Source organism: Eubalaena glacialis, chromosome 17, assembly GCF_028564815.1.
Source record: "Eubalaena glacialis isolate mEubGla1 chromosome 17, mEubGla1.1.hap2.+ XY, whole genome shotgun sequence".
In the NCBI taxonomy this organism is placed as follows: Eukaryota; Metazoa; Chordata; class Mammalia; order Artiodactyla; family Balaenidae; genus Eubalaena; species Eubalaena glacialis.
This window is the reverse complement of record NC_083732.1, coordinates 20,693,523-20,837,701: the sequence shown is the minus strand read 5'-3', so window position 1 is coordinate 20,837,701 and position 144,179 is coordinate 20,693,523. Positions and strand designations below refer to the sequence as shown.

At 34.8% G+C, this 144,179-nt stretch overlaps 1 protein-coding gene across 1 annotated transcript; it reads left to right on the top strand.

Annotated features, from left to right (window-relative positions):
- Positions 1–34,042: 34,042 nt before the first annotated feature.
- LOC133076792 (AT-rich interactive domain-containing protein 1A-like) lies at positions 34,043–38,012 on the top strand. Its single transcript, XM_061171356.1, is given in 3 exon segments — positions 34,043–34,575; positions 34,578–34,687; positions 34,689–38,012. Coding segments are annotated over 3 exon segments (3,951 nt in total). The 5' UTR covers positions 34,043–34,058.
- Positions 38,013–144,179: the final 106,167 nt, after the last annotated feature.

Here is a 144,179-nt window from a genome sequence, read left to right as displayed (position 1 = left end):
TCTGTATATACAGTAATTATTATCTTCTCGTTGGTTGTGAGCCATGGAGTAGGTAAAAAATGTATATTTTAGTTTCAAAAAGAAGATTGGAGTATAGAACAGTTTTAAAAGGGAAAATGAGGAAAGGTGTGTACCAGTGACTACTGGAAAACCACTGTTTAAATTAACTCCTTTTATATTAATAAGTTCTTTCTATAGCCATGTATTATTTTTATGCTCATGGAGAAGTCATGACTTTCTAATTTATTATGAATTTTTATTATTAGCCTTAGATATATTCCTCAGGTTGTGTGCAGTCAGAATTATAGCATATGATTATTTGGTGTCATAACTCATCTAATTAGAATAATAATTTGTCTTGGTAAATGATTTAAAATATGCAATTATCTATTAAATGTTCATGAAAATTTGAAAAAATTGTTTTATTTACATGTTATAGTTGAAAACCTGGAGGCTTAAGGAACTTGTGCAAGGGAACTCTAATGAAAGGAAGGTATGCTTTCATAACTTAAATACACTGTTTTCAAATTCAATCTTAATTCATTAATTTACCAATTAAGTTATTCCATGACTGTTTAATGAGATATATTTAACAAGAAAGATTTGTAAAACCCCTCCTTCATGAGAAGGTATAGGAGCAAGACAATAAGCCAGTGAAAAAACAAACCAGAAAAAACAAACCAGAACATTTCAAAGTCGAATGAAAAAAAAAAAAAAAAAGAGTAGAGTGATGCGATAGATACTGATGGGTTCAGGGGAGAAGATTTTCACCCTTATAGACAAAATTGTCAAGGATGGTGTCGTTTAAGAGATAATTTATTACTTTAGAAATGAAAAATGAGAAGAAGAAAGCAGTCTGCAGAGCTGGGGGAAGCTGTACCATGCACAAGAAATAGAAAGGTCAAACATTTTCAGATAATAAACAGCTTGTCCTGTGTGATTAACAGAAAGAGTTCAGTCCATGAGTAGGAGACAGAAAGAGAAACCAAAATCTAATAAATAATGGAAAGTGTAGAGAGAAAGGCTGGAAAGATATGCAGAAGCCAGATCATGCAGTCTTATGAATAGTCAGGGAAGGGAGCAGAATTCAACTGAGTCTGGAATGGTCCAAAACTGACCCTGCAATTTTAAGGAGGGTACTGAAATAGACTTACAACCCATATGACTAGGAAAAAACCCCAATGATCTGTATTGCAAATATGTAAACTTTTATATATTTTTTCTCTCATTCTCATTATGATATTAAACAAGATCATACAGGGAAAGATGGTACAAGAGAAGAGGGTAAATTGGTGTGTGTGTGTGTGTCTGTGTGTGTCTGTGTATCTGTGTTTCAATCATTACTGTCTTATCCTATCCCTTTAAAAGAAGGCAAATGGTTTTGATCACATTTTATAAAATTTGTAGAATAACACCTACTATTCCTAAGGACCAGCAATAAATATCATGACTTTTTTAAAAAAAGAACATTTTTTGATACGACTTTCTTTCTCTAAATTTAGGAATTAAAGCCAGCAAAAAACTACTTAAACATTTTGGGAACTAGTATATGTATTTTTAAATATTTTGCCCATTGGAATAAGATTACGGAAGATGATTACACAGTGTTCACAAATACACGAGGTGATAGATTTCACTATGAGATCAGCCTTCAAATTCTTTGGATTTAGAAACTCTTAATGCTCTAAAAAATTGAGTACTCCAAAAAATTTGAGTAAGTGGATTATATCTGTATATATTTACCATATTATAAATTAGAACTTTGAATTTTATAAATATCTATTTACTAATTCATTTCAGGAATCACAATAATAATATACTACCATAATTAAATGTTTTTACTTCAAAAATCTATGTTTTCCAAAAGAAAATTGCTGAGAAGATTGGCACTATTTACATTTTTTTACATATCTTCCATAAAAGAATTATCATATCTATTTCTACTTGTAATCTGTTGTCATATACTATCTTGATTGACATTTTTCATAAAAAATAGCTGGAAAGGGAGGAACATTTTAATAGTTTTTCAGATAATTGTGGATATTTTTCTTTGGTAAAACATCAAGACCAAGTTGTAGTTCCTGAAAGTTTAGTTGCAGTGTGGAATCTGAAACTATACCAATGAGCTTTTCTTACTCTGTTTCACTAAAATCCACTGGTCTATTTTGCACTTTGAATGGATCTTACCCATGCATTATATTATGCTATTATGCATTGGTCATTTGGAAAATAATAGTTCACTGAGTTTTACACATCCCTCAAATGTTGACACAATTTTTGTATGATATTCATTAATATCATCACCTCTTACTACAAAAATCTTTATAAATTGGGAAATCAGGTTTTGAGTTTTACTCACCATTATTTTGCTACATCAGTGAAAATGTGCACAAAAAAAGGCAAATAACATCTTAGTAATATTAGTAAGATACTTTGACATTTCAGACCCCTGAAAGTATCTCTTGAAGTCCTCCAAGAGTCTATAAAGCACATTTTGAAGACTGCATGACTTAGTGTGGGGTGGTGACAGTGAAAATTGAGAAAAAAGGATAGACTGTTTTGAAGGTAGAACTGTTTCATGTTATGATGACTTTTACTTGAAGCTTAGGAGAGGAATACAATATTTTGAAGGGCAACTAAATTTTCTTTCCATATAATATTAATTAGGAAATACATAAATATCTATCTTGAGGAAAAAATAAGTATCTTCTTTTGAATGTTGACCCTGTATGCTCTGACCTTATTAAACTTCCTTTATTAGTGCCATTAGCTTTTTAGTGGATCCTTTGGGGATTTTCTATGTAGACAGTCAAGTTGTCTAACAATAGAGACAGTTATATTTCACCATTTTAAATCCAAATGCCTTTTATTTCTCTTCATGCCTTATTGTACTTGCTAAGTGAAGTCATCTTACCTGGAATTTTCTTTATCTGGTTGGGTGCTAGAAAATTTTCAATTATCAATTTATTTTTTTTAATAGATACAGCACAATTTGTGTTTTTCAAGCAGTGTCAGTTCATTTCATCTAAGTTGCTGAATTCATAGGCATTATGGTTCATAGTAGCCTTTGATTACCCTTCAATGTCCATAGGGCCTATAGCAATGTCTTCTCCTTCATTCCCTATGATATGATATGTGTTTTCCCGGTTTTTGCCTTTGTTGGTCTGGCTAGAAATTTACAATGAACCAGATTTTGGGTTCATTAATTTTCTCTATTGTTTTTCTAGTCTCAATTTTATTTTTTTGTAGTAATTAGTAAAATGATTTGGTCTAGAGGTCATCTTTTAAACCTCTTATCTACAGGGAGTTAGTCCATACTTTGAAAGAATGGCCACTTATATTAGCATATAACTTATTTTAGTCATTTCTATAATTTTATCCTGGAGGTCTTTCAAGTTTCTTAGAGAGATTCCTTTCAATTTCAGTTACCCCTTTGATTATTCTTTCAGTTTGACTTATAATGCTAATATGTTCACCATCAGTTAATTTAATATTTCAGTTGCTTATCTCAAAAGAAAATGTGAATTTGGGTAACTATAAAATCTTCTTGGATGAAAGGAACTGAAAATTTCTCTTTCAGTAGTATTGTTTTCAGTTGGTCTTTCAACAAACTACAGCTTAAATTATATTAGGAGAATCTTTAATTATCCATCTTAACTTTTTTCTAGGGAAATCCTCTTTAAATAACAGCAGTGATTTACTGAACAGCTAAGAATTATTACACACTTTATGAGTGGTGGGTTTGTAATCATTATGACTCACATTTTTAGTTTATATTTTTATTGACTTGATTTGTCATTTATTGTTCTATTTATCTGGTGATTTACCTACTTAAAAATGCCCTTTGAGAGGTGCCACTTCCAGCAATGATAAACTAAGAAAAAAAAACCTCTCACACTGAAAAGAAAAGCTAGAAAAATGAATCTAAAGACAATGGAAAGTTAAAAAGCTAATAAGGAATTGTGGTGTCCAGACTTAGGAGAGTGAGAGAGGAAAGGAAACTTCAATGGTGAGGCCAGAATTTTAGGCTGCTCTCAGTTGAGAGTTTTTACTTAGGGGATTTCGTTGACTACTGTAGAAGTGGCTGAAGTTTTGAGGGGCTAAACAAGGTTTTGAAAGCCTTATAGAGCCTGAGGGCAAAACTGGAAGCAAGGGCTCTCAGGCTTTATGATAAGTCCTAAAATTTTGCATGCTAGGAGTAAGAAAACATCAGAAATTGTTTAGTCATTACAGGGATTGAAGCACAGTTTCAACTCATCTCCTCGGAAGTGGATTATGTGATTTGAAATTGCACATGCCTCTAGCTATCTGCAAAAACAAAAGTATATCCTCTATGAAGGAAGGTATATTCATTCTAGAACTCAAATTATTTCTAAATACTATAAAGCCTGGCGCTTTGTCAAAGTAACATGGTGTATAATAAGATTACATATTTTAGAATGTAGAAAAATAATGAAAGTAGAAACATAGTTTCAGTTAATCCAGAAAATGGAGTTATGAGACACAGAATTTTAAATGGCTATGCTTAAGGATTTCCAAAAAGATTGAAAATTTTGGCAGAGAAATAAAAAATTCAGTAAATGAATTTAAAACTCTGAGTGTGTTCAACATTAGATTTGACACAGTTACAGAGAATTACTTGCATAGAATACAGGACAGAAAAGAATATCCAGAAGAGGCATGAAAAAACAAAAGGATGAAAAATGCATCAAAAAAGACTGTGTGTGAGAGAGAGAGAGAGAGAGAGAGAAATTATACACTGAAAAGGCTTTACATACATGAAATAGGAGTTGTAGAAAAAGAGGGGAAAAGCAAATTGGGCAGAAGCAATGCTTGAAAAGATAATGCTATTTGGCTCCAGTCTCCCCAGCCAAACTGATGGCCCTCAGCACAACCTAGGAGAAGCCCCAGCTCACACCAGGCTTCAGCTCCAATCCTCTCTCCAAGGCCGTGGTCCCTGGAATGCCCCTGGAGAAGCCCCAGCCTGTATCACTTCTGGCTCCAGCCCTACTGTCAAAGCAGTGGCCCCTGGCATGTCCCAAGAAAATCCCAGGCTTGTATATATTTCAACTTTATCCCCCCACCAAAGTCACTGGACACATGCAGTTTGGATAGGGACAGTCCTACATAAGGATATACCTTTAAGGCCAGAAGAGGTAACTGTCTCACCTGATTTACAGAAACAGACATAGAAAGGCCATCAAAATGAGAAGACAGAGGAATTTGTTCCAAACAAAAGAAAAAGGTAAAACCTGGGGAGGGGGGCATCCTAATGAATTGGAGATAAGTAGTTTACCTAATAAATAGTTCAAAGCAATGGTCATAAAAATGCTCACCAAACTCTGGAGAAGAATGGAGGGGCAAAGTGAGAACTTCAGCAAAGAATTAGAAAATATAAAAAAGAACTAATTAAAGCTGAAGAATACAGTAACGGAAGTAATAGCATATAATCGAGCAATTCCACTTCTGGGTATTTATAGAAAAAAATGAAAACTCTAACTCAAAAAGTTATATGCACTTCCATGTTCTTTGCAGCATTATTTATAATAACCAAGATAGGGAAGCAACCCAAGTGTCCACTGAGGTTTACAAACCTCTATGTCAGATATTCCTTGACAAAATGACCAGTCCCTTAATTTTTTATATCTTTTCTATTAAAGATAGCTACACTTCATATGTATTTTATTTTAACACCTCTCTCAGGTTTCTCTAAGCAACTAAGAATATCTGATTCTAGTTAACATTTTCAAATTGACTAACCGTGTGATTTTTTTGTTCATAATATTGAAACCATTTTGCTCAATTATTATTGCAAAAATTACGCTCACTCCATGTGCAAACTTTATGTAACTATGCACAGTCACCAAACACAGTTTAAGGTATGTAATTTTCCAAAAATTAAGAGGTAGCAGCTTTTCTTGGTTAAAGTCTTTTCCATTTTAATTCAAGCACAATTTATTGAATATTTACTATATTTTTTGTAGAAAAAAATAAATAGCATGATGATGGAGGACACTATTTTTAGTTGGTAGGAAATAATAGATAAAATTATGAAAGAATTATGAGGCAATGTATAAACACAAAATAGTGTGCATTAAATTTAAAAAAAGTTTAAAACATAAGGTAGAGATTAACATTCAGTGTAATTATTTTTTGAAAGCTTCAGAGAGGTAAGATTCAAGCTGGACCTTGATGAGAGTATTGGATTTGAATAGATGGAGAAAAAGGATGAATGATTTATTGTTTAGAGAAATAAACCACAAAGAATGAGAATACTTGGCTAAATATAGACATTCTCTATTACCACTCATTATAAAATTGCAACTTTCTTTATTTATAAAATTATTAGACCATTATTGATTTTAATATTATTTTATGAGATATGAAATTTTATCAACAGATGGTATAATGTACCTAACATAGGTTTTATGTCATATTTTATGATTGACTCACATGCAATATATACCGTGTCATCCATCAATTACTTGCCTATAGTTTATAGCCTGGGATCATTTTGTTTTATAGTTTTATTCTTTCAAATATGCAATTAATCAACAATTATTTACTGACTGTGTGCTATGTGTTTAGGTGAGATTTAGGGCTGGGCCTTGAAGAACAAAGATGATATGCAGAGATATGGTGGCAGGAGAGAAGAGAATAAAGACTTTATAAGTAGAAGAAAGGTAAAAAAAAAAAAAAATCAAGAAACAAACAGGGAGATAATCCTGATTAAAAAGGAAGAATATTACCATGAGTTAGGCATACTATTGAAAGCCCAAAAGAGTTTCAGAAGGTTTTGAAATTAAGTCATTGTATAATAGGAAACCAGCAGACTTGTATACTGGTAGAACTGACCTGATAAAAGGGGCATTTTTAGGAAAATTTGTAATGTTCCTCACCCATTTTACTTCTTGTCTATCTTTTATGAAAATGAATCAACATAAATTAAAATAATAACAATGACAACATTATATTTTATATCCTGCTGAAGATGTACTGTTCCACAGGGTCATCAAAGGTGTTACCTGGGAAGCTCCATCTCTTTAGAATCTCCAGTTTAGCTACTATTGTCTTCAAATAATTTTAATCTACCAAATATATATATGTATACATATATACACACTCTCCATGTTTACATATGTATTTTACATAGTCTTACAATCTGTATCTTTCTAATGTCATTTTATATACTACTATTTTTGTGTTAGCTTAATGAGTTTCAATACCAAAAACTACAGTGACTGTGAATAGGCATTTACCCCAAACTATGTTTTAATTACATAAAGGCATTTAAAGCTATGTTAATAATAAAAGGCCTAATTCTATGACCTTAGAATTTATAAAATACTCTTCTTCTTATTTTTTAATGTAAAAGAGTAGCAAGATATTAGAATTGATTTTCTGAATAAGTTACACTATTTGTTCATTTTGAATGTTTCAATTTGGATAAGAATATAACATATTTAGATATTAAGGAAAAGTATTAAATTATTTTGATGATTAGATTAGGACAGATTTGATCAGTTCTGACAAATATCTTAATCAGGTACTATTACCCAATCTTCCTACCCATGTCTATACCAGATATATTAATCACTTCCAACTAATGATGGATTAAGCTTCAGAATTCTCAATACAGTGATCCACCATTTTTCTCTCAATCCATTAAAGCTGGCATAGAAGATGAAATAGAATTCCTCTTTTCAAATTAGATGATCTATTGATATGTTGTTTACAGTCCTAAGATTCTTTTATGTAAGTTGACAATTGTAACTGGAAGATCTGTGTACTTAGATTTGTTCCAGTTTATTTGCCCATATTAATTTGGGAAAAAATCCTTTCTCTTAGGATACAAAAGAAACATCTTTCATACTCTTTCAAACTCTTAGCAACCCCTGGGTTAAGTTGTAACAAATCAAAGATAACTGTATTAGAAAGCATGGTCTAAACAAACGCAATTAATGTTTAACAGTATCATGAAAAAATTGGAATCATTCTTCTAATTTATATAGTAAAATGTATAATTTATGGGGTTTTCATGTTGCTCTTTTAAAATACTTAAGTACATCTTTTTAAAGTACATGCTTGTATTTCGATTAGTGACTACGAAGATGTAGTATTAAAACATAAAACAAGAAAAGGCAAACATGGAGACAGAAAATCCCATGGTATTCCCTGAAATTATAAAGCTCCATGTGTCCTAAACATACGTATCAGTCAGGGATATATATCTTTCAGGGTTGTCCAGAAACATACACACACACACAAGCAGATTTATTTTAAGGGGGAGATCATGGGGATTGACAAGACTGAAATATGTAGAACATCCCAGAAGGCTGGAAACTAAGGCAGGATTTAATGTTGCAGTCATGAAGCAGAATTTCTTCTCTGGGAATCCTATTTTTTACTCTTAAGTCTTTTAATTGCTTAGATGAGGTCCTGCCCAGTTTATCAAGGACAAACTCCTTTAGTTAAAGTCAATTGATTGCAAATCTCAACCATATCTACAAAATACCTTCAGAGCAACACCTAGCTTAGTGTTTGATTAGAAAACTGGGTACTCTAGCCCAGCCAAGTTGATGCATAAAACTAACCATCATAGTATACTACTGCATTTTTCTCTCTATGAGAAAAGTGAGAAAAAGAACAACACACACACACTCACACACACACACACACACACACACACGGAAATGGTTTTTCCCAGTGGAATGTTTAGCATTCATTATAATCAATAGAATGAGGGTTTAATATAATTAACACAAAGTTCAAGTTCAGTTCAGATCAGGACACAGATTGAGCATCTACATTTTACTAGCCACAAAGGCTCTGGAATTTGTCTATAATACAGTCTCAAGGACTTTACCATCTAGGAGAGAAGACAGGCATGTAGATTACCTTCGGCATCAAGCAGAAAGTTTGAGAGGCTATAGAAGCAACAACATTCCAAAAAATGCATACCATATCTGTGTTTTTTAGGTCAATCCACAATCCTCTCAAGATATTCTGAGGATGAAAATTTTTCTAAGACTTTTTTGTTTTCAAGAATACTTAATTCCCAGTGTATAAATTTAGCTATCTAACAACTTACTATAGTTATTTCCTTATCAGAAGAGGAAAACAATGATTTAAAAAAAACCAGAAAAGATATTCTCAAAATATTTTCAGCCTGTGAAAGAATCAGGAGGAAAGGCCATTTTGCTGGGAGAGGACTGAGCATGAAACTGTGATCATAAGAGAGTTACATTTCTTTTCTCCTTTTTTTGGCCTGCATTCTATTGACAGAATCTGTGAGAAGAAACTGAACAGTTGTGCTGTTCCCAGATTGAAGGGCAGTCCCATCTTTTGTTAGAGGTAAGCACTAGCACAAAGTTGACGGAGGATATCCACTGATAGTCATAAGATCGCATTACCCAGATAATCTTCTTGTCTTTCTTCTCCCAAACTCTTGGGTAGGGTTCAGGAAAAGAGAGAGGTGCTGAATTACTATATTTGTTATTGTACAGAGCTGTAACTCAACCCTCATTCTCCTTCATTATATTTTCAAACCATCAGGGCTAATTGACAGCAAGCCTTTATACCTAGATTTGTTCCCATTAGAAGTTCTGTGTCCTTGACTACACAGGTAAGGTAAGAACTCTAATTACTGCTGTAATTAGATGTATTTGAGGCAACTGTGCTTTGGTGAACCAAAAGTAAAGCTCAGAAATGAGCTATCTTTCTGCAACATTGATAAGGATGCTGTGCTTAGTGTCATTTTCTGAGCGATCAAAAGCATGACAAGTAGGCAAGAGAATTCAGTCTGATGGAATTCCACCCCCTCTCCAATTCTAATCATCATCCTCACTTTATCCCTCATCAATTATTTATTTTTTTATAGCAGAGTACTGTGATCTGTAAGGAAAAGACCATGAGAGACAGGATAGTTTTGAAAAGCCCATAGCCTCATTATACTGACAAAAAAACAAAGAAAAAGAAGTACATCTTTAATGTGGTAAAATGGCAAATTAATTAATTGTGCATAATGTGTTATTATTTGAATTAGTTTATGTTATTAGAACACAATCAGATAAGTATGTGCCACCAAAATGTACATGGTTTTCCACCTGCACTAATTCACCCCTCCCTTACTTAATAAATTATGGAAAAAGAATTTTTTTTCACTGAGATTATTTACATTCCCCTAAAGAGAGTATACAGACAGCCTTTCATATCGTTGGGTTTTGCATTCGTGGATTCAACCAACTGTGGATAGAAAATAGTCTGTAAAAATATTCCAGAAAGTTCCAAAAATCAAAACTTGAATTTACTGGATGCCAGCAACTATGTACATAGCATTTACATTGTATTTAAAGCTATTTACATAGCACTTACATTACATTAGGTATTATAAGTAACATAGAGATGATTTAAAGGAGGATTGTATTGGTTATATGTAAATACTACACTGTTTTACATCATGGACTTGAGTATCTGTGGATTTTGGTATCCATTGGCTAATTTCTGATGTACACAGCATCAGCTGAAGTGGCTCAGCTGGGGCTGAGGATCCACTTCCAGGATGTCTTTCCTCACATGGCTTGCAATTTGTGCTGTATATCACCTAAAGGGGGGGAGTAAAGGCACACTGTATTTACTGTTCCATAGTAATTCTGAAATCTATCCAGGCACATATTCCAGTTCATTTATTAAGGTTTAATACTACTGCTTAGGAATGATTCTCCATAGGTTCTTGTGACCTTTAGGCTCTTGGTTTTACTTTCTGAGTCATCTTTTCTTTTCCATAAACTCATCCTTTCTTTTCCATATAGTTTGCCCCTGGGTAGTTTTATCAGCTTGCTTTATATCGTAGTGGTTCAGGAATGTAAAGATCACTTTTCATTTTTATTTGAACTGTCACTGTCCATTTTAGCCCAAGACAGCAGTGTTTACAGCCACAAAATTTCCTTAAAAATTCAGTGGTTTTTAAAATGACTCTTACTGTTGTTCATCTAGCCAAAGCCACACCCAACAATCTTTTTAGATAAGTCTTCTTCCATCTTTGGTTTCTTGTAAGACTTCTGATATACAGAGCTCTTAAGAATTTTAGCCCCGTTGTTTCATGGAGAAGATCTATGAACTGTACCCTTAAGATTATTAGAGGACTTGACATGACTGAGTGAACTTCTGAGGCAATCCTTAAATCTTCAGAGGTATTAAGAATGACGCCATATTCCCACCTTGGATTTGATATTTGCTCTGAAGTCCACTCTCATTTGAGAATCTTGGAGAAGTCAGTAATAAGAAATGTTTTTTTGTTTTTTTTTTTGAACTTCACAAGACCTGGCAGTTTATATCTCCTTTAAATTTCACTTGAAAAGTAATAATTTTTAAACTTATTTCTTTTCTCCACCATTTTATCAAAATCAGTGAGACGGAATCAGGTGGAAATTTCAGTAGTCTGCCTAGAAATCTTTTTAACTAGGTCATCCAGTTCATTAGGTATATTTTCTATCTTCTGCATGGTCAAAGGCAAAGTGTGGTTATACTTTTTGCCATTATGTAACAAGTGTCCCCTTTCCTCCAGCTTCCAATTGTATCTTCCTCTTATCCTTTAAGCCATCACTAACAGTCTCCTTGAGTGCCTTCAAAGGTCTGTTAATAAGATCACTTCAAGGCTCTTTAATCTTTCCCTAACACCTTCCTCAAAGTCCTTCCAGCTTCCACCTGCTACCTGGCCCCCAAGCAACATGTTTTATATTTTGTTATGATAGCACCCTACTTCTAATTAACAAAAGTGATTGTGGTTATCTATTGCTACCTGAAAACTACTCCAAAACTTGGTGACTTAAAACAGAAGTAACATTAATGTTGATCATGATTTTCCAATCTGTTGAAGGCTTAAAAGAAATAGCACATCTCTGCTTCATTTGGTATCAATCTGGGCAAAGGTTACGGTCTATTATATCCTGAAGACTTGCACATTCATATATGTGCCAGTCCATGCTGGCTGTCAGCTGAGACCTTAGCTGGGTGTGGTGACTGGAACACCTACACATGGCCTCTCCATTTGACTTAAGCCTTCTCACAACATGGGGGTTATGTTCCATGGGCAATCATCCCAAGGAGAGAGCCAGACAGAAGCCATATCACCTTTTATGACCTAGCCTCAGAGGTTACAAAACGTGATATCTGCCGTATTCTATATCCACACAGTAAAATAGGTCCACACAATTTCAAAGCAGGGGAAATAGACTCCACCATTTTATGGGGGGAATAGCAAAGTTCTGAAATGGCATGTGGAATTGGAAATATTGCTGTGATTACTTTTGGAAAATGCAATTTGCTTCAACTGGGCTTCATTTATGCATAGATATGGTTTCCTTTATTTTCTGTGTTTCAGAATTTTGTTCAATTTCTTATTTTCTCACTTATTTCTAATTCTTGTTTGCTTTTATGAGTTTGTACACTTGGCCATTTCTTTGCTGACATTACAGTTGAGTTTCATGAGATAAGATCAGCAAATTCACGGTTCAGACTATCATTTTAAATAGGAAACTTTTTTCTTTTTCTCTAACCAGCTATATTGATGATTTTGAATAAAAATCTCTAGCCTTTTAAAATTAAAATTTTATATTAAAAGTGAAAATTACATTATAGTAATGTATGGCTAGTTGTACTATAAATGAAATAAAATTAGCAGCCAATAAAAACTTAAATATTAATTAGCAAATCATATATGAACAAGCAATATTATCTAAGATAAGAAAATTCTTACTAAACTCTTAACCAACAGCAATAAATCATTTAAAGTCCTAGAGAAATAAAAAGAACCATAAGTATAAACAAATGTAAAAAAATCCTAATGAAGGACTTTTTAACCATCCACCAAATAATTCTCTTTGTTCTCTGATAATATTTCAATAATATTTCTTCTACATTCTGATTAAAACTAACCCAGTAACTTCTAATGACATCTTTAAATTTATTCTTAGTCCCTGGAAACATTCCATGTGTGCTAAGTTGAAGTAAATATATTAGCCCTTTAGATAAGATATTTCACTATTAGAGTGTCAGAATTATACGGAACTTACCCTACAAACTTTAACAAGATACTTATAAAATAATCTTGAACCCTACATAAATCTAGTCTGGTAAGGGCAGAAAGACCAATTTTACTCATCTTCTGTAATATCATTCCATCACTTTTGAGGCTATCTAGACTTCCTTAGAATTATAATGTTTACAAGTACAATTTCTGCATTATCAGACTTCACCACATAACACTTTTCAATTTTTAATAAAATTTACATTTTTCTTATTCCACAGTAAAGGTGTTTTCATTTAAAAACTAAAGTAAAACAAATAAATTAGAATTACTTATAATTTTACTTAAAGAAATAATCATGTTTCTGCACCCCAATGTTCATTGCAGCACTATTTACAATAGCCAGGACACGGAAGCAACATAAATGTCCATCAACAGATGAATGGATAAAGAAGATGTGGTACATATATACAATGGAATATTACTCAGCCATAAAAAGGAATGAAATTGGGTCATTTGTGGAGATGTGGATGGCCCTAGAGTTTGTCACACAGAGTGAAGTAAGTCAGAAAGAGAAAAACGAATATCGTATATTAATGCATATATGTGGAATCTAGAAAAATGGTACAGATGGAACTATTTGCAGGGCAGGAATAGAGATGCAGATGTAGAGAATGGGCGTGTGGACACAGGGGCAGAGTGGGGGATGAATTGGGAGATTGGGATTCCCGTATGTGCACTGCCATGTGTAAAATGGATAGCTGGTGGGAACCTGCTGTATAGCACAGGGAGCTCAGCTCGGTGATCTGTGGTGACCTAGATGGGTGGGATGGGGGTGGGAGGGAGGTCCAAGAAGGAGGGGATATATATATATACATATAGCTGATTCACTTCATTGTACAGCAGAAACTAATACAACATTGTAAAGCAACTATACCCCAATTTAAAAAAAAAAAAAGAAATTATCATGTTACAATTTTATCAATATCCTTCTATTCAATTGCCTCCTTGTTCTTATTCTACTTCCCTCCCTCTCTTTCTTTTTCTTTTTGACTTTTTTTCTCAGCTTTTCTCTATAATTATCATACACAGCACTTTGTGTCTTCTTAACAATCACTGAGCTAGAATGTCATGATTAAACATTTTATATATAGTTAAGTGTGACCATATCCTACACCTATATTTAAATAATTTCATATGAATCATTTAAACATAAGAAGTTTATGCACCCAATTCATATGTTTAAACATCTATTATCATAGATAGTCATACCTCTCTTATTGGAAATGGATTTTTACACTCAATTAACATAGCATTTTAGCTGGAGATTTTGGAAACTATAGTCTAGGATGCTGGTTATGGGAGCTTATATGAGCTCTCTGTATATCGCTAAGTTCTCTCCAAGTCTGAGGAAAAGAGTAAATCATGATGTCTATTCAAAGACACTTCATTAGTAAATGTATTTCTGATTATGAAATCCATTCAATTTAAACATATTTAAAGTGTCATTTGTGCCTTTTGAAAGAGCAGACATGATTCTAGAAGGAAATGGGTTGCACCAGTGATTTTTATGTTAAAGGGATATTTGTTTCAAAATATGATTTGTATTATTTAAAAGTCCTTTTTCAGCTACGTTTCAGCCCTGACTTCAAATCATCATCACACTCCCACTGTTTTCTGACTTAAGAGCCACCAAGATAGTATGCCATGATCAAAAACCAGTGTGCCTGAACGAGTTAACTGCTTAGTAAAAACATTATCTCTAGGAAAAAAGAGCTGGTCCTGAGACAACTATCTACATGATTTTTGTTGTGGACGAATGATTTTTTTTTCAAACTTCAGATATTAAAGGGGAAGCTCAGATAGCAAATGGTACATATTTCAAAGCTGCTTTCGAACAGAGAGGTTTCTTTCTGTTACCGTTACCTGAACAAGAAATAAATTGTAAAGGCTAACTGACCAATAAATGGATTTTAAGCGTGCAGTTTAGTTGGACTTTCCCCCTTTTTCATTTGAATCCTATTTTGATGACCGTTTTTCAGAAGCTTTCAAATGTTTACAATTTATCATAAGGGCTTTCTTTTACACAGCACTGTACCTCCTTCCAGCAGGTACATCCCAGCATGACTCCAGCATTTATAGAGGGGGGATGACTCCCTAATAGCCTAGTTTTTCAACTGCAAGGGGAATAAAGGCTAATTGCAACAAACCACCTCAGTTTAGTAAAACTAGAAGTCTCCTGGCCAGTCAGACAAATCCATTAGGATTTTATTGGGTCCTAAAAAGAGTTATGTGATTCCCTAGGATCCAATCCTTGTCAATCAGGCATGGTAAATTGGATTCTTGAATAGGGAAATCCCTTAGGGAGAGTAGATGCTATCTAGATCAGATGCAGTGATTTTTTTTGACTCTGTGCTCACTAGATTCTGTTCTCTCTTTAGTGAACCAATAAAACCATAATAAGTATTGATTAACCCATTACTGGGCATTATCCACTGGCTTCTGCCTGGCTGTATTTAAACACCACATTGTACTTTCACAGTGCCACTGTACAGACACTTGCCTTGCTTTGGCCCACTTGCCAAGATGGTACAAAGTGTACTTCTTTTTAGCGCAAACTAAATATTTCAATTATACTACCTCTGTCAGCTTCCAAGATGTTCTGCTAATTTTCTGAAGGAAAAAAATAATGCAATTGTTTCTGGTACAATCAAACATAAGTGTATTTCAAGTGTTTGAATATTTTCAAATCTTAGGTATTGTTTTCCACTAGTGGAAAAAAATAAAAACCCCATTACAAGACCTAAGAAAGTTTTTCATGTTGGAAAAGAAACTATCTTGTATATTAGTCTTGCATGTGTATCTTTGGACAAATTATGTAACCTGCAGATCATTTATGATGTCAATATAGGAAGTTTTTTCATGAGCACACAGCTGATTTCATTAACTATTGAAAAATGTCATAACATCAGGAGACCTCAGAACTGTAGTCGTCTTATATTATGAAGTTTTAGTGGAGGTGCTTTAGATTCCCTTGTAAATTGACTTTTTATGTATGAAGATAAAATTTCTGGCAGTGTTGATCTACAATATTTTCAGAATTTCCTCCTGAATACCAGCTTGTTCATGGCTCTCTGGTCTTGTTTCTGTGTGTTACTTAATAGTTAGAAATGCAAAGATCAGGCAGATAAATTAAGTTTGATTAGAGAGGACAAGGTCATGCTCTGAATGAAGATAGGTCAATCTCAGGCATCAGAGCAAAATTTCACTTTTTAAGTTTACATTTGCATGAATTATTGTGCTTTTGGAAACTATTTTGTTTCATATTTATTCAGACTACATACACAGTTTTTAGAAAAAAAAATGTACTTTGAGAAATTGATGTGTATTTATGTTATTTTGGAGTTTATAGTTTCCAAGCCTATGTTGTCTTTTGTGTTCATTACAGAATAGTCTTTTGATCAAGTGATTTTCAATACACTGTCAAAATAAATTACATTCACTTCATTAGATGTACAGGAAGTGTAGCTAAAGCAGGGACAAGTATTAATTTAGGACTCTGCAGAAACTGACACTCCATCTTATGACCCCGAGGCTGTATTATTCAAGATACCTAGTGATGGAAGGAAGTCTGTCTCCATAGCAATTACCTAAATCTTTTATCAGTCATTTCTGGAAAGAAAATTAGAGCAATTGTGTCAGGATGGTCATATGGGCAGAAATTGCACACTCATTCAAACCACTTATGTCTCTGACTTTGTCCTTGCTTGATCGCTGCTTTTGTTTACTACTCTGTGTTTGAAAGCTTGATTGGACATGAGCAGATGTGCCAAACTGAACCACAAAAGGTCAGCCTTTTGTTTTCTTCTCATTTCTTTCTTCCTTCCTCCTTCCTCCCTTTCTTTGTTTCTTTTTTCCTTCCTCTTTCTTTCTTTTCTTTCTTTCTTTCTTTTTCTTATTTTTCTTTCTCTTTCTTAGCAAACCTACTAGATTACACTGCTTCTGTCTATTAAGAAAATTACTCAAATTAGGCTAACAGTATTAAGAAAACTCAATTAGATATAGTTAAAATAAGCTGCAGCAGCTCTTCTTCCTCATTAGTATTATACTCAGTAATATTTAATAGTTAGGTGATTGCCAACTTGTAGAAAATAATGCAAAGAATGTATCTCTTCTCTTATCATATTACATGACATGTGAATATTAGATAATAATAATAATAATAATTGATTAGATAACTGATGTCATACCAGTAAACATGTCAGTGTGGAGAGCCATTGTCTAAATGTGATTCTATTGATCTCGTCTAGAAGTTTAAAAAATATTAAAACAAGTTAGTAACCAAAGAAGAGTTTCAGATGCACCGTGGGAAAAGCTTCAAAAATCCCTCTGAACATTTAGATTTTTGCACTGTTGGATTTTGAAATAAGAATAAAAAGCTTAACTCTTGATCAATAAGGGTTGCAGTTTTCATTGAGTGGTATGAACAACGCAGTCTAAGCCTTCCCTTCAAGTTCCTTGTTCAGGAAAATTTACAATTAATGGCTTTCTACAACAGCAAAGATATCCCCTCCTTCATGGCTCAGCTAGGGACCTGCCAGACTAATCTATTCCCAGTGGGCTGGCCATGGTCCTTTACTCTATCTGTCTTAGCATATTGATTTCTGAGCTGTCTTACTGGTTCCTAACATAATTATAGCAGGAGTGGGTCTCTTAGTACAGCTAATACATTTACACCATGGCATCTAGGGGAGCTTATTATAACGGCATCCGGTAGTGCTACTATAGTTAAGGGTCAGTTTCTATTTCTATAATAAGCCCATTTTTCAGGGGGTTTATATCTTAGCAGTTTTAATTTATTTAAAGGGAAAAAAACCCACTGGCTTTGTGTCATCCAAGATCCACATATTTCTGCCCTTAAAAGTTAATAAAACTGAAGTCTCTATCCTTGCCACACTTTTGACATTTTCAGGAAAACAAATGATATTTTCTATTCTTTGGGATCTTTGACTTAGCAACTAATTGACATAGAGTTCAGCTGTGCTATCAAGAGAGGTGGTTTTTATAATCCTAAACATTTTATAAATAGCATACATGATTATGTTTTCATCTGCAAAAGGTATGATCACTTCCAGGCCCCAAAGATTAAGTAAATATGTTTATCCTCTAAAAAGATAGAGATTTGACAGAAACAATATTTCTTGAATAGAAAAATTACCATCATGATGATCTTTTACTGAAATATTCGTAATAGACAACTCTTTCTAAATATGATAGCATAGTTTTTAAAGAAAGAAATGTAGCCTACATAGGACAATTTTGCTCATTTTGCAAAATTTAAGATATACAGAAGATTTTAAACAATTGACTGATAGAAGTTTGGTTTGTATTTTCATGGATTTAAAAATATGAAATTGTCTCGTCTCAAAAATATCATGGTTAATTGGTAGTTATGTGATCTGACCATAGCTGATTCACTCAACTTATGAACGTGCATTTGAAATATTGAGCAGTAATGTCCCATAAATGGACATTTCACTGAGGCACTTTGCCCTAGGACCTTTGAACTCGGTATGAATTCTAGAACACACCAAAACTTCCCTGCTAGATTATACGTGTTTTCTCTGACCATTCTTAGAAGTAATGGAAGACGGTGCTAGAGATTCAAAGTGAAATTTGTGGAATTGTTACTTCCCCCTGCTATAAAACAAGATTCACCTGATATTATTGGAATGGGGTTTGTTTCATCTATTACACCTATTTTTATGGCAAGCATTGTGCTAAGCACAGAGTGGGGAGAGATTAAAAAAAATCCCTTGTCTACAAAAGCTTACAGTTTAGAAAAGGGAAAAATGTTATAAACACCATAGTGGAGGTAAGTAAAAAATATTGAGAGATTTAAAGCCCAGAGGAGATGGTGATAATTCTGGCAAGAGAGTCAAGAAAGGCTTTAAAAAGGATGTTTAGAGTAATGTCCCCTTTACCTGCGGTTTCACTTTCCCCAGTTTCAGGTACCCTCAGTCAATCACAGTCTAAAAATATTAAATGGAAAATGCCCCAAATAAACAATTCATAAGTTTTAAATTGTACTTTGTTCTGAGTAGCATGACAAAAACTCACAACCTCTGGCTCTTTCCCACCTTGGTTATGAATCATCCTTTTGTCAAGCATATCCCTGCCCATTAGTCACTTAGCCTTCTAGATTATCAGATCCACTGAGGAGGTATTGCAGTGCTTGTTTTCAAGTAACCATGATTTTACTTAAAATGGCCCCCAAATTCAAGAGTAGTGATGCTGGCAATGTAGATATGCCAAAGAGAAGTCATAAAGTGCTTCCTTTAAGTGAAAAGGTGAAAGTTCTTGACCTAAGAAGGAAAGGAAAAGAATTATATGCTGGGATTGCAAAAATCTACAGTAAGAACATATCATCTATTCATGAAATTGTGAAGAAAGAAAAATAAATTTGTGCTAGGTTTGCTGTAGCACCCCAGACTGCAAAAGTTACAGCCATGGTGGGTGATAAATGCTTCGTTAAGATGGAAAAGGCATTACATTTGTACAATAAGATATTTTGAGAGACAGAGACCATATTCACATAACCTTTATTACAGCATATTGTTATAATTGTTCTATTTTACTGTTAGTTGTTATTAATCTCTTTCTGTGCTTAATTTTTAAATTAAACTTTATCATATGTATGTTATAAATAGAAAAAAAAGTAGTATATATAGGGTTCAGTACTATCTGCAGTTGCAGGCATCCACTGGGGGTCTTGGAACATGTCCCCTGCAGTTAAGGGAGGACTATTATATTTTGAAGCTATGTTTTGAAGCATAAGTAGTTTGACCATATACTAAATAGCTTCAAGCTGTCACGATTGATGGATTAATCAATTGATTTGTCTACCTATTTATTTACCTGTCTTAGAGTCTTCCTTGCATAGGAGGCTATTTTCATTGTACTTGCCTATGGTAACATCTATTTTTTCTCATTCTCATTTTTTCTTTTAATTTATGATAGACTAGGAAACCAAGTAACATACATCAGGACAACACAAGGAGAAAGATTTAGTTGGAATCTGGGTGGTCATTTTAATGGCTTTGTTACATGTAAAGTGCAAGTACTTTAATTCATGTTCTTTACAATATCTATTTTAGATGCTCTGAGTAACTCTTCACTTAATTACTGCCGCATTCAAACTATAAGAGGTTACTAAATAGTTTACTTCAGAGTAAGTAAGGTTGAAATTTCAATTAGAATTTTCGATTATTGTGTAAGTATAGCAGAACAAATCTGTTTTCCTCTTCCTAGTTGATATCGCAGCTAGATCTGTGGTTAGCTGTGGCTGTGTGACTTCTATCTAGTCAACAGAATGTGAAAGGAAAGGATGAGATGTGAAAATGTTTCCACGCTCTCTTTCCTCTTCTTTAGGCTGGATAACGTGACTCTAGTGGGTGCTAGAACCATAGAATGAAAGGTGTTTGAAGGTCCTGAATCATCATGTGTAGAAGAACCATCCTCCCTAAGCTTGCAGTTTCACCAACCCAGAACACGCATATGATGTGTTATATGACTGTACATAAGGTATATATATATGACTGTTACTGTAACCCAGGTGACATAAGTTAGTACAATATGCTTTGTGTGTTTGGGTATATATGGATATTTATGTATATATATACACTTATTATTGGTTCTAATTTTAAGGATTATGTATATCACATTTCAATGTCTAGAATTTTCAATAATTTTACTCTTATTCTTAAGTATATTTTAAAAAGCTGCTTTTTATATTTATTTTGTTTTTGTTTCTTGCTTTCATTAGTTTTCTCCAGAGAAATCCTGGGTAAGACAAATTCAATGTCCGTATGGAATACAGGTTTACTTGTCAGTTTTTAAATGGATTGACAAACTCAGTTCAAATAATCAACCAGTAGCTTCAGCGAGGACTTGTTCAAATTTCTGACCATATGGCTGGTAGTTTTGTATCCATATAGATTCCTTCTAACCTATAAAATGTCACTCCTTCTTGTTATAGACTCTATTCTTTAGATCAATTTAAATATATAGACACATATAATTTAAAAAGTAAGAAATTAACTCATGATTATGCTACCAACAGGTGAATTTATGGAGTTCACAAATTAGATAAAATTACAATAGACTTTAAAGATTTAACATTCAGCCAGAACTCTTGAGTCATTTAGATTTTTGTCAGAACATTTCACAAAATACTATAGTTAATCTTTTCATACTAAAAATAAATTTTAACTGCACATTTAACTTTCTTTTAACCATCTTGTGGGTTCTGTATGAAGTATGGAATTGCAGTGGACAGGAATTTTACAAATAATCAAGTGAAAACAGCTTAACCAACCTTTTCAAATCTTCAGAAGGATTCCACTCTGGTTTATAATAGAAGTGTCCACAGATTCTCGGTCATAGCAGGATGGCTGAACACTGCAGTAATACAATTCATATTCATAAAATAGGCTTTTTCTTGGTAAAGATGGCTTTACATCCCTTGTCATAACAAAGAAGAATTGCCAACTATTTATTTCAGTGTTCCTAATTGTTGTCAAAATGTGACCTGAAACTCTGACACAGAATTTTTCAAAGTCAGGCTTGCACAAGGCGTGCGCATTTATCAATGTTTATCCCTCATTCACCTATGCAGCAGCACTTGTGAAGGTCTGTTTTTATTTAATTTTCAAGATTTTGTTGTTAATGGGAAAACTGTCTCATAAATTAGGTAAGTGCTCAATTACAAGCCTGACAGAGATTGATTTTGGTTCTGCTGTTGGTCACTACCAGCAAGTGAAGGCCAGAGAAACCACAACTCCAGCTAACACTCGTCACTTCAAAGGTGATCGTGGAATAAGCAAGCGCTCATTAGGAAGGGAGAGAATGCTTGCAACACATCCAAATGTCCTTTCGTGTTTATAGCTTTGATATGAACAAATATGCCCTGCTATCTAGTCATGTGTGGTCATTTGATAGAATAAGGTAACTTTAAAGAGTTTGCATATAGATTTTACAAAAACTAAATGAAACAAATTAAAGGCTTCAGCCATCCAAAGTAAAACAAGAAAATATATCTTAAAAGATTTGACGTTGTAGCCACCACATTGGAACCCACAAAATAAAATGGATCCCAAATAATAGTAAGACTCAAAATGTGCTCTTAAAATGTCTAACTTGGTTCAGCTAAATATCATGAATTCTGTCTGAAACTCATTCAAAGCAAGATTCAATCAACTAGAATTGTAAAATAATCTTAAAATAAAATGTAATAAAGACATTCTAATCATTTGAAGAAGAAATTATGGTAGAGTTTAAAAATATGATTTTTTTCTTTGGCTTTAGGATAGACAACCCACTTGAATAAAGTTTCTCTTGCTTCTTTTAATCTCTAAAATAACAGCATGGTATTAAAGAACTTATTTAATGTATTTAGAAAAATATAGATATATTTTCTGCCTAAAATAATGGGAAAGTGCTATTTTGGATCGAAAACTACATTTAAAAGAAGAAGGAAAATATGCCAAAACTATGAGATAAGAGAAATCATGTTTGCTTTCATTCTCAGGAAGATCCATTCTTACTATCCCAACATGGTATTGCCTGCATAACAACCTCTTCCTGCTGAAATCTTATATCATATTTTGACTACTAACAAAAGCATTCTGATCAGTTTTGTCAACAGATTATTTGTTTTCATAATTACATAAGGCAGAGTAAGTGTAAAAGTTAAGATATGGAGGACTTGGAGACTGGAAAACTCTATGGTTAAACAAAGTGTCTAGATTATTCAAGATATTATTAAATGATTGAACAAAACACACCCTAACTCTGAACTTTTGCTTTCTAGGATTAAAAAGGACATTTTTAAAATATGTAAATATTGTATCACTGTAGGGTTCTGACATCTACTTATCTTACCTATCACTTAGGCTTCATATTTGGGGTGTACATATAATTAAAGAAATGGCATACATAAAATAGTTATTTTGTATCTCTTCTCATCTATTCCCTACAAGTAAGTTAAAGAGTTATTTAAATGCATTAATTCCATTGAAAAATCTGAATCAGAAGGGTAAATATTTCAAAATTTTCTACAAAAATTATAATTAATCTATATTTTTAATAATATGAAAACAAAACAATGCGTATGTTGTTTAGAGTTTCAGAATTTTTGTTTGTTTTTGGTTGAGCAATATAGTGATAGGATATTTGTGTGTTGTGTAGACAATAAAACTTAACAATCTTTCCCTGGAACTGAAATACACAGTTTAGACTTTTCTATGAGAAAAGAATAAAATCAATTTTCTTAGGAACAAATATAAACTGAAAGTGCTTCCAAGAGAAATAAAACTGTAATGCCCTAAAATTTAAAGTTCCTTTCTTTTTAAAAGTAACATCACAGGGCCTTGGGATTATTTTTTTCTGCTTTGCGATGTTTTCAAAGTCACCTAAAGGCAAGCCTGGAATATACATTGACTGAGACTGTGTTTTATAAACAGGCTTCATGAAATAGCACATTTGTTGGGAGCCTAGGATGAATATCACTATAGTTATTAAATTACTGTTCTTTAAAAAACATTAGACAAATAACAGGAAATCACGCTGTCCAGCAGGATAATATAATAAGACTTCAATTATAAGAGTTATGAACAATAAGTGAGCCTCTAAATGGCAAAGTTGAAAGTGGCCTTTTATTGCAACTTAACATTTTCATGGTTTACAGCTTAAATCATTGTTTCTTCAGCAAAAACAAAAACAAAAACAAAATAGTGTGCCCATCTATAGGTACATATAATTTTCTATAAACCTATGGGGTAATAGCATTTGAGGAAAATTACTTTGTAGTTTAATTTAATGAATGATATTTACATCTGCATTTTAGTTCCTAGTGACTGAACATTTTATCAGCTTTGACAGTTATCAAGGACCCAAGTTTCATGCCCCTCTCAGCCTTCACATACTTTGTAGAACACGGTTTCAGGAGAAAATGAAAATGTGGATGTCACATGGGCATTGGATAGAGTGACAATGTTATACATACCAAACTTCATGAGCAGGAGTACAGGACATGTAAAAATTCCTAAAATGTTTAGAAATTCATGTCTGCTGCTATCGTAATAAGTTTATTCATTCTCATTCATTTAATCTGGCAATGATTAATCCCTTGATTACCTTTTAATTACTTCACAGGCTAGCAAAATCCTTCAACAACCATCTCAAATATCATTACCTCTTTGAAGACATTCTCACTGTCATTGCAAGAGTAATTTATTTCTTTACTACTCCAGTATCTCCTCCACATTTTGCGACAGCTTCAATGGATATCATAATGACTATCACTCTCAATCATTGATTCTGTGCCTGGCATTTGTATATTATTGCATTTGCTTCAAGAACCTCATTTCTAGAGGTAAGCACTACTGATATTCCCATTTCAAAATGAGGAAGACTTACAAAGGCTAACCTACAAAGTTGACAGCTGAAAAGTGGCGAAGCTTGGTCTGTACTCCAGGTCTTTCTAATCACAAAGTTCATTCTCTTTAATCACTCTTCTATATTGTTTCTTACTTGAGTCCCAGATAGAAAATCATATGGATTTTGTTCAAAGTAATGTGAGTCATAAAGTAATGTGAGTCTATGTTAGAGATGCCCTTTTGCTCCAGATTGTCCATTTAAAAAACACCCAGTAAACAACAACAACAAAAAAACCCCAAGCCCGTGCACTTGGATTATCCATACACAGATAGGATGAGTAATTTCCTAGAAGGTTCATTCCTAAACCTTGTATGAGAAATCCACAGGGAAGGTAGGGAAAGTACACTGGTATGTGTGGTAAGTTACATTATTGGCCTCAATTTTCACTCCTCCATTCATGAATATTTTGCCATGGCCTCATCATAGATGGAGTTACCTTTCTGCCCCTTGACTTTGAGCTTGGATATGTGACTCGTTTTGGCCAATGATAAATAGGCAAAAATGATAGTTTGCCAGTTTCATGTCTGGGCCATAAGAGATCTCACATGTTTCTGTTTGTTGTCTTGCATCGCTGTCATTGGCATAAGAAGAATATGCCCTGGCTAGCCTGTTGCTCATGGGAAGATGCTGAGCAAAGCTGCCCAGATGGACACAGCCCAGAACAGCTGAACCCCAGCTGGCCCACAGACATGTGAGAAATATTAGATGATTGTTGTTTTGAGGTATTTTGTACTTTGCTATGCAACAATGTCTGTGACTAACTCCTCATGTGTAAAGAAAGAACACATTGAGTTAGTGTTACTTTAGCACTTACTAGTCTCACTAAATGAGATAAAGAGAGTATTGTATTGGTCAGTAAGATCTTGCCACCATGATATTTTGATTCTTATTATTTCGAAACTTTATCTTGATAAGCAAGATAAAGTCATTGAGCTCATGATAATTAGAAAAAATGCTTTAATGATCAGATTCAATCCTCTACTCCTGACATAATAAACTTAAGGGAGTTAGATCAGTAAAGACTGGCTGGGATCTTGGTGAAGTAGTGTAGGTGGCAGGGTCTGAGGAAAGAGGCACTCTAATGGATTCCTGTGTGTTAGTATACAACATCCTTCCTTTAAGGATGATGTACTGAGACTAAATCCAACACGGTCCTTTACAAGGAATCAATACTGTGAAGTTACATGGCCCAAACTCAACACTAACATCATAGTCATTGCTCTCTATATCTTCTAGCTATATTCTGTAGCTAACTCACAGAACTTCCAGTAATGACTCTCAAGAATTAGAACTGATATGTTCCAGTGCATGAAGTTCTCAGGATAAATCCCCAAATAGCCTAAGTTCAAGATGAGACAACAAAGGTAAAAGCTCTGTGGCCCAAGAGCTGCCTCTTAAATTTGAGCTGTGGCGGTAAAAGGAATTTAAATTGTGGCATGATGTTCGGCTCGCCCTTCAAAACAGCTCAGAAATCCTGCTATATGTCTCTGGCCAGCTTCCTCTGTAATCATCCCAGCGTGTATTCTAAAGCTTCATTACTATTCTGAGACTTCCTTCATCTACCACTCCTCTCCAACTCAAAACAATGACTTTTATTGTTATTTCACAAGAAAATGGAGGTTACATGAACTACCTCAATTTTCTGCCCTTCCATTTGTACACCTATTAGTATTGGCACCAATCGCAGGAATTCTTACCATACAAAGCTTCTCCTCTAATGCAATGCTAATTTATTCACATGAGCTCTTGATTCCTGAATCCTCGACCTTTCATTTTCCACTGAATCCTTTAGTATATAAGCATGCTGACATATCGGCCACATTCACACACATTCCAACTCACTCTCCTCTCTAGCTATCTCCACATAACTCTGCTTTTGAATCAGGCTTATGGAAAGAGTAGATTAACTTCCAGTTCCAGCCTTCATAGTGTTATTTGTATCAGACTAATTTTCCACCAGATACAACTACAAAAGTTGAACAAAATACATAAAAAAACTGCTTAGAAACATTATAGAAGAACCAATGCAAAGCGGATTTGAGGAGCCATAATTCCGGAAGGAAGAAGGCACACAGAAATGAGTTTTTCACTCATGCCTGCTTTCTACCAGGGGTGATTCACCACTTCTTGTTATAGAAGAATAAAATTCTTTTGAAAGGAGATAGACTGTCTGTGCTGAGGAGAAAGAGATTAGAGTTAGGAGCTGCAAAAGTAGCTAGTACTTGAGGAGGAAAATCCTACGGAGGAGGGAACAGCAGAAATGAAACATTATTTGGCAATAAAAAGGAATAAAACATTCACATGCTACACAACATGCATGTTGTAATTCATCTAATGACTACTAAGATAATATTTAATAAAATTTCAACAAACCAACTAGTAAAAGAGAAAACTGAAATAAAAAATACTTGAACAATCCTAAAGTAGTAAATAAAGGAGAAATGATGGGACAAAATAGCAATAGGAGGAATGGAAAACAAGATAAAAAAGATTTTTAAATTACTGTTAGTACTTACATGAAATGTAAATTGAATAAATAATTCAGTTAAATGCCAAAGACTGTCAAACTGAATAAAAAGGCAAAATCCAAAAATACGCTGTTGATAAGAAACACATGTTAAATATGAGGGCAAATAAAGATTTAAGGAAAATATTAAACATAAAAACACTAACAGAAGAAAGCTAGGGCAGCTATATTAACTGTAGAAAAAGTAGACTTCAAGGCAAAATTATTGCAAGATATAAAGAGAGACATTTGATTTTAAGAAAGCTCAGTTCGACAGAAAGAGTAATCCTAAATTTACATATATCTACCACAGTGACAAAATTTATAAAGCAGAAATTTATAGCAACAAAAATAGGAGTAGACAAATCAACAATCCTATTTAGACAGTTAAAAACACTTACCTCAGTAACTGCAAAAGAGCAGCAGAAAAAAAGATAGATTAAAGGTGATTTGAGCAACACAAATGACCAATTTGAACTAATTATCATAAATCAAACGCTATAGCCAACAGTGGCAGAATACTTATTCTTTTCAAGTACACAAAACACATTTATTTGGTTAGCTGTAGTAAGTGAAGTTGTAACAAACTGATAAATGAGAAAAAATGGGATTAAAACATTTTAATAATCCAAAAAAAGTAATAAAAGAGAAATGATAGAACAAAAATATGAAATAAATATAAAACAAGATTTAAAAGGATCCAGTAATTTCATGAAATTGTATACTAATTACATAAAATATAAATTGGATAAATAATTCAGTATTTATGAATAGGAATATATATTATTTTTTAACATGTCAGTTCTATCTCAGCTGTTCTAAAAGTTCTATACAAACGCCCACAGAAAAATTCCAGCAGTTTATTCAAATTAGATGTGCAGACTGACAAAATTGTTCTATTATTTATATAGAGAAGCAAAGGACCAAGCATAGCTAATACAATACTGAAAAAACATCAGTAAAGGAGGACCATGATACCTGATTAAAGAGTTACTATAAACTATAAAGTTACAGCAATTAAGATAGTATTGTATTGATGCAAGAATAGACAAAAAGACAAAGAAATCAACATGAGCAATGCAGAAACAGATACTCCCACATACTGTCACCTGCAGAACAGTTGTAAAAGAATTTATTTTCTATAAATGGAGCTGGTTCTTTGGCATATCAATATGGGAAAAAATAAATTAATCCATACATCATATTATGAACAAAAAAATCAATCACAGATGGATTGTAGATTTTTATGTAAAAAGCAAAACAATAAAACTTCTAGAAGAAAACATAGAATATCTTCATAACCTTGAGCTGGGCAAAATATAATAAATAGTACACAAGAACATTAATAACTGGAACTCTGTTAAAATTAAAATTAAAAATTTCTCCTTTTAAAAACACCATTAAGAGACAGAAAGACAAGTCATGCTATGAAAGGATATATTTGTACTACATATATTGAAAAAGACATATTCAGAATACATTCAGAACTTCAATGAACCAATAAAAAGACAGAAAACTAAACAGAAAAATGGTCAAAAGATTTGAATGTGTATTTCACAAAAGAATGCTAAAATAATTAGGCTTCAGAAAGATGCAAATTAAAATCACAATGAAATACAACACACAACTGCCAGACTGGCTAAAATGAAAAAGATGGAAGATACAAATATTGGCGAAAATACAGAGCAACTCTTATATTCTGTTGATGGAATGTAAATTAGTACAACAATTTTGGAAAACTTTATGTTTTTGTTAATGCTAAATGTATGCCTATATTATGATCTAACAATTTCATTTTTAGATATACCCAAAAGAAATGGGTACACAGCTCCCAAAAAATATGCACAGGAATGTTAATAGCAGCAAAGGTTGTAATAACTGAGAACTGGTAGTAACCTTAACATTGAAGAACTTTTCACCAATATGACTAAAAAAAAAGTGGCTATACATTTTTGAGTATATTCATACAATGGAATATAATGAAATACAAAATGGCAAATTACAGCTACATGCAAGAGCATGGATGAATTTTGCACTCAACACTTGAGAAAAAGAAGCTAGACACAAAATAATATGTTTCACGTGATCCTATTTGTATGAGGTTGAAGAACAGTCAAATATAACGCATCATGATAGAGATCAGTATAATGGTTGTCTTCTTGAAATGGGAGGTTACGACTGAATGGAGCCACAAGAGAACGTTCTGAGGTGCTAGAAAATTTCTATGTCTTGAATTGGGTGATTGTTACACATGTGTATTTGAACATAAATATTCACTGAGCCTGTCCCCTGAAGCTCTCTCTCTCTCTCTTTCTCCCTCCCTCTCTCTTTCTCTCTGTATTTACTGTCTCTTAATTCCTCACTGTGACCATTTCACTATGTGCTGCAACAAGGTTTACCCCTCACGACTCCACTGAACATGCTATACTAGTTAGGTTCATCAATCACAACCCTTTTGCAAAATTCAATGGATATTTTAAAATTCCAGTATTCATTAACTTCTTTGCTGCATTTCAAGCCATGTATCGCCCTTCTATCCCTCACTATTCCTCACTCACCAGACTACCAGTTTCTGCTGCCTCCTTGCCCTTTCATGCTCTCACAGGAGTTGGCCAGGATTTCTTGGAGCACAGAGGTTACCTTTGTACACATTATTTTAAAATGCCCCCTCTGGGCAGGTGGATTAGAATAAGGCATTTGCTCTGAACAAATGAATTAGCAAGAGGACCTCTCTATTGGACTCAGTCAGCTGTGCTGCAGGGAAGATGGCCATGCAAATGGACAGAGAGGCATATTTCAGCCTAATTTTTTCCCTCCCTCCTTGGCTGGGAGCCCTCATGTAGAACTTCACCTGGATAACTCTTCCTTGTGATACCTTGCCTCGAATAAGTTTGTTAAAATCGTACTCATTATGTGTCTCAGTTCAAGTGTGGACTTCCCTATGATACATTCCCAGCCTTGAGTAGCCTGACATAGGCATCTGCTTGCTCAGTGTGTCCTGCCATCCTCCACTATTGCAGTTGACACATTATAATTGTTTGCATGTCTGATTCTAATCTGAACTGTAATTTATAAGGGCAGAAAATGTATCCTTTCAACTTTGTAAATTCACTAACACGCACATAATTTGGCCTATACAAAAGATCAGTATATATGTGTTGAATAACTGATTGAATAAACCCAGTAGCAGATTAAGTCAAAATTATAATATCAACAAGAAAAATGTGGTAGTTGAAATGACACAATTAGATCCAAATTTAGAAAACTGAAAAGTTTAGAGGTTTTGAAAGTTAATGGATTTACATAGAATAAAAATGTTAATTTTAGTCCTATTAAACCTAAGGCCTCCAGAAATCACTTCATTTATATTTATCCAGTGTATGTTTAGTAGATTCTATATACCCTACCTATAAATAGCTATATTTTATAAACTAAATAACAAGGAGTTATATCTATCTGAGTTTGGCTTACCGTAACGTGCATTTTAAAGAACTTGTTGGGTATACCAAAGTAGGAGAATATTATCATCTGTTTTCAGATATTGCAACAAGAAAGTGCCAAGTAAAATTTATTCACCCAACCCGAAGCATTCCTACCTAAAGTTACAACACTACACAGTGACATAGAAATATACAATGTCATAGAAACTGAAAATTTGAAGATATTTTGCAATATTTCAAGAATTTCTATTTTGAGTTTCATTTCTGCAGCAAGTGCTATGAGTAAAATTCATCCTCAGAATTTTGAAAACATCACATAATTAGGTCAAATAATTTTGTACGAGCATTTTGTATTTATATTTACATTTATATTTGTATTTATATTGTGTATTTATTATACAAGACATTTGCCAGATACTATGGGTGACATACAGGAATAAATAAGTTACTGAGGCATTTCCCATTTCCAGAGAGGGAGAGATATGTACAAATAGACCAATGATTTGAAACACAGACATTCTTGGTTACCTTGTGTAACATCCCCTACCAGCAGTGGAAGCCTGGCAGATCATACCACTACCAGGTTTTTAGAACTATAGAAAATTATTTTTTAAAAGAAGAAGACCATTTAACTATCATTTTGGAAAAATTCTGTTCATTGGATGCTTTCCATGTTTGAATTCTTGGTAAAAAGTGTTCTGAAGAAAGATTTATGTGTAATAGAGTTTTTCCAGTAATGAACATTCCCATACCTAGCTTTTTTTTCCCCCCAGCATTGATCAAACAAAGAAACTTAGTCTCTGAATCTTTACTGCAATTCACACTCTTAAGTTCATCTCTCAGGGAATTCAGCTCTCAGTATCACTGCTGTGGCTCTTCACTTATATTGGCTCTTCCATTTGTACTTATGCTGGGACATGTGCGTGACATCTTTTCAGTGTGAGATGATTATTTCACTCTCACTGCCTCTTATTCTACTTCTACTTTTACCTCTCAGGTTCAGAATTCTTAGCCTTCTTGAGTAGATGAACTACAGCAATTTCTCCTCCTCTAAAATTCTACATTTGGAGGTGCACTCAGACACAGAATTGCAGTGGGACACAGATGTGAAAGTTGAGGGTGTAGAGGAGTTTTGCCACTTCTTCTCCATCCTGCTGTCTCAGGAAAACATCCCATGTGTCTGCTCTCAAACTCCAATCTTTCTTCTCTCACTATAAGTGCAATTTACTAAAAATATATGCTTTCTTTTTAACTCTGAATGAAGGGAAAGAGAAAGAAGAAGAAAGTAAGAGCTCAAACACCCATTTTTGTCAACTTACATAAAGAAAATTAAGTTTTAGGAAGAAATTTTCCTTGGGAGATAAACAAGAAAATGTTTATTAGAATACTTTGTGTTGTCTGCCTTTTAAAAATAATGTCATTATGATTGTACTTAGGTAGCTGACCTGTGTTTTATATGGGAAAATAAATTAGCATCATAATTAGGTTGTTTTCAAGCTTCTCTGAAATAATGAGAGTGATAGTAATTTGAAGTTTAGGAATGAAGTAAAACATTCCCAACTGACATAATGACCTTTTGTTTAAATTATTTTTTAACTCCTATCTTGTTTTAGTCTTGTCTTGTTTGTTTTTAGCATCTCATTTAAGGTTTTAGTTGAAAAATAGGCATAATATTATTTATAAGTAATAATAAGGACCTAATTTATATTATTGAAAAACTGAGGAATGGATGCAAAGATAGTGTAAAGGCAGAACAACAGTTTCAAGGAATTAACTGTGTAAAGAAAGAAAGAATGGTAGTCATCTTGCCTGAGAACTGGAAACTGGGAAGAGGAACAATTTTGAAGGCGAGACATGTAGAGCTTGAAAGTTCTCCAGATTCCCCATGAGAAGAATTTCATAGTGCTGTTGAAATGCCGGTCAGAAAATTAGGGAGTAAGACACACCTAGAGACAAAGTTTTTATAGTTTTTGCTCAGAAGTGAAAGTTGAAATGGTGGCAAGTGCTTGAATTCGCCAAACTAAAATGTGTAAGGGGAGAGAATAGTGGAAGCAAAAAATGGGAGGGTAAGTGAAAGAAAAAGATCAGAGTTAGAAAGACAATCCAAATTTCCAATTTGCAGAAGGCAACTGAAAGGAGTAACTGAAAGGAAAAGTTTCAACCATGTTAAATTCTGATAAAAATTCAGAAAATTAGACAATGAGGGATAGATTGAGGAGGAATCATGGTATAAAAGTGTTAGCATAAGGAAAAGTTGAAATACTTGAAGACTGATGGGAAAGAGTTGGATAGAATAAATATATATGACAGACAAGGGAGGTAATTGTGGAAGGACTCAAGAAAATATCATGGCATCAGTATCACAAATATAAGCCCTTGTCTTGAAAAGAAGTTTGTTTTTTTTTTTTCTTTCTTTGATATTGGAGGAAAAAGAGCAAAAATAATGGTGATTATATACAAGGAGAATTTGAGTAATAGGGGAAAAAATTGAGGTTAATTCTCATTCAAATTTTCAATGCATTAGGAGTTGAAGATATCTGCTCAAAGATATGTGATATAGTATGTAGTCCTTCAGTATCTTTCAGTGGGGGATTGGTTCCATGACACCTTGAAGATAATGAAATCTGAAGATGCTGAAGTCTCATATACAATGGAGTAATATTTGCATATAACCTACACAATCCTCCCATATACTTTAAATCGTCTCCAGATTACTTATAATATCTAACACAATATAAATGCTATATAATAAATAGTTTGTCCACAGCAAAATCAAGTTTTGTTTTTTGGAATTTTCTGAAAAGTTTTTTCTGAACTTTTTGATCTGAAGTTGGTTGAATCCATGGATGGGAGCCCACTTATACAGAGGCCCAACTGTATATGTTGAGGCAAGATGACTGGAACAGCTGATGTGCAAAATGGGAATAAAAGATTACCGAGTAGCTTTTAGAATCCAACTAAAATTGGTTAGCATGAATTTAGAGTGTAAACATTTTAAATGCATTGTGTTATTTTTTTTTTTCTTTTTTCCCAGAAATACTTACAATCCCAGAGTCAGGATTTTTTTTTTAATTTGCATTTTGACTCCACCCAACATTGGTTGAAGACTTCAAAATATGGCAGAAAACAAATGGAGTGTGGAATCATGTGAGGCAAGGAGGAGGAATGTTAACCTGTGTTAATGAATAGAGTCAATAGGTTCAAAATCATAATAAAACACATTCAAGAGAAATGAATAATTAAGAAACTTAAGGTTCAATTCAGTGATCAATTTTTCAAATATATGTGGGTAGTAGAAATTACAAAATGTATGTCTATAACAAATTTCTGCAAAATTTTGTTTTCAGTAAAACCTGAATGCTAAAAAGCTAACTGAGAAATATATCAGAAATTCCTTAAAAAAAAACCCCACCAAATATAAAGACTCTGGGGGAGTGCTACCCAACTTCTAACATTGTTCCATAAGTAAAAGAAAATGAAAAGAATGTCGTGAATGTAAATGATATTTACATTAATCCTGCCAAAAATCAAAGTACTCTGAACTCTTCTCAAAGTTGCCCTCAGCATGACCAACAATTCAGCAGGGATGGCAGCCAGCCCAGAGATGATGGGTCTTGGGGATGTCAAGTTAACTCCAGCCACCAAAATGAACAACAAAGCAGATGGGACACCCAAGACGGAATCTAAATCCAAGAAATCCAGTTATTCTACTACAGCCAATGAGAAGATCATCAAGTTGTATGAGCTGGGTGGTGAGCCTGAGAGGAAGATGTGGGTGGACCGTTATCTGGCCTTCACGGAGGAGAAGGCCATGGGCATGACAAATCTGCCTGCTGTGGGTAGGAAACCTCTGGACCTGTACCGCCTCTATGTGTCTGTGAAGGAAATTGGTGGATTGACTCAGGTCAACAAGAACAAAAAATGGCGGGAACTTGCGACCAACCTCAATGTCGGCACCTCAAGCAGTGCTGCCAGCTCCTTGAAAAAGCAGTACATCCAATGTCTCTATGCCTTTGAGTGCAAGATCGAACGGGGAGAAGACCCTCCCCCAGACATCTTTGCAGCTGCTGATTCCAAGAAGTCCCAGCCCAAGATCCAGCCTCCCTCTCAGGGTCAATGCAGGGGCCACAGACACCTCAGTCAACCAGCAGTTCCATGGCAGAAGGGGGAGACCTGAAGCCACCAACTCCAGCATCCACACCACACAGCCAGATCCCCCCCCTTGCCAGGCATGAGGAGCAATTCGGTCGGGATCCAGGATGCCTTTCCTGATGGAAGTGACCCCACATTCCAAAAGCGGAATTCCATGACTCCAAACCCGGGGTACCAGCCCAGTATGAATACCTCTGACATGATGGGGCGCATGTCCTACGAGCCAAATAAAGATCCTTATGGCAGCATGAGGAAAGCTCCAGGGAGTGATCCCTTCATGTCCTCAGGTCAGGGCCCTAACGGCGGGATGGGGGACCCCTACAGTCGAGCTGCCGGCCCTGGGCTGGGAAATGTGGCAATGGGACCGCGACAGCACTATCCCTATGGAGGTCCTTATGACAGAGTGAGGACGGAGTCCGGAATAGGACCCGAGGGAAACATGGGTATTGCAGCCCCACAGCCGAATCTCATGCCTTCCAACCCAGACTCGGGGATGTATTCTCCTAGCCGTTACCCCGCGCAGCCGCAGCAGCAACGACATGATTCCTATGGCGATCAGTTCTCCGCTCAAGGCACCCCTTCCAGCAGCCCCTTCCCCAGCCAGCAGACCACAATGTATCAGCAGCAGCAGCAGAATTACAAGCGGCCGATGGATGGCACATACGGCCCTCCTGCCAAGCGGCACGAAGGGGAGATGTACAGTGTGCCATACAGCACGGGGCAGGGGCGGCCCCAGCAGCAGCAGTTGCCCCCAGCCCAGCCCCAGCCTGCCAGCCAGCAACAAGCTGCTCAGCCTTCCCCTCAGCAAGATGTGTACAACCAGTATGGCAATGCCTATCCTGCCACTGCCGCCGCTGCTACTGCGCGCCGACCAGCAGGCGGCCCCCAGAACCAGTTTCCATTCCAGTTTGGCCGAGACCGTGTCTCAGCACCCCCTGGCTCCAGTGCCCAACAGAACATGCCACCGCAGATGATGGGCGGCCCCATACAGGCATCGGCTGAGGTTGCTCAGCAAGGCACCATGTGGCAGGGGCGTCATGACATGACCTACAATTACGCCAACAGGCAGAGCACGGGCTCTGCCCCGCAAGGCGCTGCCTATCAGGGCGTGAACCGAACAGAGGAAATGCTGCACACGGATCAGAGAGCCAACCATGAAGGCCCATGGCCTTCCCATGGCACACGCCAGCCCCCATATGGTCCTTCTGCCCCCGTGCCCCCCAGGACAAGGCCCCCTCCATCCAACTACCAGCCCCCACCAAGCATGCAGAATCACATTCCTCAGGTATCCAGCCCCGCTCCCCTGCCCCGGCCAATGGAGAACCGCACCTCTCCTAGCAAGTCTCCATTCCTGCACTCTGGGATGAAGATGCAGAAGGCAGGTCCCCCAGTACCTGCCTCACACAAAGCACCTGCCCCTGCGCAGCCCCCTATGATTCGGCGGGACATCACCTTCCCACCTGGCTCTGTTGAAGCCACACAGCCTGTGTTGAAGCAGAGGAGGCGGCTCATGATGAAAGACATCGGAACCCCAGAGGCATGGCGGGTAATGATGTCCCTCAAGTCTGGGCTGCTGGCAGAGAGCACGTGGGCATTAGACACCATTAACATCCTGCTGTATGATGACAACAGCATCATGACTTTCAACCTCAGTCAGCTCCCAGGGTTGCTAGAGCTCCTTGTGGAATATTTCCGACGTTGCCTGATTGAGATCTTTGGCATTTTAAAGGAGTATGAGGTGGGTGACCCAGGACAGAGAACACTACTGGACCCTGGGAGATTCAGCAAAGCGTCTAGTCCAGCTCCTGTGGAGGGGGAGGAGGAGGAAGACCTTCTAGGTCCTAAACTAGAGGAGGAAGAAGAGGAGGAGGTAATTGAAAATGATGAGGAGATGGCCTTTGCGGGCAAGGACAAAGCCGCCTCAGAGAATAGTGAGGAGAAACTGATTAGTAAGTTTGACAGGCTTCCAGTAAAGATCGTGCAAAAGAATGACCCGTTTGTGGTGGACTGCTCAGATAAGCTTGGGCGCGTGCAGGAGTTTGACAGTGGCTTGCTGCACTGGCGGATTGGTGGGGGGGACACCACTGAGCATATCCAGACCCACTTTGAGAGCAAAACAGAGCTGCTGCCTTCCCGGCCTCATGTACCCTGCCCACCAGTCACTCGGAAGTATGTCACAGCAGTAGTGGGTACACCAGGGACAACAGAGCAGGAGGGCCCCCCGACCGATGGCCCTCCAGAAAAACGGATCACAGCCACTATGGATGACATGTTGTCCACCCGGTCTAGCACGTTGACCAAGGAGGGAGCTAAGAGTGTAGAGGCCACCAAGGAAAGCAGCAAGTTCCCATGTGGCATCAGCCCAGCACAGAGCCATCGGAACATCAAGATCCTAGAGGAAGAACCCCACAGTAAAGATGAGACCCCACTGTGTACCCTTCTGGACTGGCAGGATTCCCTTGCCAAACTCTGCGTCTGTGTCTCCAATACCATCCGAAGTCTGTCATTTGTGCCAGGCAACGACTTCGAGATGTCCAAACACCCGGGGCTGCTGCTGATCCTGGGCAAGCTCATCCTTCTGCACCATAAGCACCCAGAACGGAAGCAGGCGCCACTGACTTCTGAGAAGGAGGAGGAGCAGGACCAAGGGGTGAGCTGCAACAAAGCGGAGTGGTGGTGAGACTGCTTGGAGATGCTTCGGGAAAACACCTTGGTCACGCTCGCCAACATTTTGGGGCAGTTGGACCTCTCCCCATACCCCGAGAGCATTTGCCTGCCTGTCCTGGATGGACTCCTACACTGGGCAGTCTGCCCTTCAGCTGAAGCCCAGGACCCCTTCTCCACCCTGGGCCCCAACGCCATCCTCTCCCCCCAGAGACTGGTCTTGGAAACCCTCAGCAAACTCAGCATCCAGGACAACAATGTGGACCTGATCCTGGCCACACCCCGCTTCAGCCGCCTGGAGAAGTTGTACAGCACCATGGTGCGCTTCCTCAGTGACCGAAAGAACCCGGTGTGCCGGGAGATGGCTGTAGTACTGCTAGCCAACCTGGCACAGGGTGACAGCCTGGCAGCCCGTGCCATTGCGGTGCAGAAAGGCAGCATCGGCAACCTCCCGGGCTTCCTGGAGGATAGCCTTGCTGCCACACGGTTCCAGCAGAGCCAGGCCAGCCTGCTCCACATGCATCACCCGCCCTTCGAGCCAACTAGTGTGGACATGATGCGACGGGCTGCGCGTGCGCTGCTGGCCCTGGCCACGGTGGACGAGAGCCACTCGGAGTTCACGCTGTACGAGTCACGGCTGTTGGACATCTCGGTATCGCCGTCGATGAACTCATTGGTTTCACAAGTCATTTGCGATGTACTGTTTTTGATTGGCCAGTCATGACAGCCGTGGGACGCCTCCCTCCCTGTGTGCGTGTGCGTGTGTGGAGAACTTAGAAACTGACTGTTGCCCTTTATTTATGCAAAACCACCCCAGAATCCAGTTTACCCTGTGCTGTCCAGCTTCTCCCTTGGAAAAAAAGTCTCTCCTAGTTCTCTTTCCTCTTCCTTCTCGCCCCTTCTTCCTCCCCATCTTTCTATTCCCCGTCCTCACTTTACTCCCCTCAGGACCCTGCCCTATTTGAAAAGACAAAGCTCAGCCTACATAGAAGACTTTTTTTATTTTAACCAAAGTTACTGTCGTTTACAGTGAGTTTGGGGAAAAAAAATAAAAATGGCTTTCCCAGTCCTTGCATCAAGGGGATGCCACATTTCATAATGTTTTTAATGGTTAAAAAAAACAAAAAAAAAAGGAAAAAAAAACCCAAAAAAAACCCTGAAGGACAAAAACGGTGACTGCTGAACTGTGTATGGTTTATTGTTGTACATTCACAATCTTGCAGGAACCGAGAAGTTCGCAGTTGTGGACAAACCCTGTTCGCTGGAGAGGCCTGTGCAGTAGAGTGTAGACCCTTTCATGTACTGTACTGTACACCTGATACTGTAAACATACTGTAATAATAATGTCTCACATGGAAACAAGAGAAAACGCTGGGTCAGCAGCAAGCTGTAGTTTTTAAAAATGTTTTTAGTTAAACATTGAGGAGAAAAAAAAAAAAGGCTTTTCCCCCAAAGTATCACGTGTGAACCTACAACACCCTGACCTCTTTCTCTCCTCCTTGATCGTATGAATAACCCTGAGATCACCTCTTAGAACTGGTTTTAACCTTTAGCTGCAGCGGCTGCGCTGCCACGTGTGTATATATATGACATTGTACATTGCACATACCCTTGGATCCCCACAGTTTGGTCCCCCTCCCAGCTACCCCTTTATAGTATGACGAGTTAACAAGTTGGTGACCTGCACAAAGTGAGACACAGCTATTTAATCTCTTGCCAGACATCGCCCCTCTTGGTGCGATGCTGTACAGGTCTCTGTAAAAAGTCCTCGCTGTCTCAGCAGCCAATCAACTTATAGTTTATTTTTTTCTGGGTTTTTGTTTTGTTTTGTTTTCTTTCTAATCGAGGTGTGAAAAAGTTCTAGGTTCAGTTGAAGTTCCTGATGAAGAAACACAATTGAGATTTTTTCAGTGATAAAATCTGCATATTTGTATTTCAAACAATGTAGCTAAAACTTGATGTAAATTCCTCCTTTTTTCCTTTTTTGGCTTAATGAATATCATTTATTCAGTATGAAATCTTTATACTATATGTTCCACGTGTTAAGAATAAATGTACATTAAATCTTGGTAAAAAAAACAAACAAAAAAAAGTTGCCCTCAGAAGTTCTTGAAAGAAAAAGAGGAAAGATAGCATATAAAGTAGGAGCAGATGCTAAAGCCAGACTGGAACAATAAACAACAAAAAAGAAACCACCTTCAGCAAGACACATTACCACTTGAGGGAGAAGAACTTGCAGCTTCAACTGGATGGACACTAAGGTACTGAGATAGAATAAGAAAAACAGGAAGAAGGTGCAGTAGCAGAAGTTAGTCTTTAAAATGAAAGCCTACCCAACCCCTGTTTCTATTTGATTAAGTAGATAGGGAGTGGCTTATCTATGAGATGGATCAAATAAAATAGTTTCTAATTTTCATCCAGAGTAAGAATTTTTATTGGTTAATGCAATGGAGGAAGATAGGGTGGAAAACTGAGGGTGTTTGCAAGGAAATAATTATAATAAAGCTCATTACAACTTGAGCTGTAGAAAAGTAAAAAAAAAATAAAGAATGAAGCACATTGAGGGATGGAGAGAACATGATGGGGTCAATGGATTCTGCATAGAGATAAAAGATTTTTATAGAAGAAGAACTTGTAAAGTAGGAAGGAAAGAGGTTATGACTGGAGAGCAGGGTTTTAGCATGAACTGTTAACTGTTCATTTTTATTAAACTCCAACATTTTTTTCTTAATAAGTCATCCATAAAAGCAAGAAAAAAGGAAAGTATTTACAACTCTTGTTGGCTTTCCAACAAGTTGGTTTTAAATGGCCCTACCTGGCACACTGAGTGGGTGAAAGTTCCTGACAATAAGGTCCCTATGCAGGCATGTTCCAGTATCACCAAGAAATGGCTGACCAGCTGTGAAATAGTAATGAATGCCACCACTGTTAATTAATGAATATATAAACAAAGGTCAAGTTATACCCTTCGGAGGATGAGTAAAAGAAGAGGAAATGTAGGGGAGAAAGCAGAGGACATGTATTATTAGGAGTCATGGGGAGAGATGGAACTACTTGTATACTAATCTAACACTGAGAGAGTTTTTTGACACGCCATTTCCTCACAACACAGAATCAAATCTTGATTATTTAAGTTAAGTTTTATGTCTTTATAGAGACTCACCTCCAGAGCTCAGGACTCATGTATGCTATGTGGTTATTTACACTAATTTTTCAGCTGTCATTAGTCCATCCTACTTGTGGAAAGTTGATAGGACCAGATGGGTGGCCAGAAAATTGGCAGGGAACCTGCAAAATTTAGGACTCTATAACAGAAGATTTTGAGCCAAGAGTTAGAGTTTTCAACGAGTGACAGTGACCAGCAATGAAGAGGGAGAGAGGATGCTCCATCAGAGGATATGAGCCTCAAAGGAGGTTTTGTATGAAGAATCTAGAGCCTGGAAGGAGCTCTAGGAAGTGATGCAGACACCTACTCCATCTTCTGGTAGTGAAGTACCTGGGTTATAGTGAAACAAGTTGAGCCCATTGGAAAGGGATGTCAGGGAAGCAGTGCTCTTAAGAAACACCTTGTATAAGTTAAATCATGGAGGTGGCAAAGATGAAGCTGAAAACATGGAAAAGTTAATTGAGAGCAGAAGATGTTTTAGGAAGCTTAGGAGGAGAATGTTCAGACTAGATTTCAAGAGAAGGAAAGAGAAGGCTTGAGTTTCCAGCAGTTACCATGTAAAACTGGGATGGGAGGGATGGTGGGAGATCCCAATAGTGTCTGAAAGAAAGGTGGGTGGTTGCCTCTAGTGCAGGGGTCCAGAAAAATTCACTCCGTGCTCTAGCAGTTTACAGGGCAGTGGCTCCCCAAACCATTCTGAGCACCAGAATGCCTCTAAAAGGCACCTGGCATTTAAATTTTCTCTTGCTTATCAATACTGAAGAATTAGTTACTCTTCTGCTTCCATGGGATTTGGTGTTTACTCTTTTTATATATCGATGCAGTTGTGCCCTTTCTTTGACTGAGAGTGTTACATCTTGGATCAGTAAAAGACAGAAGACTTAATAAGGTACTTAGCCCTAGTACCAGGCAATACTAAAATAATTATGATAATTATAGGTATAATAATAATAGTAGAACAGTGACTTCTCTACGAATTGCTAGGATACACATTTATTACAAATTATTTTAGGTTAGACATTTGCTTTGTTCCTTTACCAATCAATCAGATAAGTGGTCTTCTAACTAGAGTACATTAAGGTAATTGGATTCTTCATCCAGGAAATTTGGAATGATGACTGAGACTAAGGGGTAGCAAGTCAGTCTGGGCTGGTCTCCCAGTGAGGGAAGGTATTCATATTAGAGCCATGAGTAGGTCATGTCCTGTCACATCTGAGATGGTTGTGAAGTGCACATTTGTCAGCTATCCTGAGTGCTGGTCTTAAAGGTGAGATGAAATGAGTCATTTTATTGGAGATTTAGGAGCACTGTCAATTCTTTTGATGGCTGGAAACCAATTTAGTGAGTGAAATAGAGATGTAGATCACCATCTAAATATGTGGATCAGGCCACCAAACAGTGATTCTAACAGCAGGGAACCTCAAGGGTCTCTCACAATTAGCTAAATCTAGGTGTCACAGAATCAGATTCAAGCATTTACTGAAGGCCTACAATGTGCCAGCCACAGTACGAGGTATCACCTTATCTCATCCTCATAACAACTACCCCACAAAGGATAAATGATTTGCGACATTTCACAATTGTGATTCAGTCCCTATGACTACAAGTTTTATATTTTTTCTACCATATATGGCTATCAGTCAAGGTCACAGTATTTTTTGAAGTAGAAAATTAATGGATTCTTAGAGCATAATAACATCGGTTTATTAGCAGGGTTATTTCTTTTTTCCTTCCTTCCTTCCATCCTTCCTCCCTCCCTCCTTCCCGCTCTCTCTCTCTCTTCCTTCCTTCCTTCATTCCTTTCTTTCTTTCCTTCTTTCTTTCTTTCTTTCTTTTTCTTTCTTTCTTTTTTTTCTTTCTTTTTCTTTCTTTTTCTTTCTTTTTTCTCCCTTAATCCAAAATGATAGACCAGTGAAAAAAAAGTAGGTGAGCAAATTTGGGCAAAGAGAGATTTAAGGTAGAAAACTTAATCAAATCATGAGTAAGTTTCATCAGTTCCTTTTTACTGCAAATGGAAGGGTTTTGAGCTTATCAGCAATCAAGGGAGGGAGGGAGAGAGAGAGTTTAATAATTGCCTTATAGCATTTGCACACTATCCTATAATTTTTGTTTCTTTTTTTTGAGTTACTAACCAGAGTATGATAAAATAGTGTGTCTTGTTTCCAAGTGTATCTCCAGTACCTTTCACTGTTCCTAATATGCAGTGGAACCTCAGTAAATATTTGTGGAATAAATGCAAGAATAAAGGATTGGCTTAGTGAATAACCATGAAATCAGTTAATTGTCTCATAAAAGTATAAAAAGAATCGTAGGAATTAGCTCATGATTACTTTTGTAATGGTTTGCTCCCACTGTCACTCTAAAGTGGAATATCCTCCACAAAAATGTGGTTCGTAAATCAGTGCCGCTTTGTAAATTTCTCTCTTTTGTTTCCCCTCCGACTTCTCATCCTTAACTGTAATGTATTCAAAACTGTCTTCCTTCTGGTTTTTCTTATACCCAATGAAGAGATCTTCTATGAGAATTTTAGTTCTCAAGTGTAGACATAATATTGAAACGAAAGAAATTACCAATATTCAACTATATTAAAAATAAATATCTTACGTACTTAATAATATATTTTATATATTTTAACTCTCCAGTGGGCTACTACTGCTGGCCCTTCAAATACGATCGACTGTATTTGAATGCATGGCCAGGTCCTCAGTCTCGGACAGCTTCATTTTCCTAAACATTTAGATAGATTCTCTAGCGCTCACTAATGCTACGCAACAGACACATTCTGGTTGGGTCCATGAACAATTTTACCAACTAGGGTGTGCTTTTCCTTTCTAAAGCTTTATAATGCCAGAGGCGAGAAGAATTCCTTATATTCACTCTTCTTCCTTCCAAATTAGGTAGACTATTCTGATCCAATATTAAGCGTGCTGCTTATTTAGAAATTATATTGAATTTGACACATAGGCAACAGTTTTTTTGTTTTTTGTTTTCCTTAGAGGACAATATTCAAATATATATAGTCTTTGGAAGTCTTCACAAGAGTTTAAAATTGCCTTGATTCAATCAACACTATATTCAACATTGAAACACAATAGATATTTATTTTTAAACTTAAGTTAAGAAAATATACAAAGTAGGTTCTTTGTGAGCTTATAAGAATCTTCCAAGATAAAGTGGCATTTACTCAGGAAGACAAAAAGAAAATTTACCTAGAGCATTGTCTCAAAGAAAGCAAGAAAATCTGAAGTTAAATTATCCCATTTTTCTTGGCTACTGTTCTATTTCACTTTTTCCATTTGTTTCCCAAATATTGACATGGAAATGATAAAATAAAGAATAAGCTGTTTCCTAATTTTGTAGAGCCAAACATTTCTTTAAATTTCATAATTAGAAAAGTATGTGTATTCACTATTGTACAAGCTGCTCTGTGAAATAACTCTAAAAATCATAGTTTATATGTTACATTAGTGTGCAGTTGTGTGGTTTTTAAAGAAAGACTTCAGCAGCTCATAATGTGGTAGTTATTAAGGAAGCAGAATTTTTCCATGAATAGTGAAGGGACATGTTTATAAAATCCGTACTACAGAAATTGCTTAGTGCATGAAGTCAAGGAGCATGATTCTTCTAAGGAGTTGCTTTGTTTTCTTTGTTAACAGTCAATAAAGACTTTGATTAACTCATACGAGTTTTTAGACTTGGGTGTGGATATAAGATTCTAGGATAAGACCAATGAAAATTTCATTATTGCCAATTAGAATTCTCTAGTGGGGTTTAAACCAGTAATGATTTTCAATTAGTATAATTTAGAATAAGATAGATATAGATTTTACAACACAAATGTTCAATATCTCTTTCAATAGTTTTTAGTTCCCTAAAAAGTCACCAACTTACATGTTTCAGGACACGGTTTCTCTGATTTTGAGAATCTCCTGCTCACTGATGGTAATAGAGCTTCCACTAGTTCCTTCTTAAATGTTTAAATTAAAACTGTCAAAAGCTCTCAGTATTATGATGATTTCTTGAAACTTAACAGTGATTTTTCTTTTCATGATTTTCATCAATTTTCACAATAAATGATGAACCTCAAATTGTTTAAGAACTCCTTGCTTTCATTGAAGCTCTCTAGTCTCTAACCTCTAATTTCTGGGGAAGGAAAAAAAAAAAATGCACTAATGCATGAGCCAAGGTATGTTCTGGCTTGGATTGCAAAATTCTATGAGGAAGAATCCAAAGCAAACCAGAAAACTTTCACTTCATTACAACTGCATTAGGGTAAGAAGTCTAGTCTCCTCTCATAGTTGTTTTATGAGGTGATAATGAGGGGAAAATTCTCTGGCCTAGACAATAACACATATTTTAAAGTGGGTTAGAACAGATCATTTCAAGCTACCCAACTCAATGATAAAAGGGGTTTGAATGACATCTTCTGGTTGAGAATAAGTAGACCTTTTTTTAGATTAAAAAAATGAAGTACTGAAACATATTAATGGCTTATCAAACTAAAAGGTGTATTAAAAAAAAAAAAGACTGCAGCTTTTCCTTAAACCCACAATCACTGCTGTCTTCTAGGCTTCCAATGTATCACTTTGGCTTTCTTAACAATTGGAGATGAGTAGGTCTGAATTCAGTATTTGTATTTGTATTCCAACTCCTTCAAACTATGTACAGTATTGTCCACAGTATGGCATAATGTTCTGATGTAATGTAATTCCCCAGAGGAAAAATATATTGTTGTTGTCGAGAAGACTATTGAACATGAAACATGAAGACTATAAAATAAGCCACTTAAATTGTAAAATGTGAATTATACTTCTCTTTGCTTTAAAATAATGTGCATGTCACTGCATTAATATTTTTATTGTAGAAATGAAGAAAAAAGAACAAACTATTCGTACCATCTCTTGGAGAAACTGATCACTACCACAGTAAATTTTGTGTACTCTCCTGCCGTCCTTTCTCTCTCTTCCTAACACTTAAAAGGCATTTTTAAAACAATACATTGAACCTTTTGTTGGGCATATCATGGTGACATTAGTAGTGATAATAATAGTAATTCTGATACCTTTGGTTGGGTATTAACAATCTAATAATAGTAGTAATAACAACAATAATACTGTTTTCATGTTTAGTTTTAATAGCACTTTCATATTCATCATTCCATAAATCCTTACAGCAATTCTGCAAGAAAGTCAAGGCTAAGTAAGTTAGTTCGCACATCCAGAGACACACATCTACTAAGTAAAGGAGTTGAGAAAAGACCTCCCCCACACACAAAGAATACAACTGAAAGTATATTACAAAAAGTTCTGAAAAGCTAACACTTTGGTTTGACTTACCTGATGCAAGGGGATCATTTCTCACACTGTATAGTGAATAGTAGGTACTCAGCAATATTTAAAGAATGAGTAAATGAAATAATGAAATAATGAATCAAACCACCCACTTATTGCAGTTCTACCTTTGACGAGTTTCTAGGGATTCGAGTTCCTTATACACACAAAAGTACAGGGAGATCTGGAGTAAAGAATATTACATGGAATCTAAAGAACAAAATACTTCATACAAATATTTAATTACTTATTCAAATAGGCATAAAAAAGGAGTTTGGAAATTGAAAAAAAATTAAGTACACCAACATATTTGGTTTTAAGTCACACTACTCAAAAGGAAACGACTTTCTCCTTTTAGAAAATGCTAAATATACTTTTTACAACAAAGAATACTTTAAATCCATAAAATGACACAAGTATAATAACAAATAATTATAAAGACTGTTATCTTAAAAACACTGTTTTACACTCATAATATTTTAGAAAGTTCATCAAGGAAGACGATTAGAAAATTAAAGGACCATGTCTTTTATTTCATTGGTTAGTACTTTGAGATATTAATATTTTGCTTTATGAATTAAATATTATCACATATAAACGTCATGTTTAAAATAAGGAAATATCTTTTTAAACAGGAAAAGTTGGTGCCACCATAAAGTAAACACACTGATGATGTTGACAAATGAATGTGGAAAGCTGGTGTTTGGCTGCCAACTTTTTCCAAGGATAGGAAATTCGAGCCCAACTTTTATTCCTAATAGTACATGCTTAGATTTAATGTTGAATGAGGCATGATAGAAGGACCTGAGAAGGAAGAAGGATAAATGCTAATTAACTTGAACTGATTTGATGTTTTTCATTAGTGCTAAATATTCCTGAATTGTCACTGCCTACAGATGCAAGACACAAAATCTCCCCATCTAGCATTGCATATTTAGTAGCATATGGAGTTTTGTCAGGTGGCCAAGAACTTCCTCATCTACTTCATTCTGAAGCAAGGAGGTTGCCTCTAATATAATACCTTGAACTGATTCTATTTAGGGTGTAATCTTCCTTAGTTGCTATTAAGATATTGAATTTTATAAAACAGCCATTTAATACCATTTGTGAATTAATGGGAATCACCATGTTTAATAGAAAAGGCATTAAAAAATCAAAAACAGCTTATTTTGAAAGCCAATTTCTTAATTAATTGTGTTTCAGAATTTTCTAGAGTTTCTAAAGTGAAATCCTCCAAGAAGATTTTCAATTACAAGGTAGACTATGGAAATTTATTACCAAAATTAAGGAACAATATTCTGAAGAGAAGCCTGCTTCTGTTTATTGCCCAAGAAATAAATGTTAAGGTCTTTTAGTTCTTTCCTTTTATCCAAAAATGAGTACAGTTGGTGAAAGTATTAAATTCTTGAAGAAATACACAGATTAATAGGATAGATTTTTACCAACAGTTGTAATGGGGGCTTTCTTGCAGGATATCATAGGACTACTTTGGGGTCACTCCATGAAACCAAATCTGACATCAGTGCCTAGGAAAATGACCCAGGAATGTGGGAGCAGATTCCTATGGAAATGTTGTTCGTCATGTGGAAGTGATGAACTATTACTAAATGGCTAAGACCTTTTCTATACCAGAACCCCTGCAGATCTATTCAGATATTACAATTCCTGCTAGGATTACAGAGAGTTCTTTAATGTCCCAGGAACAAACTCCGTAATGTGAGGAGGATTTTATTCACAACTGGACACCCTGAGAAAATATACTATGTGAAAATATCCAAGAATTGGACCTGTAAGAGTACTTTTACCCCCTGGATTTAGGCAATCTAGACTATATAGTTGGTCAGTGAAAGACAAAGTGATATGGAATTAATGCAGTGATTAGGGCAAGGTATCTCTTGATCCTGCAGTATTTGGAAATCAATTATAGTTGATAAGAGCACATTCCAAAAGAAAAAAAATTCAAAACACTTGTCTAAATTTTGGAGACAATGAATTTTTCTTCCAGATTGATCTTATGGAAAGTTGTCAATAATATGCATTTTGTTACTACGTGGAGAAATTCACACTTATTTGCCATTTCATCTAGGCCAAACGCGACCTTTTTTGGTGGCAACTGATTCTGATCTAGAGAAAGAGTATCTAAGTACTTCACATCATTTTTAAAACATAAAGATGCTAACAGAGTCCATAAGATGGATTAGAAGAAACCAAGTATATTAGTTACTGTGGGTCAGTCTTAGGTAATTCATCTGAGAGGTTGGAGCTATCTGTTGGAATATGTTTTATTTTTTGTGATAAAAAAATAAGATAGCAGCAGATATAAACAATTTAAAAATATCAATTATCTAGATTAAAGTAGTTCCTGAATAACATATGTAGGAAACATTGGCAACTGAACACTAGTTATCCACAGTCATTTGTCACGTCAACAAAATATTTATTTTACAGGGACAGAAAATCTTAGAAATTAGCCATCTTTTTGTTTGAAATGATAGTCCCTTATTTTAATTGAAATTTTATACTGGTTATTCAGAAAGCAAATATCAGTATCTAAAAATGGCAGTATGCTTTCTAGGAATGAACAAAAATGCAGAAATTATAATGAAAAATAGGTGGTTTTGAATAAAGGTAGTATACAGCCAAAATAAAACATGCATATTTATTCTCAACTCAATATTTTAGAATTACTCTACTGTACTTATTAATATATTTTAGGATTTATTAGAAAAAATCCGTCTATAAATTTTTTGTGTGTAAGATATAAGATATGGATCTGACTGTTGTGGTTTTTCCTATCTGTAGCTAGAATATTACAAGTAAATGCAAATTTACATGAAAATGTAAATCCCACATTTTTCAAAGTCTCGTTTATGCCAATTTTAAATGTTCTCTTAATCCTATAGTAAATACACAGGTATTTTGGGTCTGTTCATAGACTTTCTATTCTCTTTCTGTATTAACTATGTGTTTCTGATGTTTTGACATCTGAGGCCTAGCTAACTCTGAAGGGACTGCCCCTCCCAGCACTAGCCAACTCGCCAAGATGGTAAATGGCTTGCCTGGGAGCATGCCTTTCAGAGCAAATATAAATGAATCCAGAGCCCACCACCCACCTCCTCTATTGGGCTCTTATTCTTTGGGCCACTATTTCCCTGCCTTAATCATTCCAAGGCCAGGCACCAGACAACTAGGGACAACTCCTGTACCTTGCAGCCTGCTGAAATTACCCAAACTAACCAATCATAAGCCTGCTTACCCCATTCCTTCCCACAAAACCACAATAAAGGCTTGTGCTAGAATTGTCTTCCACTCATTCTGTCTCCTAACTGGCCCTGATGCTTCCCCATGTGGCCCTGCTGGCATGGCCTGCCCCTTTCTCTTGGGAACTGTGAGGTACACACTGTCTCTTCAGTGTCAGTCATCTACTGGTCTGTTGGCCTTACCATACCGAAATAATAATAAAACATTCATTTCAAAACAGTTTCATTGGGCTGTCGGTCATTCTAATCTTTTTCTTACAGATACTTTTTGTGTGTTATTTTGTAATATTCTCAAATATTTTGTAACACAAAAGCCCTCTCACTATTTTTTGAATCCTATATTAATATGGTTGGCTGAACTAAGATCTAAGTTAACTTGAGCATGCTCCAAGAAAGCCTCTGCAAATATATTTTACATAAGAAAACGCTACATTTAATTTTTTGAAATATCCATAATAATAGTAACCAGAATGGTGAAGAAAATAAGTAAAAAACTAGACGTCAGAAGACTGGAATTTTGGTCCCAAATCTGCTATGTAACTTACTACCTTAGAAACATCACTAAGCTTTCTCAGCCTCTTGTCTGTTTTCCTATAGAGAGGATGAGATCCTTTCCATGTTAAAATTCCTGCATCTATCATTCTAATGCTAAAATTCGACCATCAATCAAATGCACGTGTCTTTCTTATGTGGAGCAGGGCCTGGCCCAGAGAAGATGCCCCATAAGAGTTTGTAGACACAAATTGCTGGTCTCCATCTACCTCATCACACTCTCATGATCACAGCTCTTTCTGTGCACCTTTATTTTCAATGTGTGCTTTTTCAGCATCTTTTCATCCTCATTAAGATCATCTTGTGTTTCCTTCTGTTCCCTCATACTGAAGTTAAATCATCTGCCCCCATCCCAAAATGTTCTCTATTATAAAACTTTGACATGCAAGATAAGTTCATCTTCATTACAGTAATTTCATTGATCACTATGATATAGACTTAATTTAATAACATCCTAGCTGAAAAAAAAGTTTTATTTTATTCTGCCTCAGGCACAAATTTGTTTAGTTTTGTCAACATACCGTAATGTTATAGACTTCATGCAAAGCAACTGAAAATACTAACTGTTATATATATTTGAACATCTATAATTATCCAAAAGAATGAGCAACATTTTACACATTATATAATACTTAAAATATCTATTTTCATGTGGAGCTACAAAGAAGTAGGAGAAACTTATCATTGCCAACAATTTATTCCACATGACGAAACTTGGGGCAAACTTGATTACAAACAATATACTATCATATATATATGTGTATATATATATATATATATACACATATATATATATATATATCAGTGATAATTTTGCTTTTCCCTGAAATTAATAAACTAAAATTAATCTAAAATACAATATGCAAGGTCACACTCTTCATTGAACAATCAATATTTTTTCAAACTCAAAGTTCTAAGGAATATATATATTAGGCAAATGTCTAGTCTTTTGCTCTGAATCTGCAGAAAACAGAATCCTTCTTGTGACATGTTTCTGCTTTGTGGGTTTATATTTTTAACTAAGTGATAATTGCTCAAAATCTAAAGTGAGACTTAAAGATTTGAGACGCCCACAAATTTAAGATACTGTGCTGTTGACGAAATGGGGAAGCACACTGTTAATATATTTTCTGTAGACATTTCTGTCTTAATAAGCTTTGTTTTAATATGAAAACAGCAAGAAAAGAAAAATACGGAATGTTTACATTACATATACTTTGTTTCACAGTGCTTATCTTAGTCATTCGGGCTGCTGTAACAACATATCATAGACTGGGCGGCTTATAAGCACAGAAAAGTATTTCCCACAGTTCTGGAGGCTGGGAAGTCAAAGATCAAGGCACTGGCGAGAGCCAGTTCCTGGTTCATACACAGCCCTCTTCTAATCATGTCCTTACAAGGTGGAAGGGGGGTCTCTTTTATAAGTGACATAACCACCTCTCAGACCCCATCTCTGAATATCATTACTTTGGAGACTGGGCTTCAACATATGAATTTTGAGGGGACGTAAACGTTCAATCTATAGCAATGTTGTATCTGATACTCAAAAAATGTACAAGCAGGGTCTGTATATGGAGTAACAGTACCATTAAAAAATGAGTAGGCTCCTTAGAGCTAAATGAACAGCAAATATCCTTGAATTACTGAACTATAGATGGAAAAAAAGATGTATTGAGACTTGATCTGGAGAAGGCACTGTACAGTATTGGAGTACTTCAGAAAACTATAATAGTATTTTTTTACATTTGATTTAATAAAAGTTCAGGAACAACAGTTCCGTATGGGCACAGTAGCCACTGTCTATGCTGTAATATTTGACAGCATCAAAAAAGCTACTTTAAAGATATCAAAGAATATTACTACATATTAAGTGTCAGCATGCATATACGAACTGCTGAGAGCTGGGAATTAGCTGCATTTTTCCTATTAACAGTAAAGTGAAACTAATCCCTTTAAATATGCTGAGATGCTACTCACGGCTTAGCTCCTTTTGTAATGTTTATAAATAATAAAGAGATTAGTAGTTACCACTTAGTACATGCATGTGGTATACTTTCAACATATTTTTTAGTAACTAAAATTTTACTTTAATTCTATTTTATGTAATCAATTGTAGGATGATTTCCTAGTCTGCTATTTAAAAATCATGTCCATTTTGAAATCTATAGTAATTGCAACCACTAGGTACCATCCAACAAGACAAAACTACAAGTTGCAGGTATTGTCATCTCCATTTTATAGGGAATTAATTGCAGCTTAGAAACATGACTCCAGTAAACCTTGTCATGCACTGCTCAGATACCTGTTGTTGGGAGTCGTAACAGAAGACAGCCTTCAGCTGTGAGCCTCTCAGGGACTTTTTCAGTGGCAGAGAGCTTCTCATGCAAGGTTAGATTCCTTCCCTCAGTGGTCCTCATCCCGTGACTGACAGATCCGGGAGTATCAAGACCTGGCCATCACAGAAGAGCCCTTTGAGCTCCAGAGCTCCATGTTTTCACTGGGGGTGGCGGTGAGGAGGGCTCAGGTCAGACAGGAATCTCAACTCAGCTTCTCCCTTCTGCACACTCTGGCTTCCTTCCCCTCTTTTCCACAAGTATTGGTTCCAGGGCACACCTTCATAAATAAATATCCTGAATGCTAGATTCTCTCACAGTCGGCTGTCTGAACAATCCATCCTGCAGCTGGTTACTTATTGCCCAAGGATTTTTAGATAGTAGGTAAACAGGACAGGATTCAAATTCAAGTTTATACAGCTCCAGACCTGCTCTTCTTCTACTTTATACTTACAGCCTTTTCATCCCACAAAATATAATTCTGTTTCATTCAATCTTCAAGAGATGTTCAAATTCTATCCATTTATAAAGCATTTCAGCGGATGACTGAATTTTCATGGACTTTGCCACACTCAAATTATCACACAACTGCTTAATTATAGGCATGTGGCAATTTCAGTTCTAATTAAATTATTGTCTTCCCATAGCCCCATTTCTAATTAGCCTTCTCATTTCTTTGAAGCTTTATTTTAACTTACAAGTGGCTAAATTGTATGATAGTTCTAACTGTGCACATAAATTGAGTGTGGTCTAAAAAGATGACCAAGAAATGCGCTTTTAAATACATCAAACACGTATTACAAATATTATATTTTATCATTTGCACCTGTTCAGATTTACTTGCAAAATCTCTGGCATACTTTAACAACTGGATTTGTATTATCTGTAGCTCAACAGCTCTCAAAATAAGGTTTTAAATATAAAAGCAATTTCTAAGCTTTCAGCAAGATCATAACAATAGATCCATTTGCTTGTGGAATTAGCATCATACCTCAAGGCTATCAATATGTCTGCGTAGGTTAGCGAAAACATATCTTGATTGCAATGAATGTCCCACATCTCAAAATGACTTTGAGTTACTTTGCATGCATCATGACTAATGAACACAGGTCTCTTTGCAATGAGTGTTTTTTCTGGAGGAAATAAACTGTCGCTAGTAATGTGTGCTGCTTGTTCAGACTCCCTAGTCCATGAAAAACATCAATGGTTTTTATTTGTTATTTGTGTCTGATAGAAAATAACCCCAGATTCCACTGTTTCTCAGATTTATTTCCCAGAAATAGCATTCTCTGGGAATACGGCAGCATCTGCATGGCTAAGTGCCCTGTGATTTGGCAAGTATTTTACCAGAGTTGCTGCTGCTGCTTTTACAGGGAATGGGCGGGGAAATTCTTTCAAATTAATTCTTTGGGCTGTTCTGAACCCAGACCTCAGCCCACCTTCAGATGTGCACCTCTGTCCTGGACACTAGAAGGGTTGTTTGAGTTTGGACTCAGCTGTCAGCCTCTCCCACTGGTGTCATCTCTTTCTCTTTTTCTCTTTTTCTTTCTTTTCTTTTCTTTTCTTTTTTTTTTTTTTCCTTTCAAAGCCTCATTGTTGCAGAGGCTCAGCAATGGGCAGGGACGGAGGAACTCTTTGAAAGGAGACCTAGTTCTACTTTGCCATGGGGCTGTCTAAATCACACTGAAGCGAATGAACTTTTAAACAAATGAGCTGCGTGTTTTTCTCTAATGCTTATTACTAGCTGTGCAGTGAGGCTGCACCAATTTCAAAGGCTTTTCAGTTGCTGCACAGAACTGAGAGACTGTAGCAACGGTTCTTTGAAGAGAAAACACCACTGTTGGGACAGGCGTGCAGCTTGGGCTTGGCTTAAAGACCTCCAAAAGTGACAGAGAACAGCAGAAGGGATGATTCTGGCTACAAGCAGCTCAAGAAATTAATATAAAAAAGACTTTCCTCTCTCCCCTACTGCAAATATTTTCTCTTACAAGACGAATCCTTGGAACTTGTCGTACATATGAATTCTCTTTCAACTCCAAGGGGCTAATTTTCATACCTCCCTTTCGGCATCACTCTGGATTTTAGACATTTTAATAACTACCTTTGATTTAAAAAAACAAAAAACAAAAAACTTTTGCTGCAGCTAAGCCTCTCTATTTTCTGATTTTCCTGATTTAACATTTGTTAAGCATTTCCAGGAGACGTCTGTTTAGTTTTTTATTTTATTCTTTTTATTCTCCAAAAATGGATTCCTAAAATAATCAGGTATAACATTAAAAAAAAAAAAAAATCAAGTTAGGGATAAAAAAACTAAATAAAACATTTTAGTGTATTTCACATGAAAGGAATTCACAATACAAGCTTCAATCAACAGGATTTTGGAGAGTGCTTTGGTATGTTAATTGGAAATCATTCTAATCTGTTCAAGCACAGAACTTCTAATAGGTGGCCTTGATTAGGACAGTTCAAGTTACACTCTACCTAAAAGTGATGAAGCTATATTTCTTCAAGAATATCTTATAATTTTGACTGTTCATTCATTTATTCCAACTGTTATCTCTTTGATCCAAATTAATGAGGTTTAATCTTGGAACTTAGGACAATTCAGAAATTCTGGGCAAACGGGGGGAAAAAAAACCTCCAAAGAAAAGTAGAAAAAAACCTTTTATGTTAAATATTTCTAAAACTGTGGCTACTGCCCAAGTGTCTCATAGAAATCCTGGGAACCCAAAGCATCACTTCATATTATAGAGAATATTCACAAAGATTCTAAGTCTTTGTAAAGGAATTAACCATGGAGTCACAAAATGAATCAATTTGTAGAATCAGATAGACCTAGCTTTATTGATAGCTCTGTCACTTTAGAAAATGGAGATCTTGGTCAATTTTCTTAATATCTCTGAGTCTTGAATTTTTCATGTGTAAACTGGGAAAAAGTTTCATGAGGGAAATATGAAAATAATTCACTAGATAGTATATAGTCAGTAAATATCACTGCTCCATTTCCCCCTTTTAACTGAACACTTTAAAAATAGAGTTCAAATGTATTTCACTTAAATTCTCAAAAAGTGTTTGTGTCTGACATTTATTACAACACCTCTATTCAACTTCTTATGTTACTATATCACAAAAGTTTTGCAACTTTGAAAATCAATTCTATTGATGTCTAATTTACGTAATTGTGCAGTTTGATGAGTTTTGACAGATATATATATATAGATATACCAAGTAATTAACTCCTCAAATCAAGATACAAAACATTGCCAATACCCCCTCAAATTCTTTCATGCCCCTTCCCAGTCAAGGCCCTCCCTCATGATAGACTGAATGTTTACCCCCAAAATTCTTTTTTTTTAATTCAAGTATAGTTGCTTTACAAAGTTGTGTTAGTTTCTGCTGTACAATGAAGTGAATCAGCTATATGTATACATATATCCCCTCCCTCATGGCCCTCCCTGCTACCACCACCCCCCATCCCACCTATCTAGGTAATCACAGAGCACCAAGCTGATCTCCCTGTGCTATACAACTGGTTCCCACTAGCTATCTATTTTACACATGGTAGTGTATATATGTCAGTCCTAATGTTGAAACGTAATGCTTAATGTGATGGTAGTAGGAAGTAGGGCCTTTGGGAGGTGATTAGGTCATAAGGGTGGAGCTCTCATGAAAAGGATTAGTGCCCTTATAAAAGGAATCCCAAAGACCTCCTTCATCTCTTCCACCATGTGAGGACACAGTGAAAAGATGGCTGTTTCTCAACCAGGAAGCACACTCTCCCAGAGACCGCTGGTGCCTTGATTTAGGACTTCTCAGCCTCCAGATCTGTGAGAAATAAATTTCTATTGTATATAGCCACCCAGTCTTTGGTATTTTTATTATAGGAGCCTGAATGGAATAAGACACCCCAAACCCAGGAATGATCTGTTTTCTTTCACAGAAGATTAGTTTTGTTTATTTTAGAATTTCATATAAATGTAATACTACAGAAGGTTCTCTTCTGTATCAGACTTCATTCATTCAGCATATTTGAAATGTTCCATGTTGTTATGTGCATCAGAGGACTTAATTGCTGACTAGTATACCATTATTATAGATACACCCTAACTTACTTATCCATTCACCTGTTGATGGATATTTGTGACGTTTTTGGGACTTTTATGAAATAAAAGAACTTGAAAATTTTTGTACAAGATTTTTATACACATAAGTTCTTCCTCTCTTGGTTAAATATTTAGGAGTGGAATTGCTGGTTTGCATGATAAATGTATGTTTGACTTTATAAGAAACTGCTAAACAGTTTTTCAAAGTGGATATACCAGTTTATGCTCCCACCAGCATTGTACAAGAGTTCCATTTGCTCTATGTCCTAATTAACATATGTTATTGTCAGTCGTATCTGTGTCTGGTGGTATCTTACTGTGATTTTAATTTGCATTTCCTTGCAATGAAGTTGCACATCTTTTCATATTCTTAGTAGCCCTTAATATATATTGTTTTGTGACTTGTCCATTCAGATCTTTTTGTTCACATTTTAATTGGACTTTTCTTCTTATTTTTGATTTTTAAAATTCTTTATATATTCAGGATGCAAATCTTTTTGTCAGATATATGTATTATAAATATTTATCTCAGTATTCAACTTGTCTTTTCACTTACTTAGCACTCTTTTGTGTAGGGTAGAAGATTTGAAATTTTATAGTCTAATTTAGCCTTGTCCTTCTTTTATGATTAGTGATCTATGTGTCCTATGAAACGTTTGCCTAGACCAAGGTTATGTGGATATTCCTCTATGTTTTCTTCTAGAATTTTTTTATCTTTAGTTTCACTTTTATGTCTATGATATATTTTAAGTTAATTTTTGTATGTGGTATGTTTGAGGTTGTTTTGTTTCCATGTGGATATCACATTATTTAACTGTTTTTGAAAAGGATATTCTTTCTCCATTAAATTACCTTAGCACCTTTGTGGAAAATCAATCGACCATACATGTGTGGAACTATTTCTGGACACACTATTCTGTTCCATTAATCCTTATTCACTTCCTTTATTAGTGTAGCTTCATAAGAAGTCTTGAAATCATGCACAGAAAATTCTCCAATTGTGTTCTTTTTGTTTAAATCATTTTGGCTATTCTTCCCTGCTTTTTGATATAAATTTTAGAATTACTTTATCATTTGCTACAGACAAGTGTGTTAGGATTTATTTTGTTTCTGGTGAAGTATAGTTGATGCACAATATCATACAAGTTACAGGTGTACAATATAGTGATTTCACAAATTTTAAAGGTTATATTCCATTTATAGTTATTATAAAATATTGGCTATATTTCCTATATTGCACAATATTTATTTCTAACTTATTTTACTCATAATATATTGTACTTTTTAATTTCTTACCCTTATATTGCCTCTCCCCATTCCCTCTCCCCACTGGTAACCACTAGTCTGTTCTCTACATTGGTGAGTCTATTTCCTTTTTGTTATATTCACTAATTTATTTTTTAGATTCCACATATAAGTGATATCATACAGTATTTGTCTTTGTCTGACTTATTTCACTTAGCATAACACCCTCCAAGTCCATCCGTATTGTTGTAAATGGCTACATTTTATTCTTTTTTATGGCTGAGTAATATTTCAGTTTATATATATATATATATATATACACCACATTGTCTTTATCCATTCATCTGTTCATGGACACTTAGTTTGCTTCCCTATTTTGACAATTGTAAGTAGTGTTGCTATAACATTGGGGTGCATGCATCTTTTCAAATTAGAGTTTTTGATTTTTTCGGATATATACCCAAGAGTGGAACTGCTGGGTCATATGGTAGTTCTACTTTTAGTTTTTTGAGAAACCTCCATTCTGTTTTCTGCAGTGGCTGTACAAATTTGCATTCCCACCAACAATGTACAAGGATTCCCTTTTCTCCACATCCTCACCAATATTTGTTATTTGAGTTCTTTTTGCTGATAGTCATTCTGTCATCCTGACAGGTGTGAGGTGATATCTCATTGTGGTTTGATTTGCATTTCCCTGGTGATTAACGATGTTGAGCACTTTTTCACGTGCCTGTTGGACATCTGAGTGTCCTCTTTGGAAAAATGTCTATTCAGTAATTAAACAAATGGGGGGAGGAAACAGGAAGAAGATATAGCAAATGAGCACTACTCTTTTGAGAAGCTTGAGTATACGGTTTATAGAGGTTAAACAGATGAGTTTCAGTGCCAAGATATTGGAGTTGAAATCTTGTTTCTACCTCAGAAAAGATTGCCTTTGGGCAGTCATGAGACTCTTAAGAATCAGTTACCCCAAATGTAAATTGGGAAAAAGAAGGTCTCTTTGATGGAGTTACTCTGAGGATTAAGAAAGATGATAAGTTGGAGTAAAGAGCACATGCCTGGCACATGGTGAGTATACAGTGATCAGTGTCCACAGATCTCATGGAGGTTTTTGTTTTGTTTTGTGTTCAATTTTACATGTAATTTTTTGCTATTTATTTCATTTCATTTTGAATAACATATTTATTACATTTTCTTTATTTTTGTTTCTTCTAGAACTCAGAATGTGGAGGATTCATTCATTGTATTTCTCAGATCATGGCACAATATTAATATTGTTCCATTTTATTTATTATTTGCCTATTTATTATTGTTGATGTTTATTTATGCTATTTTTATCACCATACCTCAATCCCCTTATCCTCCTGTCACAAAGAAAGCCATTTTATTATGTTTAATGCGGTGTTTTGTGTGTGTATTCTAACAACAAGATTTCCTGTTGTTTTCTTTGCATATATACTTTAATTTGTCTAAATCGTTTTATGTAATGTGAAATTTCTTACTTTTTTTCAAAATACAATATATTTTTTGAAATCTCTCTATGTTGTGTACAGTTTCCATTGCCTTAATCAACAGAGTGTATTCATGACATTTTATTCACTCTCATACTGAGAGACACGGAGATTGTTTCTAATTTCTGCCACTACCAATGAAATTTTCATGAATATCTTGCACATGATCTGGACTTGCATCACTTTTCTCTGGGATATGAATATTCTGAGTAGAGTTTCTCTCCTGCCCCTAGGTATAGTAATGCTTAATCCAGTATGCTTCCCAGGCTGACTGTATTGGTTGATGCTCCCATCAGCAGCGCCTGAGGATTTCTTATTCTCCATACCGCCATCAACACTTGGCATTAACCATCTTTCCAGTGTTTTTCAGTCAACTGATGTAAAAACATATCTTTTTATTTCAATTTGTGTAATCATAGAAATTTATAATGATTTTGAACATATCTTCATGAGTTTTTTAAAGTTTAGTTTTTACCATAATTCACCAAATTATAGACTTAGAATGAAAATGAAAATTTGATAACTTGTTAAATGAAGATAACCAAGTCCATTCCCCAAATTCACCATAGACTTTAAATTAGAACTACTGGTCTTTTATTAAACTTCACTTCACATACATATTTAAATCAGAGAATATTTAAGTTAAAACTGATTTCAGGTACTTAGATCAAGTTTTTGGCTTTAAGTGTGGGGACTGTTTCAGATTTTGGAGAATTTTTGGAATCATAATAAAAATATAAAAAAATTTTGTTTGGGGACTAGCATAATATCACTACTGATGTAATTATGCTCCAGTATTTCCCAATTTTTTCCACTTCTGTCTAATCTACAAATTACCTTTTCCCTAGCAATTGGTCTATACTTGATTCTAGCTGTCCCCTTAATTTTTTTCCCAAGTCCATGGACAAGTCTCACTTTTTAAAAACCTTCTTTTAAATAGTAGTTGTAAAACAGACATCATCAAGTTTCTACTTCTGTCACACTCATTTTGAAAGGTATGTGCTACTGAAGTGATTTTTTTGAAAGAGCTCTGATATCAAGTGGACCCTTTGTCATAGAACTAAGGGTGCCATGGATAAAAATGCAAAGGTAGATACATACTTGCTGTTTTCCATTTATGGTGGTAGATTGAATTTCAATTTCGAGTGTAATTTACAGCTTTCTAATTTATTGAAACAAAACACCCCAAGCAACAAGGAAATCTGGTTTCCTTGATTTCTTGCTACTCTTCTGTCCAATTAGCTTTTTATTTATTTCTTCCCCATAGCCTAAACACAGCACAATTACTTAATTTTATTTTCTAACTCTATTTTCCTTTAGTAGACTTCAACAAGGAAAATTTCTCACTCTGAATGTAGGAACTCTATACGTTTCTGATGTGTTTTTGTTAGCCCACTATGGTATATGCTAGATTATAGTTTATATGTATTTAATATGTATTTAATTCTTCACCAGTATTATTAGCAAGATGTTCTCTCGATAAATGTTGATTATTCATTACACATAACAGTTGCATCATTAGGTTTGTGAGGTTTTTTTGTGTTTTTTTTTTTTTTAACTTTTTCTTTAAACAATAGAAAAAGAATTGTGTAAAAAAATTAGGTCAAGAATTTATTCCCTCCAGTTTTCCTCCCTATCATCTTTTGGAGGGGTCCAACTCAATTTCATATAGATATTAAAATTGATTTTATATTGTTGACTGTGCTTATTGTGTTACTGCTTTATATATTTTATAGGTTTCCTATCATCTATTATTTAAATTCCAAATAGAATTACAAATGACTATAACCTTGTCATGATACAAATAGGAGTGTCTCTCAAAGAGGTAACTCTCAAAGAATTGAAATATTTCATCAGTAATAGAAGTAGAGCCCTAAATCTGTTTTCACTTTTTTACTACCACTTGAAGGTAAGAGAGAATAGTGAAGACCAAGATCTCAACAAATAACATTAATCCCTATTTTTTCTATAATTTTACCCATACTGTAAAATCATAAAATTCAAAGCTATAGAAAATTTATTTTAAATATATAGTTATGCAACAGATTAGAACACAACTGAAGTAAATAATATAAATTCTATTTAAAAATGTTCAGAACCCTCTGACAACCCAAAAAGGATCGATCCAAAGAATATAGATCTTTATAGAAACTGGGTAGTTGGGGTAGGCTTGGATCTGAGCAAAATGAACGCTGGTTCAGTTTAGGCCTTCAGTAAACAGGTAGACGATAAACTGCTTCCAATCCACAGCTTCATCACAACCGAAAACTTTACATTTTGCCACAGCACACTTCATTCAACATAATCATGAAAGTACTTAATTGAGACCAAGCACTAACTAGACCCAAGGAAAGAGAAGTAGAATTCTTTGGATTATAAACTGTCTATCCCATACCTATTTATTAATATACTGCAAGGAAATCATTCATTTTTTTTCTGTTCTCGATGGCGTTTTAGTAGATATGAAATCACCAGGTCTCTTTTCTTCTGTTATCAGAACTCTCAAAGAATCAGGTTTTGTTTTTGCTTTAGTATTTAACTGCATGTCTGTGAGATGAGTATAAGACATAAGGAAGAACACTTAGTGTCAACTGGTATTTGATAATCCAGATTTTATACATAAACATCCTTATGTTTTCTTCCAGTGATGGGAATTCTTATGTCCTTCTATATCAATCTGGTTACAATGAAAACTATGATTGGTTTGATTGGTTTTTATGACTTCCTGTAGCCTTCGTCTTAGCTGGTTCTTGAAGATTAAAAAAAATCATTTCTGAAACAAAAGTAAGGACAAAAAGTATTTTTGTCTTCTGACAGAAAATAGCTCTTTAAACAATGAAATTAAACTTTTTTGATATGTCAAAATATTCTGCTACTATGATATATTCATTTTTGTATCCCTTAACTAGTTGAGAATCTGTGCCACTGTTGGTTTGTAGAAAATGTTCTTAAACTATTGCTGTCAATATTGAAACCCAGAGACTGGCTAGTCCCCAGAACACGTAATGGTGCTAGGGAGCCCTCTTGGTAACTATCTGTATCTGTGCTTCATCATGCAGGCAATGTTGACAAGCTCATTGAAGAAGACATTTTTACTGCACTTAATATGTTTGCTTCTCTCCATCTCTATGTTCATCCATATGTTCATCCATATGGCTCATTCCACTATAATCCATAGGCCCTTCTAGATACCTTCAGTGTGTCATTAGACTTCCCAGGAGAATATTGAAGGGGGTGCATTTGCTGTCTTCTGAGTTACAGTAGACATGGAACTAAATCTTGTACCACAGTGTATAGAAAACGCCATCTTGCCTCCAGTGAGGATGCACTTGAGTGGCATAGTTATAGTAGCCCATTTGGATGAATTAAAATCTAGATGAAGGATGAAAAGTTGTATCTTTTTCATCTGTGAGCAGGGAGAAAAATGAGTACTCTATGAGTTTGATTATTAAGCTTTTCAAGCTTTGTTAGATGATAAATTTTTATTCTTTTAATACATTCTACATGCATTAGTCAATATTACTTTCATGAATTTAGGATGACATTCACAAACTTGATAATATATTGGATCTTTGTATTTAAGTTTTAAGTAAATATTTGGCACCACTAATACAGTCGGTTTTCCTTTGTAATTAGTAGAGCATAATTTTATTAGATGCTCAAAAGCTGCTTCTGTTTCCTCTTTTAGAATAAAAATTAATTTATTTCTTTCAAGTTGATTGACATAATTATCTTTTCATATTTGGAATAACACTGGCTACTGTTTTAAGCTTTTAGTTCTTCTGTAATATACTCTGACAAAACTCTTGACAATATGTTACAGTTGCAACACTTCTCACTTCAGTTTTAAAATTGAATTAATCCCCAGTATCCTAAGATATTCATTGTGTGTAATGAATTAACTTTTATGTATCTAGAATGTTACTAGCTATGTCTCATTCTGGGGAGAGCTGAGAAAATAATCACTCAAGTCATATCAAGTAGAGCTTAATGCTTTTGTAAAAATCCAGTTGAGAAAAGTTGGAATTTAAATATTTCCAAACATTTTCTTAATTAGAATACTTTTTTTTTTTCAAATAAAATGTTATATTGAAGCCAGAATGGAAAACAGATAAAAGCTGGCTGTTCTAGCTGAACTAGAAGAGGGGTGCCTGGAGAAACTCTGTGGGTACCTTTAAAGAATGTCCATAGATGTATGGTATATTGTTACAAATCTGGAGTGTTTTGAGTGGTGTAATTTCCTTAAACACTGATAACCAGGGATATTATACAATGTATACCTAAGAGATTTCTATCATATCTTTTTTGAATAATGAGTTAAATTTTCTCAGTAAAAGAAACATAATACATATTCACAGCTCCAGAAAAATCAATTAGTTCTGGAATTATGGAATAGACATACTTTTTCCTCTCCTTTCTATTAAGTACAATTAAAACCTCTAGACCGTATACATTTAAAAAAGAAACATAGAAAGACTGAAAGGTGGAAAGATGAAGACAGACCAGCTAGTGACATTGGGACCCAAATAATGACACAGTGGTGAGTTTACTGGATTTTCTTTTTGTCTCATATAACCAAACTTGGAGCTAAAGAAGGTGGTGACCTGGGAATACCAACAAACACAAACCAAAAAGAGTCCAAAAAAAAGTTATTCTCTCTGGCCAAATATCAGGAAAGGGGTAGTTTAGCAAGACAGAAAATATTTAGACAGTAACCACTGTATTCCAGACAAACCCCACAGAACAAAACAAGACCCCACCCCCAGTCATGCCAACAAAGGCTGAGTGGATCCTAGACTTCCACTCTTGCCAGACTGAAATGAGATGCCCCAATCCACCTGTTAGAGAGGTGTCAGACAAGACCAGGTAGAAAGCCAGGTATCATCCTTGCCAGTTGGTAATGAACCCTCTAACCCTTTGGTGTAAAGACCCCATGGGGAGCCTGGAATTCCACCATAACCTAGCAGTAACAAGGTACTTCCCCATCCCCAGTGGGGTAATATCAGAGGAGGACTAGTGTAAGTCAGAAATTTTACATTGTTTGGTGTTAATGAGGCCACATCACCATCCCCGTGGGACTAGTGGAATGAGGTTAGAGAAGGCCAAGTGGGGAGCACAAACAATGTGCTCCTATTTTTTTCATCCAAAGAGGACCAGCAGAGACCTAATGGGGAGCATGAACTCCCATTCCTACTCTGCAGTAACATTGACCCATTTCCTTGAGTCTCAAAGGAGACCACAAGGGGAACTGTACCATATTTAGCATCACCTGGCAGTTGGGAGCTTATGCCTTCTTCTTCCCTTGTTAGAGAAGTGTCAAAGGAAGCCATCCCAAACTGGTTTAAATAAGATCCAGAATCTCATTACATAATGCCTAAATGTTCAGGTTTCAACATGAAATTATTTGTCATGCAAGAACTAAGAAGATCTCAAACTGACTTAAAAAAAGGCAATCAATAGATGCCAACACGAAAATGACAGAGGTGTTAAAATTATCTGAAGAAGATTTAAAAGCAACCATTGTAAAATTCCTTCTGTAGACAATTACAAAGATGTTTAAAACAAATTTGAAAAATAGAAAATTTCTACAAATGGATATTTTAAAACTGAAAAACACAGTAATTGAAATAAAAACTCAATGGATGTGCTCAAAAGCAGAAGGGGACAGAGTAAAAATCTGAGAAGTGGAAGAACAATAGAATTACCCAATATGAAGAACAAAGAAAATTTACTTAAAAAATGAACAGAGCCTCAGGGATCTCTGAGACTTTGATAAAAGAGTTAATCTTTGTGTCTTTAGAGTCCAGATGGAAAAGAGGAAAAGGGCAAGGATGAAAAAGCAGTTGAAGAACAATGGCTGAAAAAAGTTCCCAAATTTGGCAAAAGACATACATTTACAGATTCAAGAAGTTGAGCTAAATGTGATAAACCCCCAAAATCCAAAATAAGATGCACTATAGTCAAACTTCTGAAAACTAAATCCAAAGAAAACATTTGAAAACATCAAGAGAGAAATGATACCTATCTACAGAAGCAGAACAGTTTGACAGCAGTTTTCTTGTTAGAAACTATGAAAGCTTAAAGGAAGTGACACAACATTTTTCAAGTACTGAAGGAAAACTGTCAGCTAGTTATCTGATATCCAGTGACAATATCCTTCAAAAATGCAGTGGATATCCAGACAAAGGAAAACTAAAAGAATTTTTGCCAGCAGACCTACACTAAAAAAGGGCTAAAGGAAGTTCTATAAACAGAAAAGAATGATAAAGAAAGAACTCTGGGAACATCATAAAGGAAGAAAGAACAGAGTAAGCAAAAATATGGTTGTATATAATAAACTTTTCCTCTCATCTTGAGTTTTCTAGTTTATGTTTGATGGATGGAACAAAAATTATAATACTGCTTGATGTGGTTCTAAATGTATGTAGAGGAAATATTGAAGACAAGTATATTATAAATGAAGGAAGATAAAGGGATGTAAAGGGAAGTAAGGATTCTACACTTCACATGAACTGGTACAACGACATCACCAGTAAGCCATAAATTATGTATATATAAAAAATATCTCGAGAAACCACTGAAAAAACTACAAAGGGATATACTAAAAAATGCTATAGATAAATCAAATTGGAATTCTAAAAAAAAGTTCAAATACCCCATAGAAAGGAAAATGAGAAATGAAAAACAGAGAGAACAAAGAAAAAACAAAAAATAAAATGGCAAGCTGAAGCATTAATATATTAATAATTAAATCAAACAAATGATCTACATGAGTCAATTAAAAGACCAAGAATGGCAGAATTTTTAAAAATCATGATGTAACTATATAGTGTCTACAAGAAACTCACTTAAATATAACAAAATAGGCAGATTAAAGTAAAAGGATGGCAAAAGTTATATCATACAAACATTAATAAAAAAGAAAGCAGGAGTGACTAAATTATAATTACTAGAGATTGGGAGGGATATTATATAATGAGAAAAGGGCCAATCCATCATGAAGAACAGTGTTCATAAATGTGTATGCACCAGGAACAGAGCTGCAAAATATATGAAGTAAAAACTGATAGAACTGAAAATAGAAATAGACAATTTCATAATTATAGGTAAAGACTTCAGAGGCCTTCTCTCAACAGTTGATAGAAGAACTAGATAGAAAATCAGCAAGAGAAAAACTCATTGGTGCCCATGCAGCATACACCAGGATCATCCATACATTGACCATAAAACAAACCTCAACAAATTTAAAATAATTGATTTCATATAGAATGTGTTCTTTGGTCACAAATGAACCAAACTAGAACTCAATAGAAGAAGTATAATAGAAAAATATCCAAACACTTAGAAACTAACAAACACACTGTGTCAAAGAGGAGGCAAAAATTTTAAAAGTACGTTGAACTGAATGAATATGAAAATACAATATATCAACATTTGTGGGACACAGCTAAAGCAATACTGAGAGGGACATTTATATCACTAAATTTATATATTAGAAAAGCTTATAATCTAAACTCCTACCTCAAAAACCTGGAAAAACAAAAGCAAAATAAACCTAAAGCAAGTCACCAGCCATGCCTAGTGCCATTTAATATGGACATATGCCAAAAGTAAATACTGTCTAACTATAACAATATAAATGTGTTCTCTGCTGGAGTTTGATTTTTACCAAACACATCTAGCAGTAGAAGAAAAACATAGTCAATTTACATTATCAACCTACAATTAGCTCACATACATTTTCCTCTTGCCTTTTCAGTGAGAAAATGTTTTCAAAATAACAACTATGTACACATACTTTCACTACATATGCACTTGCCTATTCAATTAGTAAAATATGTTTTGAGCATGCAGTATAAATTTAGTGTAAGCAGAAAAACAGCCATTCAATTTAGGGTACTTTAGTTTAGAGATACTACAAAAAATGTCAGTGATTCTGGAAATACACCATCTTAACCAAATTATGACAAGTTAAACACCAAAGCTTTCTACTATGTAATGAATTAATTTCATTTTAGCAAATCCTGAAAATAGTATGTGCTATGATATCTGGACTGAAATGTCCTTAAAAAATAAAAATAAAGATATTTTCTCACATTTTGAAATTTTATGTCAAATTAAGCCACTCTAAACTAGAATTTCTATGATTACATACTTATCTACTTAACATTTTCAAGAGCAATGTTATTGCACAAAGGAAACTTTTCTTTGAATACTTGAAAAACAATATGGTATTCAGTGCCAAATTATCCTTTGTCTCTGACCAGCGTACGTGCCAAAGAAAATTAAAGCAAGAAAGTTAAGTGAATTTCTCAATGGGCAAAATGATTTGATAAAGATCACAATTTGAGTTAGATCAGTTATGCCCTATTGAAAACCATAAGACAATGGTAAAGCTATTTAGATTTTAGCATTGCTGAAACATTCTTCTTTGCTTTTCATTGGAGTCTATGGAAAATTATGTAATTATTAAGTATAATGATGCTTTTTAAAAAAGAGATTGTTTCATAAGATCAAAAGACAGGCTGCCAAATTTATCCATGTTCTTTCCTTTATCTTTTTCTCCATAAAGTAAAAGTAATTGCTTTCTGTTTATTCTTTGCCTATTCTATGAAACTTATTTTGAAGGTAGTCATACAAAATGCTGTCATGGACAATAAGAGGTACTTTGTAGACTAGGTGTTATTTAATTAAATATAAAAAGCAAATTTAAAATAATACTATGCTCACAATAATGAGACAGCTCTAATTGAAGGCCACTAGAGTGCTTTTAGCACACCCGTCAGCATTGGGCGGCCGTGGAAAGTAGTTGTCCCTTCACAAATTATCCTTCATCAGTACTGTCTTATCCTCTTATCCTTAGAGATATATTCAATATCATTATGGCCTCCATTTTGCCGTTTCTCTTTAATTGGTTAGAATACTATCAACTGTGAAACAGGGGTCCTTTAAATATATATATATATATATATATATATGTTTAATTTATATATATTTAATTTATATATTTATACATATATATATATTTAAAGACGCAGAAGATCCAGAGAGAATATTACAATCACAAATTGTAATATTCAACTAGGGGTATTTTTGAATCACCATCACTAAGTTATTAGCTGAATATTACAGGAAGAATAGAGCAGAGCACTGAGGTTATTAAACATCTTAGATCTAGATTATCTACTTGATAGTAAAATCAAATTTTGTTTCAAAATTAAAGAACTGTATCAATCCCTTTCCTTTGCCAAATTCTACTACATCCTCTTCCGTGTTCTCTTGAGCTATATTTGTCAGGGTAACAGTATATTTAACACCAAATTTAGAGATCCTTGAATTATGTTGTCTTGAATACTAATATCTCTCACTCAATTTGCATTTAGATACTACTATTAGCCAAATAGTTATTGATCTATAGTGAGGTATTAATTCAATGATCCACATAAATTGTCTAAGTAGAGCTATAATTACATAGCTAAGTGGGTGCTTTCTTTTGAAAAGATTTTAAAACTATTTTAGTGGTATGACTGAGGATCAGCACCACAATACTTCCAAACTAGCACCTTGGGATTTTTTTTTAAAGGTTCAATTTTATTTATCTTTGGCTGCATTGGGTCTTCATTGCTGCGCCCGGGCTTTCTCTAGTTGCGGCGAGCGGGGGTTACTGTTTGTTGCGGTGCGCGGGCTTCTCATTGCGGTGGCTTCTCTTGTTGCGGAGCACGGGCTCTAGGCATGCGGGCTCCAAACTGTCACCATGGGATATTAATAAATGTAAAGTTTTAAAGAATTCCATGGACAAATAAGTTAAGCAAATACACAATTAAATACATTTTTGTTTGTTTTATTGTAGTATGTCTCAGAATTTTTATTATGTTGATGAGCATATAAGTGGGTCACACTCTTGGAAATGCTAATCTTTCCATGGGATTAGTGGAAAGAAGAGTTCTCTATCTAAAGAAATATAAGTAATATTTTTTTCCAACAGATGTAAACAAAATCATCTGACAAAGTCGTCTGGCCCAGTACATAAGAATAATACATTTAAAAGAATCATCTGCTGCCCATTTTTCATTTGTTGTGATATTTGATCCAAACTATTTCATGTCTCCCGTTTAACTTTTGAATAAAAAATTAAAGCTAAAAGCAGGTCTAGTACAGGAGAAGAGCTGCAGAGGGCCAGAGCTAAGCCAGTGGGCTCTATTTTTGAAGCAGCCTTTTATTTCTGCATCGCTGATATCCAAGGAATAGCTTTCAAAAACACTTCTCTTGTGACTAGGTTGCTTTTATCCTTCCTATTTTATTAAAGGAGTTAAATGGAAGGTATTCTGAAACTCCAGTTTAGCTTTTATTTTTCAATAAAAATGACAGTCGAAAAACAGTGTAACCACAAGAGAGGCAGGGCAACCTGGCACAGGGGGTGGGGGGATGCCCACTGAGCTGGGACTACAAAGTGTTTGGATAACACACTCACCAGGCTTTCTAAATACCTCGGTGAGACACTGTAAGAGGAGGGCAAATAATGGTCTTCATCTTTGAATTCACCACAACTCTTTTTACTGTCATGAAATTTTTATTTAAAGAAATCTATAAAGAATACCATTTGAATATGGTTCTTGAATACTCTAATGCACTTATTTTGGTTTGATGTGTCTTTATGCCATAACTTAGAAAGTATAAATTTCTCATCTTCAATATAAGTCCAATAGCTAATCCCCTAGACCTCTCCAACTAATCATAATGCTCATTGGACAGTGTATCCTTAAGCAATATTTACTGAATTTATATACCGAAGTCCTAAGTTGTGAACATGAACTGCCACCATGCTTCTAATGTAACATAATATTATATTATATATATATTATATGATTCTAATTCTAATATAATACCATATATTTAGAAAAGACTGAAGTTTGACAAAAGTGCCATAATTCTTGAATAGTTTCAGAGCAATACCTCAAGACATACAGTAATTCCTAAAACATACAGTAGATATATAATTGACATATAGAAGAATGGGTTGCATTGGCTTATTTTATTTTTGCCAGCATCATGCAGGGCTAGTGGTGGTCCTGCTCACTAATTAATTTTAATGATGGTGTGTGTACATGAATGACACTAATACTTGGTAGATTATAGTACAGAGGGTTCATATTGAATCCAATGTAACAATATAACATATGCAATTAAATATAACAAATTTTATAAATATTTTCAGTCTTATTTTTAAAATCCTAAATGAGAAAGGAAGTCAAATTAATACTGACAAACGGAGACCTGGTGGTAAATGATAGAGGTTGAGATGAAAGAAGGGGCAGGCCTTTCCATAGTACTGATATATTTTGGGAGGGGCACAGAGTCAAGCAGCTCAGATCCGTGGGTCTACTATGCTAAGATGTAAATTCCATGATTTTAGGAGCAGATCTCAATGTTCTGCCTGGCTTTGCCTTGCTCCTGAATGGAGATATTCTGAATTGATTTAAAGCTGTATAATCCTGGGTTTTATAGTGATCCCCTCCAAGCCTTTTTCACGTAGATGAGCCAAGTTAAAACATTAGTGAGACAGTAATCAGAGAAGAAAAAGAAATAAAAGGAATCCAAATCGGAAAAGAAGAAGTAATGCTGTCACTGTTTGCAGATGACATGGTACTATACATAGAGAATCCTAAGGATGCTACCAGAAAACTACTAGAGCTAATCAATGAATTTGGTAAAGTAGCAGGATACAAAATTAATGTACAGAAATATCTTGCATTCCTATACAAAAATGATGAAAAATCTGAAAGAGAAATTAAGGAAACACTCCCATTTACCATTACAACAAAAAGAATAAAATACCTAGGAATAAACCTACCTAAAGAGACCAAAGACCTGAATGCAGAAAGCTATAAGACACTGATGAAAGAAATTAAAGATGATACAAGCAGATGGAGAGACATTCCATATTCTTGGATTGGAAGAATCAACATTGTGAAAATGACTATACTACCCAAAGCAATCTACAGATTCAATGCAATCCCTAACAAATTACCAATGGCATTTTTCACAGAACTAGAACAGAAAATTTCACAATTTGTATGGAAACACAAAAGACCCTGAAGAGCCAAAGCAATCTTGAGAAAGAAAAACAGAGCCGGAGGAATCAGGCTCCCTGACTTCAGACTATACTACAAAGCTACAGTAATCAAGACAGTATGGTACTGGCACAAAAACAGAAATATAGATCAATGGAACAGGAGAGAAAGCCCAGAGATAAACTCACGCACATATGGTCACCTTATTTTTGATAAAGGAGGCAAGAATATACAATGGAGAAAAGACAGCCTCTTCAATAAGTGGTGCTGGGAAAACTGGACAGCTACATGTAAAAGAATGAAATTAGGACACTTCCTAACACCACACATAAAAATAAACTCAAAATGGATTAAAGCTCTAAATGTAAGGCCAGATGCTATAAAACTCTTAGAGGAAAACATAGGTAGAACACTCTATGACATAAATCACAGCAAGATACTTTTTGACCCACCTCCTTGAGAAATCGAAATAGAAACAAAAAATAAACAAATGGGACCTAATGAAACTTAAAAGCTTTTGCACAGCAAAGGAAACCATAAACAATATGAAAAGACAACACTCAGAATGGGAGAAAATATTTGCAAATGAAGCAACTGACAAAGGATTAATCTCCAAAATTTACAAGCAGCTCATGCAGCTCAATATCAAAAAAACAAGCAGCCCAATCCAAAAATGGGCAGAAGGCCTAAATAGACATTTCTCCAAAAAAGATATACAGATTGCAAACAAACACATGAGAGGATGCTTAACATCACTAATCATTAGAGAAATGCAAATCAAAACTACAATGAGGTATCACCTCACACCATCAGAATGGCCATCATCAAAAATCTACAAACAATAAATGCTGGAGAGGGTGTGGAGACAAGGGAACCCTCTTGCACTGTTGGTGGGAATGTAAATTGATACAGCCACTATGGAGAATAGTATGGAGGTTCCTTAAAAAAACTAAAAATAGAACTACCATACGACCCAGCAATCCCACTACTGGGCACATACCCTGAGAAAACCATAATTCAAAAAGAGTCATGTACCACAACGTTCAATTGCAGCTCTATTTACAATAGCAAGGAAATGGAAGCAACCTAAGTGTCCATTGACAGATGAATGGATAAAGAAGATGTGGCATATATATACAATGGAATATTACTCAACCATAAAAAGAAACGAAATTGAGTTATTTGTGGTGAGGTGGATGGACCTAGAGTCTGTCATACAGTGTGAAGTAAGTCAGAAAGAGAAAAGCAAATATTGTATGCTAACACATATGTATGAAATCTAAAAAAATAAATGTTTCTGAAGAACCTAGAGGCAGGACAGGAATAAAGATGCAGACATAGAGAATGGACTTGAGGACATGGGGAGGGGGAAGGGTAAGCTGGGATGAAGTGAGAGAGTGACATTGACGTATATACACTACCAAATGTAAAATAAATAGCTAGTGGGAAGCAGCCGCATAGCACAGGGAGATCAGCTCGGTGCTTTGTGACCACCTAGAGAGGTGGCATAGGGAGTGTGGGAGGGAGACACAAGAGGGAGGAGATATGGGGATATATGTCTATGTATAGCTGATTCAGTTTGTTATAAAGCAGAAACACACCATTGTAAAGCAATTATACTCCAATAAAGATGTTAAAAAAAAATTAGTGAGAATGATTTTCTACAAGAAACATGAAATGAGATACTTAAGTTTCTGGAATGTAATAAGGGTGCCTTAATTATCAGATATTATTAAAATGTGACATGGAGGATAAGGCATACTCTTTTCCACTTGTTCACCTGGTTATCGTATTAATACATTAACACATCTTCCTCTCAGTCCGCTCCTAGTAGTAGCTGCTCTAGAGACATAAATGCTTATCCAGCCTTCTTTTTACCAGTAGTTACAAATTCATCAAAATGTAAACATAACTAGAAGGTTATAACAGATAGAATTGGGCTGGGGGCATGGGAAGCTCCATGATTACAATGTCTGAATCTTCAGGGTATTTTCCACATCACTTTCAGACGTAAGTTTTTCTGGTTGTCCCTTGGTATCCCTTTTATCATATAGCAGATAATCCATTAGATTTCACTTGATAAACTTTCATTTAATTTGTGACTATATAAATTGTTTTGACAAGTATGTTTGGTGATGAGAAAAATATTAAAAAGGTGACTAAATATTTACCATAAAAGAACTTGTTCCCATACTTAAAATACAGCTATAAAGCTGAAGTTTTAACTTTACAATTGATTACTTCAAATAACTGAAACTCAAAATGCAATCATTAAGAAAATGTTTTAATATGTCGTTACACTTTTGGTAACTGTTTAAAGTTAAAGAAAACAGACTTGCCAGGTAGATAATACCCAACTTCCATTAAAGAAACAAGATTAACTGTTACCTGTCTTCTTTCATAATGAAGGAAGCTATCTGCTTTATTCAAAAAGATTCCTGGAATTGTGACTCTTATTTGGTTCCTATATTATAGTTTCCATTTGGTAACATTGACTAATTAATAGATTGATTGCATTTTGTCTATTTTGACTTTATAGAATGAAAGCTTCTCAAGAGATGTGATAACACCAGAAATGGTACTCCGAAGGACGTATGATTGTATCACCTGGAGATAACTCATTACGTAGGCAGAAAGAGTTGCTATTAAGGATGGAATATAAGATGCAGAACCTTTATGACTATATTAAAAACGTTTAAATTTCAACATATCCTACTTCCCACTGCCTGAAGAAGTGGAAAAATAGGTTTATCACTTAGATAATTCAGAGTAACCTTCCCCTTTGCTGGAATTGTCTGGAAAATTGTATCAATTTTCTTTGCTCAAATTATAAAGTTTTTTTTCTGAAATTTGAGAAACACTGATTTGACTAGTTAAAGACATTCAGGAACTCCTCTGCCCTCTTTAAATTCAACATCACTATCAAAAAGTGTTCTTTCTGTTACATTTGTAGCACTTAAGCTGAGCTTAATTTCTAAACAGGTTCAATTTTTATTTTATTATGAAAGTAATATACAGTCATTGGAAAAATCCAAACAATGCAGGTATATATAGAGTAAAAGTAAAGGCATCCATATTCAGACACCCCTACCCTACTACTCTCCCTAGAGCTAGCCACAGTCAACATTGTTAAGATAACTTATCTAGACATTTGACAGTATATATCCATGTACAATATATCTTCATGGGTGTATATAGTATATAGTTTATACATATAAATCAGTACAGATACTTTTCTACTTCTGGCTTTTTTAAATTAACACTACATTTTGCAGATCTTTCCATGTCAGCACAATGAAGACTGCATAATGTTCCAAAGCATTGATATACCAAAATTTATTCAACTATACTGTGTTAAGGAACATTCCACTGGCTTTCATTTCTGCTATAGTTTTATAGTAAACATTCTTACACATAAACCTATGTGCATATATTTGGAAATTTTGACTGACATTGCCAGACAGTTCTGCATAAAGATGATATAAAGTCACGTTCTTACTAACAGTCATAGCCACTTTGCCAACTGCCTAGGTCATTAGCATATCACATGTTCAGTCATTTGTTGGGGAAGCAAGAGCTTGTACCATAAATTGTGAACTTCTCAAAATTTTTATTTTAGACTTAGAAGAGGAGTAGAAATTAATCAGGGACACTTGGTGGAAATGACTTACAGCAAATGCAACATCCAAAGGACTGGAATCAAGAGAGCATCTGGGGTGTACGAGGGGAAGGAAAGGAAAGAACTGTTGTAAAGTGGTTGGATAGTTGTGTGATTTAAAGTACTATGTGTGCTCCTAAAAAACCTTGAAGGGCGGGTTACTGTAAGGCTCTAAGTCTTTCCATTTAAAAAGGCTGGTCTGAGATGATGCTTTGCTAATTGATGCTCATGCTGAAAAGCCAGTCAGAAACAACCAGAGGACCATTCCCCAGAAGCATCTGTTTTTTGCTAGGTATTTTCTGGAGAAAGTGCCCAATTCATTCATGATGAATTTCACCATGGTAATTTCAAAATAGAAGGTGAAATGCCATGATTGGATGTCAATTTAACTCAAGTGGAGCCTTTTGGTACGTCTTGAATTACTTAGCATAACATAATATGGTTCTTTCTCTCTACAGGGCCAATTCTGACAGCACAAAACATTCACAAACAACTATAGCACTACTAAAATTCTTTATAACTCTGACATGCATGCCGTATAGACAGATGATTAAGTAAATAAAGTAAAAATTCAGAGTAGTAGTTTCTGAATATTTGATGTATTATAAGCTTGATATTTTTATTAGGAAATAAAAACTGGGAAACTTTTAATATGAATCTTCCCATAGATCTCCTTATTGGATTGGAAATGTATTACTCATATGCTACATAAAAAGGAAGCAAGTAAACTTTTACTAACATTTTGTTTATAAATTTGTACTACATATTTCACAAAGGCCTTATGATCATCAATCATGCATCTCTTATATCTCTGATAAATTTTTAATATTCTTTTCTCTAATTGATTTAGAGCAACTGACATAACAAGATGTTAAATATCTCATCAAATATCAGATCAAGAAGCAAATTTTATCGTCAAATTCATTTTATCTCATTAATGTAAAATGTGACTAATTTATCGTACTTCTTTTTATATCATGATACAATGTAAATGTCCTTAAAATAAACCAAACAGATATTCTCTTTAAAAAGCGTATTACAAGAATATGGAGCTGTTTCAAATGAGGGGTATTTATCAATATTTGCAAAAATCATTGCAAGTTAAAAGTAAAATATTCCTTCAAAGATACACGGTGTAGTAGGAGAACAAGAAGATGTGAAGACTGGAAGATTTCTTTGGACAGGAATAGAATTAGAGATATAAGGACCAGGAAATGCTTTTAAGAGCACTAAACTCTTATGAAATTATTAATCAATACTTTCACTGAAGGGGGGAGAAAGAATTCCTCCACACTAGACCAATCAGATATTTCAATGAAGAGAAAAATCAACTATGAGTGAAACAAGTGATTATGGGTATAGCCTGAACATTTACTTTTGATAGAGACAGGACAATCTAAATTCACTGCCTTGTTATCTTTACTCGTATGGCCAAGATGTGGCAAATAACTAAAATTAGAAAAAATAAAAATGAGTCTGAGGCAAATTTAAAAAAGAAAGTCAAACTCCTAAATATTCCTTCAGTTATTCTCATCAACAGTGATGGGTGCTTGGTGGGTAATATTCAACTATGATTAGAATTTCAATGGCATATAATTGAAAGACATTTTTTCATGTCATTCATATGAGAAAAGTGTATTCTCCAGCCATACTTTCCAACTGATATCAAATAGGAGAAATCTCTTACTGGATCAAAGATCCTATTACACACACAAAAAAATGCTTTGCATTTTTACCAATTATTATCAGAAAACCTTGTGAATTAAATGTTTTGCTAAATGTTAGCATAAATATTTTCAGAAATGTGCATGTAGTCTAAACCAGAAGAACATAAACATTGAGGATATATTACATTCATTTACATACATTTTTCAATCCTCCATTCATTCATTTATTCATCCACACATTTATCCATTGTTATTCAACAAATATGTATTACTAACCTTCTTCATAAAGGATATTTTCATGGCTTTACAGCATCATAAAGTTTTAAAAATGTTTAGTTCCTTTGGTTCAGGAGTTTATTGTCTACAGGATGAGCATGTGTCCTGACAGAAATATTATAAACAAATTGAGAAATACTATAACAGGAATAAAATTAAGAACACTAGAAGAAAATAGTAAAGAAAATAAAGAGCTGGTAAGTTTAGGAAATAAAGGGAAAATTCACTAAAATGTCAGAGGTCTCAAGTCAAGAGCGCAGGGCATCTTCTTTTGACATTTTTCCCCTAAAAATAGTTTTAAGTGTGTGTATGTCTTTGTGAACCAATGTATTCTAGTTGTATGACTCAGTAATTTGACTAGTTTTCAGAGAATAATTTAGAAAATAAGATGACTCAATGTTTCTTTTGCAAAAGAGTTGTTGCTTCTATTTTGATATCAGTTGAAGTATATAGTTAGAAGGGATGTATATTTGTAACTTTCACTGTCCTGTGAGGACACTGCCATCAAATGTAAGTAAGTTTAAGGATTATGTCTACAAGCTTATCTGAGCATTGAATATATTTATGAATTTTTATCTTTTTATTTATTATACATAATAGTAGCTGTATCTATATTCTGTAATCCACAGCCTGCCATTGATCGTGGTGTTTCCAAAGAATAGTTTCACTGCTCTTTCCACAAAGATATTATGACTCTTAGTGGAAGTGAAATGGAGATTCTCAACATCATGAGTTTAGGTCTTTAATAGTCTATTGCCAGGAGTTTCCAGAACACATGAACAAGGAGATTCATTTCTGAAAATGGAAGACTAAATGATTTCGAACTAACCATTTAGCTAAACATCTGGCAAATTTGAAAAATTTAAAAATGTGTCTGTGAATTAAGAATTTGAGGAAGCAAGATTTGGGGAAAAAGAGGAGTCAAAAGATATAAACAATATTTATCGTTATTTTCACCCCTCAAAGCAAAAGTGAAAGTTGTGGTAAAGGGGTTGAGAAGCTGAGCAAATGTTCAGCCATCTGAACAACACTACAATCAACGAAAATTAGAATGTAGGGTCTGGCCAAAAGGAGGTCCTGAGAACTATTAACATTTGGTGGATATACTCCAAAAGGGCTATACTTTAAGAGTGAGGATAAATGGTAAATAGACTTGCCTAAAGAAAGACAAAAAATAACTTCAAATCATCTCAATTCCTAGTTGGGCTAGGGAGATATGTTCTTAGACCAAATGTCTGACAAAAATCAAAAATATATTTGAAAAGATAAGATCATGCAGAGCATTACACTTTCTCTACAATATTTTATACACAAGAACTGAAACTCATAAAAATATTTAAGCATGTAAGAAGATAAGACTTGAGCAAAGCACAACAAATAATGGAAACTGTTAACGTATCTAAATAATGGAGTTATCTGGAGTAGATTTAAAAATAGGTATGATTAATATGTTTAAAATGAATTTTGTAAAGAGAATAGAAAACTATAAAAATTGAAATTCTAAAATAGATATCTAAATGTAAGAACTTAGTAGGTGAGGTTAACTGCAGATTAGACATAGGAGAATTGAGAATTTACTACAAGATGGGTGAGAGAAATTATCCAGACTGAAACACAAACAGAACAAAAAAATGGAAATATGGAAAAGAGCAAGCAATACATCTAGCACAGTGAAAAATCTAATATAAATGTAATCAATTCCAGAAGGACAGCAAATGAACGGAATCGATATTTAAACAGATAATGGCAGAGAATTGATGAAATAATCAAGCCATGGATTCAAGAAGCTTTATGAACCCCAAACAGGATAAATACAACAAACGGCACAAAAATACATTATAGTAAACTGCTAAAAATGAAACAGAAAGCAGGCAGAGAAAAAGGTGTAATACTTTCAAATAAGGCCAAATAAGAATGTCTATTGGCTAACAGCAGAAACAAGTAACCTAGAAAACAATGGAAACCTTCAAAGTACTGAAATAAAAGAACTGTTAGCCTAGACTTATATATCCAGAAATATATACTCAAATAAATGAAGGGAATTTAAAGACATTACACATATATTAGAACTGAGAATTCATTACCAGCAGACCTGCACCAGGGAAAACAATAAAAGGTGTTCTGCAGTCAGAGTAATAATAATCCCAAATGGAATCTTAGAAACAAAAGAAGAATGAAAAGCATGGCAATGAGGATCAGTAAAAGAATGTTGACTGTAAGAAATAATGATAATATCTTGTGAGGTTTAAGTGATATACAAAATGAAAACACTCAAGAATAACACATAAATCAAGTAGGGTTAAATCAAATTAGAGTATTCTATGACACATATATTTTCCTGTAAGTAACAAAAGCACTAACTTAAGTTATATATTAATAAATAAAGGAGGCCCATTATAATCATAGTAAATCACTAAAGAATAATAAAATGATTTATAAATAACACTCTGAAATGGAGAAAATTGAAATAACGTAAAAGCTTAATCAATTTGGTAACCATGGGCCATGTGTGCAATGTTTTCGTTTATCCATTATAAATGTTGGACACAAGATCCATTCCTTGTCTCTCTTCTCATCTTAAGACAAATGTCTCTTAGATTCTTCCAGTTTTGCTTATTTTTTCCCAGATAGTCTCAAACATTTATTTTGCCTTTTCTCGTAACAATTTGGGGGACCTTGAATTTTCTCTGTGTGTTGTGTTTAGTGACATTTGTTTTTTTCTACTTATGCTGATATTTACAAAATGTTCTGACTAATATTCAATGAATAAATCCAATCTCTTCTTGAAGACATTAGGCTTGCCAAGATGTAGGAAGACAGGTATGATGCAAGCTTAAGAGGAATGCCCCTTTCATAGGCATTGTCAAGGAGGCAAGAGAAGAGTTTATGTGTTGCTTCCAAAGATAACTTTTTTTTTTAACATCTTTCCTGAAGTATAATTGCTTTACAATGTTGTGTTAGTTTCTGCTCTATAATAAAGTGAATCAGCTATATGTATACGTATATCACCATATCCCCTCCCTCTTGCATCTCCCTCCCACCCTCCCTATCCCAATCCTCTAGGTGGTCACAAAGCACTCAGCTGATCTCCCTGTGCTGTGTGGCTGCTTCCCACTAGCTGTCTATTTTATATTTGGTAGAGTATATATGTCAATACCACTCTCTCACTTCGTCCCAGCTTTCCCTTCCCCATCCCCATGTCCTCAAGTCCATTCTGTACGTCTGCATCTTTATTCCCGTCTTGCCCCTACATTCATCAGAACCTTTTTTTTTCTTAGATTCCATATATATGTGTTAACATACAGTATTTGTTTTTCTCTTTCTGACTTACTTCACTCCGTATGACAGACTCTAGGTCCATCCACCTCACTACACATAACTCAATTTCGTTCCTTTATATGGCTGAGCAATATTCCATTGTACATATGTGCCACATCTTCTTTACCCATTCATCTGTTGATGGACAATTAGATTGTTTCCATGTCCTGGCTATTGTAAATAGTGCTGCAGTGAACATTGTGGTACATGACTCTTTTTGAATTATGGTTTTCTCAGGGTATATGCCCAGTAGTGGGATTGCTGGGTCATATGGTAGTTCTATTTTTAGTTTTTTAAGGAACCTCCATACTGTTGTCCATAGTGGTTGTATCAATTTACATTCCCACCAACAGTGCAAGAGGGTTCCCTTTTCTCCACACCCTCTCCAGCATTTATTGTTTGTAGATTTTTTGATCATGGCCATTCTGACCGGTGTGAGATGATATCTCATTGTAGTTTTGATTTGTATTTCTCTAATGATTAATGATGTTGAGCATTCTTTCATGTGTTTGTTTGCAATCTGTATATCTTCTTTGGAGAAATGTCTATTTAGGTCTTCTCCCCATTTTTGGATTGGGTTGTTTGTTTTTTTGATATTGAGCTGCATGAGCTGCTTGTAAATTTTGGAGATTAATCCTTTGTCAGTTGCTTCATTTGCAAATATTTTCTCCCATTCTGAGGGTTGTCTTTTCGTCTTGTTTATGGTTTCCTTTGCTGTGCAAAAGCTTTTAAGTTTCATTAGGTCCCATTTGTTTATTTGTTTTTATTTCAATTTCTCTAGGAGGTGAGTCAAATGGGATTTTACTGTGATTTATGCCATAGAGTGTTCTGCCTATGTTTTCCTCTAAGAGTTTAATACTGTCTGTCCTTATATTTAGGTCATTAATCCAATTCGAGTTTATTTTTGTGTATGGTGTTAGGCAGTGTTCTAATTTCATTCTTTTACAGGTAGCTGTCCAGTCTTCCCAGCACAACTTATTGAAGATGCGGTCTTTTCTCCATTGTATATTCTTGCCTCCTTTATCAAAGATAAGATGACCATATGTGCATGGGTTTATTTCCGGGTTTTTTATCCTTTTCTATTGATCTATATTTCTGGTTTGGTGCCAGTACGATACTGTCTTGATTACTGTAGCTTTGTAGTATAGCCTGAAATCAGGGAGCCTGATTCCTACAGCTGTTTTTCTTTCTCAAGATTGCTTTGGCTATTCGGAGTCTTTTGTGTTTCCATAAAAATAGTGAAATTTTTTGTTCTAGTTCTGTGAAAAATGCCATTGATAGTTTGACAGGGATTGCATTGAATCTGTAGATTGCTTTGGGTAGTATAGTCATTTTCAAAATGTTGATTTTTCCAATCCAAGAACATGGTATATCTCTTTATCTGTTTGTGTCCCTCTTGATTTCTTTCATCAGTGTCTTATAGTTTTCTGCATACAGGTCTTTTGTCTCCTTAGGTAGGTTTATTCCTGGGTAATTTATTCTTTTTGTTGTAATGGTAAATGAGAGTGTTTCCTTAATTTCTCTTTCAGATTTTTCATCATTAGTGTATAGGAATGCAAGAGATTTTTATGCATTAATTTTGTATCCTGCTACTTTACCAAATTCATTGATTAGCTCTAGTAGTTTTCTGGTAGTATCTTTAGGATTCTCTATGTATAATATCATGTCATCTACAAACAGTGACAGTTTTACTTCTTCTTTTCCGATTTGGATTCCTTTTACTTCTTTTTCTTCTCTGACTGCTGTGCCTAAAGCTTCCAAAACTTTGTTGAATAATAGTGGTGAGAGTGGGCAACCTTGTCTTGTTCATGATCATAGTGGAAATTGTTTCACTTTTTCACCATTAGGAACGATGTTGGCTGTTGGTTTGTCATATATGGCCTTTATTATGTTGAGGTAAGTTCCCTCTATGCCTACTTTCTGGAGGGTTTTTATCATAAAGAGGTGTTGAATCTCTTCGAAAGCTTTTTCTGCATCTATTAAGATGATCATTTATTTTTTCTCCTTCAATTTTTTAATATGGTGTATCACATTGATTGATTTGCATATATTGAAAAATCCTTTCATTCCTGGGATAAACACTTGATCATGGTGTATGATCCTTTTAATGTGCTGTTGGATTCTGTTTGCTAGAATTTTGTTGAGGATTTTTGCCTCTATGTTCATTGGTGATATTGGCCTGTAGTTTTCTTTTTTTGTGACATCTATGTCTTGTTTTGATATCAGGGTGATGGTGGCCTCGTAGAATGAGTTTGGGAGTGTTCCTCACTCTGCAATATTTTGGAGGAGTTTGAGAAAGATAGGTGTTAGCTCTTCTCTAAATATTTGATAGAATTCTCCTGTGAAGCCATCTGGTCCTGGACTTCTGTTTCTCGGAAGATTTTTATTCACAGTTTCAATTTCAGTGCTTGTGATTGGTTTGTTTATATGTTCTATTTCTTCCTCTTTCAGTCTTGGAAGTTTGTGCTTTTGTAAGAATTTGTCCATTTCTTCCAGGTTGTCCATTTTATTGACATGTAGTTGCTTGTAGTAATCTCTCATGATCTTTTGTATTTCTGAAGTGCCAGTTTTTATTTCTCCTTTTTCATTTCTAATTCTATTGATTTGAGTCTTCTCCATTTTTTTCTTGATGAGTCTGGCTAATGGTTTATCAATTTTGTTTATCTTCTCAAAGAACCAGCTTTCAATTTCATTGATCTTTGCTATCATTTCCTTCATTTCTTTTTCATCTATTTCTGATCTGATCTGTATGAGTTCTTTCCTTCTGCTAACTTTGGGGTTTTGTTGTTCTTCTTTCTCTAATTGCTTTAAGTGTGAGGTTAGATTGTTTATTTGAGATGTTTCTTGAGGTAGAATTGTATTGTTATATACTTCCCTCTGAGAACAGCTTTTGCTGCATCCCATAGGTTCTGTGTCATTGTGTTTTCTTTGTCATTTTTTTCTAGGTATTTTTTGATTTCCTCTTTGATTTCTTTAGTGATCTCTTGGTTATTTAGTAGTATATTGTTTAGCCTCAATGTGTTTGCATTTTTTACAGTTTTTTTCCTGTAATTGATATCTAGTATCATAGCGTTTTGGTAGGAAAAGACACTTGATATGATTTCAATTTTCTTAAATTTACCAAGGCTTGATTTGTGACCCAAATATGATCTATCTTGGAAAATGTTCCATGAGCACTTGAGAAGAAAGTTTATTCCATTGTTTTTGGATGGAATGTCCTATAAATATCAGTTAGGTCCATCTTGCTTAATGTATCATTTAAAGCTTGTGTTTCCTTATTTATTTTCATTTTGGATGATCTGTCCATTGGTGAAAGTGGGGTGTTAAAGTCCCCTACTATTATTGTGTTACTGGCAATTTCTCCTTTTATGTCTGTTAGCATTTGTCTTATGTACTGAGGTGCTCCTTTGTTGGGTGCTTAAATATTTACAATTGTTATATCCTCTTCTTGGATTGATCCCTTGATCAATATGTAGTGTTCTTCTTTGTCTCTTGTGCTAGTCTTTACTTTAAAGTCTATTTTGTCTGATATGAGAATTGCTTCTCCAGCTCTCTTTTGATTTCCATTTGCATGGTATATCTTTTTCCATCCTCTCACTTTCAGTCTGTATGTGTGCCTAGGTCTGAAGTGAGTCTCTTTTAGACAGCATATATACAGGTCTTGTTTTTTATCCATTCAGTCAGCCTGTGTCTTTTGGTTGGAGCTTTTAATCCATTTACATTTAAGGTAATTATCAATATGTATGTTCCTATTACCATATTCTTAATTGTTTTGGGTTTGTTAATGTAGGTCTCTTCCTTCTCTTGTGTTTCTTGCCTAGAGTAGTTCCTTTAGCTTTGTTGTAAAGCTGGTTTGGTGGTGCTTAATTCTCTTAACTTTTGATTTTCTCTAAAGATTTTAATTTCTCTGTCAAATCTGAATGAGATCCTTGCTGGGTAGAGTAATCTTGGTTGTAGGTTTTTCTCTTTCATCACTTTAAATAGGTCCTGCCACTCCTTTCTGGACTGCAGTGTTTCTGCTGAAAGATCAGCTCTTAACTTTCAGGGGATTCCTTTGTATGTTATTTGTTGCTTTTCCCTTGCTGCTTTTAATATGTTTTTCTTTGTATTTAATTTCTGATAGTTTGATTAACATGTGTCTTGGCATGTTTCTCCTTGGATTTATCCTGTATGGGACTCTCTGTGCTTCCTGGACTTGACTGACTATTTCCTTTCCCATATTAGGGAAGTTTTCAACTATATCCCTTCAAATATTTTCTCAGTTCCTTTTTTTTTCTCTTCTTCTTCTGGGACCCCTATAATTCGAATGTTGCTGTGTTTAATGTTGTCCCAGCCGTCTCTGAGACTGTCCTCAATTCTGTTCATTCTTTTACTTTTTTCTGCTCTGCAGTAGTTATTTCCACTATTTCATCTTCCAGGACACTTATCCGTTCTTCTGCCTCAGTTATTATGCTATTGATTCCTTCTAGAGAATTTTAAATTTCATTTATTGTGTTGTTCATCATTGTTTGTTTCCTCTTTAGTTCTTCTAGGTCCTTGTTAAACATTTCTTCTATTTTCTCCATTCTTTTCCAAGCTTTTGGATCATCTTTACTATCATTACTCTGAATTCTTTTTCAGGTATACTGCCTATTTGCTCTTCATTTGTTTGGTCTGCTGGGTTTTTACTTTGCTCCTTCATCTGCTGTGTATTTCTCTGTCTTCTCATTTTGCTTAACTTACTGTGTTTGGGGTCTCCTTTTCACAGGCTGCAGGTTCGTAGTTCCTGTTGTTTTTAGTGTCTGCCCCCCGTGGGTAAGGTTGGTTCAGTGAGTTGTGTAAGCTTCCTGGTGGAAGTGACTGGTGCCTGTGTTCTGCTGGATGAGGCCGTATCTTGTCTTTCTGGTGGGCAGGACTGTGTCCAGTGGTGTGTTTTGGGCTGTCTGTGAACTTAGTATGATTTTAGGCAGCCTCTCTGCTAATGGTGGGTTTGTGTTCCTGTCTTGCTAGTTGTTTGGCATGGGGTGTCCAGCACTGTAGCTTGCTGGTCGTTGAGTGGAGCTGGGTCTTAGCATTGAGATGGAGCTCTCTGGGAGGTCTCTCACCAATTGATGTTACTTGGGGATGGGAGTTCTTTTGTGGTCCAATGTCCTGAACTCGGGTCTCCCACCTCAGAAGCTCAGGCCTGACACCCGACCGGAGCACCAAGACCCTGTCAGTCTCATGGCTCAGAAGAAAAGGGAGAAAAAAAAGAAAGAAAGGAAAAGTAAAATAAAGTTATTAAAATAAAAAATATATTATTAAAATAAAAAATTAAAAATGTGATAAAAAAAAGAGAGCAATGAAACCAATAAACAAATCCACCAATGATAACAAGCGTTAAAACCAATGCTAAGATAAACATAAAAATCAGAAGCTAGTCAGTCACATACAGCAGACCCCAAGTCTACAGTTGCTCCCATAGACCACTGAGTCAATTTTGGGATGATTCGTTGTGTATTCAGATATTCCACAGATGCAAGGTACCTCAAGTTGATTGTGGAGATTTAATTCGCTGCTCCTGAGGGTGCACAGAGAAATTTCCCTTTCTCTTCTTTATTCCACAGCTTCTGGTGTTTAGCTTTGATTTTGGCCCTGCCTCTGCATGTATGTTGCCCTCTGGCATCTGTTCTTCGCTCAGACAAGAGGGGTCTTAAGGAGTGGCTGATTAGGGGCCTCTGGATCATTCAGGCTGAGGGGAGGGAGGAGTACAGAATGTGAGGTGAGCCTGCAGTGGCAGAGGCCGCCGAGATGTTGCACCAGCCTGAGGCGTGCCGTGCGTTCTCCCGGGGAAGTTTTCCTTGGATCACGGGACCCTGGCAGTGGCAGGTTGCACAGGCTCCTGGGGGGGGAGGTGTTGATAGTGACCTGTGCTTGCACACAGGATTCTTGGTGGCTGCAGCAGCAGCATTACATGCCCGTCTCTGGGGTCCGTGCTGATAGCCGCAGCTCATGCCCATCTCTGGAGCTCGTTTAGGCAGTGCTCTGAATCCCCTCTCCTCGCGCACCCTGAAACAATGGTCTCTTGCCTCTTAGGCAGGTCCAAACTTTTGCCTGGACTCCCTCCCAGCTAGCTGTGGTGCACTAGCCCCCTTCAGGCTGTGTTCACACAGCCAACCCCAGTCCTCTCCCTGGGATCAGACCTCCGAAGCCGGGGCCTCAGCTCCCAGCCCCCACCATTCCCGGCGGGTGAGCAGACAAGCCTCTCGGGCTGGTGAGTGCTAGTCAGCACCGCTCCTCTGTGTGGGAATGTCTCCGCTTTGCCCTCCGCACCCCTGTGGCTGCGCTCTCCTCCGTGGCTCCGAAGCTTCCCCCACTCCGCCACCTGCAGTCTCTGCTAGTGAAGGGCCTTCCTAGTGTGTGGAAACTTTTCCTCCTTCACAGCTCCCTCCCAGAGGTGTAGGTCCCATCCCTATTCTTTTTTCTCTTTTTTGTTTTTTCTTTTGCCCTACCCAGGTACGTGGGGAGTTTCTTGCCTTTTGGGAAGTCTGAGGTCTTCTGCCAGCATTCAGTAAGTGTTCTGTAGGAGTTGTTCCACATGTAGATGTATTTCTGATGTATTTGTTGGGGGAGAGTTGATCTCCTCATCTTACTCCTCTGCCATCTCTAAGGTCCTCCAAGATAACTTCTTTTTAAAATAAACATAAATATTGACATTGATGTTTACATATTTTAATGTTCACAATTTAGATTGAATGGCATCAAAGAATAGAACAAGAATTATAGTCCATTTTAAAATTTCAAAGTCATAGATTCTCAGGCTTGAGTTAGTTTTAAAAGAACTGATTTCCTCTTCCTCTGGACAGAGATATTTAACAATTTTTTAACTCCTTTATTTAGTCCATTTTTATTCTTTAAATACATGTCTTGAATAAAATATTATATATATATATTCTTACAAAAAAGAAAAATCTGCATTTTTATATTTTTGCAAAAACTATTTCCTACATTTTTTAGACAAGTTTGTGTCAATAAATGGCCAAAAGTTTAGAATTTAATATATATTTCTATTTCCTTGTAGTGTCATAAAAAATTATAAGAATAGTCTATAGCAACAAGTTAATTTTTATGATTTTTTCAGTCCTTTCTTTAGTTTATCCTGCTACCTGCCTAAACAGAGTGATCATTGATAAGCTATTATACATAACTGTATATTTCTGGCCTTTCTGGAGTTTGATTCATTATTGAGAAAATTACTACTTTGTAGTGCTTAGTATGTTTGGAAGCACATCACTTAATTCACAATTAAAAGGTGTAATTTTTATAATAATGTCAAATAGAAGTGGTGTTATTTTTGGAAACCAAAAATAATAGTTTGATTTATATTGAAGATATTTTAGAGAAAACTCTACTACCTTTTACAGATTTGGGGAGATATCATCTAGAGTTGTATTAGCATTCAAATACTTAGTTTGAAAAGGGTTCCTTAGATAACAGGTACTTTATACCTTGCCTTGAACTATTGGAAGATAGTTGCACTAAAACAATTTTACTAATTGACCAGAAAATAAAACTCAACTCATTTATTCTCCTAAAAATCTAAATCACAATTCTTTTCAAATGTATGCTCAGTCACATTTTAAGAATTCATATCTAAAAGGAATTGTGATAAACAAAACAATTCATTAAGGAATTCTGTTACTTGTATGGTGATAAATTTTTAAAATAGTGGTAGGAAAAAATTGCATTCTATTATTCTATATATTTGTTTTCCTATTCTGTTTAGTGCCTATATTTCCAAAGCAGTATTGCTTAGTCTTGTTTTGTTTTTAAATCAACTTAAAAAAAGTCAAGGTGTATCCAAAAGATGCTTTTATACAACTCTGTGATCTTACATTACTTCTTTACTTTCTACTACCTTAAATGAATTTCAATCATTTCTCATTAAAATAAATTATCTTTGTGCCTTGTTTAGCCATCGTCACTTAATGCTTTGTTGTTTTATTTTCTTCCTTTCTCAGAATATTCTAAATCATCCCCTCTATTCCCAACTCCTTCTTCCACTACAAATCATAATTCTGATCATTGGTCATAATTCATATTATGCTAATTACTGCAGCCATCACTTAACATCTTTATTTTTCTATTCACTTGAAGTTTTGTCACATTTATGTATGCTCAAGAAGCAATAACTTATCACATCATAAATATGTTGCTTTAAATGATTTACATTGACTTTTATTTTACTTTTTCTCTTCTTTAAACTATTTAGAAATAGCTATTTTTAATTTAGACTGCAGTATAATACATCTGAGAAAAACTACTTATTTTAATATGTGACAAAATATTATACTACTTTCTTGGAAATATTTGAATTATGTATAGGAGTACACATCCCTAACCTCCTATTTCCTCTCTCTCTCTTTCTTTTTTATCCAATGTCCAATTATCTCCTTACTCTAAAGACCTACAGTTTAATGATAATTGAGTTATCTTAGATAAGATAAGCCAATTCCTAGGATTCAATATATTGTCTGCTCTTGGTTTCCTAATTTAAGCCTACACACAGAAAAGGCAATAGTTTCCCTTGGCTATCCAAAGTTTTAGCCTAGAGGAAAAAGTAAAGAAAGTGGGAATACTATCTGAAGCCCAGAAAGGCAGTTTCAGTTTCTTCAGGATTCTGGTTAATCCATGCCGGTTTTCCAGTGCTTGTTAATGAATATAAAATACAATTGGGAGGGCTTCCCTGGTGGCGCAGCAGTTGAGAATCTGCCTGCCGATGCAGGGGACACGGGTTCGTGCCCTCGTCTGGGAAGATCCCACATGCCGCGGAGCAACTAGGCCCGTTGAGCCACAACTACTGAGCCTGCGCGTCTGGAGCCTGTGCTCCACAAGAGAGGCCACGATGGTGAGAGGCCCGTGCACCGCGATGAAGAGTGGCCCTCGCTTGCCACAACTGGAGAAAGCCCTCGCACAGAAACGAAGACCCAACACAGCCAAAAATAAATAAATAAATAAATAAATAATAATTTAAAAAAAAAACAAAAAACCTAGCTTCAATTTAAGTTTAAAAAAAAAATACAATTGGGAGAGATATCCCTCTGAGATCAGATGTATTTATTGTTTCCTATTTGGAAGGGAGTCCATTCCTTCAAGAGGAGTCTACCACATGCACACTGATTCCTTTCCTAGAGCCTAGATTCTAATCTGCTCTTGTCAAAAAAAAAAAAACAGAACAAAAAAAACTGAGAACTTTACAAATTGTCTCTCTTTCTCAGATTTTAATATCCTTTGATTTCTGTTCGTATTTGTTAGGAATCTATTCATTTGCTCCTATACCCTTTTTTATGCACTCATTCCCATGTTCGTTGCAGCATTATTTACAATAGCCAAGATATGGAAACAACCTAAGTATCCATCAGTAGATGAATGGATAAAAAAGGATGTGGTATATATACACAATGAAATATTATTCAACCATAAGAAAGGCTGGAAAGGCAGGAAAGAAATCCTGCCATTTTTGATAAATGGATGGACCTTGAGCACATTCTGCTGAGTGAGATAAGTCTCACAAAGAAAAACAAATACTGTGTGATATCACTTATATGTGGAAACGTAAAAAGTCAAACTTGTAAAAAACATAGAGTAAAATGGTGGTTAGCAGGGGGCAGAGCGTTGGGGCTATAAAATTAATGTTGCTTAAGGGTACAAACTTGGCAACAAGTAGTGCGTAAGTCATAGAGCTCTTCCTATACTCTTGTATCCCTACCTGGCTAGAATCCTGAATTAAGTGTGGAATCAGACTTCCATGAGAGCAGCTCTGATCAGTGTTGTAAAAAATAAAATTTATGACTTTGGCAATTTCATCTTTCTGTTTCTGTCTGATGTATTTCTCTAATTTCAGCAGGATCTTAAGACCACCTAAGTTTTGTGTTATCCTTTGTATTATATAACTTTCTGGCTGTCTTCTGCTCCTGACCTCTTTATATCTGTAATTCTTTCAGGAGAAGGAAAGTGTCTCTATCCTCACTTTCACCACATTTGCTATCTGCAAAATTCCATTCTAAGGATTCCTCCCTTGCCTCTTGAGATATTTCCCAGTCTGGGAACTTAAAGTTTCCGAAAGCTAACAAAAACTTATCTTTTAAAAATTAGTGCTTCCTTCTTACAGTGGGAGATTTCTCCCTATAATATTGTGTTTCTTTGATATTTGCATTTTTCTAATACAGAGTGACAGTGGTAACACAAACTTCCATTTCTACTATGATCGCTTTTTCCTGCTATAACACTGGCTCCTTCTTGCCCTTTAAATGGTCCTTTTCTTAATTCCTTTCAATGCAGTTCAGTTGAGCTTGTCAAATATTAACCTCTTCTTGCTACCCCTTATAAATCTAACTGGACTCAACTAATTTAAATGTTTTGTTTCCCTTTTTCCCTCCTTCCCAGATTTCTTATTTGGAATGCAACATTAAAACATAATATTTAAAGTTGGTTCCATTCCTCACTGACTTGTTGTTCTTTAGAATCCAGGACAACCTTGTGAATGATTACTTTAATACTGTATGAATTGTATCATGGTCATCATGATTCGCAAACTGGAATGTATTATATACACCCTTAGGAATGTAGCTTCTATAGTAGGAATAGTAAAAGCTCTTGCAACTCCCTAGGGAATCAATTCTACTCAAAACTTTGGGAGAAAATTATTTTGTATTTAAAAAACATTGACATATTATAGAAAACATAATAAAATTTAAATTATTATAAACATCATAAAATTATTTTAAAAGATAAAGATGAGGCTTTAAAGGAATTTTATGATTACATTCAGCAGTTTTGATCTAAGCTAAACAAATGAATGGAAGTTTGCATTCATTCTTCTGTCACTATTGACAGATGCAGCTAAGAAGTACTGATCCAAATGTTTTGAAACAATTCTATCAAATAAGTATTTTCATTGCCTCTGAGCAAGCAAAGATGCTTCAGAATGAGGCATTAACAAAAATGTCTCCTTAGCCTTCATATTTCAGTACGTGATTGTCTGTTTAAAGGGTCATTAAAAATAGTGATATCCAGCATCTAGAAACTTTGTTAAGGAAATAAAGATATACACAATATTTCCATAAAAGATAATCATAACATTGATGATTACTTTTTAGTCATTTTTTTCATTCAGTGATGTCTGGTTAGGTAAATAAATAAATTCGGTTTATATATATATATATATATATATATATATATATATATACACACACACATACACACACACACACAAACACACATAGATATTAAAAATTCAAGTTTTCAAAGAACATTTAATAACATTAGAAAATGTTCATAGCCTTTTTAATTTAGTTAAAAATAAAGCTGCCTACAAAGCTTATTGAAGATAAGGACCCAACTTTTGGTTAAGAAATATGTATATTTTATTATATGCATAGATTATGCATATAAACTAAGCACAAATGAACACAACACACAAACGTGTTAAAATGTTAGAAATGCTCTGTCATGTTGATGGAATTTGGTGATTTTTATTTTCTTGTTTATATTTTTCTCTATTTTTTCTCAATAATTATAATCAGAACAAATCTGTTTTAGTATTCACTAAAAACTTTCATATTCTATAATATATTCTTTTAGTATAGTGACTATGTCCTATTTAACTTTGAGTCACTAGAGTGAAAGCTGAAACCATCTATGGCACATGGTTTATTCTCTACATTAACATAACTCTACTCGACCATTAGGCTGTCTTCACCAATATCACTTTACTATTCCATTGTCTTCATTAATGTAAGTTTACTATTCTAGGAAACCCTTGCCTGGGAAGATAAGTTGCAAGTTATTTTATTGTTCATTTAGAAGCTTCCTGGAAAAACAATTTAAATGAACATCAAACCGTTAAACTTTTCAATAGATAGCATGATATGACTATTTAGTCTTCTAGTCTCTTTGTACACCCTCACCTGAAGACCCTCCTCTTGTTGAGCGTACAATATATACTATTATATCATAATCATTTTTTAGTTCTAGTCGCCCCTTCCCCCCACCACCTCCACATTGAAAGATCCTCCATAAACTGACTCTAAAATCTCATAAATATCCTAACTTTGCCTTCTCTTTCCCTGAGTCAAGGAAGTCTCTGTCAGGGTAGTGTTCTCACTTATGAAGGTAAGAATAAACTTACCTGTGTCTTATCAACAGGTTTGTTTGGTGAAGCCTCTTTTGCTTGACAAAAGTGTGAGTAACAAAGAGCCTTACATGTACCAGATGTGCAATAAGCATACATTGAAGTAATGTTCAAATGTTGTAATTCATTAAATTATTGTCAGTGTCTTTGTATCTCTAAGAATTTTAATCTGTGACTCAATCCACTTTGAAGACAAACGTAAATTGCTCTGTACTTACCTTTTGGTGTTAGTGGGCACATTTCATTGAAGAAATATAATTTATACTTTGATATTTGCTCTCATTTCAAAACCATACTTCAACGATTATTGTTCAGTATGAGAAAATGTTTTCCATATGGTTCTTTTCCTTTACTTCCCATTGAAAATGTACTATTTAACTATGATGGATTAATGTAATTAATTAGTTTTTATTATCTGAATTTTCTTGTAGACCTAATTTTTGGAATATTAAAAATAATAGACTAATAATGGAATTAAGCTAATAATAGAATTTGGCAGAGCTGTTAAGAAATGGAGTGGATGCTTGCTTTCCAGAGATATGTTTGTAATTGTTATTTCTAGGCCTTCAGAAGGCAAGCCTTCTTTATTTGCCAGCTTAGAGCTAAAGAACTAAAGGATGTACACTGAGAGTAAAACTTAAATCACACAAAATAATCAGCACACACTTATCCCAAGTCACTTCAAAGGGAAAGTGTATAGCAGCATTTCCTTTAGAAGGTATTGACATATGTAAAGACAGAATGGATTCATGCATGGTGGTGGTGGTTGTTCCCTGTTATGAAAGCAGAGATGGAGGAGGGCAAAGCACTTTGAAGCACTGTCACAGGGAGCACTTCTCAAACTTTAATCAGCATGCAAATCACTCGGAAATCATAAGAAAATTCAGATTCTTATTTAAAGGTCTAGAGTGAGGCTTGAGATTCTGAATATGAAGGAGCTGCCAGGTTATGCTAGCACACTCTGGGTAGTAAAGATTTAACTGAAAGGGACCCTGGCGAGCGGACATGCTTTGATTTATCACTGCTTTTTGGACCTTATGTCCATCAAACCAACTTCTGATCGTAACATGGCTTCTTTTTTAGTTTATCTAAATAACAGTATTGTTAATCCCAAGATTGCACTTCTAATTGTAAATTGATATGTGGGCATTTTAAATTTGTGCATTGCTTTCTGTGAGCTTCATTAACATGAGTTTGTTTCTATCAGACAAGATTAACACAAATAATAATAGTTGAGATTTGAGTACTTACTCAGTGACAGTTGTTGTGGTCCTCTATATACATGGTACAACGTAATTTAATCCTCACAACAATCCTATGAGTTCCTCTTTTGAGCCTCACTTCACAGATGAGAAGATTTAGGCTCTGGAATTTTAAGTTATTTGCCTTAAAAAAAAAAAAAACAGCAAATAAACAGCAGAAGAAGGATTGTAACTCAGGCAGTCTGGCCCTATGGTAGACAGAGTAATGACCTCCATAGATATTCACCTCCTGATCCTCAGAACCAGTGAATATGTTACTTTACGTGTTAAAAAGGACTTCGCAGATGTGATTAAGTTAAGACCTTGACATGGGGAACTCATCTTGGATTATCTAGGTGGTCTCAATGTAGTCACAAAGTACCTATAAGGGAAAGAGAGAGACAGCAGAACCAAAGTCAGAAAAAGGAGATGGAATGATAAAAATAGTTGCAATGATAAAAATAGTTGCAATGATACGTGTTGAAGATGGAGGAAGGGGCTATGATCCAAGGAATGCAGGTGGCCTCTAGAAATTGGAAAAGGTATGAAAACAGATTGTCTTCTAGTGTCTCCAGAAGGAATAAGGTTCTACCTACACCTTGATTTTAGGACTATATCTTTATTCTGAATGCAACATAAATTTGTGTTCATTTAAGTCACTAAATTTGTGATGGTTAGTTATAACAGCAATAGGTAACTAAGAAAGGCCCCAGAGTTCAAGCTCTTCAACAAACTGTTATGGTCTCAGAATAAATAGAAGCAGAGAAAATGGGAAGGTGGAACTGAAAGCAGATATTAGAAAAAAGAAGCAATAAGCCTGGTGACCAATGAGGAATAACAATTTATTTAACAGCTGCTTTGTGTAAGGCACTGTGCTTGACCTTTTATAGATGATAAATTGTAAAACAATGACAATTTTTTAAATTAAAACTAATTTTTAGAGCAGTTTAAGATTCACAGCAAAATTGAAGGGAAGGTACAGATATTTCTCATATACTTCCTGCCCCCCCATGTGTATAGTCTCTCTTACTATCACCAGTCCCCACCAGAGGGGTACATTTGTTAAAATTAAGGAAATTACGTTGACACATCATAATCACCCAAAGTCCATAGTTTAAAATATGCTTAGCTCTTGGAGTTATAAATTCTGTGGGTTTGATGTATAATGACATGTGCCCATCATTAAGGTGTCATAGAGTATTTTCACTGCCCTAAAAATCCTCTGCTCCCTGCCTATTCATCCCTCTCCCCACTCCTAATCTTTGGTAACTACTGATCTTTTCATTGTCTCAATATTTCAGCCTTTTCCAGAATGCCATATAGTTGCAATCATACAGTGTGTAGTCCTTTCAGAATGGCTTCTTTCACTTAGCAATATGTATTTAAGTTTCCTGCAGGTCTTTTTATGGCTTAATAACTCATTTCTTTTTAGTGCTGAATAATATTCCACTGCTTGGATGTACCATAGTTTATTTATCCATTCACCTACTGAAAGACATCTTGTTTTTTTCCAAGTTTGGGAAATTACGAATAAAGCTCTTATCAACATCCAGGTGCAGCTTTTTGTGTGGACATACGTTTTCAACTCCTCTGGGAAAATACAAAAGAGTGCAGTTGCTTGATTTTATGGTAAGAATATGTTTAATTTTGTAAAAACTGCCAAACAGTCTTCCGAAGTGGCTGTACCATTTTGCATTCCCAGTAACAATGAATGAGACCTCCTTTTGCTCCACATCTTCACTAGCATTTGATGTTGTCAGTGTTCCAGATTTTGACCATTCTAACTGGAGTGTAGTGGTATCTCATGTTTTAGATAAATTTTTAAGGAACGTCTCTCATGGTGGAAAATTTTCATTAGAGAATGAATCTGATTTGAAGCACTGACAAAAGATACTCAAGCCAAACTCATGTCTTGAGTCCAAAGAGGAGAATTACACTGTGACATAGTTTATGGTGGAAAGGATGGAGAGGGAGAGATTTAAAATAACAATACTGATTTCATTGTTAGAATTTTAAACTTGTTCTAAGGGCAAGAGATACATTTCACAAATAATGTGATAAGTACACATTCATTGGAGTAAATCTGTAGCTTCTAAATTGAGTACTTTTTGAAATATATGTACTCTAAAGTATAAGTAACAATATGTTCATTAAAAATATGAAGTTGTTGCATCATGGGCACAGGTTATATCTAAGTCAATTCATTCTGCCTTCAACTGAGTGACATAGGTGACACTAAATGGTGAGAGTACACGGGGAGAGAGCAGAGTTCTGGGAGTAGGAGCCGAGCATGGCAACCTGGAGCCACCACTTACGAATGTTTGGCTGTGGCCAAGTTACAGATCTTCTACACACATCAGGTTCCCTCTTAGGTAAAGAGGAAAACTAATAATTATATCTCTATCATAGCATTATGAGGGTTAAATAAGAGAATTTTCTAAAGCTCTTAGAATGCTTGGAGTATAGAAAACACTATGCAAATGTTTGTAAACAAATCTGAATTTTTTAACTCTGGGCAATGTAGGAACAGTCCCATATTCGGAATGAGCAGAATATGCCTAGAGTTTAGATAAAAAGAGGAGAGTTAGAAACAATGAGAAATTCTTTTAATTTTAAAGTTCTCTGTCGTGTTTCTTAGCTGATCTTTTAAAGATGTGTTTAAAAATGTTAAGTGGGAAAAAAATGTTGGAATCCTAAACAGCCACATGTCTGAAAACGATTCTCTCATCTGTACATCCTTAGATATGATATCTTGTCTTCCTGTGATATTTGATTATATTTACTATTTGTTTAGTGTAATATTCCAACCTCTCTGATGGGTAGTATCCTTTAATACAAAGATACAAATATATTGTCTTCCCTAAGTATTTGGTCATCTTATCCCCTTTCCATAAAACAGCATTTAATGATCTAAAGCTGGCACTACTCCCCAAATATTTCCAGTTCAGACTATTTTTAATCCTTTATTTCACCACTAACCATTTTCATTAGCCTCCAATCTGTGAGTAAATTTGTCCAAAAATTCTGTTCTTAACTTACCAATCACTTTGCTAATAATAATCTATGATTGTTTCCTGCTTAATTTTTATTTGTCTCAATTATGAATTATTCTCTTCCACTTAGTTGGAGATCATTTGAGACTTATTAGTTAATGATTGGACTCTCTTTGCATTCAGTAGTACTTTAGATTTTTACTACTTATTAGACAATATTGAATTTAATTCAGTTCTTGCAACATTTGTTGAAGATCTATTCAAAACTAGACATAGTGCTAGGTTCTGAAGGGGATGTAAAAGGATGATCAAAATACCCTTTGTCTAAAGGAGTGTACATTCTGATCAGGGAGAATGACAGGTACATAAATAGCTTTTTGAAAAGGCAAAAAATTAGTTCTGGAATCTACACAAATGACAAAAGATGGCAGATAGCATCTGAATCTCGTGCCCAGATTTACTGAAATCGTTGCTTTTGGCTTCTTCTATGTCTCTTGGTGACAATTAGGTCAAATGACCCATTTCTATGTGGAGGATCAGAAGCTGAGCAAAGGAAAAAATATTTTAGATCTTTCTACAAACTTTTTTCTTCATGTGTTACTAAATTTCCTCTAATTGTTCACTTCCCTTTATATTCTATATATCATGTAAAGATCCTTATAATAATACACTTTTGAATTAGTTACTCATACTCCTTGAATATGGGAAATATTAGAATTTTTTTTTTTTAAGAAGAAAGCTCTAAGAGTCTGTGCTCACACAGAATTACTCCTAGTCAGTTGAGGAATGTGGGCTCTATTTCAGGGTTAACACACATTTTATATTTTCATAAAGCTTATAATAATATTATTGAACTTGCTTTTTCAATGTTATTCTTAGATTCCAAACATTTGGAAATGTGGTTTTAAATAAGAAACTTTTTGAATGTATTTAAGCATTTCTAGACCTGGTTGATTTGTTATTACTTATTTCCTTCATCCAGAATTCTAAGTAGCAGCATCTGAATGAGAACTGCTCACGTTGTTCTTTAAAACTAGCTGCTCAGTTGTGGTAGGAAAAAATCTCATGCTGCACAATAAAGCTAATATTGAATTTCACTTCTACCACTGAAGAACAATTTGTGCTTAACACTCATGTCTGCTCTTAAGATATATTTAAATTATACAAAGCATTAAGATAATAAAAACCCCATTTGCTTCAGAAAGTTTGCATTAGCTCCACCTATGAATACAAAAGTTTTTCCTTTTCTAGTCTTAAAAATGTAGTTTCCTTGCTACCACTTTTTATATCATGAGACTAAAGAAAATTGTACCTGCAGTAAATGATCAAAATATTCCCATTAATTTGGATACTTTTGAAGAATAACAAAACAAATGGTGAAGTACAAAAAGATATTAAAATGATTAGATTTTTGGTGACAGATCTTCAAATACATTAATTATTTTTACTTATGACTGATTGTTTTAGATCTTGGCACTATAGCCAAAAAGCATTGAAATCATGCTGAAAACAGATTGCTGCCATTGTCATATTCTCTGCAACTTCCTATGGTCCCAAGAAAAAAGACAGGCAGCTAGTTACAGAGGTTTAACCTCTGCCCCCCTTCCCAATTCCAGCTTTGATAATGGAATGTCACTAACAGCACATCATTCTTCTTCTTCTATTCCTCCCCAGTTCTCCTAAAGGAAAAGATTAGTTCCACTCATAAAAGGGTAAGGATTTATGCTGTTTCTGGTTTCATGTGATTACATCATGAGTCAGTCGAGAGCCAGTAATCAATAAATATTTACTGAACACATATTACATGGTAGGCACATTGCCACTTAATATCAATGTGGATTAGATTCCAGCAGTTATGAGCTTCTTGGCTATACAAGAGTTGGGCTTAAAGAAGTAAAGAAATGCAACACTTCTATGGAAATATTCATTTATGTCCTCTGATCTAATGGGATTTAACGGTATCTGAGGCTATCCTGAGAAAAAGAATTTGAACCATGTTTAGTATTGGAGTAAAGATGAATAAAAACAGGCCTGATTGACTGTGGTAACCCTAGTGTATGTCAGATGACATTAGAGAATAAAAGGTCTTGACCCTCAAATATTAGAGGAGAAGAGACACCACAGCTCTATGTCATCCTGGTGTCTACGTGATCCTGACACAGAGCCTCCTCTTCTATCCATGCTTTCACCAAGAGAATCTCACTTAAAAGGATTCCATTTTCTAAGCACAACCTATTACTTTTCAGCTAATTCTCTTTTAGTATTGCACTCAAATCATTCTTTGATCTCATTGGGTCCTACAGGTGATTTACCCTACCACTTTTTATTAACTCTCATCAACTCACATATCTTCCTCTTTTTTCTCACCCAGCTCCATTGTCCAACTTTATAATCATTGACTTGTATAAAAAAATACTAGGTAACCTTAGAAAAATCCTATATCTCAAAAAATTCCAATGCCACATGAAATGTAGGCTTTAATATATAGGACTTTAATTTAATACAGGACTGTATCTGTCTACCACTTTATCCATAGCACCTAGTATAATGTCTGACACATAACAGGTGCTCCATTATTATTTGTTGAATACATAAGTAGGTGAACACATATCAATTATTTGAGAACAGCAGATTTTTAAAAATCTAAATTTTATCAAATAAATTATCTGAAACTATAACTATTTCTGGTTTTATGAATGGCAGAGACATTTAAAACATAAAAGTTAATCCTTATTTATTTCCATCAAAGTAACTAGAAAATAATAAATGTCATAAATGTGTACTTTAAATAGTTGTCAGTTCTATCAAGTATACTATTTTACAAAACTATTACTATTTTTGTATCTCTACAATTGATTGTGTACATTCAAGTAAATGTGATTGTGCAGTCACCCACATAGGTTGTTATGACTATATCAAGCATCATTGCAGTTGTTTTGGTTCAGCCTCAGCTCCCTGGGCTTTGAGGGGTAATATCAAAAACATAGTTTCTAATGCAAATAGAAAAAAAAACACTCACGCTGAGTCACCAGAATAAAAACTGTCCACTCAACTTTTGCCATCAATATTTTCTCTCAGCTCTAGATACCACAAACTCAGAGTCCTATTGAGTATCTAGGTACTTTTCTAAAGCAGCAACTCATTATCCTAATATATTATCTTAATTTACTAATATTATTTCCCAGAGATCATAAAATTGTAGTGTTATAATAGATATTTGAGGTTCATTTTGTCCAGCTTCCAATCATTGGTGCTGCCTAATGTACGAAAAGCAAAATCACTTGAGAATCACATTGGCTATGAAATATCTGATTGAAGAAGAGCAGCAACAGCAATCAAGAATATTCTGTAATGCACTAACTCAACAGTTTTTAGTCTCCTAAATGGCATTTTTCATCAAACTAGAACAAATAATTCTAAAATTTGTGTGGCAACACAAAACTCCTGAATACCTGTAACAATCTTGAGAAAGAACAAAGCTGGATATATCACATTTCCTGACTTTAAACTATACTGCAGAGCTACAGAAATCAAAACACATGATCTGGCACCAAAACAAACACATAGATCAATGGAACAGAATAGAGAGCCCAGAAATGGACCCACGTTTACATGGGTGATTATTCTCTGTCAAAGGAGGTAAGAATATACAAGGGGGATAGACAGCCTCTTCAATAAATGGTTTTGGGAAAACTGGGCAGCTACATGCAAAAGAATCAAACTGGACAACTCTCTCACACCATGCACAAAATAAATTAAAAATGGATTAAAGACTTAAATATAAGACCAGAAACCATAAAACTTCTAGAAGAAAACATAGGCAGTAGGTTCTTTAACATTGGTCTTAGTAATATTTTTTTGCATATGTCTCCTCAGGCAAGGGACACAAAAGCAAAAATAAACAAATGGGGTTATATCAAACTAAAAAGCTTTTGTGAAGCAAAGGAAACTATCAAGAAAATGAAAAGGCCACCTGCTGAATGGGAGAAGATATTTGCAAACAATATGTTCAGTAAGGGATAATATTCACAACATACAAAGAACTCATATAACTCAACATCAAAAAAATAAACAACCCAATCAAAAAATGAGCAGAGTAGCTGAATAGACATTTTTCCAAAGAAGACATACAGATAACCAAGAGGCACATTAAAAGATGGACAGCATCCCTAATCACTAAGGAAATGTAAATCAAAACCATAATGAGATATTATCTCACACGTGTCAGAATGGCTATTATCAAAAACACAATAAATAATAAACATTGGAAATGATGTGGTAAAAAGGGAACAATTTTGCACTCTTGGTGGGAATGTAAATTGGTGCAGCCACTACAGAAAACAGTGTGGAGATTCCTATAAAAATTAAAAATAGAACTACCATATGATACAGCAATTCCACTCCTGGGTATTTATCCAAATGAAAGGAAAACACTAATTAGAAAAAGATTTATGCACCCCTGTGTTCATTGCACCATTATTTACATTAGCTAAGATATGGAAGCAACCTAAATGCCCATCAGTAGGTGAATGGATAAAGAAGATATGGTATACATAAACAGTGGAATACTACTCAGCCATAAAAAAGAATGAAACCTTGCCATTTGTGACAACGTGGATGTATCTAGAGGGTATTATGCTAAGTAAAATATGTCAGATAAAGGCAAGTTCTGTATGACTTCTTTGTTGAATCTAAAAAACAAAACAAATGAACAAACATAACAAAACAGCAACAACAAAAAAAAGAGTTATGGGCACAGAGAAAAATCAGGGGGTTGCCAGAGGGGACGGAGGTGAGGGAGGGAAAGAAATAAGTAAGGGAGATTAAGAAGTACAAACATTAAGTTGCAAAATAAATGAGTCGCAGGCATGAAATGCACAGAGTAGGGAATATAGTCAATAACTATGTAGCATCTTTGTATGGTACATATTGTAATTATACTTATCGTGGTGATCATTTTGAAATGTACAGAAATATAGAATCACTATGTTATGTAACATGAATGAACCTAGTATACTTCAAAAACATACTTCAAAAACCAATAAACTCACAGACAAAGAGATTAGATTTGTGGTTACCAAAGGCAGTGAGTGAGTTGGATGGGAAAAAATATACTTTCCAGTTATGTGATAAATAAGTACTTAGATTGTAATGTGCAACGTGGTAGATAGAATGAACCCTGCTGTATGTTACATATGGAGGTTGTTAAGAGAGTAAATCCTAGGAGTCCTCATCACAAGGAGAACATTTTTTTTCTATTTCTTTAATTTTGTATCTATGAGATGATGAATGTTCACTAATCGTATTGTGATGATCATTTCATGCTGTATTTAAGTCAAATCATTGCGCTGTACACCTTAAACTTATACAGTGCTGTATGTTAATTATATCTCAATAAAACTGGAAAGAAAAACACCAGTATTTGCCATCTAGTAATCTTTATATGTAATTTTAAGTTCCCCAATGCCCGATACCTTATAAGTTTTCAATAAATATTTAATGAATGGCTGAATAAACATAATCATAATCTTCATAAAACACATGTAATACTTTATTACACTCATAAATGCCAATTCTTCTGAAACAGACTTATGGATATCAACTAAGAAGTACCATGAATATTCATGACATTTCTTTTTTCCAATCACCATTTTCATCTGTTCTGTCAATCCCCTTTTCTACCCCTTAACGATATATTCTAAAACCTTTGTATCACATTCCATGATTAAAATTCAGTCTGTCTTGGATAAAACTCTAGTATCCCAATTGATTCAGAGTTACAACCCTTCTCTTCCCCACTAGATAAACTCATGGCTGGAATGGAGGTCTTTCTGTTCCTCAGTTCTCACATTCCTTGACTCATTAGCATTTAACACGGCTGACCATGCCCTACTTCTTGAAACAATTTCTTCACTTGACTTCTTGGATGCTGCATTCTCTTGGGTTTGCCCTTCTCCACTGACGGTATCTACTCAATTTCCATTGCTTGATCCACTTCTCTTGCTGCTATCTCAAAGATGGAGTGCTACAGGGCTTTGTCTGTAGTTTCCTTCTCTTTTTTCACACTTATTGATGCTTTCAAGGTAATTTCACCCTGGCATAATGTTAAATGTCATTCATATGCATATGACACTGAAAAATATTTCTTCCTTGATCTCCAGATTTATTTAACTATATCTAATTACTGGTATTTCAAACTTAAACGACCAAGATAGAACTCTTGATTTCCTTCTTCTTTCCATCATCCAACCTCAGGGAATGACCTCTGTTTGTCCAGTTGATGAGACCAAAAATTAAGAGTCAACCCTGGCTCCACTCTTTTCTTCACATCCCAGATTCTATCGTTTGGCAGTTCTTTTAACTCTACAAATTTATCTAGATTCTGACTGCTTCTCACCGTGTCTCACTTTAGTTCAAACCATCATTCTCTTTCCCCTAGACTAGTGTAGTGTTTAAGGGCTGCTCTGTCGTTATCCTACTCTTATTCTAGAGTACTTTCTTGTCCCCGAAGGACAAGAAAGTAAAAACTACATTTTCCATAGGAAATGGACTCCTTTGAAGCTAGGCTTCTTAAATGTGAATTTGTTTTTGCAATTAGGTATACTTGCTCAAAATTTGAAAGGCAGAAGTAAGGTAGAGGCTATCTTCCTCGATCTTAGGCTTTATTTTTCCTTGCTCACTAGCAAAGTTATGGAAATTGATTTTTTTCTGTGGCAACATTCTAGGATTCATTCTCTAGTTTCCTGGGTGCTGAAAAGTAGTTGTGGCATGATAAATGATGACAAATGACATTTGATTCTGGCTTTCTGATTCCTGCATTGCAGAAGCCAGACTATAGCTCACTCTTCCAGTCATTTGAAGGAATTTGGAAGCTCCTACTTTCCTGCATCACATTCTTTAATGTTTAAAACAGCTAGAATCATTTTTAATTCTCTGCACTGACAGAACTTTTAGTTGGCATTTCTCCCTTCACTCTTGCTTCTTAGAGTAATTTCTTTACACAGCAGCCAGAATGATCAAGACCTCTCACTCCCCTGCTGAGCATCCTCCAATCACCTTCCTTCTTATTTAAAATTAACTCTATATTCCTCACCGTAACCTCTAAGCCCATTCATGATTGGTCATTTCTCACATCTCCTACCATCTTCTCCGTGTTCACTCCTCTCTAGCCACTCTGATTTATTGACACTCCTCTAATATACCAATCTTGTTTCATCTCAAGATATCTGCACTTTTTATTTTCTCTTCCTAGAATGCTCTACCTTCCTTTGCTTTATTCTACTCTTCATTCATATCTCTCCACAAATAAAAAAGACCTTCACTCCCTGAATTTGTTAATATTTCTGTTTGTTGGCCCATCTCTCCTAATAGAATAAAAATTCCATGAGGACAAGGACCTTGCCTGTTTTTTTCTTTACTGTATTCACACACCTTGAACAGTTCCTGAAAGAAACTTTAAAAAAATAATGTGGATTAAATAAATAAAATGAGTGACATCAGTTTTTGCAGAAACTTTTGGCCAAAGAGGAAATGTATGTAAAACATGATCAAATTTTAGCCATTTAAAAATAATATAAAAGTTGCATTTGAAGTGCTACCTGTATGCCTTATTTGAGGTTTAACATGTAGGTTGTCTTCTTTTCTAATCATTCAAATTCACTAGTGTTTAAATGCTTTGGACTGAATTGAAATTTCGATATGTTATAGCTTACTTACTAGGTATTCAGCATGTGCCTACTTCTGCTACGCATGTTTGAAAGTTAGGTTTATGAGTCAAAACAGTCGTAAAAAATGCAAATTTTGATGTGGAGAGGACTTACTATCAGCCTGTTGTTTCACACACACCTCATTCAGCTTCATAACTAATCTTTTCTTGAATTCAGTACAATGATGCAAACACTTCTTGTGGGGCATGATTCCATAGCTCTTATAGAAGTCATTAAGGGCTTCTGGGGAAACATTTTTGGAGTAAAGGCTGCAAGGTCAAGGCCAAGATGACTACTTTACTTGGAGAATGAGAAACACTCTAAGATGTAAGCACATAATGTACACTTTAAAATATCCAGAGGTAGTTATTGCTGCTGTGTGAGAAGGAAAGAATACATTATTAAAAACATTGTGATCTTAACTAAAGCAAGACCTCCTAGGTCCTTGGCTTTATTTGAACCTACTTTATTTTATACTTTATTTTACATGATTACTGCAGAAACAAGTAAACAAACAAAGAAGACTAAGGCCATTCAGGCAACATTCCTTTTGTTATTTTTATTGGTGTTTTCAATGAACAATAAAACTTCAAGACATTTTTTTTTAATTCAATATGTAAATGTGGCAGTTAACTCATGCCAGGAAGAAAAAATACATAACAAATACAAAAGAATGATTAAAATACACAAGAATGTTTTATTAATTTAAGTATGTTGACAGGATAAATTTGTATTCCAAAGTCAGTCACCTTAATGTTTATTTCAAAATGTTTATTTATCTTTTAAATATACTGTGTATGTACATGCCCTAAAAATTAGGAATATAAGCATCTTTGTTTAGTTTATATTATCATATTATTGAATTCTGAATGGGTTCCAATAAACAACGGAAATTGCTCTTTAAATTATTGTCTTAAAGAACCGTTCAGCATCATGTGGGCCAAAAATCAAATAGTTGGTTTCAGCTGACATTCTCCAGTGTTCAAATAGGCAAAGCTACAAAACCATTTCCTGCAGATCAGTTATGTCATTATTTGGGAAGGTGGTGAGTGTGTCATGATACTGAACTATTTAAAATCAGTTAACCAACAGACGCCAAAATGAAACTATTTTATGGCTAACAAACTATTGGGAAAAAATTACCAGGAAAATACTTTTTGAGAATTAGACCTTAGTTGCATCAATAACTTTGTAAGAAAACTTTTCTCCATTTTTCACCACCCAATGACTGAAATTAGCTGAAGATTGAAGGCTTTAAATTAAAGGCTGAGACTACTTGATTATAGTTGGAACCTCTTGAATTTAGGTGGAAATGCTATGTGTCAATTGGAAGAATGTAATTAAATTTCTTTTGGAGTTCAGGGTTTGTTTTCTTCTTGTCTAGTTGCCTTTTGTTTTTGTTTTTGTAAAATTCACAGGTCTGAGCACCTAAGCTCAGACCTTAAAGATCCAATTCACAAATAATACACATCTGAATAACAAAGATATTAGGACATTTTCCTTATTCCTAGAAATCCCTTCATGCTCTCTTCCTGTCCTTCCCAACCCTTATGGGCAACCATGGTTTCAATTTTTGCTAAAGTTTTTATTGCTTTTGAACTTCATGTAAATAAATCAAGGAGTATGCATTCATTTGTGTCTGCCTTTTTTATTTATTTATTTATTTATTTATTTTTTAAGTTTTCTTCTTGTTGTTGCATATATCATTGATTTTAGGTCTGTCTTCTTACTAATACAGCATTTAAAGACATAAAATTCCCTCTATGGCCTGCATAATATGCATTGTGAACATTTCCATATTTTTACTCACATTCAGCAGAAATATTTTCCAGTTCTACTTTTCTTTGTGAACTATGTCATTTAGAAGTGTGCTGCTTAATTTCTAAGTATTGGGAGGTTTCCTATTATCTTATTGCTATTGAGTTCTAATTTAATTTCATTATGGTCATAGAAAATCCTCTGTAAAGTTCAAATTTTTCAAAATTTGTTGAAGACTTATCTTATGCTCTAGGATAACATTTATGTTAACAAACATCTCATGTGCATTTAAAAATATTGTGTACACTGTAGATTTTGGGGGTAATATCACATAAATTTTAATTAAGTTACCTCAGTTCATCATGTTGTTCAAGTCTGTATCTTTAGAGATTTTAGTCTCCTTGTTCTATCAATTATGATAGTGGATGTTAAAAATTTCAGCAATGATTTTTTGATTTGTCTAATTTTACCTTTAGCTATGCCAGTTTTTGCATCATATGTTTTGGCATTTACAATTTTTCTATCTTCTTAATAAATTATCCATTTATCTTATGAATAGTCACTCTTTTTTTCTGGTAATGTCCCTTGTTCTGATATCCGATTTATCTAATATTAACATAGCTACACTAGCTTTTCTATGTTTAATATTTGCGTACATGCCTTTTACCTTCCTTTTTTATTCAACCTATCTATGCCTTTATAAGTGGACCACATACAGATAAGCCTTCCTTTTACAAGTGGTCTGACTCTGTCTCCTTAAATTGTAGTATTTATTCCATTTTTATTTAATGTAATTATTAATGTGATTTTACTTAGATATACCATTTTGCTATTTATTTATCACTTGTCTTATCTTTCAATTGTTCCTTAACTGTTTTCCTGCCCTCTTTTTATATCAATTTAGTATTTTTTAGTATTTCATTTTATCTCCACTATTGTCTTATCAGCTCTTTAATTTATTTTTCAGTCATTACTCTAGAGATTGAAATGTGAAATCTTAACCTGTTACAATCTAACTAGAGTTAATATTTACCGTTTATATTAAAATTTAAAACCTTAAAAGTACAATTAGACTTAGCCCTATTCTTTTTGCACTTTGTCACATAATTTATTAATACATACATTATAAATCTTCACAATACAATGTTATCATTTTTTTAAATATTCAAATAACTTTTAAGGAATTGACAAGAAAAAAGAAAATCTTTTATATTTACCATCTACCATTTTGGGGTGATTTTTAGTCTTTCTTATAGATCTAAGTTCCATTTGTTGACATTGCCCTGTAGCCTGAAGAACTTCCCTTAGCATATCTTACAGCACAGTAAACTTAACTCAGCTTTTTCCCCCCCCCCCCCTCTGGGAACTACAGTTTTGTCTTTTTTTTTTTTTTTTTTAATTTATTATTTACGGCTGTGTTGGGTCTTCGTTTCTGTGCGAGGGCTTTCTCTAGTTGCGGCAAGTGGGGGCCCCTCTTCATTGCGGTGTGCGGGCCTCTCATTATCGCGGCCTCTCTTGTTGCAGAGCACAGGCTCCAGACGCGCAGGCTCAGTAGTTGTGGCTCACGGGCCTAGTTGCTCTGCGGCATGTGGGATCTTCCCAGACCAGGGCTCGAACCCGTGTCCCCTGCATTGGCAGGCAGATTCTCAACCACTGCGCCACCAGGGAAGCCCTAACTCAGCTTTTATCTATCTGAAAATATTTTTATTTCACCCTCATGTGCAAAGACTATTTTTCTGGACAAATAATTTTAAGTTGACAATTTTTCAATGATAGATGAACTAAGAGACATACTAATCATTTGTTCGTACAGATGTTCCATCTACATTTGTATGAATTTGAGCCCTGGAAATGTCTATAATTATTAGCTCATTACAGATTGTCTTCATTCAAGTAAGCATTGTCATAATATCATTGACTTCTACATTCATAAAAATCTTAATGGAGAAATTGTTTTGCATCTTCTATAAAAGCTCTACCAAATATATATTTTTATCAATGTCCCTCACATTAAGATTCATAATCCTATTAGAATTTAGAAATAGAACAAAAGTTTATCTAACTGGGAATATAGGTTTCCTTTAATTAAGATAATTATATGAACCATTATATTTTCCTTTTTACCTTGAGAGTCAAAACAAACCTTAAGGACCAGTCTGAGTAACTGAAATAGCATAGATGCAGAACATAAAAGAAAATTGCTTTTCTGTATGTGATAATGTTCTTTTATTTTAATTTTATTTTTTAAAGTAACCAGGGTATAGCTATTTTACAAATTATTATCTTGCATCTGGCAGAAACAACATAAATCAAAAAGTTTTTATATATAAAAACTTATATATATATATATATATATATATACACATACACACACACATATATATATTCAGTTCTTTTCTATTGGCATGGATGTCTTACCAAGCTTCAACCCCCCTCTTCCCGCCAACACACACAGTCAGGAGGGCTTTCTGAAGGAATATGTCTTGTCTAGAGCTATGGTAATGTCACAACTAAAGGAGCTGAAGTTTGAAAGGTAAATAAATGAGTACAAAGGAATCATCAGTACAAACAGAGAGTAGAATAACTCTATTATAAGTTTTGAGAATTGGAGTACAACACAGCAAAATAATGATGGGAGCATTGAAATGAGGCCCGGTGGACAAATAGGAGATGCATCTATAAAAAACTAAGGAAAACGCCATGCTACCTCTACCTGGCTTCTGTATGTTCTTTCTGACATGATGTTTAGCATCTGGCTCCATTAAGGAAAAGTTGAAGGAATATAAATAGAAAAAAAAGGAAGAAAGCCACAGATATGAAAAAGAGTTTTTTAAAAAGTGGGGCTTATTTTAAAACACATTTGACAAATAGAGTGAAAATGATACATTGTTCATCTTTAAACTTTCCCTTTTCCTTTACTTATTGACATTTATTTACTGAATACTTAACATAAGGAAGGCATTTAAACTGGAGTAAATTAAACATAGACCTAATTTTAAAGAGATTTCATTTTCATTCAGTACAGAAAGTTAAATAAGTTCATAAATATCTAGAGTCCAAGGTAAATGTGATCTATAAGAGATGTATAGAAAACCAAAAGAGATGTATAAAAAACCATGAGAGATGTATAGAAAATATGCTAAGAAAGGTGAAAAAATAATGAAATTGTTCCCAGGGAAGACTTCACGGATGGCTCATCGGTATCCTTGACTTTGAAGAAGATACAGGAGATAGAAAGTCAAAGCCATAGGTGAGGATAAAGCATTAATGTTATACATATTCATTCTTCTATTCTGTTTTATTTTGAAATAATAGCAATGAGGTGAAAGTTTGGTGGTGGTCTTAGTGGTGGTGGTACACAATGATTGTAGATCCCACTTTACAGAGAATGTAGCACAATGCGTCCTCAGGTATATAGTTAATATTTTAGGAATAACAGTCATTACATGTGTTGCCCTTGAATTTTTAAATTATAACTATATTTTATGTAATTAGAATATAAAACATTATAACTAATTTCCCTGTTGACTCAAGTGGCACAAATACCACTTTGCCTTCCCCCATAAGGTAGCGAACATTTCCTTCATCTCACTGTATGCTGTGATCCTCCACCAGATTTGCCATAGTAGTGGTTGGAAAAGGATTTAATCCTGTCATGGGACAATTTGCACTATTTAGGGAAAGAACTCAGTAACTTGGGGTTATGTGAAAGGCCTACTGACGAGCAACTCCCTTGAAGCTCATCCTGTAATCATAGGATGAATGACATGCTCATTTATTTCTTTTGAAATACTTATTAGTCGTAGCAGTAGGATTTTCCCAGGAGCAAATAGCTGACCAATTCTTGCTGCAGTTTAATAGAAGTTCTTGGCCTCAAGGATCACTCTAACTGGGGATTCCACTTGAACAGGTACGTGACACAGCCAAGGAAGAGAGCAAAGGTGAACTCTGCCTTAGCCTGCCCAGGGCTCTGTGGTTGACCTCTCAATAAAGGAGGAAAACTGTTTGAAACAGTGGTAGTGCCTCACTGACACAGTGACCAACAGAAGTCCTTAGAGGAAATAAGATATTGGGAAAGGTGTTTAAACTCTGCCTGAATTGTTTAACAACTCAGTCAGTTTCTCTGGGAAATTATGGACACATATGATCCTTGTGGAAGCCTAAGACTTTCTGCTTTAAAAAATAAAAAAATGTAAAAATGAAAGCTGAAGCTTTTTAATCTTCTGGCATTCTAACATGTCACATTTACTATGAATTTGTGAATGTCATTAAAAAAAATCAGAACTTTGCAACTTGCAATGGGTGCTGAATCATCCTTCGGAAACATGCCTCACATTATACCTTTTCCTTTAACTATTCATTTTGTGGTACAACACTTATTGTCTCAGGCTCAGCTGCTTTCTTGTACCCGACTCATATAACTCAAAGATTATAAGTTTTATGAAGGCAAGGGTTTTATCTAGCTCATCTTTGCCTCACTAGTGTCTAACATAATGCTTGGTTTGATAGTCAATGCTCAGTAAATATAAAGTGTTTAATACAGTTACTCACCATATACTCATTTATGCTCATTGGTTTAGATACTTCACAATGATTGATTGAAAATTTTCCCAAATGAAATGTCCTGCTAGCAACACTAACAAGACAACTCTAATTCTCTATTTCATCTAATTCATCTAGAGTGGTGATCCAAGTGGAAAACTTCAGAATCATCTTTTCAGAATCATCAGTCATCAAATCACTGGTATTTGAAAACTTCACTTCTTCAACAAATGTTCCGTGGCTTCTTACAGCTATACAACATGGATTACACTAAAATGCATAAGTTATGGTCCTTCAGCCTGCAAAGAGTTGTTCTGGTACAGAATAAGGACTTCATAATGAAGAGCTCACATTTATTGTGCAATTATTCAAGTTGGTCTTTTAAACACTATAAGTAACTTATCTCGTTTAATTAATAACAAAATTAGGGAAATGTTATTATGAGCAAACTGAGTCACAAGGAACTTAATTGTTCAATATTATTCAACAAATTATGGATTCCAAGTAGACCTAGAGCCTGAACTCTGAATGACTACTGTGGTGGTGGTTGTTTTGATATTGCATATTGACTTAGTTTTTTTAAAAAGACTATCGGTTGTATTTTTTTAAATGGACTAAGGATATCTTGAGCTAAATTTTTCTTTACTGGAGTTTCTTTCAGAGTCAAGTAATGTTAACTTTTGGGAACAAAGCCAAAAGAAGGATCTGATTAATTGGAGTCTGTTATTGAAAAAAGATTGATAGGCATTTATTGTAACGATTAATGGAAAGACAAATAGAAGTGGTGGAGAAGAATCCAGGCTTTCAGGTTTTTGCTCTCCTATCAGCATACTGGCACTTATATCCTTTCCCTGCCCTTCATCTCATTTTCATTTTTCTAAGTTTTCAGAAATGTTGGAAATATTTCTATCTTTCTGCATCCTCTCCCTTCATCTGGTTGACATATTTTTAGTGTTAATTTGAGTAAATAAAGCTTTGCTCTTTAAGATGTGAATTTAGTTGAAGTGGGTAGCATTTTAGAGAATCTAGTGACTGAAATTAATTTTGTAAAAGATCCAAAGGGTTCCATTAGAATATCTGACATACAGTCAACAACTAAAAGGCCAGAATCTGTTGATTGGTATCCAGTGGGCAAGAAAATGTGTCCAGGAGCTGAGGAAAGCTGTCCTGCAATAGGCAGTAGGTATTCCAATGTGAAATTGGCAGAAATTCCACAACGTATAAGTTCAGTCAATATCAGTAAATACCTTTGCTCAATTGACATGGGGATTTTTAGAAAGATACTTCACAACAAAATATCACTGTCATAAAAGAGGTAAGAAAAAGAACTGTTTAGTGGTACTAATGAGTTTAGTTTTTGATGCATAAAATGGGAAGAGTCAGTGGAACACTCTAAGTAGAATATTTTAAAAGTTAAAGAAAATATACTGAAATAATTTGCCAGGTTGTAGCCACATATTATACAGTGAGAATTATTTGGATACAAATAATACAACATGATGTCACATGAGTGGTTACGATCACTGAGAGAATGTAAAAAGGATAGGAAGAGGGGGAAGAAGACAGTGATATAAAGGTTAGTGTTGGAATTTAGACAATATCTCCAGCTGGCAGCAAGAAAAAGAAGAGAAAAAAGTAAAAGTGATAAACCAAAGACATTCTAAAAGGATTTAAATGGTCCTGTTTGTTATTAAGTACCACAAATGGGTTTTCTGTTTGTTTATTTCTTTGTTTGTTTGTTTGATGTTTTTAAAATAGTAACTCTTACATCTGATTCTCCCTATCCATTCATACAGTGAAATCTCTGTTAGTGCAGGCCTTTTTGCTGAGCAATTGATTTCTTCTTCGTATATGGAACCAGTGACTTCATTATGCCCTTTTGTTCTATTCAACTCTGATTGTATGATTCACATAATACACTTCTGACTGAGTAGTTACTACGTATGAGGCACTGTAAGAGTTTTTGACAGTATTATTTTTTCTCCAGGAGAATGTCACACAATCTCAAAGATTAGGAGGAACTCTGAACCCATCTTGTCCTTGATTTTGTGCCTAGATTGTCCACAAATATATCCATCCTAGCCCTAGTTCCCAAGAGAAAAGAACCTGGAGCAAAGGTCTAAGTGCTGATGTTTTATTCGGAAGGTAACATCCTAGAGCACGGAGACTGAAAGAAAAAGGTAGTGAGACAGAGAGGGATGTAAAGCAATGTAAGGTAACATGTTACTGCATTGCCCCCTGCTTTATGCAGAACCACAGAGATACACCCATCACTTGACACATGCATCTGTTTAGCCACTCATGACTCCTTTGGATGCACTGTGTGAATAAAACATTGCTCGGAGAACTCTATGGAAGGGAGAAAGGAGAGGAAATGTATCCTCCCATCTTCTGTTTTCCATTTAATGAAACTTGCCTATCAGGGAATTAACTGCCCCACATTTCAGAGTTGTATTTTCTGGTCCCTTTGGTAGTTGTTTAGAAAACTATGCCTGCATCCAACCTGGGAGTGATGGAGAAACCTGCCATTCAATGCTTGTGGCTGGTTTGGCCCTGAGGCCAAAGTGGAGAGAATTCAGACCTTGTGAATAGCCCCAGGTGCTGGCACTACACATCCCCAGGCTAAGTCAGTAGGCTGTGACTGCCAGATTGTGTGTGGTCCCTCTGGGAGGATATACCATGAAGATGGCTGAAGAGGGACAAACAACTGAGGGGCTGGAAGACTATGGCATCAACAGGATCATAGGATGTGCATTAAGCTGTGCCTGATATGATATCTAAACATCACTGGCTTCTGCTTATACAGTTTATATTTACCATCTCTTAGAGTGACAAGTTCCACATATTTACTATTCACTACCTTGTATTTTCTCCTTGTTTTCCATGTCCACATCTTCATTTCCTTATGTACTATCACCTTATTCACCAAAGAATTATTTTCACAGGCATTCTCTGACTGAACAGATGAAAGGGAATTTCATCTCTTTTCTGTTTAATCTATTCCCAGTAACACAATGCCACTTTTGAGAGCAGAAACACTGATGACACTAACAAAACCTCTTGGTCTATTAAGGCTCTACAATGAATCCTTTCCAATATCACCCAAAGAGAATTAGTTATTCCTAATTCTGCCTTCTGTAGGACAACAGCTCCACCATGGTGCCCTCGAGGTCTTGCACATATCCACAGAGGCCACACAGGCAAAGACTCGAACTTGACCTGCAACTAATCTGACTGTTGCCAGTGTCCCATGATTCTCCTGGATGGGAGGCCTCAGAAGAGCCCCTTTGAAGCCATCTCCCCCTCACCTTCCTATCTCACCTGGGTGGCTGTCAGGACACAGTTTCTTATCACCTTCAGGATTCTGATGAGGTATGGGGCTTTCTGCCTGATCCCCCTCAGAACAGAACTGCAAAATGTAAAACTGCTTAGCTGCAGTCTAGAATTGGTTCCTCAGTGCTAGGATATCCCGTAACTCATGTTGACCCTCTGGTATTGTCTGTTTTGGTGTGTGGGAAAAGGATTATGGGGAGCTGCCATCTTTGGCTACTCTTCCTTTCATTGTCTATATAAGTAATACACTGTATGAATCTAAAAATGGCATGTTGCATCTTTACCTGATGAATCAGTCAAGCCTTGGCCTTTTCTTGTCTTGTATATGCTTGATACAGTCTCTCATTATTTTGTTTATAAATTCTATTGTATAAAATTAATTCTCTTCTGATTAATATGTGCAGTTAGTTTAAACATTTATTTCCCCCCTGCATTTTAACTTAAGACAATGATTGTGTATGTTTCAAACTTTCCTCCAGAACACTGAGTATAATTCACAGAATGTAGAAATAATGTTCCTGAATGAATAATCAGTTTGTTATGGATCAAAAGAAATAAATTAATTCTATAAGCAATATTTTCTTACCAACCAACAACATACAAAAAATGTAAAATTTTGAATGTCTTTTCATTATTACATGGAAGAGTAGTGAAAGAGCCAAATTATTGATTAATTTGATATAAATAAGGAAACTTTCGAAGTTTTGACATTAATTTTGTTTTTAGTTATTGGCTAGGCAATTAAGTGACTGAGTCCACTTTTCATATTCAAAAGTTACACTATCAACTGTATATGTAAGCATTTTGCTTTCTTTTGTAATGAAGGTGAAGTTAAGAAGTCTCATTTCTTTAACAACTATTTATTATGTACTGACTGTATGTCAAGCACTCTTACAGATACTATGGATAGAGCAACTAATAGCCAAAAGTACCTGCCCACATGAACTTACATTCATATTTTCTCACCCATTCATCTGTGGATCAATTAGAGCTGTGCTTCTTGTGCAAACGAATCACTTAGGGGTCTTGTCAAAATTGAAATTCTTATTCAGTTGCTCTGGGTTGGGCCCTGAGACTTGGCATTTCTAATAAGCTTCCTGGTAATGCTGATGTGTTGCTAGTCTGCCAACTACATTGTGACAAGCAGGTATTACAGGACTTATTGGATCTATGGCTTTGGATCTAAATTGGCCCTAGTGTCAGGATATGTCTTCCTTTCCAGCTGACCAGACATTTCCTCTCTCCCCTCATCACAAGTTATCTTCTCTTCCCTTATAGTACTTTCTTGTTTCCAGTCACTTACCTTAATGCTTCCTTGCATTTAGTTATGCTATTGTCTTAGCCATGAATCTGCATTCCCCTCTCTCCATTGCTAACTGTGCTTTTGCCTGATTTGAACTGGATGCAACCTTACTTCTCTGAACTTACAAATGAGAAAACTGATTTTTCCAGGAAAGTTTCCTCACTACTAGCATTGTACTCAATTTATGGCCATTTCAAGGAGGGCATTCCACATGTTTGTTGTACTATTTAGGTAAGTACAAGTTTATTTTTCTATAACTGCTTATTCTTCTGAAGTCTGATCTACTTGATGTCATGAAAGATAATCTGATTAGTTCCAGGCAAATTCAGTCACTTCAAATTTCTCTGTCATTTCAAGTGTAAACTTGATTCATAATTTCTATCCTACCTCCTTCAATTTAAGACTGCATGAGATTTATATGCCATTGAGGAAAGAGTGTGAGGTCATTCATTACTGTGCTCCAACCCCACTAGCTTCATACTCCCTGGTCTCCAAACATCAGCACCAAACTCCATTGGTCTTTGTGGAGACACACCACCCAGCCTGGTCCTCAAGCAGTCATTTTCCTCTATGCAAGCACCAGCAGAAGCAAAATGGGTTTTTATCTGATCTCTCTAGGCAACCTATGTGCCTCACCTTCTTCAAAAGTGTCCTTTTATTTTCACCACAAGATCTCTGCAGACCCACCGTTTGTCTCACTTTGAAAGAACTTACACAACCTTCTTGGGACATGCAGAAAAAAAATGCGGCCTAATTTTCTAGAAATCTTATAGAGCCATTTTAAATCTATTGGCACAGCAATGTACAGAGCATTGGGCTTCTCCTCAAGGCTTGGTCTCATCTCAGGACTATAGTCCTAAAATCAAATCAAACAATCCCTCCTGTATTTAAATTTTCTGAGATTCTTTCCTTATTCTCAGGAGGAGAGCAGGATGCGGAACTCTTTTTGCATGCCACAAAATCACTAAACCTTTGTGGGATGTTCTCTCCACGCACCCACCATCTTTTTCTTCTCCAGATCAGATGGCGCTTATCTAATGGAGAGTCAAGAAGATACAATATAACCCATCTTTTTGTTTTACAGTTATTTTTATTTTAATATAGTCAGTGCTACTCTGTACTATGAATTGAAATGTTTATTTTAAACTAATGAGCTACATACTGACTCTTCCTAACTATTCCTGAAGTAAGGGGTGATTCTGAGTAATATAAAGGGAGCATCACATAAAAAGAAGTGAAGGAGGGACTAATTAATTAGACTTCAAAGTATAATTCCACCACCTATAAAATGTTCTTAATTCCCTAGTTTTCTTGACCTCTACTACCAACATATTTTTTATTACTTCAGCTATTATGTTACTATTTTACAGTATTTATATGGGCCTCAGTGTCCAGCATCCATTTTCTCCCTAGTTCAGTTGTGCTGTTTACTGAGGCCAACTGCTAACTGACTGAGAAGTTTTATTTGCTTTTTCCAGAGCCAGGAATCCATCCCAGGTCACTGCTAACCAGCACATACAAATCAGAACGGATATATTATTGCCTAATATTTAGCATACCTTGAAAAGCAGAAATAGTTATAGATTCATTTTCTAAGGCTCTCTCACCTTGATTTCAAAGTAAAATCTTGATCTCTATGTTGTACAAATTAACAATAACAGGAGGTTAGGAGTTTATGTAGATGACATATACAATTTGTTGACGGTGATTAAACTTAACGCTCAGGGATTACAACTCTGTATACACATGCATTTTGTACTTTGTCCAACCACACACAACAGACTCTGCACGCAACACCTAGTGCTTGCCTTTTTTAAAATCCATTTTTAATTCTTCCTTACTCTGTGTGTACGTGTTTTTTAACTGGGCACAGCCCCGGGAACGAGTGGGTTGGCCCAGGGCTCTGCCTAGGCTAGCAGGGTAACTCTACAGTGATTGGCTAGAAAAGGCGAATTTAGAACAGAGCAGGGAGACGAGGGCAGGACAGCAGCCGGACACGCCGAAGAGCGTTGAGTGGAGGAAACTAAATGCCAACGAGGAGGGAAGGTTCCAGCTGCAGCCAGAGGTGTAAAGGGTCAGAACCTGGCTCTGAACTGACTGGCGGGACTTGGGCTTACCTAGAATAGGGACCGGACCAGGGAGGGCCGGATCCGGCCCTGCGCCCATTGGTGGAACTATTTAGAAGCACTGTCTAGGTTGGGCGGAGATGGGCTTGGGTGTAATTTAAGGTACCTGAGGAATCACTGGGGGTGTGGGAGATGGGTAAACCTTAGGACCAGTAGTGAAAGGCTGATTGCCTTGGGAACCAACCTCCATCCTGAATTGGCCCATTCTCTAGAAAAATTCAAAGAGCTGTGTTCAGGAAAAGGAATAGAAGGAAGGGTCAGGTGGATTGCTCAGATAGGCTCACTAGATTTTTTCTTACCAAAGGTTGCTTTTAAAAATACACAATGTTCCAAAAAGTTTCATTTTAAGTTCAGAATTTATCAGTCTTATTGCTGAGAAAACTGTTTTTGCCAATGTCAATACAGTCTCAAAAGAGTTGGCCGCCATTTCACTGGACAAGTCCATCACTATTTGGTCTCTGCCACTATAGGCATTTCTCTGTTGCTCTGTGTGTCAGTGAGAGGGAGCCCTGTTGGCCTTCCAGGCAGAATAATTTGTCATTGTAAAGGACTATCAAGGAAGTTCAGGATGGTGAAAAACCTCAGATCCTGAACACCCAATGCCATATCACAGCCCAGTCATTATGTGAACTAAGAGCGCCCGCACTATTTCCAAGTACCCCTTAAAAGGACAGTACTGGCTGAGAAACTCGGCTCTGTACCTTTCTGTGAGATGAGCAATCGTTAGATCTTGGCTTCATGGGGCTTGTGTTTTGTTTATTTCTTCAGCAGAAAGAGTAAAGTTTTTATTGGGGCAAGTTGAAAACATATTCATGTGACAAATATGGACTCTATTGAACTCTATAATATACTTTACAAAATTTGCTACTCTTTCCCCCCAAATTAACCCTCCTGATCATTGTGCCTCGATTGTTGTTGGCATGAATATATGAGACTTAGAATATGGATGCTTTATTCCTATCATGTGCAATGACTGAGAATGAAGCCAACTCTGAGAATCTCAAGCTGTGAAATGGGTTTTGGTGATATCACTTGTACCCGCTATTAAGTGGTAGCTAATACCAGCTATTACTAGATTTTTTGTTCAAGGAGCCAATAATTTCCTTTTACTTCTAATACTATTTTGTGGGCTTATTCTTGATACTTCAAAAATAAGGGAATCATATGTGATGCATGGATAGTTTCATGGCACTCTTTTTCATGTGATTTAACCATTTCCATGGGCTGAAACAATTGGTGAGTGAAGAGACCTAGTCTATATCTCTGTTTGTCTATTTTCTCTAAATCTTGGCTACAGATAAACTTGGGAACAAAAAATAAGACAATTGAAAGCAAATCTGGTCTTCATGCAGGCATAGAACTTTAGCTTTTTCATCATTGGGAACTCCCTGCTCTCATTAATACAATCAAAAAGACTCAGGCATTTTTAAACACCATATTAACAGTAAAAATGCTTCAACTCAACCTTCATTCAAAGGATCTTGTAAAGATGGGGTGTGCGTGTGTGTGTGTGTGTGTGTGTGTGTGTTTACCATAAGGTGAAAAATTGTTTATGCCTTATTCTTATGTCACATATTTTGCTGCTAGAATTCTAGGATGGGTTCTTTGGTGTCACTTTAATAAGTATGAATGATGTGTTTTATTGTACTACATTGACTTAAACTGAATATTAGGAAGTGCTTAATCAATGCCTTGATGTCTGTTGAAAACACAGCATATGAAACAAACCAAATAATTTTCTAGAAAATAGTTTATTTGTAAGTAGCAATGCAGTCATATTGCTGGTGCACATGTACTGGTGTGTTTTAGTCTAATAGTTCCATTAGGTCACTTTTTAGAGACACTTTTTACTGGTAATTTTATACTGCTGAACTTTGCTCATGAACAAATAAAACATCTATGTTTCTGTAAAACTGCAATGCTTATTTATTTATTTAATAATTCAGTAAATATTCATTGCACCATTTCAATATTCCAGGTACTCTGCAAAGTGCTGGGGAAACAGTGATGAAGAAGACAGTTATAATTCTCACTTTCAAAGAGTTTTATTTTAGATGGAGATCTGAAGGCTTTAAATAGCATATAAGTATAGTATGTAAGCTCTATGAGGCCTGGAACTTTCGTTCACTGTTGTACCTAGAACAGAATAAGCACTCCACAAGTATTTGTTGAGTGATTCAATTTTTTAAAAATGAGTGTAATATAAGGTCCTATGGAACTATATAACAGAGGGATTTAACTTAGGGTAGGGGTCAAGGAGTTCCCTCTGTTCAAGTAAAAAAGCAGAGCTATAGCAATTAACCTTAGAGCAAAAAAAAATCTAAGGATAGTAACCAGGGGTAGGTATAGACAAGTAATGGAAGAAAGCAGTCAATACTCATCCCAGATGACCTAAGGTAACAGAGCAAGAGTTGACAGGACACTTGATCAAGTGGATAAAAGGGATTTAGTGGGAATAGAATGAGAAGCTCCCAAGTCTATGGAGAAGATTATGATTATAGAGGTTCAAGTGTCTATCATTTACAGCAATGCTTGATTAGGGGCTTGCCTCTAGGTTCCAGCTAAAGAACACTGATAAATGATAATGGAGACTTTCACCCCAATACATTTTGAAATACCTTACTAATTGCTTCCTTAACTCTATTGTCTCCCTGCTTTAATCCATCCTACTTATGCTTGCAAAAGCCTCCTTACTGGGCCAAGTAGCAAGGAAACATTGTGGGAGAAATTATTCAAAGCACAATAAGTGATGATAACCCCAAAGTCCCCAATTCTTTTCTTTTGCAAGGGAGTATGATGATCCATATTAATCATCTCTAGATTCCTATAAAAATTCCTAAACAAAATTGGTAATGGATGAAGGCTGACCATTGCTAGCACCCCATAATCCCTTTTGGCAACAAAGTGGAAAGGAGGGAGGAGTTATTTGACTTATAATTTTGGGAATAAGTTTGGCTTTTAGATTTTTGTTTGTAAGGCAGTATTCAGTGCACAGGTACTTTCGTGTTCTAGTGTTTCTTAAGGAAAAATACCTGCTCTCCTATTCTTAACACTAATTTGATCATTCAAGTTACTATTGTTTTGGTGAACACAACTGCTTGAGAAGATGTTGTGTACGTTGATTTTATAAATTCTCTTGACGGAAAGGAGAGAGTAGTCAATTGGAATTTTCTAAGAACTATCCCCTTAAAAAAGTTGATACCTGGTCACCTCACCTCTTCCTTCATGATGTCAAAGAGTTACAAGTCTATTTCCTGGAATTAAATAAGATGGCTGAAGAAGACAAAATAGCCAAAGGTTCTGTTTGAAAGCTAGGGAAACTTACTAGAGCTTTCCGGTTTCAAATCCCAACCCTCCCCCCGCCACCCCACCCAGTCGCATCTTAAAATTAACAGTTCCAGTTAGATTTTGTTTGTACTTCTCAAGTTTGCTCATTCTTCATTACATGCAGAAGAAAACTGGTGGAGTCACATATTAGTAGGAATGGGGCTCAATCAAAGGTCAGGTCTTACTGAGAGAGTTTGAATCAGCTCAGCTTTAATGACTAAGTGCAGCCTTCTTCATTTTCTCTTGCATCAGCATTTAAACAGGGATCTGTAAGATCCTAATTACTGACTAGAGTAACTTTATCTGCATTTATCCTCTGTTAACAGATATTACTTTTGCTTATTTCAGGAGCCCTGCCAGAAAATACCTACTGAATGCTCAATTATCCACCTCCCCACAGCAACACATTATTTTAATATAAACTTTTCACTGTAGTCAGCAACTATTGTGTATTTTCTTTAAATTGAGTTGTCATATCTTATTATAAAATATAAAAGGAAATGACTGGAACTCTTAGGGTTAGGCAGAGTCATTTTACTGTGGTTTGGCTTCTATTTGCAGCATATTTTCAATCCAGCAAGCCTTAACATGACCATGGGAAAATAAAAGAATCTATGAAATAAACAAAATAGTTAAAATGAGAAATATGCACTGTACATCAATTGAGCTAAGCCATTTTAAAAAAATTAAATGCAGATCCTCCTTAGTGCTAACCTACTGTGCTATGCAAGAAATGTAAATATGTCCTTAATATGAAGATTAATATCTAGGTTAAATCAGTTTCAGGTTTCCTGCCTGATAACAAATCTCATTTACATTCTGAATACCAAATGGGGTCCAGCCAAAAATGTTTGCAAGCTAAGAAGCTATATTTTTTTAAGTTCAATCTTAATATAAGAGTGACAATCTTTAAAGGTTCTCATTGATTGTGGTTTATTATTCAATTATCTAAATGCTGAGCTCAAGAGTAAATAGGAATTCCTCATTACAATCTCACTATGAAATCAAGAAATGTAGACTAAATATGTCAAAATATCTCTCCTACAGTATCTTCTGAGACTCCTGGTGTTATAATATTGGTTATCAAAATATCAGGCTAGTTAATTAAAACAAGGATTTAAAATATAGGACCATTTCTAGTCCCTGAAAAGTGATAAATTATAGTCTATTATCTGCTTTCCCACAATGCAGGTAATAGCTTATTTTAAAGGAAAGTGAAAGAATGCTAATGAATTATTAATCAGCGTGGTTCTTGTTTCCTTTTATAATGTTAACTTTCAGCATAATTCACAATCACAAATATAACTTCCATTGACCAACATAACATGTAAACGTTTGATTACATTTAAATCTTTATTTCAATCATTTATATGTTTGAAAGGTCTGTTCCATACAGTTTCCCTCAATAGTTAGGCTAAAAATCTTACATTTCACAAGGACTTGCTGATGATAACAATAATCACCCAGACAAACTACAACATTTTTATTTGCTACTATTGTCATTTATGTAAAAGCATTTTGAAAAGAGCCAAATCCACCTAGCAGCTAAATGTTTGAGTTCAGAGAAATTGCTTAAAAGTACCTGGGTAAAAGAAGTGAGATGCATAGACAGAGTGTGAAAAAAAATTATACTTTTGTCTACATTTTGAGAATCATAGTGTACAGGAATATTATTTTTTCTGCTTTTGACAGGGCCCTAACTTGGAAATACTGATTTTTTAAATTAAATGATACAGGATTGTTAGCTTATATATTTGTTGAAAGTTGGGTCAAGAGACTATTCTTCAGTGTTTGCCAAGGGTTACTTCTCTGGTGAAGGTATGTAATATGATCTTGATTCTTTAAAAAAAAAGTCACAATACTTTGTTTATTTAAGCTTTGACTATCTGGGAAGCTCTCCAGACCTCTACTAGTGATCTCAGATCAACTGTGGTTCTAGAATGAATTTTAAAGTATACAGTATTAAATAAAGATACTCTCAGAAAATGCATGTAGTTCAGCTATCTATTGCTGCATATCAGACTTCCCCAAAACTTAATGGTTTAAACAGCAGCCATTTTATTAGCTGACAATTCTGAGGAGTTAAGTGTTTCGACAGAGTTTACTGGGTGGATTTTGTGCACCACAAGGCATCAACTAAGGATCTCCCATATGGTTTCAGTCAGAGCACAGATTTAAAGCCTGGCAAATGTGGTAAAAATTTCAGCCTCTCTACCTCTGTACCTTTTGGCAAACCATATAACCTCTAAATTTCATCTTATTCATCCATAAAATAATAGTAATATCATCTACTCTGTAGAGAAAAGATCATATGGCTTATTTTGGCGAAATTGTCAAGCACTGATGAGCCAAAGTTATCTCTTGCTAGAGACACTGTGTTAAAAGAAAAACTCCCACACTCCCTTTTACATATTCCTACCTCAGACCCCTGAATGTGCCTCTTCTACTCCAAATGCAGTAGTGGAATCAACTAGTTAGAACAGGGCTCCAAATGAACCTTTCTCTCTTGGTTCCTTATAATCGGTGTTTAAATGGACCCAGGGACTCTCCTGGGGTCTGTTTATCTCCCTCTCCTTGCCAGCTTACCTAAGTGTGTGGATCCAAGGTTTATTTTTAGATAGAAGTTTGAAGCTCCATGTAGGGTTTGAGCCTAGGCCATAAGCATCAGCTTGGCTTTTATTCAACCTTTGCTTACATTCTCAGAAACTTGTGTAACTCTTACTAAAGTCATTTCTCTATTCTGTTTGCTATTTTTGAAAAAAAAACATTTATGTTAATTTCATACTTCCAGTAGAGTTCCACTAGGAAAGAGAGGTGATTCAGGTATTCCTAGACCTCCGGTTATGACCCCTAGTAGTAACCCCCCAATAACAGTGTTTTGAGACTCAGAGAGTACTGAATCAACTTTAGTTGCCTTCTTCTTTTATAAGTTAACTTTTAGATATCCATTATATGAAAGATAAAGTTTGTAAACTTTTACGTATGAGATATAACTTTGGAATTAAATATAAAAAATCCATTCTCATGCAATTTTTACAAGTTTACTAGGTATCTAAAATAGTAATAAAGGTGTGGCTGATTTCAGGTTGTAGAAATAGCTAGAAACAACACAGGCCTAATGTTACACAGTGAATTTTTAATTTTCAATAAAATTCTTATTGATTCATTTAAACACTTATTGAGCCCTAATATGTACCACACTACGGTTTGTATGATGTGGCGAGAGAGATGACAATGTTTACATTTAATGAGTTTATCATCTAGCAGGTGGGTTGGAGGCTGGGACGGATGGTGAGTTATGGCATAGGCAGGTACATGCTTACCCAAAATATAATGATTTCTGTGGTAGTGCTTAGTAGGTGGTGGTATGGAAGCACTAAGGAGTATCTGACTGCAGACAGGGTGCCCACAAGGGCTTAAAGGAGTAGCTTTCTGGTTTCCCTTACTCTAGCCTGAACCCCCAGGAACCCTCTCCTCAACACACATAATCCCTCCATATGGATTCCTTACTTGAAACTAGCACAAATAGTCTCAAATCTATCATCCGTTTCCCATACTAAAGATCTTTCTTGACAACCCCCTGTCCCAAGTGGCCTAAATAATAAAATCAAAGATCTTTACTATGGTCTAAGATCCCTTTATAACCTGATCTTTGTTCACCTCCTAGTTTCATTTAATGTGTTCCTCCCTATTCTTGATGTTCCCATAGTATCCAACGGCTTATATATTCCTCATGACATCGCATATGCTGTTTGTTCTATATGAGATCCCCTTATCACCATTGTTTGGTTGGGAAACTTAGACTTATATTTCCGTCTATCCACATATTTTACCCTCTAGATAGTCTGTTCTTACCAGTTATTTTCCACTCCAAGCTACTACCATCACATAGATAAAGTCACTGCCTGCTCTAATTATCTCTGGGGTATATGGGAATTCTCTCTACCTTCCCTCCAGTTTTGCTGGGAACCTAAAACTGTTCTAAAAAAGAGTCTTAAAAAAAATGGAACTAATTTTTCATCTCAGTTAATAAAATTCTTCCTGGTTCTTAATTTTTCTTATAAATCTTCATAAAAGTAGTGCTCTCAATTTTGTTATTGTTTTTCTGCCGTTCACTGTCATTCATGTTGTTCATAGTGTTTATTATTATTGTAAGTAAAGGGACTGATCTGCCTGGGTGGCTTAAAAAATTCAGTTATTTCTTTCTAATCTTTTTCACATATATTATTGCCAGTTACTATTCCATTAACTTCAGGGAGGCAGAAGCTCAAGCTCATAAACCATGGTATTAAAATCTAAATTTCAATTGTGCTAATTTAGGAGGCTGTTTAAATTATGTGTTGAAATTTTTTGTAAAACTTCATACAGTTCGTGCAATTTTTCAAACTGACATTCTAGAACTTCTGGTGAAAGGTAGAAATGAGGATTTGGAGAGTATTCACTGACATTTCAAACTCTTTAGGAATATGAAATTACCAATATGAAAGCTTAGGCACGTAATTTTGATGTTCAACCCAAAATAGAATGATTGATTTTTATATGTAAATTGTATCTTTTGAGCTCAGTTGAAATCCACACTTTTGTATTCCAGGGAAACTTCTCAGAAACTTAATTTGCAGAAAAAGATGCTTTCCTTTGAAGGAAACATTTTTTATAGAGACCTCTTCACTGAAATGTAACTGAGTGAAACATGAGGCTTTGACCGTTTGCAGCTGTGACCTGAAAATATCATCTTGGTGGTGGTATTTATGGCAAAACTTTTTAAAATTAAAAATTAGCATAAAGCACACCCCAATATTTTGTGAGTAAAAAAAAAAAAAAAAAAAAAATTGCATGGAGGTGATACAGGGTTTTTTCTTGTAATAGGAGATTTGATAAAATGCCTGGCCAGTTCCATTTGTATAAATGGTCTGGAATGGTTTATGTTCTCACATCAGTTCAGTCATTTAAATGCCGGAGTCTAGTTCTTATAGTTGAGCCTGTATGAATCTGGAATCAGGCAACTAATCATTTGTATTGCCCTGAGCTGCAAGAGTGGGAACAGCAGCATATAAACCAGATGAAACAGCTTCATTTACAATTACAAAAGCAAGGGCTTTCACAGAACAGAAAGCAGTTTTACTGCAACAATTGTATTTTCTAGATTCCATCTTCTTTATTTGAGAAATATGCAAAAGCATTGAAAATGTTTTTTTCTTTTTTGTGTATACTAATTTTTGAGTTGTTTTATATAGACACTAGAAAAGGGAAGAGAATGTTTAATTATTTTAAGTGTATTTTCATTTTTATTTTATAACTATTGTGAGGACAAATCATTTACTTTGAGTTAGAAAATAATGATCCAAAATATTTGTCCACAATACTACTGGCTGCTATAGCACCATCACTCTTTTATTTTTTCATATTACAAGATGACATTCACAGCAAATCCTATTATGTTACAAGATATGACCATAATAGTATGATAATGTTATAGATAAAATGATTTCTGATTATACTGTCTTTTGTATGTTTGAAATGATGCAAACTTTCTATAGCAAGATAATGAATCTTTATACAGAGTAAAAACTGTATGCTGTGTTAGTAAAACAGACAGAAAAAAAATCATAACAATCTTTTTCTTCACATCGACATAATTTCAGTGGTGCATATTTTTTAGGTTAATGACCACTGGATGATGACATCCCTAATAAATTTGAAATAAAAGGCAATAGAGTTTACTGTGCGACAGAGTTCCTTTGGAGAGAGAAAATAGTATAATATGTTGGTTTTGGATTTTTATTTTTTAATGTAGACAAAAGGTTTTTAAATGTAGCTGTAAAGTAAGTGTCTTAGAAAGTTGACTCTTAGTCAGATTTTGACATCTGTTAACTGGTTTTATAGAACAGTTTTTAAAGCTGGCTTCAGAGATCATTATGTAACTATATACAAGAACCAATAATGTCAGCCTGCCATAACAACAAGTCACTGTGGTTCGATTTCAAATACTGCTGTGCATTTAATAGCTTCCTGAATGCATTGTGTTTTTGTCCCAACAATATGATTACATTTTGGGGCACAAATTAGCAGATTAGTATTGATAGTTCTTGTGTTCGATTAAAAAAATTGTGTATCTTGCTCTACATTTTCAAGTAGAATTTTTCTTTTCCCTGGAAAGCTATCACATTCTTAGAACAAATAATGAGAAAATGGTTTTATTGTAGGGTCCAATTCTCATGATATTTGGTTTATCATTATGTTTTCTCTGTTTCCTAGAGTCTTGAATGTCAGCCTGTACTCTCAAATGAAAGGATTTCTGATTTGAGATTTCCAAACTGAATATAAAAAACAACCGTTGAAATTATATAAAAATAAATACCTTTGGTATTTCAAAATTCATTTTGATCTTATATTGATTTTTTTCTTATGGGCAAGTAGCAAGGAATAGTATTTTTCCTCGCCAGTAAAGATGCATTCCATTGTGATATGAAATGATATATTTCACCCCAAAATGTAGCTCCAGACATAAACCTAATTATGTTCTTTTTTTATGGATCTAGTATCCTAGCTTTATGGAAGATGTTCATCCAACTTTGGTTATGATTTGTGTTCACCAAACCCCAGGCTCACACATACAGAAAGTAGTTGATAAGTCACATTATGCAATTGGAATGTAAAATTCAATTTTATCCATGTGAAAAGCCCTCAAGCAATATTTGCTGGGTGAGAAAAATACAGACAGCAATTTTTTTATACTCTTTGGGTGGTGCATCTGAATATCATAATACATTCTAATCTGCTACATACATTACAAATCCAGCCATAAGAACACACTTAAGATTTCCAAAGTTAACCTCTGAAGGGAACACTAAGGCCAAATACTCCTTAGATTTTCATTTCACTACATTAGCAAAAATGTCCTGGGGGAATGGAAAGGCCCCAGCTCATTTTGCATTTCCAATTGTCATACATAAACACATAAAATCGGATATGGATGATTTGATCCATGGTGCATATGGATTACAAATAAATACGAAAGCCTTAATTCTTCCAGGTCCTGTTCACTTTTAAAATGTCTTCTCTATTACACTGGTAGGTGATTTTACCTTCTCTTAACCATGCAAAAGCTATACTGTTTCAAAGCTGCAGATTAGTGATGGTGGCAGCTTATTTCTTTTGGTTATCTACAGCATCATCTCAGTGTCTTGAGGCATAAAAGAATATTATCTGTGTGACAGTTATGGCTGGAGCCATCTATACTGTTCATGGTATCAGCACTCTGAGTGCTCTGAATAGAAATCATTCAGTTTAAGACATTTTCTGTAGTTTCATTAAAACTTAAAATCGCAAAGTGCTGGGAGTTACAACTAAGGTTATACAAAATTTTGTGCCTCTTACGTGTAAAAGCATATAAGTGGTTGTTGGTTTTGTTTTGTTTTGTTTTTTCTTTTATTTTGATGGTTGCTTATATGTGTACATTTGCTAATCTTTGTAGAGGCACTGACCATAGCAAAGCAACCTATAAATCTGCTTTGTTTCTTTACTTAATTTTCATCACAGATAACGTGTCACTCTGATTGCATGGAATCATCAGGAGTGTCTTCAATTACTGCATACAGCCTCTGATCAGAATACCTTCCTTCATTCTGAGTCTGGGGGAGGACATACAGAAAAGAGGTGGGGTGAATGGTGGGAGAGTAAATGCACAGCTAGTTCTGTACCACAAATGTCAGGTTACAGAGAAAGTGTATATATTCACAGAAGATAATTTTTAAGCTGGAGTTGTGATTGCAATAATGGCTCATTCATATCTGCATTTCATTTAAATGCACTGTTTGACTCACTGAACATTTGTCAAAGACAGTACAGCTAAACTTTCTCACATGACCACTGAGGTAATGACAGCATTACATTACCAGGAAACTGCATAGCTTGCTGATACTTCCATTTTCCACAGCAGCTTATGAAATAATCAAAATGTGTGCATGAAATGGCGGCCTGCTTTGACTTTATTTTAATACAGATGGACTTATGCCAAGAAAAGAAAAGTCTTGGACCCTTGACACAAGAGACAATGACTTTGCATAAAGCTGAATTTTACTAGCATAGAAGATGGATATATGAGTATTAGACTTTTCATAGCTATAGGAAGGATAATCTTTCAATCAGATTAATGAGAAAATATATTGCATGGGCCCTACAGCACTTTTTGCTTTCCAGGCTAATGCGTGATTTAAATCCCCAAAGTACATTTTCAGCATTACAATATCCTTTGATAATAATGTCACTGACACAAAGACAGATAAAAATAAAACAGCCCCCCTTGATTTCCTATTTTAGATTTGAAGTATATTTTCTGTTCTGTGCTGGCAATGAAGTGAATTCTATTGAGAAGAGTCACATTTAATAAGACAAAGAGAATTTTCTAATTATGCTACCTGTCAAGATGGAAATCTATGGGATTGCAACTGCAATTGAAGAAACGGAAGAAGCAATTGCATATAGTCCTGTTTACTTTGGTGTATGATTACTATTTGCATGTAGATATTGCTAAATGTAAATCAAGCAAACACACAGAAGCATGTTTTGAGGTAAACACCAAAAGGCAGGTTTCAGAATGGATTCTACCATTCCAATTGCAATTTCAGTCACCAGTTTTCTGAGATTTTCTAATTCATCTATTGAAAACAACATAAACCACTGGAAATGTTTAACAAAGGACAAAATTGCATGCTGTGTTACATAACCAGCTAATGTGAAAACTTACAAAGCCAAGCATACTTATGTAATAAATACATATATATATATATATATATATATATATATATATATATACACATAATTGTGCATAATAAATATCTAGTAGAAGGAAGTGACTTTCAGGAAAAATACATACTAGGGAAAATAAATACCATGACTCTAGAATGCATCTATACATTTTGTTATTTTTACCTAATTTGTATTACAACTGTGCAGACATTAAAGAAAATCTCACTACTATTCAAATGTTTTCCTGGAAGTTACCACATGCCATTCTGTGTGAGCCTCTGGGAACAGTTCCTTGTGCCCCATCAAACATTACTTTTTTTTTCAGCATTGCAATTGTTGAAGCACTATGGCACATTAGACAAGGAAAATAAATATTGTGTTTTCAATAATTTCCTCTTATGCTATGTATACACAAAGTTGCACACAATCAATAATTATAAATACCAGCATCTGCTAAAAAATAATTCCACTAGGTCTCAGATGATAATAATTATGATAAATAGGAATTCACCAGTAACACATTTTCAGAGATGCAATAAAAAGAGTAAAAATAGTTAGCAAAATACATAACAGCAGAAAACTTATGATTAGGGATTTAGTTTTAATTAATCTTTAATTTCCAAGAGAATAAATGATAGACTCTATTAAGTTCTACAAATACATTGCCAAGGTATTCAAATGTTCTTAGTTTTGCATAAATTTCAAATAGGTGTTTCTAACTACCTAAGACATATTTTTGGTTTTGCAATCCATTTTGTGACCATGCAGAGAAAATGGATATTCTCAAAGCAGCAAAGCATTAATTTAAAAATTAAACACTTCATATGATTTTAAAAATAAGCTATTAGATACTTTCAAAGGAAATCCATCAATTATTACAGCACCACTGCCCTATTTTCTTACAATAAGAAAGCCATTAGAAATAGAATATGACTTAAAAATTACTTTATGGATCAAAGATTTGAATAAACAAAATTAAGAATGCTCCTTTCTATATCCACTATTTCACAATCTAATACCCACATGTTATAGGCTGAATTGTGTCGCCCCCAAATGCATATGTTGAAGTCCTAAGCCCTAATATCTCAGAATATGACTGTGTTTGGAGATAGGATCTTTAAGGAGGTAATAAAATGAGATCATTAGGTTGAGCCTTAATCCAATATGACTGATGTCCTTATAATAAGAAGAGATTAGGATGAAGAAATGTACACAAGGAAGACCATATGAAGACACAGAGAGGAAATGACCTTCTATAAGCTGAGGAAAAGAAACCAACTCTGCTAACACTTTGATCTTGGACATCTAGCTTCAAGGATTGTGAAAAAATAAATTTCTGTGTTTAAGCCATACAATCTGTAGTACTTTGTTATGGCAGCCCTAGGAAACTAATATACAACATAAAAACATGAAACCTTGAGATAAGGAAGGTTCAAACCTCTTTCTAAATGTTAACACATCTATCTCTGAATTTTTAAATAATGGGTTGATAATAGGATTTTGTATCAGGCTACTTACATGGCCTGATTCTAAGTTTTGTCTTCCAGTTCATGAGAACCAAATTCTCAGCAAGTTTATGGAATCAAGTATACACAAACTGAGTCAGATTAGGAAATTATATGTATGGCCCAAATCCTATAGGTGTTTTTGTACCCACTGATTTATATATATTATTCTGATAATGTCATTTACAATGTGACTAATTGGACGTTAATAAATATTTGTTTCATGTTGTGCTAAACAAATGCAACTTTCTCTACATATGTGCAATGACAGGGTTTTTTGAATTAATATAATTTTGTTCAACTATACTTTGATAGCTAATACAAATTAAGAAACTAATTTGAACTAACACGATGCCACAATCTGAGTTGCTAAATAATAGTTAACACTAAAAGTAACAATAGCTATCATATATTACGATCTAATTTCTTCTAGGCACTGAACTAAGCATAAACACATATTGCTTCTTTTAATTCTCACAGCCTTATGATCTAGATATATTTTATCTGCATTTTAAAGAAAAAAAATGAGACTTTGTGACATTTAGTCACTTGCCTAAAATACACAACCTGGATTCAAATCTGAGATGGTATGGTCTTAGAGTTGGGCTCTGAAACAGAGTCTTTCAGTGATAAAATTAAAATGATGAACCATCAATTACTTTTACAGTTCTCCATGTTGAACAAGTTTAGAAATAATCCTCTTCCTTCCAAACTCATTAACTTCAATTAAGGTTAAAATGGTAGGTAAGTTTAAAGAGCAATATTGTACCTAATCCACTTAAGGTTTTTAAAATTTGAAGAAGATAGGCAGTAACTATTCAACCAGAAGATAAGAAAATAATTTACTGTAGATTTTATTGACTAGTACTTTAGAAAGATGAACTCTATTATGGAAGCTGGAAAGTAAAAATACTTTGTCAGACTCCTTTACAGCTATACATTGTCTTACAGTTAGACATGTACAATGAACTGTAAACAGAAGTCATATAGTGGCTCTTACGGGAAAACTTTTTAAAAGTAAAAACATACCTTTGAGTCTTTCAAACTTTGCTTCCATAATTGAGACAATCAAGAAGAAAGGAAATATGACTTTTTCAATTAATCTATAAAATTATTAAGCTTTATAACTACTCCATTGAAAATAAATGTCCTGTATAGTTCCTTAGCAAAGCAACAAGTGTATCTGTGTTTGCCTTCAGGAAGAGAGAGGTGGGGGAACTGTGGGCCATTTGAAAGTGTTCTTGTTGGGAAGAGTCATACAGCACTCAGAGATTTGCAGAGTAGGCAAAAGTAACAAATCAAACCAATTTGTTGGAGCCTGATGAAAACAAAAATGTAGTAAACCTTGGTCTAAGAAATGAAAATAGTGGTTATTCATGAAACATTTTGATGCCTCATAGAACATAAATATATGCTGGAATGACAGGTGAATGAATTATGAGGCTTTCTTGACATATTTGAAATCTACTCCCTGGCTAATTTGTATTTGCACTTATAACAGAAATAATTTGCATTAACTTATCATAAGTTTTTCACCTCCCAAATCTGATAAATGGTATAATCTATGAAAGACATTTAAGGCCTTTAAAAGAAACATTATTGTTGGTATAGTTAATGAAATTATGATAATTTAAAATTACAGAATTGAGATGTTTTTCAGACTGTTAAGAATATGATTCAAAATTGATTTCATCTGGTCTATAAAGAAAATTTCTTGTTAATTCTAAACAATGAAACCCCTGAAAAAAATTAGGAAACCTTTCTTTATAAAATCTACCTTTTAGCAACTAAAAAGAAAAAAATAATTTGTAAATTTTGGTAAAAATATCTGTTTCCACTCATGAAGTATACTTTTTTGTAATTTGCTCTCCCTTGGCTAACTAGGAAGGAAAAAAATTGAGGCAAACCTTACTTTAATGCTCATATTCTGACTAGAGGCAATTTCCCAAACAGGGGCAGAGAGGGTTGAACAAAACAGGATTTGAAGTTTTGCTGAGTTAAGGAAACAAAGCTTACTATTTTGGGAGGCAGAGGTTTCTAGAATTTATAGGGCAGAGTGACAGAGAGTAGGGAACAAAACAGAGAAAGAGCTTTACTGTATTTCTGTCTGAACCCCATCTGTCATCCATAAAGTGAAATTTCATGAGACAGGCAGTGACCAACTATAGGGAAAGAACAATTAGTAGGAATCTATAAGCTTAGTAATTTCAGACCTCAGAGAGATCTGAGAGTAATTCCAGTTTTCCTACTAACCAAAGTGGAGAGAAATTATTATACATATATAAGGTTTTCAGTGGAGAGTAAGAAAGGTCAAGCTTTAGAAGTCAAGTGAAACTAGCTGTAGACTGTAGGCTATTTAGACTCACCTTATAAAAGTTCAGAATAAGCCGGAAGGAACTCACCTTGTTATGCAAGGAGTTTAACTACCTGTAAGAATAAAGTATGTTCTTTAAAGAAATATAACATAATCCAGTACTCTACATTATAAAATTTACAATATCCAGCATCCATTCAAAATTTACTGAATGTAATGAGGCAGAAAAATGGAAAACATATCCAGAATAAGCAGTCATTAGAAACAAACAGAAAAATAACAGATGATAGAATTAGGAGACAGAAACTATTAAACAGCTGTTATAAATATTATAAATATGTTCGAAGATTTAAAGGCAAACATGGACATAATGAAGAGAGGGATATAAGGTATAAAAGGGAATCAAATGGAATTCTGGAGATAAAAATATCTGGAAATAAAATATTCTGGAAGTAAAAATTTCACATTTTGAATCAACATCAGATGAAATACATTAAAAGAAAAATAAGTGAACTTGAAATCACAGCAATAAAAACTATAAAAAATGTAGCATAGAGAGAAAAGAGTAGTCTAATATACGTGTAATTAGAGTTCCAGAAAGAAATTGAGTTATATAAATTTCATAATTATAAATACACAGATCCAAGATGTTCAAGTAATCTAGAATGGAATAAACACAATGAAAACTACTTGTTGAAAGCAAGTGAAAAAACATCTTTAAAACCTCCAGAAAAAGAAGGCATATACACAAGAAATAAGATCAGAAGTTCACAGAGTTATTTTCAGAAACTGTAAACAAAAACCAATGAAACATCATCTCTAAAGAGTTGAAAGAAAATCTGGTAATTTAGAATTCTATAACTAGCAAAAACATCTATCAAAAATGATTATGACATAAAGAACTATGAATAAAGATGACAAAATCTGTTGCCAGTAGGTGTAGACTATAAGAAATGTTAAAGGAAGTACTTCAGGTTGAGGGGAAAATGACACTAGACAGAAACTAGAATCTACCCAAATATTGATGAATGCCAAAAATTGTAAATGTAATGGAAGGGGATAAGGATAAAGAATGCAAGGGAGATGGAAAGGAAAGATACTGTTGTAAAACAGTTGACCCTTGAACAGCACTGGTTAGAATTGCGCGGGTTCATCTATAGGAGGATTTTTTTCAATAAATATATACTACAATAATACACAGTTGGTGTTTGGTTGAATCCTTGGATCTGGAACCACAAATATGGAGGGCAGAGTGTAAAGCTATACTCAGATTTTCAACTGTGAGGGGTTGGCACCCTAACCTCCACGTAGTTCAAGAGTGATCTGTAATCCTACATTAAACATGAAGTCATGCAGTATTATTTGAAACTCAGTTGTGATAAATTAAAGATGTCTGTTGCAATCCATTGAGTAACCACAAAAAACCCCAGAGATATAGCTAATAATCCAAAAGCAGTCCTTAAATAAAACCACTAAACAAAAATTTAATAAATTCAGAAGAAGTTTAATTAGAGGAAAAGAAGAATAAGCAACACATGGGGCAAATCAAAACCAAAATTATTTCACAAACCTAAATAAAGGGAACGACATCCCGTGTTCATGGATTAGAAAATTTAATATTGTCAAGATGGCAATACAACCCAAAGTGATCTATAGGTGCAATGCAATCCCTATCAAAATTCTAATGCTGTTTTTTTGTAGAAATGGAAAAGCTGATCCTCAAATTCATACGGATTTCAAGTGTTCCCAAACAGCCAAAAAACATAGAAAAAGAATAAAACTGGAGGAGTCACACTCCCCACTTTCAAAACTTACTACAAAACTACAGTAATCAAAGCAATGTGGATGAACATGTAGATCAGTGGAACAGACATAAGATTCCAGAAATAAAACCATACATATATGGTCAACTGATTTTTAACAAGGTTGTCAAGACAATTGAATGGGGAAAAGAAAAGTCTTTTCAACAAATAATATGCAGATAACTGCAAATCCACATGTAAAAATAAATAAAATTGGACCCTTAACTCTCACTGTATACAAAAATTAACTCGAAATGCTTCAACAAACTAAATATAAGAGCTAAAACCATAAAACTCTTAAATGAAAACAGGGGTAAATCTCAATAACCTTGGATCTGGCAAAGAATAATTCTTAGATATGAAATCAAAAACATGAACAACAAAAGGAAAAATAGATAAGTTGGATTTCATCAAAATTAAAAACTTCTGTGCATTAAAGACCATTGTCAAGAAGGTGAATAAACAACATACATAATGGCAAAAAATATTTGCAAATTATGTATTTGATAAGAGTCTCGTATCCAGAATATAAAAAGAATACTAACAATTCAATACAAAGACAACCTAATTTTTAAAATGAGCAGGGTTGAATAAACAGTTCTCCAAAGAAGATACACTAAAGGCCAAAAAGCACATGAAAAGATGTTCAACATCCTTAGTCATTAGGGAAATTCAAATAAAACCTCAAAGGGATACTACTTTATGCCTACTAGGATAGTTACTTTTTAAAAGGGGGTTGGGGAACAAGTGTTGGAAAGGATGTGGAGAAATTGAAACCCTTGTATATTGCTGACAGGAAGGTAAAACGGTTTGGTCACAGTGAAAAACTGGTGGTCCCTCAAAAAGTTAAGCATAGAATTACCATGTGAGCCTACAGCAGTTCTACTCATAGGTATACACATACCTCAAAGAATGGAAAGTAGGTAATAAAACAAGTATGTGTACGTGTATATTTGTAGCAGCACTATTCATGATAGCCATAAGGTGTAAACAGCTCAATGGCAATGAATGAATGAATGAATGAACTGTAGTATATCCATACAATGGGTTGGTAATATTATTACAATATAAAAAGGAATGAATTATAGATCTATGCTACAAAGTAGATGATATAAAAAACATTATGCCATGTCAAAGGAGCCAGACACAAAAGGCACATAGTGTGTAGTTCCATTCGTTTGAACTATTCAGAATAGGTAAATCCATAGAAACATAACACAGATTGGTGGTAGACCAGGGCTGAGGAGTGGGGTTTCAGGATGGGGAGCAATTGTTTAATGGGTATGAGATTTCCTTTTGAGGTGATTAAAATGTTTTGGAACTAGATAAAGGTAGTGGTTTATAACATTGTAAATTACTAATTTCCTCTGAATTGTTCACTTTAAAATAATTAATTTTGTGTTATGTGAAAAAATCACATTATAAGGCAATTTTTTAAAAAGAGCAAGTAGCATGAAGATAGATTTGAAAAATAAAAGCACATTAATGATTGCATTAATTCAAATAGTCTAAACCAAAAAATTAAATAGCAGCTATTGTCAGACTAGATAAAAAAGCAAGACCCCACAGTATATGGGACATAAAAAATTTACTTTAGATACAAAGACATAGATAGGTTAAAAATAAAGTATCCAATGTAAACAAAAATCATAAGATTAAGTAGCTTTATTAATATCAGGTAAAGTAGCCTTCAGAACAAGAAATATTACTAAGGTTAAAGATGGTTATTTCAAAATGATAAAGGATCTATTTAACAAAATAATGTAATAATCCTAAATGTGTATGCATCTAATTACAGAGTTTCAAAGTATTGGAAGCAAATAGTAAATAGACAAATTCATAATTATAATTAGAGTTTTCAACACCTCTCTCAATAATTGCTTGGAAAGGTAGATAGAAAATACTAGGGATAGGGAAAACTGGAAAAACATTATTAACCCACTTTCCTAATCATTAAATAGAGGTCAACTTGCTGATAATGATGGAATACACATTCTTTTTAGCTCAAATAAAGCATTCAATAGCATAGATCACATTCTGGAACATGAAACCAGCCTCAGTAAATTTAATAAGAATAAAATCATATGGAATTGTAATCTCACCACCATGGAATTAAACTAAAAATCAATAACAAAGACTTTTGTGAAAATCTCCAAATACTTAGAAATTAAACAAACAAATTTTAAATAACCAGTAGAACCAAGAAGAAATTTAAAAGACCATTAGAAAATATTTTGGATTATTGAAAATTAAAACATGACACATCCAAATTTGTAGAATGAAGGTAAAGCATTGTGTAGAGGAAAATTTATAGCCTTAGGTGTTTATATTTCCAAAGAAGATAGGTCTAAGATCAATGATCTGAGTTTCCACCTTAAAAATATAGAAAAACAAGAGGAAGTCAAACCTTAAGTAAGTTAAAAGGTATAATACATCTAAGATAGAATTATATACAATAGAGGCAAATTAAACTCAAAGATGTTTATTTGAAAAGATTAACAAATTTTAAGCTTATATTTAGACTAATTAATAAGAAAGTAGAGAAGGCACAAATTACAAATGTCAAATATAGAAGAAGGGGCATTAGTGTAGATCATACTGTCATTAGAAAGATAATAAGGGAATGTTTTGAACATCTTGCATTCAATAAATTTGACAACTTATACAAAATGGACATTTTTTCAAAGTCCCAAATTACCAAAATTACTAAAATAAATTAAAAACCAAAAGCAATTAGATCTAAATAAATAAAGGACATTAAAAACTATTCACAAAATTACAAATACTGTATTTTTAAAGGTTAACTTGAAAAAAATAGAAGAAATATAAATGTAAAAGAAAATAAATTGTCAAAATATATAATACCCAATGCTCACAGGGCTTAATAGGTTAAGTCCTCATTAACTGGTGGGAGTAAAAGTTAGCACAATAATTTTGAAAAGCAATTTATTCATTAAATTTATTGAGAGCCTTAACTATTCACACTCTGAAATGTATTTTACATCTCCATATAAAAGATGGTAATAATAAATAACATAATAGCAGTTTTTGCACATTTTCTCCAAAAATCTCTTTATTCTGAAGTAAATTTTGGAAAAATGTCCTGCACCATCAGTGAATTATCTCTGACTCAGGGAATCCATCAATTTAATATCAATTATTGAGCTTAGCTTAACAGAAAGATTGCAACTGATATCTACCTAAGGTGACTATATCAAATATATATATAAAGTACTCTTTCCAGAACAAAAATCTAATATATTTCATTGTCAGTGTCACCAAAATGTAAAACAAGATGGCAAATATCTTCAAACCAAGAAGAAAATATTACAATTGACTTATTCAGAGACATAAGATTTGACATTTTGATCTTATTCCTAAGCCAAAATTATATCTGGATAAATTTCTACATAACAGCTCCTAATTTCTTCTTTTTATAAGAATACTTAAGGAAGTTTCACTACTGTAGATATACAAAAATGCCTTATGCCTCTGATTATTAAGAACAGGGGGAAAAAATCTCTTTTGATTCTTGAACTTTTGAAATTTTTCATGCATAATGTTGATTAGTTATGAAAATTCATCATAAATGTTCAGATCAGTTGGGTAAATATCCAACAGTGTAATTGCTGTATCCTATGTTAAAATTATATTTAGCTTTATAAGAAACTGTCAAACTCTCTTCCAACATGACTGTACCATTTGGCATTCCCACCAACAATCCCCCACCTATTGTTCTGCCTCTTCACCAGTAATTGATACTGCCAGTGTTTTGGGGAGCTTAGCCATTCTAATAGGTGTGCAGTGGTAACTTGTTTAATTTTCAATTCTCTAAAGAAAACGCATGTTGTGTAGCTTTGTATGTGCTTATTTGCTATTTGCATATCTTCTTTGTTAAAGTGTCTATCCAGATTTTTTGTCCATTTTTTAAATGGGTTGTTTTTCTTATTGTTAAGTTTTAAATGTTCTTTGTAGATCTTGGATTCTAGTCATCTATCACACATGTGATTTGCAAATATTTTCTCCCAGACTGTGGCCTGTCTTTGTTTTCTAACGGTGTCTTTCACAAAGCAGAAGATTTAATTTTAATAAAGTCTAACATCATTTTTTTCTTTCATAAATCATGCTTTGCGTGTTGTATTTTGCAGTTTCATTACCAAAACTAAGGTCATCTAGATGTTTTCCAATACTTTCTTCTAGAAGTTTAATAGACAATTATTTCATCTGTGAATAAAGAAAATTTTATTTGTTCTTTTCCAGTCAATATACATTTTCTTTTCTTTTCTTTTCTTTTCTTTTCTTTTCTTTTCTTTTCTTTTCTTTTCTTTTCTTTTCTTTGCTTTGCTTTGCTTTGCTTTGCTTTGCTTTTCTTTGTTTTGTTTTGCTTTGGTTTGGTTTGCTTTGCTTTTCTTATTTCACTAGCTAGGACTTCCAGTACAACGTTGAATAGGAGTAGTAAAAGAGGACATCCATGCCTGTTCCCAATTTAGGGGAAGGTGTCCCACTACCATTAAGATTATGGTCCATCATCATTAAGTATATTGTTAGCTGCAGGTTTTTTGTAGACATTCTTTATTAAGTTAAGGAAGTTCCTATTATTCCAAGTTTGCTGAGAGTTTTTATTATGAATGTGTGTTGGATTGTGGAATGTTTTGTCTACGTCAATTGATACAATTATATGATTTTTTTTCCTTTAGCTTGTTGATGTGTTGGATTATATCGATTGATTGTCAAATGCTGAACCAACCTTGAATACTTAGAACAAACCCCATTAGTCATGGTGTATAGTTCTTTTTATGCATTGTTGAATTTTGGCCTAGCTTTTTCATTGGATATTCAAAAATGAGAGATAGGAGATCTTTGGGGCTGAGACCCCAAAGAATTATTGTGTAATAGTGTCTTCCACCTTTAGTTTATAAAGAATGCCATGTGACATACTGAGTTGTTATTCCTTTGAAAGTTCAAGAAGAAAGTTAGACAGCCTTTAAATTAATACATAAACATTAGGGATAGCTGGAGAAGAATTATGTACATGAGAAAGGTTGAAAAAAGGTGACTAGAGGTAGTAGCAATGGGAAAATTGTTAATCACAAGGATTCAGATGAGCTCATGGTGAGCAGATAAAAAAATGAGAGCCAAGTTTTGGGGAAAAGTGTATCTGACTGGACTGGGAAACCTTATCCCAACTCATTGATTAAAACCAGCATGCCAAGCTCTCAATTTCTTCTCTTAAGACTCACTTAGGCCATCTCACTTTTATTCTTTACAGAAGTGCTCATTTAAGAAAGAGAATTATTTTTTATTATTTGTAAAAAATATAAAAATGCTTTTTATTTTATAAAATTTCTTTGCTTAGAGGAACTGCTTATGCAGTTCTTGATTGACATTTCTCTTCAGTTGTCTTTCCTCACAGGAAGTGAAGGCTTATTTAAGAAAAGATGAGATGACACAAATAGAGCTATTCTAGCTTATTTTTCCCATCTCATCATTCCATGAAAATTTAGAGAAAAGTCATATTATGGTTCTTTCTTTTGCCAAGTTTTGATAAGGATCATGACGATAATCAAGACGATAATGATCCTCATCTTCTCACTTCCCATAGCCATCAATACATCGTGTACTATCACAATTTGCAAACTGTGACCTAATGCTTCACTTGAATTTATGCTTGAAAAATAAAATGCTTTATTTCCTGTTTTAACTCTGACATGTAAAGAACTTAAAATTTTTCACTCTGTCCTTATAACAGGAAAAAACTGAACTAACTGAAAATACAAATGTTTTTAGCACTCATAAGAGAACTGAGGTTGTAGGGGAAAACATCACCCCATTTGGAAATAGGCCAATTCAGAATCATAACCAAGATATGCTTGCCTAGAGCAAAAGGCACCCACTGAAAACATAAGCTACTGGGAGCAATGGTAATGGTAATTTTGATGAATTGCTAGAAACTGAGTATAGACTATCATGAGAGTCATAAACTCCTTGGACCTGTAGTCTTAGGGGGTTACTGCTCAAGAACCATACTATTCAGGAACAAGGGTATCACTCTGAAGATCCAAGACAAATCTCTTTGTGGCTCTGGGAGCGAGAGGTGAAGAGTAATCATTGCAAGATATGCCAGCACATTATCAGTAATAAATGCCTAAACCTAGAATACAAGACTTTGCCAAGGACTTATCCAAACTAGAGAAATATCACTCCTTCCGCTCCAGCCCTCTTTTGTTTCCTGTCTAATCTATGGAAGACAAAAGACTATAACAATGAAGAAACACTTATGCAGTCACAGCCCAGAGACAAAAAGACCACTAAATTATGATTTAATCCAAAGATTGTACAAAACTTCCCCTCTTCCACGTATAACCACCACGAAACAGGGTGACAGTATGATACCAGTGGATTACATCTGAAAGAACTTCAAAATGCAAACTGTCTTTGAAGAAGAGTACTTAGAGAAGAAAAGACGTGAAGACAAAAAGGACACTAGATGAACTGAAGCCTTTGACACCTGCAGCAACAGTAAATATTAAACGTAGCCCAACACTTAACCTGATTGAAATAAATCCTCACACTAATAGTCAATTTAACCCAGCTTCTAATACCCAATACAAAATTTCCAGCTTCCAAGAAAAAAGTCCAAGGCATGCAAAATATAAGAAAAAAAACCTAAAGAGAAAAAGTAGTAATGTACCCAGACCCAGATATGACACAGATGATAGAATTGTCAGAGTTTAAAATAACTATGATTAATATACTGAAGTGTCTAAGGAAAAAAGTAGACAACACGTTAGAACAGATTGGTAATGAAAGCAGAGACTTAGAAATTCTAAGAAAAGGAAATGTTTAAAATCAAAACACTGTAACAAACATGAGGGATGTCTTTGATGGGCTCATCTGTAGACTATGCACAAATAAAGTCAGTGACCTTGAAAATCAATCAATGGAAACATCAGAAACTGAGATGTAATGAGAAAAAAAGAAGAATGAACAGAATAGACTACCCAAGAACAAAAAAACTACTTCAAAAAGTGTAACATACATGTAATCAGAAGAAATAAGAAAGGAGCAAAAGAAATATTTGAAGTAGTAATAACAGAAAACTTTCCAAAATTAATGTCAGATATCCAGGCACAAATCCAGGAAGCTTAGAGATAATCTAGCAGGATAAATACCAAAACTATTACACAAGACATATCATATTCAAACTGCAGAAAACCAAAGACAAAGGAAACATCTTGAAAGAAGCCAGAGAGAAAGAAATACACATTTTCTATACAGGAACAAGGATAAGAATTTCAGTAAATTTCTTGCCAATAACCATACAAGAAAAAACAGAGAAAAAAACCATACAAGAAAAAACTAAAATATTTTCATTATTAAAAGAAAAAAAGAAACAACGTAAAATTCTATATCCAGAAAAATTATTCTAAAAAGTGAAAGAAAAATAAAGACATTCTCTGACAACCAAAAACTGAAAGAATTCATCACCACCATACCGTTCTTGCAAAAATGTTAAAAGAAGTTTTTCAGGCAGAAGTAAAATGATATAGGTCAAAAACTCAGGAATACATAAATAAAGGAAGAGCTATTTATATAATACTCCATTCTATCAATAGAACAGAAGAATGCACATTCTTCTCAAGCTCAAATGAAGCATTCACCAAGATAGACCATATTCTGCAGCATAAGATACTCTTAAACAAATTTAAAAGCAGAGAAGTCATACAAAATATGTTTTCAATTCATAATGAAATTAAACTAGACATCAATAACAGGAAGATAGTTTAGAAATCCCCAAATATTTGGAGTAATCTACATACTTCTAAATAACACATGGATCAAAGAACAAGTCTCAAGAGAAATTAAAATATTTCAACCTAAATGAAAATACATGTCAAATTATGTGCATGCAGCAAAAGCAAAGCTTTGAGGAGGAATTTATATTATTAAGTGCATACATTAGAAGAGGAAAAAGATTAAAAATTATAACCTAAGCTTCCCCACTAAGACACTAGAGAAAGAAGGCTAATCCAAACCTAAAGCAATGTGAAGAAAATAAATAGTAAAAATTAAAGCAGAAATGAAATATGGAATACAGAAAAAGATAACAGAAAATCAGTGAAACCAAGACCTGGTTCTTTAAAAAAAAAATGAATAAAATCAATAAACCTCTAGACAAGCTAAGAAAAAAAGAGAAGACACAAGTTACCAAAATCAGAAATGAAAGAGAATTCATCACTACTGATCTACTCATCCCAAAAACATTACAAGGATAAAAAATAATTCTATAAAAATCACATACTAAAAATAAAAATAATTGCTGGTGAGAATGTAGAACAACAGGAACTCTCATTCATTACTAATGGAAGTTAAAAATGGCACATCCATGTTGGAAGATAGTTTGGCAATTTATTAATGGTAAAAAGAAATGATGTATCAAGCCACAAAAAAACATGGCTCAATATTAAATACACAATGCTAAGTGGAAGAAGCCAGTGTACAAAGTGTACATATTGTATGATATCCTGCAAAAGGCAAAACTACAGAGATTCTAAAAAGATCAGTCGTTGCTAGCACATTAGGGGAAAGACAAAGGGTTGACGAGGTGAAGCACAAATGATTTTTTAGGGTGACGAAACTTCTTTTTTACGACACGGTAATGATGAATACGTGACATTATGCATGTGTCGAAAACCTTAGAAACTTCCAGCACAAAGAGTGAACCTTAATGTATGCAAGTTTTTAAATGTCATTTAGGATGTTGGGAGCTCCCAAGAATGAATGAGAGTGTGACAAACAATTTAAATGTATTATAAATATGTGAAAAACTTCACCAAAGGGGATTCAGGAAAAAAGGGCTGGCCAAGGTTAATCTGCAAAACAGTGGAAACTTTAAGACTAAAGGCAAAAACAACTATACTAAGCACTGTGGTCTTAGCTGATGAAGTTGTTTCCCATAGGAGTGTGTGTTAACTACTCTGTTACTGCTATATATGAATATCAGAATTGAATAATAATTGAATTTATGTTAATGACGGGAGTCAGATTATTCACTGTTGGATTGAGAGGTTACATACAAGCAAATGCTGGGGGCTAGAATGATCCACGTTTAATGGATTAGAATTATACCCATCAGTATGGACTCATGTTTTGCTTAATATAGATACAGATGGTTACATATAGAAATATTTATTGATATGTTAATATACATGAGTTGATATATACACATATATCTCCTTGCATTGTCAGCTGAGACTGGCTAGAAGCAACAGCTCTAGATAATAATAGCACATCTAATAACGAGCCTACCTAGTGCCCAGATATTGTTTTCTATTACTATTATCCACTGAAAGGAACCAAGGCTCCTTAGAGAAATTCTAAATGGGGCAGGAAATATGCAAGATGAGCCTGGAGCATTTGTAGTGTCAGAAACACACACACACACACACACACAGACACACACACACACAGACACACACTACTGGGAATATGTCAAAGGGATACAGGAGCCAACTGAAAGAGCTCTCAGTGGCCAAAACAGAAGCAATTTGA